Genomic DNA, 144,179 nt, shown 5'->3' with positions numbered 1-144,179 from the left:
GTTTCTTACAAAGGTAGGACTTTTAGATATATCAGACGGAAGGCGGCCGTTGCAAGCCCTCAGGCCGTATTCCGCAGACAGCTTCACTTGTTGGGTTGCCAGAACTGAGCAGTGCACAGGATCAATATTATCCAACAAAGGAATGTTGTTTGCTCGGACCTCCTCATCAAAAACATCACCCAAACCCTGAATTGGTTCGTAACTGCAATTCAGATCTCCAGCTATTATTACAGCTTCTTTGTCACCCATTCTATTTAGAAAGGAATCCAGTTTGGCCACAGTCATTTATTCTTTCGATAGCGGGGCTGGTCTGTTATAGATATTAATTAAGTATAGCCAGCGACGGCCCGTGGAGGGAGTTTCGGTGGGGCGGAGAGGCGGGGCGGGGAAGGGGCAGGATGGGGATTGCTAAAAACCGGAGTATGGATAATTGAAGGTAAGTAAACAATTTAATAAATAAAACAAATTTCGTAGCGCACCCTGCATCACATTTTGCAATGCAGGGTACGCTACGAAATTCCTTTTATTAATTACATTGTTTACTTACCTTCAATTATCCATACTCCGGTTTTTAGAACCCCCCACCCTGCCATTCCCCCACCCCGCCTCTCTGCCCCACCGAAACACCCTCCACGGGCCGCGGCTGAGTATAGCACCTTCCCTTCATACGTGGTGATTTTTAGTGCCAATATATCCATCGAATTTGTATCCATAACTTCAACCTGGATCTTCATAGTTACTTTTATCCAAGTAATAAGTCCACCGGAGGGTCTACCTCTCACTGAGGGGATTGCACTAATCCCAAAGGACTTGTAGCCCACTCTGTATGGCATACTAAGTGCCCAAGTTTCTTGGAGGAGGCAAAATTTGCTCGAATCAATGTAGTTTGACCAATTGGGGACACTCAGATTTTTATTTAATCCAGCTATATTCCATGATATTAGTTTCAAATTCGGATCATGGCTATAACTAGCAGACCTTTGCTCCTGGATTAGGGGCGGTTCACTTGCACTTGTAGTTCCTACGAATGGCACACCTAAAAAGTTCTCTCCATCTGGTGTGATGGCACACTTACTCATTCTAGTGTCGCTGTTCACGGATACTCGATAGTGCAATAAATCCTTCAACAGTACACCACCTTGAGCGCTGTCAGCCCCCTGTTTCCTTTCACTAAGAGGGATGCTGGAAGTTCCTTTTTCCCCAGGTGGGACATGGACATCAAGATTGGTTTTAACTACAACACACTTATCCATCTCTATTGATCGTTTTCTAAGATCTTTTATGAACGTGTGGCTTGTCATACATGTCCCTCCTTTACTTCTAGCTTTCGTACCCAAAATCGGCTTCAGTCAGTCCACTGATTCTAAGAAACTGAATCTATTTAACGTCGATAGCCCTCCCCATCTATTGGAGTGACTTGAGCCCCTGTAATTGAACCCACCCCGGGTATAATGTTTGACCCTAACCCAGTTTCCACCTTCATCAGATAGCATATTGGATGGATAAAAGAACGAAAGTGGCCTAGTTTCAATGGTAACCATATCGTCTTGGGGGCTCCATGAACAGACGAAATCCGCTGTTCGAGGATCTTCAAAATTAACAACCACGCAGTCCCCAGGGGATGATTTCCTATTGTGACCTATCCACGGAAGTCTCCGTACCATTAGAATTTTACTCTTTATGTGTGGGGGTAAAGGCCGGTTGACATTAAGCCAATAAGATACTTTGTTTTTAAGTGCCCAAAAGGATTCCTCGGCTTGGTTACCTAGCTCTGAGACCCCAGTCAAAACAGCTACATAGGGACTAACTTCTGGTGGTAAGTTGATATAACCACCCTTCGGTATCCTCCCCGTTCGGTTCCCATTTGGACTAAGCTGGGTGGGCTTTATGCCCGTGGTGCCTGGTCTAGGAAGATCTTTATCAATTGTATTATTGGCCACAGGGTTAGTCCTAGGTACATTTATGGGGTTCGAACTTGGTCTTTGGGTCGGAGAATGGGGTTTCTTAGCAGCTGGGGCTGGAGCTATCGGGGCAGTACCTTAAGTTATTTTACGTGGCATTTTATCTATACTGAGACTTGACAGTGTTATTATACTATTTTCTATCTCGAGGAGCTGGTTTTCTATGCGTGACAGTCTAGTTTCCAAGGGAATTAGAAGATTTTTAAACATTTTTCCCAAATCTTTTGCCAAGAGGGCTACCCCCTCATCTGGTATTCCTATGTTACTGATTACTGCATCGTCTCTAGCTCCAGAGTCTTGAGTCCCAATTGATCAGTCTATATTAACATCAGTTTGTAAAGCGTCCTGTCCAGTCTGAACTCCATGCAGTGCCGGCCCCTGTTCCTCCCCATGCTTACTTAGTAAGTCACTATTGGCCTGAACTTTGGCTACCTTAGCTTTCTTACCACCAGGGGCAGAGAGAGTCGGTCGTTTCCTCTTTGATATGGCTCCCTCCAGCCTACCTCGTAATTGTCTAGTATTAGTTTCTTCATGAGCCTCCACCTTTATGGTTCCGGCTGTGATATCATCTCTGGTATCATCTAATACTTCTAGTCCCATAGGGGCTGTGTTGACATGTGACGGTTGTGTGGGTGCTTGTGGAAGTGTATTCCCCATGCTGTGTACATCTGCTTGTGTGTCAATGAGATTGGATCTGCCAATATGCTCTGGGGTTCGGGCAGATGCAATGTGGCCCATAGATAATCTTTTAGCCATAGCAAGGTCCTGGGACACTCTACGTTCCATTAAAATTATGCCTTGATCTATGACTGAATTGGCCCTAGTTATAAAATTATCAAGGGTACCTGTTAGCTTATTCCCCCCAATGTGGCCTTACTCCTACTTTCACGAGTTTCCATCTTTTATAAATACACATCCAGTCAAAGATCGACAATTTTGAAGGAAGATATTTAAATGATATACATACAATATGCAGGCCCTTAAGGAAGCAAAATAAAGAGGGGTGGCCCGGTCCGGTCTTGTACGGCCTTGAACGGGCTTAAACGGGCGCACGACCCGCGCGTCCCGCGCAGCGCGGAAGTGGGCGTGCCTAAATAGGGGGGTGGGCCGGGAAGAGGACCCAGGTGCGGCTGTTGACTCGCCGCTGGGAAGCCTGGTCCTCACAGTCCCGCAGATCCAACAATCAGCCCCAAGTCGGCGTTAAAGGTAAGCAAATGTTTGTAGCCCTGGAGGGTCTGGCAGCAAAAGAGTCCCAAAAGCGTCTCTCAATGCGAGCGGCTCCCGCGATGCGGGGGCTGCGAGGCGCTAAGAAGTGCAGGGAGGCGGGGCGGGAAGAGGACCCAGGTGCGGCTGTTGACTCGCCGCTGGGTAGCCTGGTCCTCGCAGTCCCACAGATCCAACAATCAGCCCCAAGTCGGCGTAAAGGTAAGCAAATGTTTGTAGCCCTGGAGGGTCTGGCAGCAAAAGAGTCCCAAAAGTGTCTATCAATATGAGCGGCTCTCGCGAAGCGGGGCCGCGAGGCGCTATGAAGTGCAGGGAGGCGGGCCGGGAAGAGGACCCAGGTGCGGCCGTTGACTCGCCGCTGGGAAGCCTGGTCCTCGCAGTCCCGCAGATCCAACAATCAGCCCCAAGTCGGCGTTAAAGGTAAGCAAATGTTTGTAGCCCTGGAGGGTCTGGCAGCAAAAGAGGCCCAAATGCGTCTCTCAATGCGAGCGGCACCCTCCATGATTTAAGTACAATCCCCATTGCAGTCCTTCATCTGGGGCGGTAAGAAAGGCAGGATAGCTAGGGAAGATGCATACCTCCTGGGTGCTAAGGGTAATTTGGGTATACCCAATCTAGTACGTTATCACCAGGCGGCCTAGCTGTGATTCATAATGGAATAGCAACATCCACTCACGGAGAAACACTGGTGCTGCCTGGATCAGGCGGTAGCCAGTATCCATATATAGAAGATTCCATGACTCCCACGCAAGAATCGCACACTGGGGGGGTGTACATTTCCCAGTGGTCAGGGCCATGGTCTGGGCCTTGGACAGACTGTGTATCTCTAGGTTCCTTTCCACCCCGGTTTCCCCGTTGTCCCGATTATGGGGATTTTCCACCTGCAATTCATGGGTTAACTTATTCCTGGGTGGCAAGAGGCCTATTGCAAATGTATTGGTGACCGCTTTGATGAACAGGGACTGTTAGACTTCCCTAGATCCTGCAAGACTTCGGTGTCCACAACTGGGTAACCCAGCCATCAGTGAGACCCCACGCAATCATGCCACTTACCTCATTCGAGCACTGGCTCCTGTCATGGAGGGATGACCGATGCCTACTGTCAGATATTTACACCTTTTTGAATACTTCTGCTAATCCCCTGCTCTTGCCAGCCAGGACATGGTGGGAGATGGAGTGTGAAAACAGGTTCATAGAGAAGGAATGGACGGATATTCTACATCGAGCTCACATGTTAGCCTACTGCTTCTCTGGGAGGGCGACACTCCTTAAACTAGTGCACTATTGGCACTACACACCCGCCCGACTGGCCAGGTGGAGGAAGGAAATTGATGATAAGAGCTGGCACCAGTGCGGTCATTCTGGTACACTCCCCCACTTGTTGTGGCATTGTCCCAAGCTACAACGCTACTGGTCAGAGGTGCTCGCAGATGTTGACCAAATGTTTGACACCAAGTTGCACTACTTTCCTAGCTATATTTTATTGGGGCTACCCAACGCATGAACATACCCACTATGTTCCCCCAGGGGGAGAGCCATTTCCCTGGAGCTATATGCACTGAAGCAAGTCCTGCTATCAAAATTGAAACTAATACTACAACCACACATAGAAGGGATACATAAACTCTGGGACTTGCTATTTACAGAAAATCTAATAGCTGTAGTAAATCAATCCCTACCTAAGCTTGAGAAGATGTGGGGTCCCTGCTTGAAATACTTATCCAACACATTTCGGGAACTAATGTGTCCGATATACCTATGGGTCCTGCGCCTTACAGCCGATACACATCCTGAGGCCTAAACACTTGTGTGGTGGGGCTGGGACAGAACTGCCACCACTTTACTACACATGGGCGTGGCACGTTCTCTTTATTGATAACCTTTGTTAATAAAATACAATTGTTATCCCCCCCTAATTCCTCCCCCATCTTCCCCTATTTTTTTCTTTCCCGGCCATTGGATGCAGATGAACGGTTCTGTACACTTCTTTCTTGAAACATACAAATTGATACAACCCTAAAATGATATTTTATATGTTAAATTGCAAACTGTTTTAGCGTAGTATTTGTTTCTGTTCTGGAGTTCCTATTGTGCCAATATTACTCCTGCATACACAATTTCATTTTCAACTGCTTCCCTGTGAACTCTAAAGCCTCATTTCCCATGCAAAAAAACGTTCTTTTTCCGTAGCCTGTTCCTGAGTTTTTGTTTGGATTTCCACCACTTGATTACCCATTCATGAATTTGCTTCTTTGATCTGCCGAAATTGCAAGTTAATCTTGGGAAAGCCTTCATGTTATTTTCCTCTGTCTAATTTAGCTTTAAAAAGCTTCCCTTTTCAGTGTATATTGAAAATGTCTTAATGTTAACATAATCTCAGCTAAGGAGGTCTCTTGAGGCCCAGATTAATTAGAAGAGGATAGTTGTTTTGATTTAACATCTCCATGTTTAGCTAATATAGTATTCTGTGTTCTCTTTACTTTTTGATGACTTCTTTTTATCTTAGGTTTAGCACCAATATCTAGACCGTGCTGGTACAAGGCACCAATATTATCACTGTTAAACTAACTCTGCCAGCCATCAGAATAAGATCTGCACCTTGAGATTTAATATGTTCCCTTGTCACTCATACAATTGTTGCCAAGAAGGCCACTGAGATGCAAGATTTTTCATCTTTGTATGCTTGAGTTTGAATTGTCTTTTTTTTTCATTTTATAGAATCACAACAAATTGTTATTATATTCTCTGAAATATCTGGTACAGATGACCTGACATTAGCAGCAAAGATAACCATGAATAATGCTGCTCTCTGCTTGTCTACATTTTTTGCTCCTCTGTCAAGATATCATGTCATCCACAGTCCTTTTTAAAAGTACCACCATCTTAAGAGTTATAAAGCTTGGAGGTCTGCACGAGTTTGTCTGGGGTTTGCATGATTAAGGGTTGACTTTCACACTCATCTCTGTTATCAGGGATGGAGCAGCAGAAAACAAATGAGCAATGGGCCTTTACACTATTCATTCTAGGATTTAAATGTGTGCTGTCTGTTACTTCTGGATCTTTATCAAGTATACTTTAAATGTTGCGGCAATAGTAGTAATCGTACACCCTTTTCATTAGCCTTGCTTACTTTGAACACATTTTTGTACTTTGCTGCACCTCTTTTTTTGCTTATCTGCACATTTCTTATTGTAGTTCACGGTTTAAATACACCATGAGCATCACAGCCATTCCTGAGTATAAAGAAGCAATGGTTAAGGGAAGAATCAATCTATTATTGAAGGAAGTGGCCGGATGAGGGTCACCTGGGTCACTAATGACCACCTCTCAGCCTTCCATACCAAATGAAGAGTTGGGCAGTAGAGAATACAAACCAATAACAGTTTCTTAATATACGCTCAGAGCGGAGCCCGGTCTGCCCAGTTGCTAGGACTGAAATCGACAAGCATAAAGATACATTATGTACATGTTGTAACTGGGCTAGAACACGCCTACAGTGGAATTTTCTAGGCAGATTCAGCTAAACAGTGAAATACAAAAGAAATGGTTTCAGCGCTTCTATTGTTCACAAAGTATCTGAATTCCAAGGTCGTTCCACCCGGGTCCACCACTAGACAAGTGGGAGAGCGCCTCTATCTAGTGAGAAAGGTATGCACTAATAGGAACTAATAGGAACAGTGTATCCATTACTGGAACAGAAAAGAAATGAAAAAAACGAAAACTCTAAGGGATCATTTCTCAGAATTTAAACAAGATCAGTTTTGAACAGCGTGAAATGGCACCTGTGAAGAAAATGGCACAGCAAATGCTAACTTACATAGGACAATGCGCAAACATGAACATTTCTATTCTAACAGACCCTTCTTTGCGCATGAGCTAAAACATTTTCTAACAGCAAGTGAAAAACAGAAAACCATAAATAGTAATACAAATTCACAAAATAAATCCTTAGGAGGGGGCGTAAGGTGGCGCGTAACCAAGATGGCTGCATTGGAGTGCGCGTGGGATTAAACACTGTGCTTGGCTGCCACGAAATCCAGACGAACGCCGAGAAGCAGCAGGCTCCGCTGCTGGGATGGTGTGGAACATACCTCCCCTCTGACAGGGAACCCGAGAGGGTTTTACAGCTCGGTGCAATACTCATCGCTTTACGGGCTGGGGGAGACTGCGCCCAGAGGAACAGAGAGTGCTTGATCCCTCGATCGAGAGCCGGCAGCCATGTAAATGTCAAGCATGGCCCCCGTGGCATGAAGAAGTCCTGATGGGATCGCCTCACATGTACGCGCGGCAGAGATAATGAGCTGTGTTGCGGAGTAATATATTGAGGTGCGAGGCACCCCAGGTGCAGTGTGCGATGATAAAGGAACATTCCTGTGATGCAGGAAGAGAAACTGCCATAGCGGAGGTGAAGACCTAGCTGAAACCCACACTAGACGCGGTGGAAGCCCACTGAACTGCGCTGGTCTAAACAGCTCGGCGGGAACATGCATTCAGTGTTGCACAGCGAAACTGTGGAAGACAAAAAAATAAATAAAATGAAAAAATAAAAACTGCTTTGAAGTGCGCAGTGCTTACAAGGACATCACGTTAACAATGAGGGTACCTGCCCCCACCTGAAGATTGTAGGGCACTCTCCCCAGCCCTGGGAGGAAAAGCACACCAGAGGGCAACGGAGAAGCCCTAACTGAGATTACTAGGCCTGCTGGGGGCACACAGTCAGATAACTAAGCACCAGTGCCACCCTCATATCCCAGTAGGAACAGACTGATAGTGCTGCCGTGGATCGCATGCCTCAACGGACCTCGCGGCTGACTCGGAGCTCCTAGCCCCAACGCGATATCTTGGCCTTTACATCACTGAGCCCATGGATAGAGACCCTTTAGTGCTGAAGGGGTACATAACAAAGCTGGCTGAACACTGACACTGGCGCCTCTCCATACTTGCAGGGAGATCCAACGAACATTCAACTAATCTGGACCCCTCTAGATACTACCCGGCCGGAGTAGCCCCGCGACAAACTCAGAGACCTCTAAGCTCATAGGGATTCCTATAGAACAGAACAGATAAGCCATGAATACATGCGTTGGGCAAAATGGACCCAAAGCAGCAGAAACTGTCCTTTGAAACCTGCAGAACGCCACAACACCAGTGCGATCCCGAATAACCACCCGCAGGACAGCACACCAACGACATGCATCTCTATAGAAGCCAAAATGAACACTATGTGCAACAGGCTTGACCTCATGGCTCAGAAATTAGAAAAACATAATGATTGAATTGAGGAGGCAGAGCACAGAATCTCACATTTTGAGGACCCAGCGGCCTCTTCTGGGAAACAGATGACACAAATGGCCTAGCTACTAAAGGTCATAGCAGCTAAGAATGAAGACCTTGAAGCGCGCTCCCAAAGCAATAATCTCTACGTTTTGGGAATAACAGATTGCCAACATAGGCAAAATGGAGGAATATGTGGAAAAGATGCTACGTGAACTCTTTGGCCCGGAGGCCTCCTTCTCGAGCCTACTGGTGGTCGAGAGATCATACTGATCTCTGGGACCCCGATCACCCCTCCCCAGGGCTCCAGCCAAACCTATCATTGCCAAACTTCTTAACTACAGAGATCAGGATGCGGTTCCGAGGCTGGCGAGAACAAAATCACCTCTGACCTATGACGGCCATACAGTAGCTCTGTATCCAGATTTTACCATCGCTGTCCAGGAGGCCAGAAAGAAGTTTGCGTTGGTGAAGCAGAAGATCATGCAGGCATAGATAGATTATGCAATGTTATATCCTGCACGCCTGTGGATCACCCATCAGGGGAAGCAGTACTTCAACACCAATCCGCAGCAGGTAGAAGACTACCTGCGGAAACTGAAGAAACCAAGATCGAACCTTGAAGCTGACGATTCAGAAGCTAGAATATCCTCTCAGATCTCGGACAATGACTGACTATGTCTGGCAAGAAAAGAGCTGCGCGAGCAACCAAACGTGGAGCGGAGGACCATGACATGGTGTTTTCTGAAGTGGTTAAAGACTTAATGTGATCTACATAAACATAGAACAAACTATTTCAAAGTATAAGATTGAATAGTATCACTATTGATGATGAATGAGCATGCTACCCTGACTCCCGGGTGGCCCGCCCCTCTGAATTCCATGCTACAGAGGAGGGGCAGAGGGCAGACATACCCTCTGAGGCTACCCCGCTGGGTGAGACCCAAGTTTGAGGGACAGACGTTAATGAAAGCGTGTTTACAGAATGTTCTTTTGGGTGGGATGGGTGGGAATGTTCCTTTACAACAGGTTTGGGATGTTAATGTGGGAGGAAGGATGGGACGGGGAGGGGAAGGGCTTTGTTTGAATACCTAGCAGTACAACACACAATTGTTACAGACTCCCTGAAAGGTGTACAAGTCAGGCTTACAAACATATCACATGATACTTACAGACCTGCTCGCTGGGTAACCGACAGGGAAGAACACGATCCTTCTAGACAGAAGATATGAGACAAAGCTTTCCTATCGGATGTTTAATCCAGGTGTGAACCCCAAGATATACTTATTGACCTGGAATATTCGGGAGCTAGGAGACCCAAGAAAGCATAGGCAAATAACAGTGTACCTACATAAACGCTCAGATCAAATTGCAATGATCCAGGAAACCCATCTAGACCCCAAGAAACCACAGAGATTTGCGGCTAAAGGGGCGGTATAAAGCTGCTTTGCATCCTACTCCACCTACTCGCGAGGCACTGCCAAACTAGTTCACAAAAATACCCAATTTTTACCCACAGGAGAGTTATCGGACCCACAGGGATGGTGTAGCCTGATGTGGGGTTCCCTTGCATCACACTGGGTGGCACTGGTTAGCTGCTATATCCCTAATATTGATGACCCTGTGTTCTGCGCTACACTATAGGGGAAGAATGTAGATATTGGTTCTACACATGTGCTGGGGCGGAGATATAAATATTACTTTGAACCCAACGCTAGATAGATACAACCTGCAACCACACTACTACACCCGCTACCAATGCCAAATGTGGGACATCATTAAGGACTGGGGGTTGCTAGATGCCTGGAGATATATGCATCCGGTGAGAAGGGAGGGTACTTTCCACTCAGCTGCACATGAGACCTGGTCGCGCTTAGATTACTGGGTGATCACTAAGGGACTTAGCACATGGCTGACGGTGGTGGAATATCTAGCATGCACCTACTCTGACCACTCCCCTGTACTCATGAGTATGTCACCACCAATCACACACACTCCATATACAAACTAGAGCATGAATCCCACCATGCGTTCCGTGCTGAAATGGAGCAGGAGATACAAGAATTCTTTCATCAAAATCTGGGGTCGGTTGAACATGCAACAACTGTGTGGGAAACTTTTAAAGTTACGGTCTGAGGGCTGAGCATTGCAGAGGGGGGAGTGGTACTTAGAGACTTGCAGCAGACACTCACTAGATTAGAGAACAAACTCAAGCAAATTGAAGAGGACATAACATGATCAGCATCCCCGCAGAAATACACGTGCTAAGGGATAAGATAAGTGAGTACCAGGAGGAAGCAGACAGGAAATGCTGATTTAGAGGGAAATATTTAAAAGGTTGCCGCTATCGGGAGGGAGAGAGTCTTGGAAGAGCACTAGCCAAGACTATTCAGAAGCCCAGATTTGCGGGTTACTTGTTAGAGGTACCAACCCCTGAAGGAGGGAGCGTTAAAACACATTAGATATTCTCCAAACATTTAAAACTATCTATGCCACATTATACATGTCAGCGAGACAACAGCCGATATCCCTACAGCAATGCTAGAGCCGGCTGCCAAGAGTTGGCTGGGATACTTGCAAAGAGAGTTTCTGTCAGCTGAGTTCGAACTAGATGAAATTAGAGCTGCAATGATGCAGCTCTGATTGGGCAAGGCTCTTTGGCCTGATGGCTTGCCCGACGATTTCTACAAAGCATACATAGAGTACCTAACACCAATACTTAAACAAGTATATGAGGAAGCCCTGGAATTGGGAGAATTGCCAGCATCCGTGAGAGAGGTCACCATAATCTCCATACTTAAACCTGGGAAGCCAGCGGATGAATGCGATTCATACCGACCTCTTTCTATGATTAATTGCGATGATAAAATACTGGATAAAAAATTACGAATTGGCTGACTCTCCTCATGAAGGCGTTAGTGCTGCCTGACCAAGCAGGTTTTGTGCCAGGATGCGCTTCCTCTCATAACTTGTGCACTCTCTTCGTGGCAATGCAGCATATGGACCCTGACCTAGAGACCGCTGTGATATTCCTTGACTCTAGTAAGGCGTTCGACTCAGTGGTGTGGGACTACCTGTTTGGCATTCTGGGGCAAATGAGGATGCTGAAATGCTTCCTGGCCTGGATACGGCTGTTATATACGTGGCCACATGCCAGAGTTGTAATAAACAACACCAGTTCACCCTGTATTGAGATATCTAGGGGCACCCGACAGGGGTGCCCGCTTTCGCGGCTGCTGTTTGCCTTGGCGGTTGAGCCCCCTAGCTGCCCGACTAAGGCAGTTACCTAGCGAGTGGGCCCTAGAGTACCCCTCTCGACATGCATTACTTTCGCTATATGTGGACGACATCACGCTATACGTGCGAGAAACCCAGGCCAGCCTTAATCCAATTTTGCAAGAGTTTATAGCATTTGGTGAGCTATCAAGGATCAAAATAAACTGGGTGAAATCTCAAATGTTTCCGCTTACTGATGCCATACACCCTTACCCCCTGGACTACCCCATAGAATGCTGCCCCCACGAAGTTAGATATCTTGGAAGAACAATAACCAGAGATGGTCCAGAACTCTTATGTGCCAATTACGGAAGGGCAATAGAACACATCACAGAATCCTTAGAGATGGATAGCGCTACCATTATCCATTGCGGGAAGGATCTCCCTAATGAAGATGGTGATCCTACCCAAGTTACTGTACTTATTCATTAATATCCCTCTCTCACAAGGGCCCTCCTTCTTTAAAACCCTTAAAACCCAGATGAAACGCCTCGCATGGGGTGGACAGCAAGCCAGACTGAAGTGGGAAATGCTGACACTGTCTTTTACACAAGGGGGCTTTGAGGCCCCAGACTTCAAATTATATTATTTAAACGTGCAGGCGCATTATGCAACCTATTGGTTCAAAACCCCCATTATCCCAGACTTGGCAATAGAACAATATTATATGCAGCCAAACCCACAAGCCGGATTATTAGCAACACAAACACAGTCCCACGAGGTGTACTCCTCCACTGTGAAGTGCACATTGACTGTATTGCAGAAAGTTGCGAAATGACTAAATATGGGAATGCTGTACTCTCCACTGCTCCCAGCAATCTGCCATCCTGCCCTAGAGGTTACATGAGAGGTGCAATGTCACCAAACTTTCACTAAGATGAATATAGTCACATGGGGTGATCTATACAAAGGTGGCACATTTACCACCAGAGAAAAGTTCTTTGCTAATAGGGAACCTGAGACAATTCATGTATGTCAAGCTGAGACAGAGTGTGAGGGCTGCAACCCTTGCCTACCCTGATGAACTCCCTATGATGGGTCCTTTATATAGCCTTCTCCAAAACACGGTCCCCGCCCATGTAGTGTCCCAGATCTACCAAGCTACACAGAAAGAAACTAGTTTACACGAGGGGACCGCTAGAGAGCACTGGGAGCAAGAAATAGGAGAACCCCTGGACTTAAAGAAATGGCACTACTGCTGCGAGCAGATGGCGAAGATATCAGCCAATACTCGACTGTGAATTATTTATTATAAATATCTTCAAAGACTATATTACACCGCTGCAAAGCATTTTAAGTTTAAATTATGGGACAGTGATGCCTGCGATAAATACAGAAAAGATAAAGCAGACTTCCTGCATTTGGCATGGGAGTGTGTAGAGATCAGACTATACTGGAAGATGGTCTTACAGACGTTAGGATGCATGACCATGATAACAATCACACAGACTCCTGTAGTTGCACTTTTGGGTTACACAGCACACATACCCCGAGCATATCGAAGATTCGTGGCACTGAGCCTCTTATTGGCTAAGTGGAGAGTGGCATGCAGTTGAGGTAGAGGGAGGGCACCTAAATTTAAGGACTGGATTGGAGCTTTATTTATATGGCAAGAACAGACATTGAAATATGCAGACCTGCTACCCACAGCTTCAAAGCCAAGAGATATGTGGGACCCACTACGCACATACATACTTACACACACAGAGGTGGCTGGAGACACCGGGGACCCCTTACCACCAGCAACTAGGTTAGACGGACCCTGGAATACCAAACTCAAAACAAATCTCCTCAGATTACACGTTGATCTTCCCCCCTCCCCTCAGCAACATAAGCTAGCGCCACTAAAGCGTGCATTCCCCAAGACTTGAAGATAGAGGGTGATAGGTGCAGACGCCCCTGGATTACATTTCAATTACAGCGCAAGATGGCTCTGCCCCACCACTACACATACGCAGAGCAGACTTTGCTCCACGTAGTGAGCTTACCAACATATAGAGAAGGCCGATGGGTATTTAAGTATGCCAATGTTCAAGGAACTCTTTGAAATGTGAATATACTGCATTGATGATGTGTACTGCACAGGGAAAATGTTAATATTTTTTTTTAAATCCTTAGGAGCACTCCATTTGATCAGCATCAGGAAAGGAAACGGTAAGGAGGGAAGAATCCTCAAAAATGCCCTTTTCTAAATTCATGAGATCCTCAATGTCTTTTTGCACTATTATTGCGGCATTGCTATCATGAATCAATATTTTCCTTTTAGGGGTGAAAATAGTGGTGTAATAAGAGCAACAGCCCCAGCTACCAAAAAGAGGCTGACTCTAGTTTCCACTTTCTATTCCCTTGACATTCTCGAGGATGTCTAAGCGGTGTTTGGTAATATTCTTTTCCCTATTTTTGATCCTGACTACACACTGGTCGCTCAATACCGCATATACACCACCACTCTTGGCTAAAATAAAAGCAACTGCATATCTGGTCTGTTCTGATGATATTCGCATACTCTGCAACTGAGTGGTGAAGTTGCCTAAAGCTGCCACAGTAGTATTAGATAAAATTTGCATCTTGCACCCAAAATATTTTCTAGCTTTGTCACCTGAGCCATAGAGGTACGGCTCAATGTGAAAATGGAAGAGAGGATGTATCCAAAAGTGATACCATTACTATAATTATTAACCTCTATAGCGGTTCCTCCCTCACAGAATTCCTTTGTTAAATTTAACCCTGGACATAGTTCGCATAGTCGCGCTACGTGTAGCTACGCAAAGTGCACTTCGCACTACGCAAGCTATGCGAACTGCGTCGTGCAGTAGGGAAAATGCTGTTCGCACTGATTGCACAGTGCCGCATGTTTGTCAGCACTGTACAATCATTGCAAACAGCATCTTGCACAGTGCAAATAGTCGTTTTCTGCCGCTCGAGAAGATTTGTACTCGAGCTGCAGATTTCTCAACTCGGACTGATAGTTTCTCATTGCGAGCGGTTGCGAGCATACGTGGCCACTCGCAATGAGAAACCTGACCTCCCCGCATTGACAATCTTGCCGGTAGGTTTATTTTCTACGCTCGTGATCATCAACTGGATGTTTCTGATCACAAATAAGGAAAAAGTCTTGCCGGTTTGTCATTTTGCTCACTTGTGGTCATCAACTTGCCGTTGAGGACTGCGAGCAGGCAAAAAATGCCCACTACGCTACGCCTCGCGTTTTTGCATTGTGCTATGTGCAATGCGCATAGTTGCGCAAACTACGCGAACGTAGCGTAGTCCTACGCCCAGGGATAGTTAAAGTCAGTTTAACCCAGTGTACATTAAGCTTAGCAAATTTACAGGACACACCTAAGGGCAACACCATCCCATGAGCTACACCATCTGTACCCCTGTGGACATTGGAATGTGTGCCATTAGACAAGAAGTAAAACGCCAGGTGTGCATTAATTGGTCCTTCATAATCTCCTGCAAAATATCTAGTGTTCAGTCCAAAAAAAAGTACTCAGATCTTTCTCATTCACTAAAGGGATCATATCCTTGTACAGCACTATTCCAGAACAGTTAATATACAATGAAGTATCTGTGCCATTCACGATAGGGCAGCAAGCCGGATAATAACCAGCCTCCCGGGTGACCATCTGTTCCTTGTAATGCCAGGCCACCAAAGTAACATTCTGTTCTTCCATATAAAAATTGTCACAATATGTATTTTTATCCCAACCTGGATAACCCATTCCCAATGGCTTTCTATTATATAAACAAGGTCTTGGATAGCCGAAACCAAAAACTCCATTTGCTTCTGTAAATTGCGGTGGACGAATATATATATAGTTTACAAGGGACAATGAATATGCAGTCCATAAACTAGTGACAGTTCAGTGGGGTAACAAGCAGTCCCTTCTCCGAAGAATCGCCTGTGTATATCTGGAAATACATTACTCTGGGCTGTTCTTTTATTTCGTTTCAGGGGAGTAACCTTACCGTTACTGGGTCGAGGCATAGTTTGAACATTTTCCAAAACTCATGACACTCCACACAATATTTTTATCAGCGAGACCAACAGAACAACACATATTGTTTCCTTTTTTCGTGTCCACACCATATCATGCTGGGCAATAAGAACCATTGGCTGCTCTTCCTCAGAAATCCATCTACCAAAAAAAAAACATAATGTATAACAAAGTGGGACAAAATGCAAAAAAGATAAGAAGTTCCCAGTGTCCGTCAGAGCCTCACTGGTACAGGCTCCTATTGTCCATCAATAAGTTGGCGCTCTTGAGCCCCAGTGAGTGAGCTTGCTCTGTCCTAAGCTCTTTAATGTATCCCATGTCGATCCAGATGGTATACCTTCAAGGTATACTTCAGTCTTCCTAACTAATGTTCAAATAACTAAGATAAAGTAAAAAGAAAATTCTCCACTAGTTTCTGTTAATTCCATTGGTACAGTAACTCAGCACCAGCTACCTTACTCAGTCCATCCCTAATCTCTTTTTTCCTTAGACTCAGTATCCCTCAGCTGAGGGCATAAATTGTACCTGGTAGCCCAAGGCACTGTGTGATCAGTGAACAAAGGCTCTTGAGGCTCTTGGATAGATCGTATTTCCGGGGGAACAGCCTCATTCAAAGCAGCCTCATTCTCCTTGTCCATTTGGGTCCAGGTCAATGGGCATCACTGGAAGGAACAAACCTGGGCACCTGTTCCCACTCTGTATCCCCTATGCCTTCTTTGACCCACTGATCATATGGTAGCGGCAAAGAAATCGTCCTACAATGGGTAGCACGTACTCAGTTCTTTCGGCCAGCAACCTTTACAGCTGTCGTGTCACCAAAAAAACCTGTGCAGGACCTTTCTAGCGTGGCTCCAAACTTTTCATCCTCTGAAAACTATGAAGCAATACGTAATCACCAGGCTGGATGTCGTGGCTGTGTCCTTCTGGTGCGGAAGGTAGGGATTCTCGCACCTGTTGGTGAATAGTATGCAAACTTTCTGTTAACTGGCCAAGGAAATCAAGCAACACAGGGTACTAAATATCGGAGTACCTACGAGTACGTGGGATATCCAAAAAATTTCCCCCGCACCCGAACACATCCTCGTAAGGAGAAAATGCTGTCCTAGAATGAGCTGTTATTCTTGTTGAAAAAAGAGCTAATAGTAAAGCATCTGGCCACTTTAACCCTGTTGTCTCCTGAATTTTGGCCACTTTCAGTTTGAGAGTACCATTGTACTTCTCAACCAAACCTGCTGATTGTAGATGATTGGCAGCATGAAATTTCTGTTTTACATGCAGACCTTCACACAGCAATTTAATCACTTTCCCATTAAAATGACTTCTGTTGTCACTCCAGATGATTTGGGGAAAGCTGAACCGAGGAAAGAACTCCTCAAGGAGTACCTCCGCAGTCGTAATGGCTGTGTTATTTTTAGTGGGGTAAGCCTCAACCCATTTACTGAATGCACATACAACCACCAAAACGTACTTAAGATTATTGCATCTCTCTAATTTCTATATAATCTATTTGAATGACTTCAAAAGGAAAAGTGGGTGGTGCAAAATTACCAGGCAGTGTCAGGGTACCCTTTCCTGGATTATGCATCATGCATACCATGCAGTACTTTACTAAATGAGCAGCTGTCCTGGAAATATTGCACTTCTGTCATACGGGGCAAACAATTTACAAATGCCTTTTGCACTAATATGAGCTGGACCATGTGCCATTGTAACCACGGAAAGAACATATGCACCTGGCAACATCCATCTCTGTTTGTCTTATTTATCAATCCAGCATCTTTCCTCATTCAACTGCGCTGTACTCTGCAGCCATTCCAATAATTCTTCTATTGTGGCTTCACTTTTGTATCTCCTTTACACTTTCAAGGGTATTCTTAAACATAAGAACTTCTGGAACCCACCTAACTGGACCTGCAACAAACATGCGTTTCATCTTTGTTCGAGCTGTTTCCATAGCTGTCTGATCTGCTAAAGCATTTCCTCTAACCAAATCATCAGTAACCTTCCTGTTGGCACTACACTTAATTATGGCTAATTTCTTGAGAAACATTGAAGTGGACAAAAGCCTTAATATGAGGTGCCCATTCTGAATCTTGGTGCCATGAGAAGTAAGGAACCCTCTCTCAGCCCAGAGCCACCCAAAATTATGCGCAAGCCTGAAGGCATACTGGCTGTCAGTATAGATGTCATCATCATTACTTTATTTTGACCATAAGTTCATAAAAGTACACACAGAACAAGGATTTTACAGTAAAAAGAGACAATATAGAAGACAAGATAAAAAGTACAGATCACATAAGGGGATGTAAAAGATAGGGCAGTCATGTATTCCAAATAAGATAATTACATGATGCTTGATTGGGATTTGATCTAGGGTCCATGTCAGTTTTTTCCATCACTGTTCAGCATCCATCGTGGCATACATTTAAACCTTTTCAACCATAATGCATACCAATATCTGCAAAATCCAAAGACCACAACTCTGCTTGTGTTCTTGCGCAGAGTTCAAAGCGCATCCAAATAATGGACTGGACCAAAAATTTTACAGAGTGGGAAAATCCACTTGTCCCTCAGAGATTTGTAATTCGGGCAAAAAAATAAAAGGTGGACGATGGACTCAGAGCTTGCGTTACAGGCAGGGCATTGGTCATTATTCACTGCATCCTTCCTCCATTTTTTGCAAAAAGGTTTTAAGAGGTAGTGCTTTATACCAAAATTAGAGAAACAGCTTCCGAGCTAGAAGAGGGATAACTTCATCCAATGTATCCTCAAAACAAGAGGGACATTTTAAACTGAGGAAATTAGTGGTCAAACTGCCCTCAACCATAAGTGAAATTTGCCTTGGTGTAGTTCCCCAAAACATTTCCTTCAACTTGGGCCTCCATACAGTATTCATATCTCCTGGGTCAGACCAGAACCTCATCATTCCAAGCCTCCCTAGTAGCACCTTTAGAGCTCTAAACCAGGGGACTGAGGTGATCGAAGGTAACTTTAAGAGTTCTAAGAGGGGTTCCCGTTAGGGGCAGAGTTCATCCACGGTCCACAGTCTATACCAAAACATCAGGAGCTTATAGCTAATTTTGTGAGCCAGATGCCTGTGTGCTAGATCAAGGCAGAGGGGTACCAATGGGGTACTTGCTAGAAGATCGGTCAAGGATCTAAGGAAACGGTTTTCAATTGATGACAGGGAGTTATTTGAGCTTGTGCCCCATAGTTCGGCCCCAGAGAGAGCACCCCCTAAGATTGTTATATTATAGATTTCAAGGGCGGGAGCTAACTGCCTTGAGTATGTATTTCTGTTCTGATGGATAAGATGTATCTTCAGATTTTCAATGTGTTGCTCCCACTTGATTGTTGGAGTTAGGCGGATGCCCAAGTAGTAAAAGGTGTCGACACATTCTAGCTTGCTACTGCCAGCTAGAACTAGTCTTTTGTTAGGTTTGGCCTTTCCCTTCATAAAGATCATGTATTTTGTTTTAGTTTTCATTCAGCACCAGGCCTCGCTCGTCACAAAACTTCATGAAATCATTTAAGAGCTGCTGGATTCCCTGTGGAGTCTTTGCAATTAGGAGGGTGTCATCAACAAAAAGAAGAGCAGGAACTCTCTTACTGCTGACTTTTTGGGCATCACACCCATCCCTATCCAAACAGTTAATGACATTATTGATAAAAAGGATAATGGTGGGGGCAAGGACACAGCCCTGCCTTACACCACACCGGACTGGAATAGTGTCTGTAAGTTGGTTGTCCCCACTCCATTTCACCTGTGCTGTGTTGGATGAATACAGTCTAATTAAAATGTCCGGAAGATTCCGTGGCATACCATTCTTCTTTATTTATTATTTATTTAAGAGTTTTATATAGCGCTGCTAGACCCGGAGGTATCAGAGCGCTTTACATTAGGAATTTAGCATTTAGCATATTACAAGCATTACAAAATTTCCAAGAAAGATCATTGCGAGGAAGAGGAAAAACAAGGTTATACAAATACATCTAATGATTAGATCATTACAAAACCAGAAGATATTAAAAAAGCAATGGGAGCGAGGAAAAATAGGGGTAAGGGAAAAGAGGGAGAAGGGAAATGTGGGAATGAGTGGGAGCAGGGAGAAAGGAACTGACAAAGGACGGAACAAGACGGCAGGTCAGGATCAGAGGAGTGGGTGAGAAGGAAGATGGGGACAAGAAAAGGGGTTCTGAGAGAGGGAGAGGAGGTCATCCGAGGAAGATATAAAGAGACAGCAGCGAAAGGACGAGCAGTGCCATGCACCAATGTCCGGCTGGGTAGGTGACGGCCGAGGGCGCAAGACTCCTCTATAGCCGAACCAAGCGGCTCCACCGGGCATCGGCCATGTCGTCTCAACGTCTTTACATAAGTTTCCACAAAATTATAGAATTATACCAGTTACAAGTTACCTGAGGAATTTAGCATATTACAAACGTTACAAAATTTACATGAAAGATCGTTGCGAGGAAGAATAAAAACATGGTTATAGAGATAGATCTAATGATTAAATTATTACAAAAACAAAAGATATTAAGGTGCAATGGGAGCGAGGAAAAATAGGGGTCAGGGAAAAGGGGGAGAAGAGAAAGAAAACGTGGGAATGAGTGGGAGCAGGGAGAATGGAACGGACAAAGGACGGAACAAGATGGCAGGTCAGGATCAGAGGAGAGGGTGAGAAGGAAGATGGGGACAAGAAAATGGATTCTGAGACAGGGAGAGGAGGTCATCGGAGGAAGATATAAAGAGACAGCAGCGAAAGGACGAGGAGTGCCATGCACCAATGTCCGGCTGGGTAGGTGACGGCCGCGGGCGCCAGACTCCTCTACAGCCGAACCAAGCGGCTCCACCGGGCATCGGTCATGTCGTCTCAACGTCTTTACATAAGTTGCCACAAAATTATAGAATTACACCAGTTACAGGTTACATCAGGAATTTAGCATTTAGCATATAACGAACGTTACAAAATTTACATGAAAGATCGCTGCGAGGAAGAGGAAAAACAAGGTTATACAGATAGATCTAATGATTAGATCATTACAAAAACAAAAGATATTAAGGTGAAATGGGAGCGAGGAAAAATAGGGGTCAGGGATAAAGGGGGAGAAGAGAAGGGAAACGTGGGAATGAGTGGGAGCAGGGAGAAAGGAACAGGCAAAGGACGGAACAAGATGGCAGGTCAGGATCAGAGGAGAGGGTGAGTAGGAAGATGGGGACAAGAAAATGGATTCTGAGAGAGGGAGAGGAGGTCATCGGAGGAAGATATAAAGAGACAGCAGCGAAAGGACGAGGAGTGCCATACACCAATGTCCGGCTGGGTAGGTGACGGCCGCGGGCGCCAGACTCCTCTATAGCCGAACCAAGCGGCTCCACCGGGCAATGGCCATGTCGTCTCAACGGCACGGGGAACTAAATAAAAAGCAGGCCATAAGTCTACGAAAGCTACATGAAGCTCTCCTCCTTTAATGTGTACTTCCTTCCAGTATATACATAACAAACAAAACATTTGATCCAAGGTACTGGTTTTGGCTCGGAAGCCAGCCTGGAGGTCGCACAAGACTTCTGACTATAATCCATTCCTGCAACCGGGCTAAAATCTGCTTGCAAAAAATCTTTTGCAGGGAATCAATAAGACTTGTTGGCCTGTAGCTAGATAGCTTCACTTTGGCCCCCTTTTTTGTAGATAGGGACAATCTCAGCATTTGTCCACGAGGGGGAAATGGGGCTACCTCTGAGGATGGAAGTGGATAGTACATTTATATATGAGCGGTAGAGAGCCACATCCTGCTTACAAAGGTCATTAGGGATTCGGTCAGGGCCGGGCTCACTGGCCAAAATACAGGAGGCAATTGCTGCTTTAGTCTCTTCTAGCGTAATATTGAGGTGTTTACCCCCTACACCATCTTTGGTCAGGCCTTCGTCTTGCACCACAGCTGCCTTGTCCCTAATTTCATACAGGGTGCCAAAGTGAGTTTCCCAGTCCTCAGGCTGTACTGTAAACTCCAAGGTACTCTTGTTCCCCTTTAACCAATATACTGCTATGCCCAGGAAATTTTTCGAGTCTCTATCTAACAATGCTCTCCTTGGGGATGCCCATAGGGAACCCTCCCACTTCATTGTTGCAGATTCAGTTACTTGTTTGTACTTGGCTCTGTACAAATCACTATTTCGGTGCGAGATTTTTGCTTTACAGCCCTTAGTAGTTTCTGCTTTGAGAGTCTGCAAGCCTTGGTGTAACATGCGCCCAACTGGTTTTGTCTCTGTTGAGAGCTGGGTCTTTCGGTCTTATGTGAATTCCCTGGGCAGCCTAGTAGATCCCTTATTTCTTCGTAAAGCAGTTCATGACTGGGAGCGATTATCTCATCGACATACTCAGCAGTTGAACTAGCAGCTTTCTCAAGTAGCATGGAGACCCTCCTCTTTACTGCACCTAAGGTCTCCGGATGGGCCTCCACCCAATCCCATTTGATTCTCCTCTAAGCATGGGCGGATCTAGCGGATCTCGCGTACGCGAATTTGCGGATTAACGGATTCGCAATCCGCGACAATACGCGAACTCTCGCGGATTTGCGGATTTTCCCGTTTTTTGTGTTGGCGAGCGTTCGCGCGGATTTTGGGACAATTTCGCAATTGCGAACTTACTTTTCGGCTCGCAACGGCTGCGACTATGTTGTTTCTACGTCTGGTTTATCATCACAGGTTCACAGCACCCTCTGTTTCACCACTGCCACCCTCTGGGACACCCATGCCACCCTCTGGTACATCCTCACTGCCACCCATTAGGTTTGTTTATCACTGTAGTTTATGGGGGTTGAAAAAAGCAAGCACACCTCCCCTACTTCAACTGCCATGAATTAATTTGGGGTTGATTAATGTGTCAGTTATTTTGAAAGTTCCAGTCTGGCTGGCACCTGCTTCCTTCCTTATCTGTAATTTGCTTTCTGTTGCAGTGCAATTTTTTTTCACAGGACCTTTATGGTCTACTTGTAGCTATTCTATGAGCCTGCTGTTTGGGTCATAGCAGGGTCATAGAATAGTTGCAAACTCTGGAGGGGCCCCTCAGGAAGCACTAGAGTGAATGTTACTAATGTTAAGTTTGAACTTTTGCACCTGTTCATTGCTTTCAGTTTAGCAAAAATCGTTTTTTCTGCAATTTCGCGCGTTTTTTGGGGCGCGAATCCGAGCGAGATCGATTTCGGAAGCCGCGAATGCTTGCGAATACACTAATTTTTTTTGCGACGTGTATGTTCGCGTGATTTTGTGCGAGTTCGCGAGGCGCTTGTAGCTATACGTTTGCCAAGTTACCCTAGCGGTCGTACACGGGCGCGGCCATCTTGTTTGCGTGACGTAATTCCGTTTCCGGCCGCTATGTGTAATCTCGCAAACTGTGCTGCTCGCTAGTACAATTTCGCGCGTGCTCGCGAGGAAAATCTCGCGCGAACTTACCCACACGGTCGTGAACGGGCGCGGCCATCTTGTTTCTCATTCATTGCTATGGTTCTGGGCATGCTTTCTGTATCCTCTCTGAATCTCTGCCATCCTTTGCTTGTTTGAAGTTTATTTGATCTATTTTACTTATTATCTATCCCTCTATTTTTCTGGCTCTATATTTTTGTGTTTTCTGCTGCTTTTAGTTACTTTTAAACTACTTTTTTAAACTTTTTTCTTTTCTTCTTCACTATTCTATTTCTTCTTTATCATTTAACTTTATTTCTGCCCAGACCATGGTAAAGGGAGCCGGGAAGCACCCTGAGAAGGGGAAGGGTCCCGCACCCCGTGCCCGGCTCCCGTGCGGGCGTTTGAGGGGGGAGCAAGTGGTGCCACGGGAGATCTTTAGCGCGGAGGAGGTGGCCGCACTCATCTTCCACGTCCAGCGCCGCCTCCCCAAGACGATCCTGGGAGGCGGCAAGATCGCAACCGGCTATGGCATCCGGGAGCGCCGGAAGCGGTGGGAGAAGGTGTGCCGTGCCATGTTTAAGCTCTCTGGGGTCCGGCGCACATATAACCAGGCCACCCACCGCTGGACAGATGTCATGGACCGGGAACGGGACTTGCTGGATGCGCTCGGCGTAGGGGTCCCCGGGCTTGGTGAGTAGTAGTAGCTATTCATCACTACTCTGTTTTATCCGGCTCTGTTATTTGCAAATCTTTGTTCTTTACCAAGAGCAATAATGCTGCCGATTACATTGTAGGTAAATTATATTTCAAAATCTTCTATGCATTTCAGGTGCACTGCTCTCCTTCTCAGTAGCCTTGCTTGCTACTATGCTTATTTGTTTTGTATTTTGTGTTCATTTCATTGGCCTGAGAAATTATGTATGAGTGTAGTGTAAAGATAAGAACTGCGTAATGCTAGACACTAAGGGTCATATTTTCAATTACCGGCGCATCCCTGCAAAGTAGCAGGGATGCGGCAGTAATTGTGTGCCATGCCACCACCACCCATTGGCCCAAAACGTCACAGAAGCCTTACGCATCTGTGCCGTAAAGGCGGTGCATTGCTGGAGTTGCGTGCCAACGATGGCGCAGCTCCAGCAATGCTCTGGGGTACCCTATCTCCCCAATGCTGCATCAAGCCGTACGTCGGCTTCAAGCGCGCAGGGTTTGAGTCATGCATCATTGTCCTAAAAGTGACTGATTGACATCTTGTAGATTTCCCTCAGCCACTTTTAGGATTCGTTCCTGCGCAGGTACGCCCTCCCTTGCGCCGGAACGCCCCCTGATGGCGCAGGGCTTTACAACGTGATGCATCACCCATATGTGTTTTTTTTTAATATATACGCCGCACCAACACCATGGCGAGTCTTTTGTTCTGCCGCTGCTTCACAAAAGTCACGCAACAATGGAGGAAAATGAGCCGCAAGGGACTTCTAAATCAGCCCCAACAGACTGAAGTCCAGTCCTTCCTTTAGACACATGGCTATAAGAAGAAATAGTGGTGGTGGTCGGTGGATTGATAGTTTGAGTATTCACTGATCTGCAAGCAGGATGGACTTTGTCTGTCACTTCGCGTGCTGCGGACTGCTGCCTGCCAGGCCTAGGCAAACCTCTTTAGTAGTCTGTTTATTGAGTTACATAGGAACTTTCTAAGTCAACGGTCCGCAAATCAGGCAATACGAATAACGTAGTATACCACATGAGATAGATCCCGTGGAATAGTTGTCTATCTATTTGCTATTTCTCCAAAATATTTTGTTATTGTTCTTTTGAAATGTTTGATTTGGTTGACAAATCTCATCCATGTTTTCTGGTCTTTCTTTCTTTCATGTTGTACATCAGCTCCCCCCAAGGGCAAGAGGAGTCGGATACAGGAGGAGGAGGAGGAGGGTGCTGTTCAGGAGGATGCAGGCCAGGATCGGGCAGGCGAGGGCTCCTTTGCTGGCCCCAGTAAGTTTAAATTTTAATAAAGAGTACCTATTTTTTCCTAGCGTTCCTCATTCGATTTTTTCTAAATCGTCTTTGATCTTCTTGTAGACTGCATATAAATTCTTATCCTGCCTCGAATATGACTCCCTGTGGTATTACTAGATTATTCTTATTAGTCTGTCTGTGTAGCTAACTAAGATTGGACATTTGGCAATTCCATTGGACTCCCATTCTATTCAGCAATAGCTCTATGCACTGTCTCCTTACTGACTAGATAGTGTGGCAGAGTCATTTAGCTCCCGAAGTCACCGATGATTGATCCCCAATGATCTTTAGATTATCCTACGCAGGACAAGAGTACGGAGTCACAGTCAAGAAGTGTCAGAGGCACTCATGCTTGCAAAAATTCCAAAACCTTTAGCTCATCCACTCTAGTCTGGAGGACCAAAAACCACACACAGAGTCTATTTAAGTTTAAAAGCTTTATTAAAAGTAAACACATTTATTAAAATCAACTTTGTCATAAAACTATTTAACTGAAAACGGAAAAGTGCTTAGTGCTGACGATTAATTGGACACATTTCTTGTGGTCGAGCCGAGCTCTCACCTGGTTTGAACTTGATCCTGGTCGTGTTCTTAGAAGTCAAGCTTCTGTCTGTTAGGAGAAAAAGTGGTGCGTGTTAAAAATAAAAAGCAAGCATTCATCAGTTGTGCATAAAAGTGCAGCAAGACAACAGCCTTCCCTGGAAAAAGGGACATTTTTACTTTAGAGTAGACAGTCACAAATTATTACATTGTATTCTGTTTTTTTAACATTTCTTTATTACTCCTAGACCAAATATTATATAGTAGTGAGTGGTGTATTCTAACATTCTTAAATGTACTTTGTAGGTGGAACATCTGGTGGCGGGGCCAGCGCGGAGGTGGCGGTGTTGGGCGAGGCCTCGGAGGACTCTGGGGAGGATGCGGTGCAAGAGCCGGCGGACGGTCCTGTGGGGGTTCGCACGGTGGTGGCGGGAACAGGTAAGCTATATATTCCTTACTTATTGAGATTGAAGACTGCATAGTGTGCTTTCTGCACGGGTGTATTACAAATCAACCAGGTAGTAGCCTCCTCGAAATGTACTCCGACTTAGCTGTGAAGTTTTTGGTGAGAAGAATCCCAATAAGATCTTAGATGAACGTGATGGATGGGATGAACGAAAAGCGAAAGAAGGGTGTAAGTAAGTGGGACGCGAAATTTTATGATGGCTGGCAAAGAAGAACGATATGTGTTTGCTTGGCCCCCGAGGTGGCTGGGAAGGAAAGAATATGGTATGGTGCATGGCTGGGTCAATGATGAATCAAGGATGGGTGGAAGGACAGCAGCCTGGGTGGGTGAAACAGAAACTGTATGTGTGCGTATACTTTGAATGAATGGATGCCTGGAGCATGGTATTCTCTGACTCTTAGATAGCACATGTGTATCTAGAGAGAGTAGACTGTCGCTGGATGAACTAAGTGTTACCTTGAAGAGCATGTACCACCGCACCCGCACGTCCGTTCCAGTGTAGGGAAGGCAAGGAAAAGAAATTGTAAATGTGTCCAATACTACCATGAATAGTAGCAGTACTTTGTATTGCAACTGCAAGCACAGCATATATCCGGTTATTACGGTGGACACTCCGTACCTCTCTTAATAACTTTAGTTTAGTTGTAGTACGTCATTCATGTGTGGGTGTATCACTGTTCACTCAATATTAAGCAAAGCACCTAAAGTCATCCCATATGTCATCAAATACGTCCCATGTGAAGTGATAGATAATCAAATTATTTAGCTTCTTCATTTTCCTTTTCTAGTACTCATTTGCACTGTAGGGTCAAAGGTAAATTAATTAAGCAGTAGCCCTTGTAACAGAGTATTCTCAGTGCCACCCGTAATAGAAAAGTAATAGCTTCACCACCTGCATGTACTGGACCGGTACAGTAACGCCAGTCTGTCTCACTCATCATGGTGTGCAACTGTTTTTCTCGGGTGCAAGTTCACTGTGCTGCCATTCTGCCGGCTTGCATAAGATAACGTACCAATTTTCCTAAACAAGAGAGAAGAAGAAGAGTAAGACTGGTGTACTGTCATAGTCGACTGTAATGGAAGTCCATAGTGGTCGTAGAATTTGTTCATTAAACTACCACTAATGTTAGAGCAAGGATGCAGAAGTGGGAGGTTACATAGATACTGTCCTCAATAGTTATGTACTGTGCTTTCAATTTGCTACTTGTACTGTGACCCAACTTTCGGCTCAATCACTTTGTGTTATTAATGCTAAGGAGCATTGGTTACAGACTATGTCTTTCTTTCTTCATATAGTTGCTCCTTCCAAATCGACATCACGGAGGGAGCAGTCTCGAATGGCCCGGCAACGGAGGCTGGATGCCACTGTCACCGAATATCGGCGGCTGGTGGCCCTGGAGGAGGAGGAGGACACGCAGTCGACCGGTGCAACCACAACATCCTCGACTGGGACAGCTGCATCCTCCTCCGTGACCCCACGGGCCGCCAGCATGCGCAGTGCTCCAGCGGTACGGAGCCGGGCTAACAAAGCCAACCGCCACCGCCAAGCAGCAGAAAGACCAGCTGCCCCCCACAGGAGCTGCAAGGCACGCCAACGCCGCCTAGGAGTCCGAATGTCCTACCTGGAGCAGGAGGTCCATAAGTATAAGAACTTGGTGGAGGGCCTCCGCTTCGAGCTTGCCACCCTCCGCAAGGAGTATGATGCCCATGCCGCAAAATGCACCAGCACCCTCCAGTAGTGGAGTGTCCCTTGCCCTTTTTTTAGAGACTTTTGGGGGGTGGGATTTGGGAGTTGGGTTCTTTTTGGGACTTTTCAAAGACAATCGTTGGGGTTAGGGAGGGTCTTGAGGGAGATTATTTTGTTAGGGCTACATAAATATACATTTTTAAACTTTATCTGACCATACCTGTTTTTTACTGCTTTTCAGTCTGGTGGGTGGGGGACGGGGGTGTAACAGTAAGTTTGTTTTCCTGAACAGTCGTAGGACTTTAGTAGTACTACCGTCAATCTCTCGTCTAGTCCTAATACTCCATTATACTACCTCCCACCAAACGCTTATTTTACCTGTAATTTGTGTTAGAAATTAGGGCTAGGCCCAGGGCTGGCTCCACGTGAAATGGGGATTAACGTTGGCAATCCTGGGCGGGTGAAATTTCCTCATTGCGGTGGTACTAGTGGTGTGACACAGTGGCAGTTGCATGCCTATGGAAAAAAAGAAAACGTTTCCTGGTTTGTCCTTACTGTAGCATTACAACGGTTACGATACGATCGAGAATATAGCAGGTGACAGTACACTAGAACAGTGCCATAATGTAGCCTAAAAAATGGTAAAGTATTTGCTTGCAAGTATAACTAGTACTTGCGTTGAATTTATTTGACATTGGCTCCTACTACTAGAAGAAATAGTACTGAAGCTGAGTAAGTCTAGAAGATATCCTCATATTCCTTCACCAGCCTGTTGCTATGACCTTATCCTCCCCAGCAAGTGTGTGGAATTATTGATTTCATTTTAGTCAGACATCAAGCAAAACAACACAGCCCAGGGGAAGAGGGTTAGGGTTTGGAAAATGGATGGGAATGGGGGTTTCTTTTTGGGTAGGTTTTGTTGAGAGAAGAAAAAAAATGCACAGCCTGGACAAACAATAATTGAAGATAAAGAAATCTTTGGGTACAAACTAAAGCTAAGCACATGCAGTCACACTCATAGAAGAAAACAATGGATACTGTATCTGTATTCTGTATGTTGTTGGAGTTGTCCTGTTGAATTTGGTAAGTAAGTTGCATGCAGCAAACAATTCCTCTTATTAGTGGCACTCCTCCATTCCAGCTGACGCTTCGTCCATCAATGTTGGTGACCACTGACAGAAGACACCCTGTCCACTGCCTGCCTGGCGGATGTTGACTGAAACTCGGCCTGTAATTATTGAACGGAAAACAGGAAGTGCTATTACAATACCACTGATAAATAAATATAAGGTATGTACGCTGTGTGGTGCAAAAAGTCACACTTTGATTTCCCTAATAGACAGTACAATATTTTTGAAATTGCGTGCTCTGTCTGAGTCACCTTTTTAAGAATAAATAAGTATGGCCAAAATATTATAGCGGATCTTTCCCCTCAAGGTAGGTGTACTGTAAACTGTGTTTTAGAACAAAATTTGACCTTCCCAGCAATGCTCCCACCAAGACCCTTACTAAAGCCAGTCGCAAAACTGTAGAAGACCCCCAATCAGATCTCCAAAAACGATGCCTAGCAGAAAAATGGTGACAAAACGTACTTTGAAAGTAACAGTAGGCCCAAATACACCCTTACCGACCGTGGATTGTATTCAAACCACTTGCAAGCAAGCAAAAGTATCCATAGCCAGCATCGCTCCAAGAGTGCTCTAAAACCCCAGAACTGCGTTGCAATAGAACACCCCGAAACACATGCAATCCTGCTGCTAGGGCTAACCCTAACGAACCCTAACTTACAAAAAGTGCCAAAAGGTTTTTCCTTATGGATTTTGTCCAAAACACTTCTGTCCGGTATTAGACCTTCCCAGGAATGCCCGAAGACCCGCCAACCCACCCGCAAAAAAGCACGCGACAACACCCCCAAACAGCAAAAAAGCTAAATCTCATACTTACAATATCTCTCGGCCTTCGGTCCAAACGCGCTGTGCAGCTAGGTCATCATCATAACTCCTGTTTTCCACCACGGATTTCCTGAAAAGCAAATGCAATCAAGATTAGACTGTCGCAGCAGTGCTTCGACAGAGACCCCGCAACCCACCCACGAACAGCAGGAAGCCCCCCAAAACGCTACATTGAGCAAGATGTCAGAAGAAATAGCAAAAAAAAGGCTTTTCCTTAAGGATTTTGTCCAAAACACTTCTATCCGGTATTAGACCTTCCCAGGAATGCCCCAGCCAAGACCCGCCAACCCACCCGCAAAAAAGCACGCGACAACACCCCCAAACAGCGAAAAAGCTAAATCTCATACTTACAATATCTCTCGGCCTTCGGTCCAAACGCGCTGTGCAGCTAGGTCATCATCATAACTCCTGTTTTCCACCACGGATTTCCTGAAAAGCAAATGCAATCAAGATTAGACTGTCGCAGCAGTGCTCCCAGACCCCAAAACTCACCCACAAACACCCGGAACCCCGCCAAAGAGCACCTCAAAGGCAAGCAAGTCAGCAAAAACGGCAAGAAATTTCCACCTCATATTTGGTCCAAAACACTTTTATCCATTATTAGAGCTTCACAGCAATGGGCCCAAAGCCGTCAACTCACCCGCAAAGAAGTAGAACACCCCCACAAGTGCTGAGTCTTTCTTCATTGGGCGTAATCCAGCACTCTGCTTTGAGGGAAATCGCAGTCTGGAGGAGGAGGATAGAGGAGCATGTTCTTCAGAACTTGTGAACCTGAGGAATGTAGACTGCGGCACCTTCAAATCAATAAGCAAACAAGTGAAGACAGTTCTGCTGATGGTCTTGTTTTTGGGATTAGGTGATTAAAGTTTGAATTAAATTAACTGTGCAAAACAAAGAAAGACAGACACACAGGAATAAAAGTGAATAAGGACGAAAAAGAAAGTTATTGATTCATTGTCTCATTTTCAGGGCTCGGTGTCAGGGAATAAGAAGAAGATTTCGTCATCATACTCTGCGAATTCAGGCAGGATGAGGTCAGTGCCACCGAACAGAGAACAAATCCCCTCATCTACGTTGCCGTCCTCCTCGTCTTCATGCGGCGTGCTTTCTCGTACTTTGTAATCTGGTGGTATGAGGTGCTGATTCATCTTGATCATTGTCAGCCGCTCAACATTTTTGGGCGAGAGGCGGCTCCGTTTGGGAGTTACAATGCCACCAGCAGCACTGAAAACACGTTCAGAAGACACACTTGCGAGTGGGCAAGACAAATAGTTTATAGCCAGGTTGGAGAGCTGTGGCCACAATTGTTTTTTGCCATGCCAATACTGCAATGGCTCATCATTAAGAAAGACCTCTGTTGAGTCATTCAGATAGTCCTGCACCATCGACTCAAGGTCATCAACGGTTCCTCCACTTTGCTTACTTTTTGCTGTGCCTGTGACATTTTTTCGAGAACCATACCCAAGCAAACTTAGCCAATCCTCCACAGCAGCCACTGTTACTGTTGTGTGTGGTGCAGATGATCCAGTTGCCGGTGTCTTTAACGGCTGAGAGGTCACTTGTGCCCCAGCCACAGGTGCAGAAGTGGATTCTTGTGACTGGGGATGGCCTGCTGATGCTGATGCTGATGTACTGCCTTCTCCTTCAATAACCTGCCGTTCTTTTTCAAACCTCTTGGCTGACCAGGCTAGCCAATGTTTGTACTTTTGAACATCTTCATCAGCAAAAGGAAAGAATGCTTCGCCTGCCAGCGCCTTTTTGTAGCGTGGATCCATAATAGTAGCACAAATGTAATGCTGTTCTGACTTGATCTTTTGAAGACGTTCATCACCACGTAGGCGCTCTAATAATTTCTCAGACAAAATAAAAGGGTCTTTTTTTTTACATCTTTTTCAAACTCAGAAGACACCGCCATCAGTTGGTGCTCCAGCATGCACAACAATGGGATAGCTTTTCCCAAATTACAGTCCTCCTGGCTGACTGCACGCGTGAAGAACTCAAAAGGACGAAGCATGTCTGTCAGGCTTTTAACTATGTCCCATTGCGCCGCACCCATCCGCAGGTCCTCCTTCTGAGATGTACCCTCTGTTAAGAAATAGTGATCGAGTACCGTATACTGCTCATACAGACGCTCAAGCATGTAGAAGGTTGAGTTCCAACGTGTTGCCACCTCCTGGATGAGTGCTTTCACTGGTATTCGACTTTGAAGTAGCAGCCTCCTCAGATGCTTCCGGGCCTTAAAAGAATGGCTGAAATGGTTGCACATTTTGCGGCAGGTGGCCATTACCGCGAACGCTGCACTGTCTCTATCACTCAAGAATTTTTGAACTACCAGGTTGATACAGTGCGCCAAACACGGCACTCTGAAATAGCCACCCAGCGACATGGCCTTAACTACATTGGCGCCATTATCCGTGGAAACATAACCAATCTGGCGTTTTTTTGGGGATAGCATTTTCAAGACCTTTTTGTTAAACTTGTCCAAAATGTTTTGGGATGTGTGACTTTTCTCCAAGCCAAACATGGCTAGTGTTGCATGTTTCCGAGCAGCTTTAAAAACTTGGTCCGGGTCAACACCTGCGTTTAGCTTTGCTTTAACACCTGAAAAAGAGACCCAGTGTGCAGTGATGCACATGTAATCAGCGCCTGCGCCACTGGTCCACATGTCTGTTGTCAGATGTATTGTGTGAACAGCACTCTTCTGCAAAGCTGCCCCAATCGCCGAGCGTTGCCACTAATTCTAGAAAACCTACCGCTTCTACAAAAGAAAAAGGGAGAAGGTCCACAGCTAGCATTTTAGCCAGCTTAGTGTTATACAGACGCGTCAGTGGGTGGTTGCGTTCATATGGCACGTCTGAAGAAAACATGGTTCTAATGTTGCCCTGGACCAAGCATTTACGGGATGATAATGACTTCGTTGACCCAATTTTGCTCGCTGGTGAACTTTTGCGCGTTGGTGTCTCACTCGCTCCAACACTCTTAGTGTGCCTCACATTGGGTGTGCTGCTGACAGGGGTACTGGGTGTAAGGGAAGTGTTTGACACGTCTTCTTCCTCCTCGTCATCATCAGATGCAACATCAACGTTTTCTTGACTTCCAATTCGGGCTTCCTTGATCGCATCTAGGTGGGCAAACCATTTGACAGTGTGCTTTCTCTCAAGATGACCTCTCTGGCCTCCGGTACCATAGTTGGTACCTGACTTACCACGACTAACTGCAAGCTTACAAAAGGTACAAATGGCAAACTTTGGACTTTTTTGGCAAACAGTAAAGAAGTCCCAAACTGGGGACTTGAAGTGTCTGTGGGGCCTGGAGGAGGCAGCGATACTGGTGGTGGTGGTCATGAAGCTAATGCCAGATGAAGTGGAGGATCTGGATTGCCCAGCTTTTGTACGTTGTGCACTTTCACCGCCACTAATTAAGGTCGAGGTGGATGGAGGTCCCTTCTTGCCAGAAAGAAATATGGAAGCGGGACGAGTTGGTGTACTACTTAACTCCAATGATTGTGGTGTTTCCACTGCCTCCTCATCGACAACATCATCATCATCACGCTCAGCAGCTCTTCGGGCTAGGGTCAAAATGTCTGTTTGCTGCATGCCCGCTGGGGCTGCAGTGACCTTTATGATGACTGGGTCGTCGTTGTCAGAGTCTTCATCAGCAGCAGTATCCGCCACTTCTTGTTGAGCCTCATCACACTCCATAACTCTGAGACTTTGGACGAGCTTCCTTTTACGCTTAACTACCTTTGTCAGATCATGGTGTGCCTCACTCTCAGACGGCAGTGGTGCTGGTTCCCAAGTTTGATCCGTATCATCAGAAGGAGGTGTGCTTGAAGAAGATGTAGACACCATCCTTGATCTCTTTCTTGCTAGGGGTGTGGAAGACAATGAATGATCATCAGGAGGAGTGGCTTCCTCAAATGATACCTCGCCTTGATTGTCGATTTCCTGATGTGCCCCTACTTCGGGAGGAACAACTATTGTGGGCACTTGTGACCCTCCATGCACCTCTGCTTGCGCATCTCCTTGCGCTGCCTCTCCTTCCACATGTACTTGGGCTTGTACTTGCACATGTGATTGTTGTTGCGGCTGTGGTTGTTCAACACTCGTCAGATGAGCTACAACAACCTGTGTTGATTGAGGGACATTGCTGCTGCTTTCTTGCGATGAGCCAACATCACTGGTCGATGGTGATTGAAGAACTATACTGGCTGTCTCTGCAGCACTCAAGGGCTTGGACTTAAGTTGGCGTGGTGGTGGTGGTGGCACTGAGCCCAATGGAGCGGGGGTGCTGCTGCCAGCTTGGTCCCCAGCAGATCCCGCTGCTGCTGCAGGCATACTTTTTTTTTTACTCCCAAAAAAAGGGGCGGGCGGCACACCAGTCTCCTTGGTAACTTGCTTCTTCTGCTCCTTACTGGCACCTTTCTTGCTAGAGGAGCTACGGGTAACTTTTTTTGGGGCCATCTTCTTCAGAGCAGGTCAGAACAGCAGGCAGCAGTTGCACGAGTTGCAGAGTTGTCTGTGTCCAGACGTGACGTCGCGTGACGTTATGCTGCACACACACACCGCTGCAGGACTTCTTCCTGGCACTGGTGGTTCTCTTGAGTCTTGTGCACCTAAAAGCAATGGAAGACAGAGGAACATCAGTTCAGTTATACACCCCTAAAAATTGACAAAACACAGAAAAATCAGCACAATCCCATGCCATCCATGATGTTTACATTGAAGACACCCCACAGAAAGACTAGGGCCATGCAAGTATGCAACACTCACTACCCCTGGGCAAATGGATGAAAGGTAGGCAAAATAAGTGCAGGCCTCAGACACTGCCTCTCTTCAAAATGGCCCCTTGCACCCCAAGCCAGTCCACATCAACAGTACACCCCAAAAAAACAGAAAAACAGCCAAAAATCACCACAATCCAATGCCATCCAGGATGTTTACATTAAAGAGAGTGAGACCACACTACATGCACACTCAGTCCATGCACCACTACCCCTGGGAAAAAGGCCACACCAGCAGCCCCAAAAAAACGACTAAAACAACAAAAAACAGCACAATCCCAGCCCATCCATGGCCTCAATGGTGTTTAAATTCAAGAGGACACCCCACAGAAAGACTAGGCCCATGCAAGTCACCACCCCTGGGCAAAGGGCCCCACCAGCAGCCCCAAAAAAACGACAAAAAAACAATAAAATCAGCACAATCCCAGCCCATCCATGGCCTCAATGGTGTTGAAATTCAAGAAGACACACCTCAGAAACACTAGGCCCATGCAACACTCACTACCCCTGGGCATAATGGATGAAAGGTAGGCAAAATAAGTGCAGGCCTCAGACACTGCCTCTCTTCAAAATGGCCCCTTGCACCCCAAGCACATGTTGCCTGTACCAGCCAGCACTCAAGATGGCCACCACCACCACCCACATGGCCAGTCCACATCAACAGTACACCCCAAAAAAACCGAAAAACAGCCAAAAATCACCACAAACCAATGCCATCCAGGATGTTTACATTAAAGAGAGTGAGACCACACTACAGGCACACTCAGTCCATGCACCACTACCCCTTGGCACAAGGCCCCACCAGCAGCCCCAAAAAAACGACAAAAAACACAAAATTCAGCACAATCCCAGCCCATCCATGGCCTCAATGGTGTTGAAATTCAAGAAGACACACCTCAGAATTACTAGGCCCATGCAACCCTCACTACCCCTGGGCATAATGGATGAAAGGTAGGCAAAATAAGTGCAGGCCTCAGACACTGCCTCTCTTCAAAATGGCCCCTTGCACCCCAAGCACATGTTGCCTGTACCAGCCAGCACTCAAGATGGCCACCACCACCACCCACATGGCCAGTCCACATCAACAGTACACCCCCAAAAAACAGAAAACCAGCCAGAAATCACCACAAACCAATGCCATCCAGGATGTTTACATTAAAGAGAGTGAGACCACGCTACAGGCACACTCAGTCCATGCACCACTACCCCTTGGCAAAAGGCCCCACCAGCAGCCCCAAAAAAACGACAAAAAACACAAAACTCAGCACAATCCCAGCCCATCCATGGTCTCAATGGTGTTTAAATTCAAGAAGACACCCCTCAGAAAGACTAGGCCCATGCAACACTCACTACCCCTGGGCATAATGGATGAAAAGTAGGCAAAATAAGTGCAGGCCTCAGACACTGCCTCTCTTCAAAATGGCCCCTTACACCCCAAGCCAGTCCACATCAACAGTACACCCCAAAAAAACAGAAAAACAGCCAAAAATCACCACAATCCAATGCCATCCTGGATGTTTACATTAAAGAGAGTGAGACCACACTACAGGCACACTCAGTCCATGCACCACTACCCCTGGGCAAAAGGCCACACCAGCAGCCCCAAAAAACGACAAAAACAACAAAAAACAGCACAATCCCAGCCCATCCATGGCCTCAATGGTGTTTAAATTCAAGAGGACACCCCACAGAAAGACTAGGCCCATGCAAGTCACCACCCCTGGGCAAAGGGCCCCACCAGCAGCCCCAAAAAAACGACAAAAAACAATAAAATCAGCACAATCCCAGCCCATCCATGGCCTCAATGGTGTTTAAATTCAAGAAGACACCCCTCAGAAACACTAGGCCCATGCAACACTCACTACCCCTGGGCATAATGGATGAAAAGTATGCAAAATAAGTGCAGGCCTCAGACACTGCCTCTCTTCAAAATGGCCCCTTACACCCCAAGCACATGTTGCCTGTACCAGCCAGCACTCAAGATGGCCACCACCACCACCCACATGGCCAGTCCACATCAACAGTACACCCCCAAAAAACAGAAAAACAGCCAGAAATCACCACAATCCAATGCCATCCATGATGTTTACATTAAAGAGAGTGAGACCACACCACAGGCACACTCAGTCCATGCACCACCACCCCTGGGCAAAAGGCCACACCAGCAGCCCCAAAAAAACGACAAAAAACAATAAAATCAGCACAATCCCAGCCCATCCATGGCCTCAATGATGTTTAAATTCAAGAAGACACCCCACAGAAAGACTAGGCCCATGCAACACTCACCACCCCTGGGCAAAGGGCCACACCAGCAGGCCCAAAAAAACGACAAAAATCAGCACAATCCCAGCCCATCCATGGCCTCAATGGTGTTTAAATTCAACAAAACAGTTGTATCATGCACCCCTAACCAACCCTGGTCCTACTGGATACTGTGGCTACCCACAATATAATTTATTTAATGCTCTGAAAAAGTTCCAAAATTGTACTTGCAGCAACTGTAATGCCCCAAACAAACTTACTTGTGAAAGTTGATTTCTAATCCAAAAGTGATCCAAAGACAGTCAAAAAGGCCTCAAATCCAAATATCCAGCAGCACCCACAAAAAGTAATCCTTCCAGCTCCAGATCCAAATGAAAGTGACCAGGAGATGGACAAAGCACTGGGAGGAGCCTGCTGGACAGGAACAGGAAGTTGGAGACTGTGGGGCACTTCCTTCCTCCCCCCCCAAAAAATGGACTCCTTGCAAAAAAAAAGGCCATGCAAATGTCAACCTGAGGAGTGATTCTGATAAAAATCATAATTTTCTGAAGGTTTATCCTGTTTGCTGGTGATTTTCTTGTGCAGAATTGCAAAATCTCTATTTCGCGAGTGCGAGATTGTTCCTTTCCGCCGCAACTACGTGTTCGCAATTGCGAACTCTCGCGAGGTGTGCTGTGCAAGGTGGCAAGCCGCGATTACGTATTCGCGGGCGCCAAACTCCCGCGGGATCACGCAGCAAGATCTAAAATGGCGCGGTACTCGCAAAATATGATCGAGAAAAACAACTCGGCAAACGCTTAATGACGGAAAGTGAACGCCGTGCACCACGCCGCAACCAAGCAAAAAATCCGCCGCGAGCGGATTCACGGATTTTCGACAAATTTGCGAGAGTTCGCGGATTGCGAATTTGCCGAAAATCCGAAAAATCCGCGATCGGAGCGGATTTTACGCCCATGCTTATTCTCCTCTGATTATTAGCTACTGATAAAAAAACAATGTCTGGGCAACCTAGATTGACCGGCCCCACAGGTACCTAATTTCTGAGGGTGAGAGCAAGAGCGTTGTGATCGCTGTCAACCCTTTTAACCACTGCCATATCCATAACTAGGTGCCAATAGTTTTGGGGTACTAGGAAATAATCGATTCTGCTTTCCTAGGCTAGCCTATTTAAAGTGGGTTCTCCATTAAGGTCTGATGGGGTCCTTCCATTGGTCGCCCCTAAATATTCTTGCATTGTGAGTGCCAGCAGCTGCGCTACTCTCGCACTCCACCTAACCAAGGGCAAGTCTAGTCGAGGGACCTGTCATTCTCTATCCTATTCATCAGTCAGGTTAGGGGGGATTGGGGCCAGTGGTTAGAATGTACAGTTAAAATCCCCACACACCAATAACTGGGAATTGTCTGAGTATTGTGTTAATGCAGCATTTAGGATATGCAAGGTATCAGTTTCTGTACCCTATTGTAGACGTTGAAGATTCTTATTCTAGTGCCATTTTTGAAGCCGAGCACCAGAGCAAGTATAACTTCCGAGTCCTCCTGCCATGGTCTTACTTTACTCCCTGGTATAAAATTCACCCAGACAGCTAGTTCTCCTCAGGGTCTGCCCTGCTCTTGTCTACTGGCGTTTTTGGCGTGAGTTGAAAAAACACTTCAATGCAGGCAAGGGAGGCTCCATGTGTCTTGAAATAAAATAACATCAAATGAGTCTATGAATGAACACCAATCTACATCTGCCATTAGCTTGCTGATCCCCGCCACATTCCAGACCAGTACTCTTAAGGGAAGGGACTTCAGCAAACCCCCTTCAGTACCTTCAGACCCTATTGGTTCTCCTATATGCATTCCCGCTTCCATCCTGGTTTCAGCAGTCGGGACACACTCACTGTGCACATCATTTGCTGGAGTTAGGGCACAGGCTGAGGGAATTAAGTAAAAATGTGGGATGGGGTGCTGGTACTGGGACCAGTGGGCCCTAAGAAATATAGGAAACTTGCCTATCCGCAAATGTTGGCTTTACCTCGCCCAGTGGTCAGCTGTCCCTCTTCTCTCCTGCCCTGTTCAGCAAGGGGGCCTGAAAAGAGCCAACCCAAGGGCTTGTGGGGACAAACCATCTCATGGTTCATTGGTGGGTACAGGGAGGGATCTAGGGGGTCTCCATATAAGGGTCTGTATCTGATGGATATGCTGGAATTGTTGGGGGGGGGACTGTGCGGGCATCAATCGACAGTGGGCCAGTGAATATTACAACAGCATAAAAGCTAACCTCTATCATATCCCACATAGTATTTTGTATTGGTAGTCTTCTAACCACTCTGATGTTGTCCCTGATGACTGAATTGCATTGGCGTGTGTGCCTGAGCCAGTGTATAACCTTATTTTTAAGCAACTCCTGCCATTCAAGATATCTACTAGTGAGCTTAGGAACTTCTGTGAGAAATATCTCAGAGGGGCGCTCCCTTTCGCTTAGTCTCACATAGACACCCTCCCGCACTGATCCCCTAACAGAGCCCCTCCCATGGTCCTGCGTGTGAGTAGTGCCTTCATCCAGGGCAACCTCACATCTATATGGGTTCTTACCTAACAAAGGGACCGGTGTGTGACTCTGGGATAGTTTTCTGTAATCAGGGGGTTGACGGTGTTTGCTCTTGGATGGCATGAGATTTTGGGATTCTTGTTCGAGGAGGGTCTTGATAAATATTTCCCCTTTTGTTAGCTATATTACATACTTCCAAACTAGTTGAATCCCTATTTAGGGGGGCTGTTTATAATTTGGTTTTGGTGCCATCCCAGGCCACAATCAATTCTTTCCATTAAAGTGGTAACCATTTCTTTACATGGGCATACCTCCCCTCTCAGGGCTTCTTTCAGATCTTTTAGTAACTGAATCACGCCTATCGTAATTCCTGTCTCACGAGTACCTTTGGGATCAACCCCCCCTTCCACCTCTCTATCCCCTTCCTAATTAACTCCAAGAGCATCTAATCTGTTATGGCACTCGATGTTAGAAATCGGGGTTCTACTAGGAGCAGTTTGGAGGTCAACACCAGGTGAATAGCACATGGCTCGGAATAGTGCCTCTATCCTTTCTATGCTTAACTTGGTGTTTTCCAGGTATTAGTGGGATCAGCCTAGCAAAACAATTCTAGAAAATACACGAAAGATGAACATCTTAGTACCACCAGAACATAATAAGGACAGTATGTCTGAGCATAGCAATACCCTAGCATCTGAAGCTAAGCCAGCTACCTGCAAAGTTACTAAGGTGGTAGCTAAGGATCGAAACAATATTGGCCACCCGCAGAAATCTGCGGAAAATAAATCCATTGAAAATAGGTCACAAAACACACCAATAGTGAAACTAATTGAGAATAAGGGGGCAGACGATGGGCATGCTCAACTGGAAGACCGGGTTCCTTTGCCAGTAATTAATTTACCGCCTGAATCCTCACCTCTGGTATTAGTCCTTGGAAATGTACCGGTACTGAATAAGGGAACAAGGGAGAACCATGGTCAGCTCAAAAATAAGGTGGCTCATTGGATTGTAAATAACACCACTGAGGGTAGTAAGATATGGCATAATATCATAATGGCATGAAGGGTGGCTTGGGTGGGCAGGACACGAAAGAATAAAACAGGGGACTGTGTTATAGTGAATTTTATTAGCCCTCAACCAGTGAGGAGAATCCTCAGTGAGGTCATGTTTTATGCAGGGACACGGAGACAAGGAATTGAGATTCTTCCTCTTGAGTATTTTTACAGAGATTTGAACAGAACAAACCCCAATAGAGGTAATTTGTGGGGATACAACAGGATACCGCACCCACAAGTAAGCCAGGGATGGGGATATCCTAGAAAGAGTCATTCATGTCATCCACACCACATACAGCGGGGATATGTGGGTTATGTCCCAGTCTTTGAAGGACTAAACAGGTTTGCAGCTCTGTCCTGTCTTAATGACTGTGATTGACTGGGTGGTGAGGAAAATAAAGCAACACAGATATCCACACATGACGCGCCGTTGGGGAAGTCTCCATCACTGTATGTCTCGTTTGATCATGCAACCCAGGGCAATAGAGTAACAGGAGAAGTGCCTATTCTGCTAAGTTCCCCCACGCTGGAAATAGATACCATTAAAGAAAATGTACTAATGGATAACTCACTCAGGACCACGCCCACTGTAGGGGATAGCGAGGGCACATCACTAATAACCCCGAATATTAAAGAATGCAAGTATGAGCAAGAAGTTATAAGGATGGGATTAATTTCAGATCCTCAGCGGGTGAGCCCCGATAACGATAAACCACGGTTAAAACATTTTTCACCTAGGCAGCGGGGTGGCCAAGTGAGGATTGTTTCCTGGAACGTGTGTGGGCTAGAGAGCAAAGTACACAACAAGATCTGGGGGGAGTTCATGCAGGACATTGACATCCTATGTATACAGGAAAGTTGGCTTATAAACGAGAAACACCTTGATGGCTTTAAAACTTTCCATATTCCTGCAGTACGTTCTCTGCACGGTAGGAGGGATATGTATTTACGTGTCTAATTTGTTAAAAGTTGTCAAGATTGCTAGTAGAAACTGTTCACACTATTTTCAACTGGTTTCTGTTATTCTTAACCACCGTGTACAGCTACTAATAGTTAATTTCTATAACAACATAAAGAACGAGGACTTTGCAGAAGTCTTGCACAAATTACAGGTGGAATTAAGTGGCCATAATCTGTCTAAGGGGGAAAATACCATATTGATATGGGTAGGGGATTCCAATATGAATATATGTCGAAAGCGAAGACGAGCAGACGACATCATAGAACCCCCGAGCGATGAACGGAAATAAAAATACGAAGATAATTTGACAGATTAGAGCGCTATCCAGAATACTCGCTTTAAAAGATACATAACAGAGAGCGAAAGATAAACAACGAGGGTGTCTCGGGCTTCAAATATGAATAATGAATACTGATTCTACAGAGCAGGTCGCCTACATTTAAATCAAGCAAAAAAAAGTAGGCAGAATCAACAGATACTGAAGAATAATTATTTATACCAGCGTTAAACAATTTGGGACCTTGAATAAAGAAATCCCAGAAGTATAAACGAATTACTGCAGTAAAAACTAAGGAGCCTTTGAGGAATATTAAAGTGAAACACCATCCAATATTACGGATGTTTAAGTGTTTGTTGCATGTCACCATGTGTGTAGTTTACGAATGACGGTCTCCTGACGAAGGCCATTGGCCGATACGCGCGTAGTTCCATTCCACCGCATTGCCTTCTTCCATACTTCCATCGACTGAATATATCGTATATCACTTTTTATGTATTGTCATTGTGTATTAATGTTTTCTTTGTCTGCATTAAGATGTAAATATATGTAATATATGTATCTATATGAATTGTATATCCTGTGGTATTATTAAAAACAAAAAAGAAAAAGAGCACTATTAATGCGAAAGAAAAGATGAAAAAATTAAATAAAATGTCTTCTTATTTTTGATACATCAATTTGTCTTAGTCAATAGTTATTTAAATTCACACAACGATATGTGCACCATTAGGGCGGCATAACTATCATTGGTTTGCTACTTTTTTCTTTATCTAATCTTGTTTATGTATTCCCTACGAATAGCAAACCTAACTATATGTAGGGGTCCCCATTTTTCCAATCAATATATGTCACCGTGAAACATGTGGGTTTCAGGATTATGGAAGGGGAGAAAACGTGGATAGGAATCACTTTATGCATACTGAGAGAGGAGATATAATAAATAGTATTATGGCCAATTTCGATCTTGGATTTGCTAATATGCTGTGTTCTCCTAAGGTTGATTTTAGTGCCACATTCTTAGCTAGGGGGCTTCATTCTGTCATAGACTTTGTGATTGTACCGAATAGATTTTCTAATTGTGTGGAAGATTTTGATATTCCCATAATTGGGCTAAGTGATCATCTCCCCCTTAGGGTGACTATAAGCACCTCAGAGCTTACTAGCGTTTCTACTATTGCTATAGCACGCCAAAACGGACTGGCATTAAAATGGAGCATTGTAGACCCGATTAAAAAATCTAATGAAATTATAACTACGGCTCTTAAACATATTATGGTCTGTCTGGATGAGAATTCTTCTTATGAACAAACCCTGGAGGTTTTTAGTAACATCACTAGTATCATCCAGGACAAGTTAACCAGGGTACAGAGTAATAACTCTAACAAAGGGATGGGCTGGTTTGATTCTCGGTGCACTAAGGCGTATACTGCCCTTAAGGTGGCCCTAAGTAACAAACCAAGGGAACATGACGTAATAAGAACCTGTAGGAAAGTGTACACCCAGGCAAGGCGCCAACGAAAGAAGGAAATCAAAGATCTAGCGTGGCAGAATCTGCTGAGTGCTTCACAGTATAGAGACTCCAGATCCTTTTGGCAGGCAGTCAATGCACCCTTTTTTACTAAAAAGGAGGCGGCAAGGATAGATATTGCCATAGATGAAAAAACTTGGATCGATTTTTTTTCTCAAAGGTCTACAGAAACACACAGGGGCAACCCACGAATGAGGACAAGGAAAGAGGGTATCCGATGAAAGGGGTTGGCCATTATCCAATAACTATGGAGATTTCCCTTGAGGAAGTACAGTTAGCACTACATGCCAGTAAAAATAATAAAGCCCCGGGACCAAGGAGCTACGCGGGCATCCAAGATGGTCGCGTGAGCACAGAGCTCCCCGGACCTGTGCCACCTCCTACGATTATCCTGGCGACATCCTGATTTCATCGACGGGCTTTTGTTCGCATATCCTCGCTGATCATCAGACACTTTGAAACATCGAAATTGGACGTCGGGGTCCACTTTTACGCTGTTTCTACATTCTGAGGCCCACCCCGCGTCGGACCGGGGGTTCGGTTTTGGAGCGAGCCGAGGAGCAGTTGATCAACAACGGCTGCGAGGGTCCCGCCGGGTCGACCCCTCCTGACTTTCAGTTTCGATTCCCCAACTCCACTGGTAGGGGTGCAGCCTTTCACTGGCTTCAATCGTCCCGTTGCCCTCTCTCCTGTGTGGGGCTCCCTGGCTACCTGCCCGCGGCTCAATTTACTTTGGTCCGCGAAGTCTTGGACTTGGTCTTATTGATTGTTGGACGCTTGCTCCCGGCCATTTTCACCAGGTCGCAGGGACCCCTCCGGGGTCCCTTTTCCAAGATGGCTACTGGCCAGCCTCTCGAGAAGCGGAAGACCAAGGCGCCTCTGCGTGGCGGCCAACATCAGACCAACACCATGGACCACTACGCACATGCCAAGGGTTCGCCCGGCGCCGTGAGCCGTGTTTCGGACGCCTCTAAGACCCTCTTTCCGGAGACTTCAGACCCATCCTTGAAGGACGTTATGGGAGCCATTGCCACCATGCAGGCCTCTGTGGGGCAACAATATGAGGCCTTGGCGACCAAGATCGACACGGTGGCCATCGATATCACGCTGATTAGAGCGGATCTTTCGAAAACCAACGAGAGAGTGCAATTGTTGGGCTTGAAGACCTCCGGTTTGGTCACTGACGTCTTGGACGCCCAAGCGGAACTTGGTAATCTCCGATCCTCCCATGACCTACTGGCCCGCCGTCTTGAGGATTACGAAAATAGGGCCCGCCGCAACAACGTACGTCTTATTGGCGTTCCGGAGGATTCTGAGACCGAGGGGGCTGATCTCCTGGTTGAAGACTTGATTTCCAACCATTTAGCTCCTGCGGGACTTAGTAAATTATTTGCGGTGGAACGGGCTCATCGTGTTCCCGGCGGGAAGGCCAAGCTGGGTGCTCCTCCGAGACCCATCATCGCCAGGCTGTTCCATTTTCGAGATCGGGACGCTGTACTGCAGGCTTCGCGGGACAAAGGACCGGTGAAATTTGAAAATGCCTCTATTTCCTTTTATCCTGGCTATTCACCGCTTGTTCAGAAGCAGAGACTTGGATTTCAGGGGGTCAAGAGGCGCCTGCGAGACTTGGGTTTGAAATACTCCTTATTGTTCCCCACCAGACTGAGGATTGAGTATCGGGAACGTACATTCTTTTTTGACCGCCCTGATAATGTCAGTGACTGGCTTGATACGCTCCCTGAGGGACAGGATCGTTCCGGACACCCTGGCGGCGCCGACGGGGGTGTGGCTGAGTGAGGACTTTGCCGGTGGATCCCGACAGCTGAGTTTGTCCTTGGGACCTTTTAGACCCTGTTCAGCCTGGGGTGGCGGGGGGTAAACGGGGACTCTTCCTCCTCCTGGGTTCTTAGCGTAGTTAGTTTAGATATGGGGCGACAGGCACACTGCAAGTTGGGGTGGCTTTTTAGTCTTACGCAGGGGTGCAGGGTGGGGGGAGTACCGTGGGTAAGTTTGTGTGTTTTTGTTTCTTCACGAGGCATCGTATTGATTGTGGTGTTCTATGTGGGTTCTGCTCCTCTCCTGCATTGGGGGTGGGGGGCGGTGAGTTGAGACTCTTATCCTGGAACGTCAATGGTTTGGGAGACAGGATTAAGCGGGGTATTGTCTTGAGATACCTTAAGCGGCATTCCCCCGATATTGTCCTATTGCAGGAGACTCATTTAATAGGGAACGCTTGTCAGGCTCTTAATCGACGTGGTTACCGCCTAGTGGCCCACGCGGGGTTTACCTCTGGGTCTAGGGGAGCTGGTATCCTTCTTCGGTCCTCCCTTCCTTTTGCAGTTGATGACGTCACGCCTAATGACAGGGGGCGCTTTGCTGTGCTCACTGGTAGATGGGAGGGGAAGACCTTGTCCATTCTCTCGGTTTATGTTCCTCCGGGCTTGCAGACCTTAACCTTCGCTGACTTATGTGGTGTCCTTTTGGGTTTACCGGAAGGGCTTCTGATCCTGGGTGGGGACTTTAACTCTGTTGTATCTGGCACTTCTGACCGACATCCACCCAGGGACCTGCCTAGGGCGCACGGGTGGCTTAACGACTTGCTGGAGACTTTTGGGCTTGTCGATGCTTGGAGGCTGTTGCACCCTACACAGTTGCAGTACACGTTCCACTCTGGGGCCCATGGCAGTTTGTCCAGACTGGACTACTTTTTATTGCCCGCAGTTCAGTCTACTTCTATCAGGGAAATTCGTCAGCTCCCCAGGGGTATCTCGGACCATTCCCCATTATGGCTCCGTTACGAGGTTGGTGTGGGAGTCGAGGGTAGGGTGGCTCCGATCAACCCGTGGTACTTTCATGAACCCCGGACCCGCTCCGGCCTTGTTAAAGCCATTGAGAACTATTTTGATAAAAATGTGGGGTCGGTCTCTTCGTCTGTTTTGTTGTGGGAAGCGTTTAAAACTGTGATACGTGGTCAGTCCTTGTCCATGATTACCGCAGCGAAAAAGGCCGTCGCTGTTGAGGTTGTTCGGATGGAATCTGAAATTGCTGCTTTGGAGGAGGATCTTAGTCTTGATGTATCTAGCGTAAAGCTTCACACTCTTGCCTTGAAACAGGCGGACTATAAGGCTCTGGTTACGGATGCAGCGAAAGTGATGTACAGGGAGCAGCAGGGACGATTGTATGACGTGGGTGATAAAGCGGGCAAGTTGTTGGCGTGGTTGGATAAGAAGGAGCGAGTGAATCGTGTGGTCCCAGTGGTTGAGAAGCTTGACGGTGAGTGTGTCACGGACCCCGTCGGGATCGTTCAGTGCTTCGCGGATCACTTTGAGACTGTGTACACCTCAGTCTGTGCTCGAGACGAGGAAGACTCTCGTTTACTGCTGCGGGACATAGCTCTGCCTTGCCTTTCTGACTCAGATAGGGATCTCTTGGATGCTCCACTATCGGTGGATGAAATCGCGGTGGCGATCCCATCACTCCGCTCGGGTAAGGCGTTGGGCCCCAATGGTTTACCTATTGAGCTCTATAAACTGCGGCCCGACAAAATGGTGCCTTATTTACGAGACATGTTTCTCGAGGCCCTGGAGTCGGGCTCCCTCCCCGTGGACCAGCGACTTGCCACTATTGTCGTTATTCCTAAAGAGGGTAAGCCTCGAGACCGTTGTACCTCCTACAGGCCTATCTCTTTGCTCAACGCCGAACCCAAGATATTGGCGAAAACTCTGGCTAATCGATTGGTCACTGTGATCGGGGACCTGATCCATCCGGATCAGTCCGGTTTTATCCCGCACCGTAACACTGCCTTGAACCTGCGTAGACTCCATGGGGTTCTCGTGAGAGCTGGGACGCTTACGGAACCGGCCATTTTGGTCTCTCTCGACGCTACCATGGCCTTCGACACAATCGAATGGCCCTACCTATGGGCGGCCCTCCTGAAATTCGGGTTTGGGCCAGGCTTTATAGCCTGGGTGAAACTTCTTTACGAACATCCCCTGGCCCAGGTGGTTGTTAACGGACGAGTTTCTGGCGTCTTTGAGCTTGGACGGGGCACCCGGCAGGGCTGTCTGTTGTCTCCACTGCTCTTTGCTCTCGCTCTCTAACCGCTGGCGGAATGGCTCCGTTGGGAACCGTCCATGCGGGGCATTCGATGGTCCCCTGATTTCGAGGATCGAGTCTCTCTATATGCAGACAATATCCTCCTATATCTTACCTCGCCGTGGAAATCCCTTAACGTACTTTTCTATGTGCTTGCTTCCTTTGGCAAGAACTCCGGTCTCGTTATCAATTGGGCTAAATCCTGCGTCTACGTTTTGGCAGGAGATCTCCCTCCTTTGCCCCGTAGATTTCCAATTCAGGTGGCGAAGACCGGTTTTAAGTACTTGGGGATCTATATTTCCCTACATCCCGTTCTGCGCTATGACCTCAATCTGTTGCCGCCCCTACAGCGGCTTAAACTTGATGTAGCTCGCTGGCGTAAGTTGCCATTGTCGCCCCTCGGCAGAGCGGCACTCTTTAAAATGATGTCTTTGCCCCGTTTCTTGTACGCGCTGCAGAACTCCTTTGACCCGATTGCCTCCAGCTACTTCCGTGAAGTGGAAACTCTGCAGAGGCAACTTATCTGGGACGGACGTGCCCGTATCGCCCTATCCAAGCTCACACTACCATGGTACGATGGCGGTATTGCCCTACCGGACATTAGACGTTATTACTGGGCGTCCCAACTCAGCGCAATTAACCACGCAACTTACGCTCCGGGCCCATCTCTGGCTTTTTCAATGGATAGGCTTATCCTTCCGGGAGGGTCTTTTAGTAGAACGCTGTACTCTGGTGGTCGCCGTGGAACGCTGAGCGGTCCCACTGAGATTGCTGTGAGAGTGTGGCGTGATGCGACTGCGGCCCTGGGCTGGAGTGGTAGATTCACTCGGGCCACCCCCCTGTATGACTCGGAATGTTTGGGTTCTTTGTGGCGGACGAAAGGCTTTGACAAATGGGACATGATTGGCATCTGTAGAGTGGGTGACTTGTGGTCGAAGGGAACGGTCAAGTCCTTTGATGCACTGCGTCTGGAGTATGACCTGGGCGGCAATGAATTTTTCCGATACGCTCAGGTCCGTCACGCTTTGTTGTCTGTGTTCCCTGTGGGTACTGGTATCCCTGAGTCGTCCCCTTTGGAGGACCGCATTCTGGATGGACATGTGCCTGATAGTACGATCTCCTTAATTTACAAAAAGCTCATTAACAACAGAGCGGATTTATTGATTTGCCTTAGAGAAGCATGGTGCTCTGACGGCCTGGAGTTAGACGACGAGGATTGGCAATCGGCTTTGTCCTCGCCTAAGGAGGTCGCTATCCCTGCCCGTTTGCGGTTTGTCCAATTGAAGATACTACACAGGGTGTATGTCACTGGGCCTTGTTTGGTTCGGATGGGGTTCTCCATGGATGGGTCGTGCAAGCGTGGCTGTGGTATGACTGGTACCTTTTTTCACATAATGTGGGAGTGCCCGGAGATGGTACGATTCTGGGCCCGAGTGCATGATGTTATGAGGATTGTTACGGGTGTGTCTTTGCTGCCCGAAGCCAGGCGTTGCCTGCTTAATGTTTGGGAGCCTAATGATTACACCTCCGCACAAATTATCTGGGCGACCCTGGGTAACATGGTTGCTAAAAGGGACATTGCCCAGCTTTGGGGTTCGCATAGGCCACCTACCCTGTCCGCCTGGAAAGACAACATGGATTGGTGCATGTTCCGAGAGAAGACTGTGTACCTTTCCCGGGGACGTCCCAAGAAATGGGGTCACATATGGTCCCAATGGAACGCATATCGGGGTACTATATGCACTCCCCCCCACGATTTGTCTACTGATGTGTCTTTATCCCCTTAATTGGCGTTCATTTGTTATCACTGATGCATTTGTTGCTTGTCTCCTCGCTTGCCCCTACCCCTATTTTAGCTGATTGTCATGTGTTGATTTTATTTTGAGCTCTGCCCACATGGATCCATGATATTGCTCCGTATATATTTTCTGCCTTGTGAAGTATTGTTTGTTGTTTGTTACTGTTCAATAAAAGTTTATACAAAAAAAAAAAAAAAAAAAAAAAAAAAGCCCCGGGACCAGATGGGATCCCTAATGATATTTATAAATTAAATACAGATCTATGGGCCCCACTTTTCACACGGGTCCTTGAGGCTTGTTGTGCTAAAGGCTTTATTGGTACTTGGTTGGAATCGGTCATAATACCAATATACAAAAAGGGGGATAGGGAGAGTCCATCTAATTATAGACCAATATCCCTATTAGACTCCCTTATGAAAATGGTAGGGAGAGTGGTCCTAAATAAAATGCAAACATGGGCCGAGGAGCATGGCATTTTAAGCCCCGTGCAGTATGGCTTCCAGGAAGGGATGGGTACCATAGTGCAGGTCCTAAACTTTGTTTTGCTTCAAGCGAAATATACCCGGGCTAAAGAAGGATGTCTTTATGCAATTTTTGTCGACCTCTCTGCCGCCTTTGATTGCGTGATACATACTAAATTGTGGCAAATACTTGAGGAGATGGAAGTCGAGCCAGCCATTGTATTATTTTTACGGCAGCTCTATACAGGGGCAACAGCTAAAGTAAGACATGGGCTGAGGGGGGAGTGCACGAGGTCCTTTACCATAGAAAAAGGCGTAAGACAAGGCTGTGTGCTGGCCCCTTTTCTCTTTTCCCTCTACACGAATAATCTTGAGGTTAAACTGGGGGCCAGCAAAATCGACTCCCCAAGGTTTGGTAACAAGCAGATTCTATCACTTTTGTACGCGGATGACGCGGTATTGATGGCAAGAAAGAAGGTGGGTGCGCAGAAGGCCCTTACAAAATATTTAGAATTCATGGAAGCAAGGGGCCTTAACATCAATGCAAAGAAATCATTGTGGCAAAGGTCGTGCTACCTGTAAATACCTCAAAGTTTCAGGACTTGAAATTGAGTATATTAAAACCTACCCATACTTGGGGGTATTAATTGATGGTTCTGGCACCTGGGGACCTGAGGTTAAGAACAGGACCCTATCCTTTAAACGATCAATAGCAGCACTAAAGAACTTCTCCTCTAAGTTGGGTAAAAAAAAAACTGAAATCATGCTAAAAATGTATGTTGCCAAATGCAGAAGTATCGCATTGTATGGCGCAGGGATCTGGGGATACCAGGACACATCGTTGTTACAGGTCGAAGAAAACAAATTTTTTAGATACCAGTTAGCTCTCCCAAAGGGCACCTCAGTTTTTAATTGTCATGCGGAATTAGGGATGGACCACATTACAGACCTGATTAAAATGCAACCTTTTCTGCTTTGGCGCAGAGTATGGGTCTCAGAAGCTCTCGGCCTAAACCAGGATATTATAAGGGATGTCATGGGCCTAGATAATGCAAAGCGCATTGCCTGGCTTGAGTATATTAGGAAAACACTAACTGACCTCCAACGGCCTGAGCTATTTAGTAACCCGGACTTAATTAGGAATGTTTCGAAATAAGAACTGAAGAGGATATGCATGGCCCATTTCGACTTACTAAGATGTGCAGGGGAGATAACGAAGAAAACAGTAATTGATCACCAATTGTCGCTGACCACCTATACAATACAACCATATCTAACCATGAGTACTGTGGGCTTTGACCGATTCATTCTGACCAGATTTAGGTTTCATTTATTTCACCGGCTGTTCACATTTCCAAGTAAAAATGATTGGTCTAGAACCTTAGTTCCTTGCCCCTGTGATAACATGTTGCTGCAATCCACCTTTCATGTAGTACTGTTTTGCAAACTGTACGAGAGGGAGCGAAAAAGATGGATTAAACAGTATTTGAGGCAAGGTGCTTGGCGGCAATGCAGACCTGCGTTTCTTAGTCTGCAGCAACTGGGAAATGTTACTTGCACTATGGTGATGACTGGATTTTTAAAAAATGTTTTAAAAAATCGTAATTCAATGATTAGCTGATACATAATAATGATTTAATCCAATTTTAAGATAACTGTTATTTATTGCTAGATGAAATGTAACGTTGTATATATATGTATTGTTGCTTTTATGATTTTAAACTACGAAAATCGAATAAAGCTAATCTGAATCTGAAACTGAATCTGAATCAGCCTAGCTGACTTCTTAGGGGGGGGGGGAGATTCCGGTTAGGTGACTCTTGAAAAAACATTATCTAGGGCTTTGTTACACCTTATTTTTGTCTTTTTGAACATCAGAGGGATCCGTTTTGCTACTTTCTTGGCAGGGGGAGGTCCTGGGGAAGAAGCAGACATTTTTCCAATGGTGTTGTAATTGTAATTGTAATTTATATTTATATAGCGCCTTATCACCAACGGTCTCTAAGCGCTTGAGAGAGGGCAACAGCTTTGGATTACTGGTAGGGAGACGGTGCTACTGTGTGGCCCAGGCTTCCTTAAAAAGTAGGGTCTTTAGTTGTTTCCTGAATGGGAGAAGGGCACGTTCCTTACGGATGCTAACGGGGAGCTTGTTCCAAATCTGTGTTATTCCTGCTAATAAGACTACCACAGGTGGGATAAGGACTAGGGGGATCAGAGTTAGCAATAACCTGACATTCTGCCACGATTGACTCAAACCTATCCATTGTTTCATGGCAGAAAACATTTGACGGCCTGGCGTGACCTATAGGTTGGGCCTTAGCCTTCCTTTTGCCCATAGTATTATTAAACTACAATGTTCCGAAATAGGGCCGGAGCTAGGAACTATTCTAAAGACAATAGCAGCAGGGAAAAATGGACAAATGCAAAGTGCAAGTTGCAAAGTATAGGGTGCAAAGTGCAAGTTGCAAAGTGCAAGGTGCAAAGTGCAGAGTGCATGGTGCAAAGAGTAAAGGACACAATACAGGTTACACAATGCAGAAGTGAAAGATCCAAGTTTGGGAGAGAGTAACAATACAGGATCCTAGGGTGCATATAGTACTACTAAAACCTATATTCATGCTCAGCAGATGAAGGGTAGGGCACAGACAACAGCTACACTACAACTTTTCTATAACACAATTGTTAAAAACTATAAAAATACAAGCACAAATTAAAAAATATAAACATTTTCTTAATGTTTTTAAAAGAAAGAATTCTTTTTGGGAAACAAGTGAGGAGTTATTCAAATTGCACTCTCTGTTCGCCAAGACGTAGCAATGTTAGCAGCAGTGTCTACTGCAGGGTAGTTTGAACTCTCTGGAGGACCAAGAGAGTGTCAACTAACACTGGGGATGCACAGTTTGTGATCAACTGGGGTTGTAGATTCCCAGTGCCAGATAGTGAGAACCTAAATAGGCAGCAGCAAAACAGGAAAGAAGTCTGTGGGGGCAGTAGTCAAAGAGGAATTTTTGTGTGAGCAAATCTAACCAGATAATCCATGCGGATCCTCTGTGGCTGACCTCGCCTTCTCTGTTGCTCCCACACATTCGCTTTTTAGCGGGTGCCTTCTCGTCTAGCGCAGTGCCTCAAAAACCAAGGGGAGTGACCCTGCCCTGCCTCATCCAGGTGCAGATGGTCCCACCCTTGGCCTGGGCACGGCCCAGGTGCAGCGCAGGCAAGCCTGGGCAAGTCCCGCACTACGGAAGCCACAACGAGCTTTTAAAGTGCCTCCGGGTGCAGTCACGATGGAGGCAGCGCTACCTAGCGCTCAACTTTGTGGGGCTTGGAGTACCCCCTGTCAGTTGCTGCTGGTGGTGGTGTTTGTTGTAGGCGGCTCCCGCACTCTGGGAGCCACGATGAGCCTTTAAAACGCCTCCGATGCAGTCACGATGGTGGCAGCACTTCCTAGTGCTCAGCCTTATGGGGCTTGGAGTCCCCCCTGTCAGTTGCTGCTCGTGGTAGTGTATGCTGTTGGCAGCTCCCGCGCTTCAGGAGTGGCGATGAGCTTTTAAAGCTCCTCCGGGTGCAGTCACGATGGTGGCAGCGCTTTTCAGTGATCAGATTTGTTGGGCTTAGAGTCCCCCTTGTCAGTTGCAGCTGGTGGTGGTGTTTGCTGTTGGCGGCTGTAGGCTATAGATGTTGACAACCAGTCCTTCGCTCAATTTGCAAGCTGGAATAAGAACTGTGAGGTCAGCAGCTTGAGCCAACTGTAAGGGACCACTGATGCACAACATAGTAATAGCATATGCTGCCTTGGTGGTGCCACCTGGTAATTTAAAACAAGAAATTTCTCAAAAAACAAGAGAGAGAGTTAGGAAAGTATGTAGGCCGTCCTGGTTCCAGTGTAATAATGAAATAATCAACTAGACGGTCCACTAGAGAGTGGCAAGGTCAACTCCGTAGTGTCTAACACCACAAGGTTTCTTTAAAAGAACCCTCACACACCAACCTGGTTGGTGTCATGCTTCATCATTGGTCTTACTGATAGGAATGGACTTACTGATAGTAATGGAACATCTGGATATAGCAATTGCACTCGGTAACTATCTGAAAGGGGTGAACCGTTTGGCGCGGGAGCAGATTGAGAAAGCATACTGAGGAACCTACTTGTATCCCATTGCCAACAATAGCCAAAGGGTAAAACTCGAGGGGTTATAAGCCCATAAGACTCTAGATTGTACTATAAGTGAATAACGATAAATGTAACGAACTTGCCTCATTTTAAAAGGTAATCATTTACAGTTTTATTATGTATGGCGGGTTTTTTAAATTCTTTTTAACGATTTTATATTTTATCTATCCATGGAATGTCCCTTTAGCATAGGAGTAGATAGAGGGAGTCGTATAGAAAGTAACTGTCTGAATTTATAAAATTTGTATGGTTTTGATATTGATGTATTTTTGTATAATGTGCTGAATTTTATTCGATCTCAAGGTTTAAAGACTATGGTCTAAATAAACAGAGTTTTCTCTCTCCCAATGTTCTAAATAACAATGTTTCTGATTCACAAACAGTTATAAGAAGAGCAATGCATTTCGGGACCCTGTGTACCTTCTTCAGGGGACACTGCAATATAAACAGAATGATATACATTCAACAATATATAAACAACACATAAATATCAGTAGTCAAAATAATCCATTAATGGTGATGCTACCAGAACTGTGAGACACCACTGTTGCACTGCAGCAAGGTATAGTGAACATACCATGTTTTTGTGCTGAAGTAATGGAAAAAATAAAGAAATGAAAGAGAAATAAAGCTGTGAACAGTAGACAGTTGAAGATTTGCAGAAAATAGCAAATGTAGAGTGATGCTGGAAAAACAAACTGAGGTGTAACCGTGCAACAAGATACTCCAATCATCATGCAAATGATGTAACATCTCGTAGATATACAACTCACTTGACACCTAACTGTCGTGATGAGAATGTTGACGTATGCTTAATATCACATTAGAAGAACCGTTATTGCTGAAATACAAACAGGCCAACCCTTGAGTTTATGTATCCAATATCGAGAGTCATATATAAAACAAATAGATTAAATAAGTCCCCAAAAAAGTCCTCTCAAGAACATGCCTGCAACCTAAATAAACAACCAAATGTGCAAAAAGAAGTCCCGTGCAATAATGAAAGTTACCTGGTGTTTACTAATCAACAGGAAACCATCCGTAAAACAGACAGGAATGAGGTTAGAAGAATCGCGATGTGATGCTAGAGATTACTCCGGCCTGAGGTATTTTATACTGAGAAATGTGAGGAAAAATAGCATGATCCTTAACCTGTATAGCAACTGGTGGTAGATGCAACAGCCCTACATCCATGTCACCTGTTGCCCTAGAGTGGGGGGGACTTCAGCAAGTTCAGCTAGTAGGGGGGCATCCTGAGAAAAACACTGCTTAGTACTCACATCAGGAGCCATAGTAATATAGACACCTGCAGGAGAGCAATTGATAGTAGCATGCAACTTCTTCAACAAATCCAAACCTATCAAGTTTTCACTACAATTGAATGTCAACAAAAATGAAGATTCCACAGTGAAAGGACCAACAGGCAATGCAAGGGGTCATGAAAAGGGGCTTAAAACTGGTGCACCTGAAAAGCCTACCCAAACATCATTGTGGCCAGACATAGCTGCCCCAGGGACCATATGTTGAGATGCAGAACTCTTTGTCACACCTGTGTCGACCAACAATTCCTTAGTCGAGCCTTGCAAATCTACTATGACATAAGGACCACTCTGATCTCCAAGCATCTGAACTGGTCCCTCACCCTGTCCCTGCCTGTCCTAGCTATAAGACAAGCCTGTCACCTCATCTATATCACAATCATCATGATAACACTGTTCATCACAAGGGTCATCAAAGTAATTATAATCAGAGTGACCCTGTGAAACCATAGCATTCTGAGCTCTATCAGTCCCACAACCTCTCCCACCAGAACCTCGCCCTCTAGGAGATGCAACTTTCTGTAAAAGCACAGAACACTGACTACGCCAATGAACTTCCTCCTTATAATATGCACACTGAATTGGTCCTAAAGGTGTCACTGAAGGCTGCCTGCTAGTATGTGGAAGCTGTCTGGAAGGACCAGCTCATCCCATATTATTGCCCTGAAATGCTTGCTGCAACATCACCTTCGTCTTGATATCTTTATGTTTCTTTTCAGTCTCATCTTTCTCCCCCTGATCACGTTATTCATATTATTGGGCCATATTCAAGATAATAGAGAGGGAAGACATAGACCAAGTACTTTCAGACACCTGCAAATGAGTCATTATCTCAGAAAGATGCTTAGCAGCAAGCCTGTCCACAAACAAACAGACTCCCCCTCAGTGCACATATCCTGACCACTATAATTCTAAAATGTATCTTCAATCAATCAATCAATCAATCAGATAATTTGTAAAGCGCACTGCTGACCCGCAAGGGTTTCAAGGCGCTGAGGATGGGGAGTGGGGGGTGCTATTGCTACTGGCCGAACAGACACGTCTTGAGTCGTCTCCTGAAGGTTAGAAGGTCTTCGGTTTGTCGTAGCATGAGGGTGTTCCAGGTCTTGGCGGCGCGGTGGGAGAAGTATCTGCCTCCGGCTGTGGTTCTATGGATGCGAGGGATGGTGGCCAGGGAGAGGTCTGCGGAGCGGAGATTCCTGTTGGGTACGTAGAAGGAGAGTCGACTGTTGAGATAGGCGGGGCAGGTCTTGTGAAGTGCCTTGTGTGTGTGTGTGGATCAGGAGCTTGAAGGAGATACTTTTGTCGACAGGGAGCCAGTGCAGGTTCCTCAGGTGGGGGGTGATGTGGTCGCGGAGCGGGATGTCGAGGATCAGGCGTGCAGAGGCATTCTGGATTCTTTGCAGTCTGTTGATGAGCTTGGTTGGGGCTCAGGCGTAGAGGGCGTTTCCGTAGTCGAGTCTGCTGCCGGGATCCATCTGTACATCTTGCGGAGCATACGGAGGGTGTTGAAGCAGGTGGAGGATACAGCGTTGACTTGTTTGGTCATGGTGAGTTTCGAGTCGAGGATGACTCCCAGGTTGCGTGCGTGGTTGATAGGTGCGGGGCGTGTCCCCAGCAATGCGGGCCACCAGGAGTCGTCCCATGCTAAGGGGTTGGGCCTGAGGATGAGGATCTCCATCTTGTCTGTGTTCAGCTTAAGGGGGCTATCCTCCATCCAGTTGGCACGGCCTTCATTCCCTGGTTGAGGTTGGATTTGGCTGTGAGGGGGTCCTTGGTGAGGAAGAGGATCAGTTGCGTGTCGCAGCATAGGAGATTATGCTGAGGTCGTGATGTTGGGTGATGCGTGCGAGAGGCGCGATGTAGATGTTGAACAGCGTCGGGCTGGGGGAGGATCCTTGCGGGATGCAGCAGATGATCTTGGAGGCTTCAAATCGGAATGGGGGAGGTGGATTCTCTGGGTACTGCCGGAGAATAAGGAGGAGGATCAGTCCAGGGCCTTGTCTCGAATCCCTGCGTCGTGGAGTTGTGTGTGTAGTGTGCGGTGGCATACGGTGTCAAAGGTGGCGGAGAGGTCCAGAAGAATGAGGCCACCGTCTCGCCGTTGTCCAGTAGGATCTAGATGTCGTCTGTGGCGGCGATGAGGGCGGTCTCGGTGCTGTGGTTGCTGCGGAATCCTGACTGGGAGGGGTCCAGGATGCTGTTGTCTTCGAGGTAGTGGGTGAGCTGGATGTTGACTATCTTCTCAATGGGATGTATGATTAAACAACGAGTGTCTAAACAATGAATTTCTTTACCACAAAGGCGAAACAACGATCAATCCTAAACCACTACTTATTTAACAACGAGTTCCCAAACCACGAAAAATCTATTCATTGCTCTTTACCATTTTGCGCCACTATGTTCTTTAAAATACACATCATTTGACATTTACAGAAACGTAATATTACATTATTTTTTTAATTAACAATTTTTAGTGAATAATCCTTAAATTAACGTATTTTCTTATAAAAACTTTTGGCCACAAGATGGTAGTGTTGCATCACAATAATCCTATCTGTCATGCCAGTTTCACACGGGTTGCGTAGAAACCAACACATTTAATTTATATAAAGATAGTTGTGATTAAGGCTGGATGTTCTTTTGATCTTTAATCATACAGCATTTTCTTTTGGCTGCTTTTATGCAAGCAAAGATCTGGAGAAGAGAGACTCGTGGTTTTTATTGCCCACAACATTTTACCATCCTGGCAGGATGAACGCTGTCTTTAATTCCTCTCTCATCAGTGCCCGCTTTCCAGGGGCCTCTCACCTCTCCTGGTGCCGAGTAGAGATTCGTGGTTTAGGAAAGACATTGTTTTAGAAGGTGTGATTTAAGTTAGTCGTGGTGTAGAATTTGTTGTTGTTGAAAATACGTCGTTGTTTAGGATGTTTCCCCTTCTCAATGACCTTAGCTGGGAACAGAAGCAGGGAGATGGGCTGGAAGTTTTTGAGTTTGCTCGGGTCCGCCTTCAGTAGGGCATTGATCTCGAAGGAGAGGTTGATGATGTTGCGCAGGTAGGATGCGATGGAGCTGCCGGCTTTGTTGAAGATGTGGTGTGGTAGAGGGTCAGATGGCGAGCCGGAGTGGATTGTGCCATTGGTCTTGATTGTGTTTTTGATGCTCACATTGGCCCAGGTTGTCAGGGGGTCATGGTCGGTGGGGTGTGGTGGGTCTGGCGTGTTGGGGCCTGTTAGGGTCGTCCGCGGGTTGAAGCTGTCATGGATGTCGGCGAACTTGCGGTGGAAGAAGGTGGCAAGGGAGTCGCACAGGGCTTTCGACGGCGAGATGTCATTGGCGTTGGAGCAGGGGTTTGATAGTTCCTACATGACGTTGAAGAGCTCCTTGCTCTTTTGTGCATTTTTCTCAAGGCGGTCTTTGAAGGAGGTCCTCTTGGCGGTCCTGATGAGGTGGTTGCGGATGGCGTCTTTGTGGGCTGCGCGGCTTCCCGGTGACTTCTCGCTGTGCCATATGTTCTCCAACTTCCGGCAGGTGCGCTCTGATGCTAGGAGTTCCAGGGTGAACCAGTTGGCTCTCTTGCTGGTGTCTTTGAGGGTTTGCTTTTTCAGTGGGACTAAGGTGTTGGTGCAGTCGTCCTTCCATCGTCTGAGGGTGCGCGCACCATCGTCGGGGTTGGTCGGTGGGTTGAGTGCGAGGTTTGTTTGTAGTTGTACTTCGGTGATTTTGCCCCAGTAGTGACGGGGGATCTGTAGGGTGCTGTGATGTGCGACGGGTTTCCAGAAGGTGAAGTGGATGCAGTGGTGGTCGGTCCTGGTGGGTTCGGAGACTTTACTGAAGAAGACGTGGGGGCTTGAGGAGAAGATGGCGTTGAGTGTGTGTCCGGCGATGTGGGTCGGCGTCGTGACGAACTGTTCCAGTCCAAGGTTGGCGAGATTGTCTATCAGGGTGGAGGAGTTGCTGTCATTGTTGTTCTCCAGATGGAAGTTCAGGTCTCCGAGGAGGATGTAGTCGGTGGAGGTCAGTGCGTGCGTGCTGATGAAGTCGGCGATGGCGTTGCAGAATTGTGGTCGGGGTCCGGGTGGTCTGTAGATGAGGGTGCCTCTTAGGGTGATCTTGGAGTCTGTGTGGATCTGGCAGTGCATGTAATCGGCGTGCTGAGAGTGTCATCGGTGATTGTTGAGACCCTGATGGTTTTCTTGTGGATGATGGTGATTCCTCCTCCAACTCCATTGGTGCGGTCTCTGCGGGCGATCTTGTATCCGTCGGGGATGGCTATGGTGATGTCTGGAGAGGAGGCTTTCTTCATTCAGTTCTCGGTCAGGAAGGTGACGACTGGTGATGCTATGTCAAGTAGGTCCCAGAGCTCAACAGCGTGTTTGCGTACGTAGAGGGTATTGATCAGGATGCATCGCAGACGGTTGTGTTCTGTCATGATGGGTGTCTCGGCGTCTTCGACGCAGGAAAAGCTGCAGTTCTGGCAGGCGAAGGAACCGTGGGTGCGCTTTGGTGCGGCCCTGCAGCAAGTGAGCGTCCATCCTGAGTTGAGAGCATTGAGGGTGATGGCGTCGTATTGGAGGCAGTCTTCATGCCTGGTGCGGGGGCCAGGGGTATTGGTGCTGGGCGCAGTCCAGGCGCGGATGGGTCAGACAGGTTTGCCTTAGGCACGCCTTCAGTGCGCCAGCGGCGCGCCCGCAAAGCGGCTGCCATTTAAGGGGAGGAAGGAGGGTGGACCAGCTGGGAGGCGGGTGGCTGGGGGCAGCGAATGGGCACGGAGGGGGCGGGGCCACAGGGGATGCAGCGGCGGTAACTAGAGCGGTGAGGGGGGTGAGCAGGCACAACAGGGGGCACGGGGTACAGAAGGCAAAAACGGGCAGCGGAGCACAGAAGGAGCAAAAGGGCACACAAGAGCACAGGGAACAGAAGGCAGAAATGGGCAGCGGGGCACAGAAGGAGCAAAAGTGCACAGAAGAGCACTTGGGAACAGAAGGCAAAAATGAGCAGCGGGGCACAAAAGGAACAAAAGGGCACACAGAGCAGAAGAAAATGGCAATGGGGCAACAAGGGCACTCGGAGAGACCTACAAACCTAAGGCGACTTCAGCGGTGACAGCAGGGTTGCAGGTGGATCTGCAGCGGTGGGAGTGACCTACCTGGCAATGTCAAGGGTTGCTCTCCTCACCACGCAGCAGCCACCATTTAAGGGGAAGTGGGAGGGAGGATCAGCTGGCAGGCGGGAGGCGAGTGGCAGGGGGCAGCGAATGAGCACAGAGGGGGGCAGGGCCACAGGGGATGCAGGGGCAGGAACGGGAGCCACGAGGGGGCGAGCAGGCACAACAGGGGGCACGGGGTACAGAAGGCAAAAATGGGCAGCGGGACACAGAAGGAGCAAAAGGGCACCCAAGAGCACGGGGAACAGAAGACAAAAATGGGCAGCGGGGCACAGAAGGAACAAAAGGGTACACAGAGCAGAAGAAAAGGGCAATGGGGCAACAAGGGCACTCAGAGAGACCTACAAACCTAAGGCGACTTCAGCGGTGACAGCAGGATTGCAGGTGGATCTGCAGCGGTGGGAGTGACCTACCTGGCAATGTCAAGGGTTGCTCTCCTCACCACGCAGCAGCCACCATTTAAGGGGAAGTGGGAGGGAGGATCAGCTGGGAGGTGGGAGGCGAGTGGCAGGGGGCAACGAATGAGCACAGAGGGGGGTGGGGCCACAGGGGATGCAGGGGCGGGAACGGGATCCACAAGGGGGCGAGCAGGCACAACAGGGGGCACGGGGTACAGAAGGCAAAAACGGGCAGCGGGACACAGAAGGAGCAAAAGGGCACCCAAGAGCACGGGGAACAGAAGACAAAAATGGGCAGCGGGGCACAGAAGGAACAAAAGGGTACACAGAGCAGAAGAAAACGGCAATGGGGCAACAAGGGCACTCAGAGAGACATACAAACCTAAGGTGACTTCGTCGGTGACAGCAGGGACGCAGGTGGAGCTGCAGCGGGGGGGAGTGATCTACCTGGCAAGATCAAGGGTCTTCAAACCTAGTAAAGAAGTCAGACACACTCTCATCCTTCCTCTTTCAACAAGCCGTCAATCTATCCCAATTTACCTTCTTAAGGGGAATAATAGTATGCATGTAAGTAATAATGCGACCAAGCAAAGCAAGTAACTCTAGACGAGGCTATCTCCTGGCTTTCGCTCCTGGTCCCATCCTTTAATCACATCCCATGTACCACTCTATTCTGCAACATGATCTTGCGTATGCACCTGTCACCAAATATCAACCGGTATGAGAAGGCCAAAAAAGATTTCAATATCCATAAGAGTCATTACAATAGAAGAAGCAGACTCTGTTCATTCCTTAAAGTAAACTGTGTGATTTGTTCCTGGGGTCGGGCAGGGTAGCCTTAAGGGCCATAACCTTGCTCCTTCACATTGTTCCTGAAAATGAGTGGTCATGGCTGCCTAATGACATTACTGCACTGGTCCGTTAACTCTGGAATATCTGAACGATATATTGGATGAACCTTACGCATAGGGAATTGAGTGATTTTAGTGGGACTCTTTTCAAACAACTGAATTCTATAGGAAACTATAGTTTTAATATTTCCGAGCACCTGTCCTGCGGGTAAATCAGCAATATAAACATGATCTTTAATATCAAATAACATTTGTGGAGCCTCAATTTTAATATGTGGGTGCCAGAGATTGATCAATGTAGCAGACATATGCTGGAGAACATGCTGCTGTAGAAAAGGCACATACTCAAACACAGCCTGGCAAATGTCTTCAGCGCCATAAACAGGATTACTAGCCCACTTCATAGCCTGCCTGGCCAGCACCTCCTTCTCATATTCCCCTACTTCAGAGCACACTAACGGGCATATCCGTTCCTTGAATTTCGTCCAATCTCTATCTTCAAACACACTTACTGGCGTCTCAGCAGGCAAGAGTATCAGAGGATGAAAAACCATAGACGGAGAAGAAACAGAGGCAACAGGCACAATCATTGTTAATGCTTGCACCGGAGGAGAAAGAACAGAAGATACAGGAGTCAAAACAGTAGATATACTAGGGGTCACAGAGGTAAAAAATGGCGAGGACAAAGAAGGGGCAGGAGGTGCTGTAGCCAAAGCCATCAAAACAACAGCTGTACATACGGGAACAGCTGAAGCAGACGTAACAGGCTGATGTGATTGTAAGGGAACAGTGGGATATATCCTCTCCTGGGCACAGGAGGCGGAGGCGGAGTGTCTAATAGCTCCTCCACAAAAGTATAATTTTCCTCTTTGGCCAAATAAGCTTTATCAATGTGTAGCCAAAATCTCCTATCTTCACATTCAACTCATGCCTCCTGTTTATCTCTTGCATACACTACAGCTTTCCGCATTAATGATTGTATTTTCCTTTTCTATGCCTCTTTTTCCATCTTTTACCGTCTCTGTCTAGCCTCCAACTGCCTACTTCGTTACCTAAACAACTGTTCCTGTAAAAACCCAATCTTTTGTTCATCAATGTGCCCGTCAACGGCCACTGCAAATCGGGATTGTCCCTCATATATTTGTGCCATAATGTACTACACATAATAGGGCCAAGGCCATGTTTTACATGCATATCAAAATTAGGGCTGCCTTCAGGAGGTGCTGGCTGAGCTTCTTCAAATCGAGCATCTGCAGGACAACAATGATAACACAAATTCCAAACTTTACTGAAGCCAGGCATTTTTAAAATGAAAACAAGTTTTTTTTTTTTCTTCGTGGCAAAGCAGTTGCAAGTAATTTTTATCGAAACCGTCCTCAGACTGCACCAAACTCAAACCGCAATGGTACCATAGCCACAAAGAACCAAAACAAACGTACCTGATATCAGCAGTACAAACTAACCAGTTCTCCACTGCCAGCTCTTCAGACCAAACAGTCAGACCTAAGGGTTTTGCCATTCAGGACTCCAGTCGGGATGACCACTGGGCGAGGCACCATGTGGCAGGACAGAAGGGGCAGCTGTGAGCAAATGCAACTCTTCGTGCAAGGATCCCTGAGCTGTCAGTCTGACCCGACAATGTCCTCGGCCTCCCCCGTCTGCAGAAAGGGGAGGGATCAATCACCCAAAGGCGGCCCTGTTCGGGCGCCAACTGAAGAAAGAGGCCCAATTAGAGTCACCCGGGTCACTAATGACCACCTTACAGCTTTCCATACCTAATGAAGAGTTGGTCAGGCGGTGGAGAATACAAACTAATAACTGCTTATTAATATACACTCAGAGAGGAGCCTGGTCTGCTCAGTCGCTAGGAGTGCTGCAGACGGGACTGGAATCGATAAGTATAAACATACATTATGTACATTTCATAACTGGTCTAGAACACACCCACGGTGGAATTTTCCAGGCAGGTGCAGCTAAATAGTGAAATACAAAAAAAACGGTTTCAGAGCTTCTATCATTCACAAAGTATCTCAATTCCAACATTGTTTTATCTGAGCCCGCCACCAGCCATTTCGATGCGGCTGGAATTCTCCCGCGGTGCGGAAGAATTCCACTTGTGCGCAGAACAGACGGCCCCCGCCGTCCTCTGCACATGCCCACCATGGGCCGTCCGACGCATCAAAGAGGTAAGACAAGTGGGAGAGGGCCTCTATGTAGTGAGAAAGGTATGCGCTAATAGGAACAGTGTATTCATTACTGGAACAGAACAGAAATGAAGAAAACAAAACTCTAAGAAGAGCATTTCTCAGAATTTGAACAAGATCAGTTTTGAACAGCGTAAAATGGCGCCTGTGAAGAAAATGGCACAGCGAATGCTAACTTACATAGGGCAATTCGCAAACATGAGCATTTCTATTCTAACATTATACACAAAAAACTAAATTACATTTTCCAGGATGTAGCTCCTCTACTATACAGATGCAAAGTGTGTGCGATAAGGTGGCAGGTTTCTTCCATAACAAAATGAAGGTCACCTATTGAGACTTCCTGTTCGTTACCCTGTCAGGGAGCAAGTCCCACAGTTAAAGCACAGGCTTGAATAATTTTTCCTTTGTATCCGAAGCATAAGTTAAAGAACTGCATTTGTCCACTAAATTGGGCGTGCCCCCTCACCTGGTCCCCGCACACATCCGGCAATAGGCTTCCGACACTATCGCAAAAATAATTTAGTCACTATGTACTTAGAAATAGAGATTGCCTCATTTCCTGAAGCATGGAAAAAAGCCACATTAGTTCCTCTATTTAAGAAATCTACTACAAATCCTGCAGTTTGGAAGAACTATAGGTCTATTTCTTTATTGCCGCTACAAGCAAAAATTATGGAGAATGTTTGGAGCTAGGAGCAGTCATAAGTGCCTGGAATGCCATAATCTACTAGACAACTCCCCAGCAGGCTTTAGGAAATGTCGCAGTGTAGACTTGGTTCTTGTGTCAGTCGGTGATGACATGAGAAGCATTTTAGATCAGTGATTCTCAACCTTTTGACTTCTATGAACCCCACATAATCATTACTGGAACATGGAGACCCCAGTGATTCATTATTTGTATCCAGGGACCCTAACTGAGTCATTACTGGAAACCAGGGACCCTAGCTTTAGAATTTCTGATGATTTGTTTAAGGCTCTGTGCATGGTATACAGGGAGTTACATAAGATCAGGCCTGCCTTTGGTGAGGTTAGGTTCAGATAGTTTGTTCTAAGGAGATCCGTAAGACCTTCATAAAGAGGGATGTCGTGGTTCCAAGAATCAAACTGAGAGGATTGGGACGGAGATCTATTTCCATCTTCCCTGCTAAACTCTGGAACCTTCTTTCTTATGCGATTAAAGCCACTGATATTCATTCTTGTTTTAGGAAGCTTATTAAAACCTGGCTTGGTTATCTCTAAGGTTGAGAGAGTCGTTCCTTGCTATTAAGACATACTTTTCCCAGAGCCAATAAGTTAACCTAAGATCGTTGACTATGGCTTTGATAGCCAACGATCTGTCAAATTAATGGCCCAACCATTTTCTTCTTGTTTGGAGATAATATATTTGTGTTCTTTAGAAATGTAAATTGTTTTGTCAGTTGAGTGTTTGGTGGAGATAATGTACTTAAGGAGACCATGAGAACACAAGTTTATTTTGACCGTACAACAGAAAATTAATTTCATTGTTTGCATCTTGTAGTAATTTGTGTTTCTTAAATAATAAGGGGTAGGGCACTCCCGTCATGCACCGCTGAGGCTCCACGCTTAGCTCAACCTCACATGATGTGAAGAGTTTCTTAGGGGCGTCGAAAAGCCATGCTGCGAGCCAAGGGATCCTGCAATGCTGCTTTTGGTTTGCGTATTGGAGGCGGCGCTTGTGAAACTTTTAATCCCCGGCCTATAGGTAAAAGTTGAACTTTAGAAATATTTTTTATTCATTCATTCACTGTCACGCACACCACTACTTTGCATCTTAGGGGACCCCTATATACATATTAGCTGTGCTCTATAAATGTATAAATAACTACATGAATTAATACATAAACAAACAAATGAATAAATAAATAACGTTTGAGAAATGGGTGCCATGAGGACTTAGCATTCCTTAGGTCTTCCCAGGTACTCTCTCAAGCGTACTAAGGTCCTGTTACAGGACTAGGACATTGGGACAGGAATCTGTTTTACATGCATGTTGTTTCCACTTACCTGATGTTCCCAGAGTGATATGCTCAAAACACATTGTTCAATTCAGGAATGCAGGATTGGAGCTCAAGTAAAAAATAGGTAAGTCAGCCGCATCCTCTGCTCTAATTCCTCCCATACTCTCTTCTGCTCTCATCCATGAATGCATTCACTTAATTTTCCTTCTGCCTTTCTTCCCCTCATTTCTTACAATATTTGATTGTCTCCATTTTCTTCCTTGTTTAATTTCCTCACCAACTGCCTTGCTTTTCCTTTCTCCATTTGTTTTGGTGGCCTAACCACATGAATGATTAGGCCCAACAAGCCGGTTATCATGACATTGATAGCATGCAATTTGAGTGGAACAAAGAAACAAAAACTGTACCCACAATTCTGAAATGTTTTTTTGGGTGAGCTGTACAGACTAAGGCCATATTAATGACCCTTTTGGCTTAGTGTAGCAAGTCACAGGGAAAGGGCAGAACTGCGCCATATTTATCCAATATGGCATTTTCTCCTGTGCTAGTGCCGTTTTGGCAGCCAATTGCCAATGCAAGCCCTCTTGCACCATGTTGCAAGAGTGCCTGTTTTGTAGACAGTATTGTTTTTGTGCAGGAAGGTGCACTTTCCTGCACAAAAACAATACTGAGAGGCTTTCTCTTCTTTCTAAGTGTGCTGCAGAATGCAGCACATAAAAAAAGAGGACAAAACATGAAGAAATAAAGATATTTTTCCTCATTACACCTCTCCTGGGGTGGCATATCTTTTTGGCACATTGCCATGTTTGGTAAATCTGGAAATGCGTCAAAAACATGGGAGTTGCGTGGGAACACCAAAGCAAAGCCCATGAAACGTGTCCCTTGCGCAGAGTAATGCAATGCCGCAATTTGCACTGCATTGCATTACTCCATTTTTTTTTTAAGTTTAGAAGAAAACCTTTATTGAAATAGAGAGGCAACAGAGCATATACAGTCAATTAACGCTTAAATGCAATTATTAGCAATGAATTAAGTAGTAATACAATAAAAAATCAGGGAAATCAAAAGGGTTGCATATATGGGAGAGGTTACAACAAATCTAAAGAGAAAGAGAAACAAACGGGGAATACAGTTATAATAATATAATTGTAATAAAGGAGAAGGAGAGCACAATCCATGTTAAAGTTATCAATATTGTAAGGAGTAATAGCTGTAATATGGAATTTAGAAAATAAAAATAGAAACAAAATGAAACATATAAAATAATCTATGGTGGTTTGGGAACTTCTTCTACCACCGAAGGGCGATGGAGGGTAAACTTATCAGCAGAAGCATCTAAGAAAATAGTTATAGTGGACCACATGCATTCTATTTTAAGAAGTAGAGATAGAAGAGAGACTTATTCATGATCAAGTTGGTGATTATAGCAGACACTAAACCACCAAGCTTGAAAAGAAAGCTGTGTGGATTGTTTGCAATCTTTTATTATTTTCTGCAGAGCAATGGCAATTAATAAATCTACAATGGAAGTGTTCGATGTAAGGGTTTGCCAGCAGTCAGAGAGTGTATCTAGAAAAATATTACTAGGAGAAAATGAAAATTTGGTGTGAAAAATGATATTAATTTGAGACCATACCTTCAACCAGAACTGATGAGTATAGGGACATGAAAAAAGCATATGAAACAAATCAGCATTTAAAGGATTACATGGCCAACAATTTGGGTTGACTGTAGACTTAAATTTATGTAATGAAATTGGAGTAATCATAAGTCAATTGTATAGAAAGAAAAGGGTTTGAGTAGTACCAGCCGATCTTGAAGTCCTACAAATTTTTAACCACAACTTATCCCAAAACTCAGTGGGCCACGAGGTATGGACATTTTGTTCACATTATAATTCAATGTTAGTCTTATTTCTGTAATTTTGGAAGTTTATTGAGTAACTTGAAAATAGATAATGCACTCAATTGGGCACTTAATAAAAGAAGAATATTGTTTGGAGATAGTAAAGAGGCCGAAATCGAAGTTAATTAAGACAAGGATGATGATATGGTTTGAAGTAAGATCTTTAATTTATTAGAGTATGATTTGGGTAATTTAGAAAGTAATTGAGATTCAGGAAAGGTAAGAAATATATCATTTGACTAAATTTGGTAAACCCAAAGCAAACCTTTACCCCGGCAAGTTTTCCAGTAAATGGGTTTATGGTTGATTTTTATTAGATGATTATGCCAGATTGAATAGTAAGAAATCCGTCACTATCTGAAAGGTGTGAGATAAGTGTTGAGTGAAAGAGCTTGTGTGTAGTTTTATGTATAGGTGAGGATAGGTAGTGTGTCTTATGAGGGAGAGACAAAAAAAAGTTCATTGTTCTTCCAGAGTGGTGAGAGCTCCAAGCTTGATGTAAACATTTATAAAGTTATTTAAAGAGAAAGACATTCTGATAAGATTGAAAATCGGGAAAATGTACACCCCCATATGATTTATTCTGTTTAAGCCTGACTAGGGACATATGTGGTTTCGTTTTATTCCATAGAAGAGAAGATACGATAGAATACATTCTTTTGAAGAAGTATGAAGGAATAGTGAGAGGAATGGCAGAAATAGAATAAAAGACAAAAGGGGCGAACATAACTTTAATAGTGTCAAGTCTACCCCATCAAGATAGATATAGAGGGTGCCATTTAGAAATGGAGTTAGATAGTGTGGATAGAACTTGATTCATATTTAAAGATAAAGTATGTTTTATAGATGGGTCAAACCAAAGCCCTAAGTACTTAATTTTCTGGGAATTCAATGAAAAATAAATCATGGTTAAAACAAATAACATTTAAAGGAAGGATTTCACATTTATCATTTTATCATGATTCCATTTATAATCACAAAGTAATGAAGAAGTATTAATTTCTGTGGTTAATGCTGGAAGAGAAGATTCTGGATTAGATAGGTATGGATAAGGGTTTTGCCATGCTGAAAGCTGTAAATATTAGAATTTAGTTTTATTTAGCAAGGAAAGTATCTAATGCAAGAATGGAAAGAAGTGGAGAGAGAAAACAACCTTGACAAACTGCTCTTTGCAAGTTAAAAAAAAGAGTTGAAATAGAACTATTAGCAAAAATAAAAGTATTGGGTGATGTGTATAATAAAGATATATAAGAGATAAACTTAGGACCAAAGCCAAACCAAGAAATTGTATGAAAAATAAAAGACCAGTTCATACAGTTGAAAGCTATTTCTGCATCAAGAGAAATGGCTGCAAATGATTGGGGGTATTTATTGGATTTATGTAAAATATTAAAGACAATTTGGGTATTGTCAGAAATAGTTCCGCCTTTAATAAAACCAGATTGTACCTTGCAAATAATTGAAGATAGAAAGGGTTCCTATCGAAGTACAAACATTTTAGCAAACACTTTGTAGTTGGTGTTAGCTAAAGATATTGATCTATAATCTTTACAAAAATGAAGGTCTCTTTCCTCTTTAGGAATTAGACAGATAAGAGCTTCTTGAAATTTACCACTGGAAACTTTAGATGAGATGAAATGTATAAATAAAGAATGAAGGTGTGGAAGAAAAGTTTTAGAAAAGTGTGAACACAATTCAACAGGGATATCAAACCATCCGAGGCAGGAGCCTTCCCTGTTTTAATGAGTGTTAATGCATGATAGATTCTTTAGCGATGAAAAAGCGAGATCAGTAGGGTTTTCATCAAAGAGAGATAGTTTTGGATACCAGTAGGGTTCAGGATGGTTTCAGGGGTATAGAGAGTAGTGTAATTTTTTTTTTTATTCTACTAGAATATCCAAATTTTTGACTACTGGAGTGGAGTTAGAATTTAAAACATAATCAATATTTGTATGTTCTTTCTTGATTTTAAGGTATCGGACAAGGAGTTTACCTGCTTTATTTTAGCCTCCATAACAACGGGCACTACCTCTTACAAGGCAGGAATTAGCATTATCTGTAGAAAGCTTATTATGTTTAAATCTTTCTACAATAAGATTATTGAGATCAGATTTGGAATTAGTGGCTGTATATAATGTTTCTAACAATTTGATGTTAAGAATTTGAAGTGCTTTTTCGGAGTTACAACTCTTCTTTCTCGCAACATAGGATATGATAAAATCTCTGCTGATTCTTTAAAGGCATCCCACACAACAGGGAAAGAAGAAACTGAGGAGATATTATGGGTAAAGTATTCAGTAATAAAAGTTTCAAATGTACAAGTGAAAGTTTGGTCAATTACTAAGGAGGTGTTAAATTGCCATCTTTTGTTGTTCATAGTAATATAGAGTAATTCTAAATCTACAATAACTGGAGCATGGCCAGAAATTAATATGGAACAATATTTGCATGCAATATGTGCTGGGATAGTGATTTAGACATAAATCAATAATCAATATGAGATTGTGAGAGGAGAGTAGGTGAGAAAAAAGTATACTCACGTAATGTGGATTACATAATGTCCAGGAATCAACGAGAGCTCTGTGAGTAATTAGGGTGGTAAAGTGTTGGTGCATTGGAGAAGTAGCAAAAGGTACTTTCACAGTATGATCTATGTATGGGTCAATGACTAAATTACAGTCACCACCGAAAATAACATATCGTGTAGAGATAGACAGCAATGGAGTAGATATAGTTGGCTAAAAATATTGTCGGGTTCAGTAGGAGCATACACATTAAACAAAGAAATAGGTATATTATTGACTTTAAGATGAACAATCAACCATCGCCCTTCATCATCTGAATACTGAGAGAGGAGAGAAACATTAAGTTTCTTTGACAAAGAATCATAATTCCATTTCATTTGCACATACTTGGTGAAGAAAAAACATTCTCTATCCATTGACGCTTAAGTTTTAAAACTTTTGCTGAAGCAACTATGCTAGTTTATTGTAAAAATACAATATCTGATTTAAGATTAGACAAATAGGTAAGAATTCTTTGCCTTTTAATAGGCATACACAAACTTGTAACATTCCAGAAAACAAGAAGTAATTTCATTTATCAAAAAATATAATAGAAATTGAAAAGATTACAGCATAGTCATTGGAATATTTGAAATAGATAGGATAGTAGGAAGTAAAACTCTCAGGCAGAAAGGAAGTTAGATAAAAATTAAAGAAAAAGAAGAAGTGATAAAAGAAAATGAGAGAAAGACAGGAAAGAGAGAAAGAGTAAGAGAAATGGAAAGGAAAGGAAAGGAAAGAAAAGAAAATAGATCAAAACAACGGATAAAAACATCAATGAAACATACCAAAGACTCAAACATGGGTGGAGGGTGTTGAAGCCCCAACGAGAAGATGGAACAACTGGTCAAAAACTCCAAGACAAGCAACGAGGAGGTGGATAGTCCAGATGGACTATACGACGATTGGTGAAACAGAGAGACAGCACCTGATATGGAAAAAACATAAAGGAGAAGTGATAATGATTCATAAAAATGCTTTAGAGACAAATAAAAAATAGCATAATTAATGTTTAACACAGTAAAAGACAAAAAAAAAGATTATTATCAAGTAGAAGGTGATGATCTTTCCATGGTCTCTTCTTTACAGTTGTCAATGAATTGTTGAAGAAGGGGTGGGTCCTCATAAGACGTTGTCTTATTTCTATAAGTCACGTTGAAAATGCAGGGATGAATCAAACCAAATCTGGCACTTAAATCTCATAGTGCTGGTCACACAGCTAAGAAGCTTTTCCTTCTATCAGCTGTGACTTTAGCATAGTCTTGTGAGAAGAATAATGGAGAACCTTGCCAGGACATACGACGTGTAGACTTAACTGCCTGCAGAACTTTCAACAAATATAATCAAGAAAGTACAAAATTACACCTCTTGGTTTGCGTGAGGATGTTGAAGCTTGAGGATTATGACCAAGTCTATGTGTTCTTTGTATATTCATTTGCAGTGATGCAGGAAAACAAGGATCGTTGAAGAAAGGTCTGACAGAAAAAAATGGAATTGGAGCCCTTCAATCCTTCAGCTAAACCATAAATACGCAGGTTATTACATCTGTGAGAAGTTGGCCTGGAATATGCTTTCCACTAGTTATAGTGGGCACCTTGCACCAGTACAAAGAACCATTATTGATGATAGGTTAAGACAACCTTTATTGAAAGCTATTCTAGTGGTAGCTATGGAGAGCAGCCTTCAGGCTAAGTCTTGAAGGAGTGTAAAGCAGCTTGGTTTACCAGATTATAACCTCTTGAATGACCAAATGAAAGGGGAACCACACAAGGTATAAAAAGTATTTGTATTTATTACTAAACACTCTCTACTAACCTCTTTATGAGATTAGAGAACAAGATACACAATATCAACGCATTAGAATGTAAGTAAATAGCACATTATACAATGGGCCCCAGAGGGAGACCAAACCATATATTAAGAAAAGTGGTATAAGAACCACTACTTGACTAGACACAGTGCCTAGAGCACAAATAATCACTGGGACCCCAAGTAACCACCCAAGGTAGTGACACAGGTGACCCACGAGGAAGTGTGCAGTGTGAGAACATAGCAGCGAGCTCCGTACAATCCTATGGGAAAGTTGCGGTTACTATTTAAAAAATTAAGGAAACTTTGGAGATCACTTGGAGCAAACACTTTTAGACTTAGGAGGTTCCTTGGCCAGCACCCATGTGAGCACCGGAGTACTCATGTTACCTCACCCAGGGAAGCCAGGTGCATAGGTGCCAAATGGTGTCTGAAATCGTCGATGTTTTCCATGGCGAGTTGCTGCAAAGTGCTGCTGCCGTGGAAAGGAAAAGTGTCCGGTGTGATCCAAGCCTGGATTGGAAGTGTGAAGAACCTGAAAGCAGAGGGGACAGAGTCTGGGTCACTTCAGGGTGACCAGGGGCACGGTAGACCAATGCCCACCAATGTCGGGTGTTTCAGGTACGATGAGGTGAAGCTTGACTCCGCTGCCACGGGGACCAGGAGATGTTGACAATGACAAGAGTCTGCAGGCAAGCTGTCCCATGAAGGATGTCGAGTGCTGGGGGTCGATGTCCAGATCAGAGACCAACAAGCCTTGGCAAAAGCAACCCATGCAGTGGGATAAAAAATGCTTCGGGATGGACCAGCAAGGTGCAGGTCACTTCAGAAACAATGGAGAGCCAGTTCACTTCTGAAGCAACCAGGTAAGCTCATTCAAAGTTACAATACCCTTCCCAGGGACCCACAAGTTGATGGACAAGGGATCACAAAGGGAACTCAAAAGGAATCACTAAATACCGGCCAGCAGGTCACTCGTAGAGTGTAGGCCAGTAATCTTTGGTGGAATCACTGCCCGGGGACTGGACTATAAGTAGCCCAAAGCACAGCCTCAGGGATTGCCAAGAAGCATATGCAGCTACAAATGGTCACTGTATCCATGTGTTCAGGTTGCACAGTCCCCACGAGGGATTTAGATCTCAGGTTTGCTGAGAGCATGGATTGACCTTGGGGAAGCTTGGAAACCATCCTCCTGTGTTGCAAAGTCTTCAGAGTCCTTCAAGAGCTGCATAGTTGCAAACCAGACAGATGCATTTTTGGTGCCTGCCTTGCATGGGAGTAACTCCTTTACTCCAAGGGGGATTCTTCAGTCATCCAATGAAGTGTAGATAGTTGAAGTTCTGGGATTCTCTAGCAGAGTGTTGTCCAGGTAAATCTAAAGTCCTGTAGTCAGGGGTTTCTACTTTATACCCAAGGAAGGGGTGGGACAAACTCTGGAGACCCACCTATGGGAAGTCAGGACAGAGGGGTGGTTCCACCCATGTCCTTTGTCCAGTTTCACACCAGATCACGGGCTGGTAGCCCCTGCAACCGCTTTGAGCTGGACTTTACACAGAGACACCAAATGTGCCCCCAGTGCAGACATCAAAGCACTCTTGGAGTGCTCCCATTCAGCCCCAATACACTAAAGCCTGTCTGGGAGGTGGTTACACCTCCCTGTGACAGGAAACCTATTGTCCAGCCTCCCATGCTGGAGTTTCATCCAGCAGCAGGAGGGCACACACGTGTCTGGGGATGGCAGCATCCATGTTGTGATGCCAGGGTTCTGTTACGCTGGTACGGGTTGGATTGGTGTAGTCATATTTCTCCCTCTAGGAGGGTGGAATCACACCTCCCCACCATGACATGTTTCCTTGCAGCCATTTCCAAGTTAGCATTTACTGCGAGGTTATAATGCACTTAAGAGTATATGATATGGCTCCATCACAGAACAACCCCCGAGGATAGATTCCGAAGGCTGCATAGAGGCCCTGCTCATGCATGGGCACCCTCTCACACAAAACCCAGCACCCTACCTTCAGGATTGCTAAGGCCTGCCTTAGGGCTGACTGATAGTTTGATATGTGCAGTGATACAAGGTAGATATAGGGAACCTATAGCTAAGTAAGGGGTGCATACACCACCTTACACAGGCTGCTGTAGAAGACCTGTGGTGTCATTTTGAGTGGTCTTTCAGGGGTGGCATAATACATGCTGCAGCCCCTGAGAGGCCTCTGGGGTAGCTATGCCCTGGGTATATAGGATAGCATATACTAGGGACTTATAAGGGTACCACAGAATCCAATCTATGGTGTACCTAAAGTACATGCAAACATTTTAGAGAGGAAGCAGCAAGGCTGGGGCCCTGGATAGCAGGTTCCCAGGCAGACTAACATCGAAAAACAGTGAAACATCAGCAAAAAAGTGGGGGTAGCTATAAGAAGCAGATCCTATTCACCTGCACCCTCTGCATTGAGTTTCAAGGTTTTCCACTTGTTTTTGAAGCTGAGAAATCTCAGCTGAAGAGATTTTTGGAGAGATCCATTTGACGTTTGCAAAAAGAGAAAGAGAAAATGGCAGCCGCGAGCCCTATCACAGAGACGAACTGTAGCTTTTAATTTGAAGTATGCGGTGTCAGCTCCTTACCGCGGTGAAATAACAGGCATCATGGAAGGCAGGGTGTTCATTTCAACAAACCCTTCGGGTTATTTTGAGTGATGAGGTGCTGTCACCGTATAAAACAAGGATCCTCCCAGGAGTTTGGCGGGGAGCGGTGTCAACCAGCTGCCATCCTTTTGGGCGCCAGAGCATGCCCCCTTACTCCATATTTTTTAAGATATTCAAAGCCACGCAAAGTGGCTTTGCATGGCTTCAAAAATATGACTAGATTTGCAATGCCCTTGCGTCAACTTGCATGTTGTGTTGCAGGGATTCTGCACATACACAGAACTATGCACAGGAAAACAGGACCTCAGTGTATAGGGGTGTACCAACCTAGCACATTAGTACCCAAAATCCAAGACTGACTAGCTATAGGGTCTCATTCGTTCTCCCAAAAATATCACAAAGCTACAAATGATTAGACAACCCAGAACACTACACTACAGACTCTCTCAGGAATCGTGGTAGCAAGACATACTCTTTTGTTCACTCACTCGTACTTGTCCACAATGAGAATAGGCAGAGTCACTGAAATAGTGCAAAATGTTTATTTTAACTCTTGTGCGCTACAATACAGTATATTAGCCACTTCCAGCAGCATAATGCACAAACTCTGCACAGTTAGCCTTGTTACAATTCCATAGAATAGTAAGGGAGAAGTTATTTTATAAAGACTGTGGAAAAAAGGGCAATTAGGCCTAACCATCTTCCCCTTGACTAAAAGAAGTTTCTGTTATATATAGATCTCTGCACTTTGACAGCAGACCCCATACCTTAAAGCCTGGATGTAAGGTTTACATCATAGGAACAGTAGAGCTCTTCTCCATGGAACGGCTTTCTCCAAGTGTGTTAAAACAACATGCAACAACGTAATATCAAAGCACGAGTCATCAGTACTGCATCTGTGTTTAGCATGTTATGCCTAGGTGCTAGGGACTGACCAGAACAGAGTAACAACAAGGGCATTGTTTATGAACCTTGCACATCGTGTTCAGAGCAAATTCTAGGAAAGGCAGGGAATGCAAAATGCAGCCCATTCTCATGTGAAAGGCACAGAGTATTGCAAAAACAAAGTCATGTAGTAATGTGCACAAAGCAGCATCATGACAGCAAAGTTCATGCTAACTGAGCCATATAACACCCTCCCCTTGGTAAGGTCATAGGACATAGACAAAGGACAAAAACAGAGTTCAAAAGTCAAGCAGAGGTCAAACCTTTTGAAAAAAACAAATTGGAAAGAAATCAAAATAAAAAAAAATAGAAAAAAAATAATTCAATATTGACATTTTTGCCTATTGAAATAGAGCTGTCTGCAGGATAATAACGTTATTTTGAAGGAGTTATTATGAAGGAGGTATGAGGTCCATCAAGGTGTGTGATCCAACGAATGCAATTCCCTCCAACCAATCATCCCTATCAATGGTAGAAAAAAAGGAAGTCATCCAATTAAGTAAGTCGAAGTAACGAACGTGCTCCACATAATCAGACGCCTCTAAAAGCAGAAGTGGGCAACTTGCATTATATGCAATGAAACTCCATCGCAGGTCATGAGTCCCTAAGGGTCCCATCAACCAGTTAAAATCCGGGAATGGACATGATGTGTTGTAAAGGCATATATACATTGCCCAATGAAAGGGGCAACGCTGACAGTAAAAAACTGGTTTCACGGAAGTAAAATAGGCAAAGCGAAAAGTTAATCCATAAATGACGCCAAGCGTTGCTAATGGCAAGCATCCAAAAACGTGTTGAATGCAATCACGGTACAGCTGCAGTTGGCTTGGTCTGTACATTGCCACCAGATGAGCAGCCATTACGCAGCAGGAACAGAAGAAGCAGGATTCCAGCACCTAATGCTAATACTAAGGGGAACCCTCCGAAGATGCTGGAAAAATGGAATGAATAAAAGCTGGTATTACTCCAAATATCGTCTGAAAAATGTGCAAGGCTTTTGGTGTCAGATGCATTAAATATTTGTTGCATAAGCTCCTCAAAATGAAGAGGAAGGTTAGTGTTTAGAAGGAATGGTATCTCAATAGAAGTTCTAGCCACCTGTAACTCGAAGGTCTCCAAGACCGAAGTGAGAGCCACCTCTTGTTGAAATAATAGTGCTTTGAGCCTGTTCAACTTGTTGAAATCTGTTTTCAAAGTCGGAATGGAAGGCCAAATGGAGCTATCTAGACTCCCATGCGGGGGTGGAAAAAGCACATTGCTATAACAAGTTAGTCGCTGGGGAACCGTTACTAAGTACGGGATTCCTGCCCGTAAACCACAGCAGTCTTTGTTGTTCAAAATAAGATAACTGCCATTTGTAAGCAATCTAGAAGCAGGAATTATTGACGGTACGGGGGTCTCTTTTAAAAAACAAGCAAGATTGGGTGCTGATACATTACAAACCCCATGCAACTTAACAGGCCCGATTCACAGAACTAAGTTAAGACAAAATCCTTAACTTACTACCATTTTGGTATTCACAGAATGTACTTATTACTTTTGGTATTTACAGAATGCACTTACTACTTATGGTATTCACAGAATGGATTTACGACTACTAACTTTACGTACGCACTCAGGCCAGAATTCCCGCGCCTGGAGCAGGAATTCCGCTCCCAAGCAGGAATTCCGCTCCCAAGCCGGAATCTCCGCTTCCGGGCCAGAATCTCCGCTTCCGGGCCGGAACTCCCGATTTTGTGCCAGAATACCTCTATTTCGGCGTGATGAACGTTTCAAATGTCACCAGCCCTCACCACGCTTCAGCTGAAGTCAATTAACACTAACTGCAAGACCAGCACCACAAAACCTATAAAAGCAGCACACATTGAAGGAACAGGTTTGGCCACAGAGAGTTTGTGTTCACAATCGCTGTACATTGCCAGAGCAAAATGAAAAAATGAGGAGGAAGAAGTACTTTACCAATGAGGCCACCATGCTTGGGGAGTACAGAGTGAGGCACCACAAACACCTATATGGTGTTCCACCTTACTGCACCAGTGGCACACAGAAGGCAGCTCTATGGCAGCAATTAGCCACTGCTGTCCCAGCATTGTAGGAGGAGAGGTGCACAGTCAAGGACATCAAGAAAAAGTGGCAGGATGAAAAGAAGAGGGTGAAGGAGAAGTACTCCAGGATCGAATTGAACAGAATCCTCCCTGTCTCACACTCTGGACCCCACCTCCGTCTCAAACCACTAGAGGAGGATATCCTCACCACAATCCACCCCCACATGATCCTTGGGCTGCCTGTGAGTGAAGTTCACAACATGGTACCAGGTAAATAGGATGACAAGAAAAAGTGTATGAACAGATTGTCTGTGTTGCACTATAATTGTGAGTAAGTAAGTTGTCCAAAGTGTATATAAAAATATAGTCAGTCAGAGACTCATGTGTTACCCTCAGTATGTTGCACCACAAGTCCCAGAAGCCTTTGTATTAGAAATGGCAAATCCCTCTCCCACTGTTGAAAACATGGGCACAGTATTGCTGCTGTATATACCTAACCCTGATAAGCAGCAATTGACAAAGTGCCCCTTCCACTTATCTAGATGCGGCTGAGTCAGTCAAATACGTAAAGGGTTGCAGAGCATATGAAAATCAACTAACAAATGAATTGGTAAAATACAAGAGGGCAGATTTACAAGAACTAGCGCATCCCTGCATATTAGCAGTGGTGCACCAGTACGGATTCGACATGCAATCCTACCCTCGCACCACCACAGATGTGTCGCATTTACAATGCGGCGCACTGTGGCTCAGGGATAGACAGATGTGTGTCATATCTGTTGTCTTAAGGGTGGCGCTTTGCTGGAGTTTTGTCGCAAGTGCAACGCAACTCCAACACTGGTAATGGACCGCCCATAGCTAACGTGCTGCGACACTCCTTACGTCTGCTTCAAGCAGGCATAAGGTTTCATCGCAGCGCCCTCTGAAAAGTGACTCAGTGAAATCTTGTAGATTTTACTGTGTCACTTTTACGAGGCATTTCACAAAGGAATGTCCACCCTGCTCACATTAAACCTGACGCATGTTTAATGTTGCGCAGGGCTTTACAACGTGACGCATCTCCCTAGATGAGTCACGTTGTAAATAAATTGCAATGTGGTGCATGGTTTAAGCCGCCGCTGTGTCACAGAAGTGACGAAATGGCGGCGTAAATGATTTTGCAAGGGATCTGTAAATCTGCCACAAATTAACCAAGTAACTCACGCTGTGCCAGACAAAATCACAAAGCAGAAGGTGAGAGAATCCTCAGATCAAAATATGTCATTTACATATTCCAATGTTCATTTCCCACCCTGCCACGCCATTACATCCCTAATGCCCCACTGCTCCTTCCTGCCCCATCTGCGGCAGTACTTCACAACACTGTTAACATTCAGAAGATATGTGGAAATGCCTGACAAGTTCCACATGTACATTTTCCGTTTGGTTACTTTTCTCTCTTCTCACCTATTCACATTCAGCCAGGGCACAGACAACCCCAGTAGCAGAGGTCCCTGCATCTTCTAGGAGGAAACAACATCATCCAGGGCAAGGCACACCACCCTCCAAACTGGTAAGTCAAACTGGTCAGGAGATGGTCAAAATCCATACATTGTCAGGAGACAACAGAAGGTCATATAGTTCCCAAATATGAAAGGCAACCAGAGATGAAAAACTAGCTTAATAACTATTGGAGTTGTCAATGGACATTCACCTTTAGCAAATTACATATGTGAATAGCGAAAGACAAAATATAATAAGACTTTGCTCATCATACCTTTGTAATTGGGGAACATAATATGTATTCCACCGAAAATCCCAGACCTGGGAACTCAATCCTGGAATTGAGTGCCACAACAAGTCAAAAGAGTGTCCCCACTATATTGTAATAGTTTCTGTAGACCTAATCAAGAAATCCAATGTTAACAAATATGACAATGATAAATAAGAAGTGAGATACCATTTTCAGTAGTATTGACAATGCATCCACGGTCCAACTTAGAATGTTTTCACTATGCATGAAATCGCCCAGTCAGCCCAGCTGGTCATGTACTTCTTTCATTCGATGGCTTGTTTGTTGGCCACCAACAAAACACGATAATGTAACTTTCTTCAGGATTCGTAGTCATGTCATTTTGATATACGTTGCTTCTAGTTAGTGGGCCCATAATAAGTTATATGTGGGATCACTCATGATATTAAGTGCTACACACTTCTGCAACAGTGGTGCCCACAACTGCTTGTGCTTATCCTTTTGGCCTGAAATTGAGTGCATCACATGTGGCAGCAGAAATGTAAAGTTGCAAACACACATATCATTGTAGGTACAATGATGTCCTCCCAGAATCTAAGACACGCACTGACTTTGACTACAAGGTTGGCTGTGACATTTGGTTAGGGACCACACACTGGGCTGGTGCTGGGCCATGGTAAGTAAATCCAAGAATAATGTACATGAATGCTCATTAAATGATCCTTTAATCTCCACTGCATGTTGCCTGTGCTGTACAACACTGTTGTCCTGCATCACGATATGCTCACATATGGTATTTAACCACATACCAGATCAGACCTTGGTGGCTAATGAAAGGATGACACAAAATGTATGCCAAGTGAGTGCAGAATGGACATAAAATGGTACAATGTGTCATATGAAGTGTCCAAAATACAACTGGCTTGCAATTCAATGAAATGAAAACTTCCTAGCTAAATATCTATGGTAAAATCATATTGAAATTGGTATTGATGAGGTTCACTCTGATGCCACTTGTGTACCTTTGAGATGGGTGTATGGGCTGCTAAGGTGAATCTTCATAGAGTTACATTTTCAAATCACTTGCCTAAAAAGCAACAGGCTAATCCAGTGCAGGCAGAAAGCATCAAAGCTTCTCAAATTAGTCGCAATGTGGGATCATAACCAAATGTTGCATTCTGCTTGCCTCCTCTGCTACTGTGTTCATATATATAGGTGAGTGTTTGCCATATGAGGTTAGGATGTCTGCTGTACAAGACACCATCCGTTGTCAGCTAAGTACTACATGTATGTCTCATTAAAGCTGCTGACAAGATGACACCAGTGCAGCGTACACCATCCCCGGGAATGCATGGCATCCTGGCTGAAGCAATGAAACCCTCTCGTATCTGTCCATCAGGTAAATGTGGCATTAAGTGTGTCATTAGCTTAGATTACCAAGCCATGACAGCGATCAAGATCCCCTTCTGTATGGAATCAGCAGTTGTTGTTTACAAAGTGACTTACATATTATAGGTGTCCTATGTGCCTGTTTGTCAATAAGTAATGCAGATCATTGAGAATGTTGTCACTTCCCTCTACAGCTGCTGTATCGGGGACAGCTATGTTAACGACATCTATGAGGAGCCAGGTTCAGCAGTTGACATCATGGGTGATCGCGAAGGGACAGAAAGTTGTGGCTGGAGCTGGTGAGTTTGCTTATATAATGTACATCTCCATTTAACACCTCAGTGCTTTGATGTGAGCTGTCATTTGTGGTGGCACTCTAACCAGGTCACATGATCCTCATCTGTTGATGCAAAGTACAGTTAATCCAACTGTTGTGTTGCACCACATGTAATACCAGGTCAATTACTAATACGGTTGCAACCTCTGTGTTCCAGGGGATGATGAGGATGATGATGACGAACCTACAATCAGTGTGAGCCGAGGGGAAAATCCACTGATCCTCTAGGCAGTTATGGCGGCAGCAAGTAATGCGCAAGAGGAGGAGGAAGTTCCTGAGGACGAAGATTTGGAAGATAATGGTGACTATATGTCGATCCACTCCTGGGATGACGATTTGGATGCCATTGACAGCAATCTTACCAAATTGCCAAAGACATTCACGGCATCACATCCTCTGCCTAGCACCGTTCGTCAGCCTCCTCCAAAACAAACAATTGCCTGTCCCCAGCATAGAGCTAACCAGCCACAGCTCTCACTCATCTCAACACAGACATCACTCCCTCACAGCCCTCACGTGTAGGACCGACATGGTGGTTCCCCTACACGCTCTTCCCTACACAGTGTATCCCCAGTATCCTCTTTACCATCTGTGGGAAGTACCAATCCTGTTGTGGTGCAGGTATCCCCTGGGCACAGTTCTCCTGCCCACAGGCTTCTACCTGCCACCCCCTCCTGTTGGACCTGCTGGTCTCATCCATGGCCGATACCAGCAGAGAGCGCCTGCACCTGGCTATGGTGACCAGTGGGAGCAAGACTTCTTACAACAGCAGACAGAAATGAGGCAGAGCCATCATATCTGCCTGCAGGACAGCACATCCACACACCTGTACCACCAACTGCACAGGAATACAGAAAAGGTACACATCCACACCGGCACCCTGAACAGGCACTCCCACCACCAGCACAACCACCACCAACCCCCGTACAGGCCCTCCCACCACCTACACAACCACCGCCAACCCCTGTACAGGCATTCCCTCCACCTGCACAACAAACACCATACCCTGTACAGGCCCTCCCACCACCTGCACAACCACCACCAACCCCTCCACAGGCACTCCCACCACCTGCACAACCAGCCCTTGTACAGGCAGAAACACCAACTGTATATACACCATCTGCCCCTGCACATGTAGATCACCCTGTAAAGGCACATGGACAACACCCACCTACACATAGGCAACAAGCCAGACCTGATCCCTCACAGCGATCATCACCTGTGAAATTGCGATGTCGCAAGCATGATCGCCATTGACAACATCCCAAAAACAAATTGACCACTGTGAATATGTGTAAAGAAAATTAAAGATCTTCCAAAGTAAGATTCTGTTGTGTATCATGTCCAGTATAATGATTTAAGTGGCCTAGAGATGTGAGGAGATATTTGTGTGTGTGACACACTTACAAGTGTAACCCATTATTGCAACAAGCCATAATGTGCATAGCAGATGACTCACCAAATACGTGTCCATTTTCTGTACCAGACATTCCCAATGAAGTCAAACAAGTTAAAGTAAGTAGGATTCTTCAAAGATATTTATGAATGGTTAGAAGAACAACCATCCATTTGGAAGGGAGAAAGGAAAACAAATGATGATCTTAATGTAGCTGGAGAAGGGAACTTGGATTGGGGTGGGGCAACACAAATGTAACAAGTCAGGCAGTGTGAGGGAAACCAGTCTATTTACAAGGGGAAAAGAAAATATTTGTCCACAAAGATTTTTCAGTCAAAAAGCCAAGTGTTCTTCTGGCCATCCTCTACTATCACAATGTCCAGATCCTCCGAGTCCGATGCAGGCACACGGCTCACCGATGCAGGAACAGGCACTACACGGGGTCGGGACACACAAGAGTACAGGGGAAACAGTGTGGGCCAATGGACAGGGGGAGACATTGACGTTGGTATGGGAAGGAAGTTGGGAAACAGCAGATGACATGGCTGTGGCCAGGGAATTGACGCTGGTAGTGAGGGTGGCCAGAGCTCGGACAATCTTCGCGCATCATGCGTATCTCTAGACATAACTGCAGCATGATACAAGAGGACATGTCTGGCTGACCCTCACATACCCACATTATGTCCTATGGGACAGTCACAGGAGGAACAATACAGGGAGGAGCCTGGGTGGGACAGGAGGGATGTGGTATCTCAGTTCCGGAGCCAATGTTGTAGTTGAGCTGCCAGCTGCGATGAGGGGGACTGGTTGAAGGGGATACAGCTGGAGTCCCCGATTGAATGGGGCCTCTAGAGGTAGGGAGGGGCTGATGGCAGGCCCAGGTTGGGTATTGGCCTGCCCTGGGGACACCTCGACAGAACCCACAGGTGAGTAGTCTAGGGGAGAGTAGCTCTCCACCACCCCCTGGCCAGAGGTGTTGGGTTCTGCCCCCACTTCAATGTCCATAGCCTCCACCCGGGCCATAGCACCAGAGTTGTGTTCCTGGTCAGTCCGTGTGGTCGCAATCCCCTTGCCTCCAGATGTTGAGGGTCCCTCCTCATCCTCATCTTCCTCACTGGTAGAAAGAGGTCGTAGCCACTGGCACACTGATGTTTTACCGCTCTGAACCTGGTCCTACTGTTCTGCCATTTGGCCTGCTGAGCCCGCGGAAATGTAAGCAAAATCATGATGTAGTGGTTGTATACTTCAGGACGAGACACATACAAAGGTGAGCCAAGGTCAGACTTTGTTTACCCCTGATCACATTATTCAGTTGTCAGTGTTTATGAGCGTACATTATGTGTATGTTCACTATCTCCTCCTGAATTCAGTCTGACATGGACAACTCACGTGAATATTTGTGGCTGACACAACTGTATTGGCCAACCCTCAACTTTGACATTCTTGTGATCTGTGTGTCCTGTCACTGCTACATGTGCAGGTTCCAAAACCAGTCCACCAAAGAAGATCAGAGAGAGTCTAGATTTTATTGTAATTAGCCTGTGATAAGGAGTCACAGCTATTTTATGTCTGCTGTGTAGCATTGTATAGGACAAGAGAAATGCTGAATGTGGGTCACACATCCACATAGGGTCTGGGCTATTTGTTTTGCTACATTGTGAGGCTAGCCTTTTGATGTCCCCTCACAAAATCTGACAATCTAGTGCCACATATTGGCTTTGGTGACTGATAAGGTAGTGCAGTACACCGGTGACAAGTGGTGGGTCGTTGTGACAGCTACCTGTACATATGAAATGGCATACAAGCCACTGGGGGTAAGATGTATGTCAGTGGACACACTTTACACATTTAGAAACACTTAAGAATGAGGCAAGGATCTCAAAGTCTGTCTTGACTCCATGGCACATGATGATCTGTCTCTTTTAGAACCCAAACTCAACAAATGCAATTCATGTCACAACATCCATTACCCTTTCGCCTGTCATATACACACTGGACAGTGTCTGTACCATTGCTCATCCAATGCACACACCAGTTATGATTTCCTTCGTTCACTGGTAGTGGTAATGGCAGAGCAAATTACAACACAAATGCACAGGTGTGGCTCATTTAGCCAGTTGTCAGGAAGAAGCTACAACTCCCAAAATGCACTCTGCCCTGTACAGTTCGTATGCCACAGTGTGCTTTTTTATTCTTGATGACTGCTGCTTGGACACGGAATAGGTGAATGGAGGCATGGAACACACAATGGTACAGCACTGTCTCCACTCGCATCATACTCCCAGACACACATTGCCTATAATGCACTTACCAGGTCTCTGCTGCTCATGCTCCTGAAGCTGAGCATGGAGGGTCGGCTAAGCCGCTCGCAGGACCCTCCTGTACAGTGGGGAGAGGCGAGGACGATGCACATGGTGCTGGGAAAACTGGCCCACCGGGTTCATTTTCGGAGATTAGGGCACTAAAACATAGTTTCCGGAGCGGCGGGTTTGCATCTGCGCATTACGTCCAAAGTCGGAAATTACGTTTTGGACCGTAACCTCCGAAATTGACCCGGAACACATTATTTCATATAGGAAATGTTACACAGGAAGTGGGAGAAAGTAAATATATCACAGTTGGCAGCCATTTTGTATTCATCCTGATCCATCCACAATCACTAATCAAATCCACTGCCATCCTGCTGTTCTGTTGTGGAAAAACCTGAAATGACAGTGCAGGTGTGAATCATAAACATGTTACAAAAGGGGGAACAGACCATTTAATGACATTTTTGCACGGACAGAGGGGGCTGACACAATATCAAACCACAGTTGTTTTTTCTCCTACTTTGAATTAGGGTACATGTAGTCCATATTGAGATGCTCATTACAAGAGTTGTGTTTTCTGTTATGAAAATTGGAGTGAAGCAGTGCTTTATATCAAAGACAGATGGTGCCTGATTCACCCATGAAATCATCACTCACATTGTGGGCCCATCATTTGTGGGGGAGTTAAATCTGTTGAGGGCATAGGCCTGAGAATGCAATGGATATGCCCTTTTGTGATTAAGTGACCCATCCTCATAAGGTCCAGGTAGGTCTCTCAGAACATGTATCATTTTTCATCTGTGTGAATAGATTATTTAAGGACATCTACTCAACTGATTGTTGACATGGGCACATGACCTGAGGCACTCTCAACCTTTTGACTACTATCAACAGCTGTGATTTACATGCAGTCAGTGTGGCTTGCAAAGTAGTCTCAGGATGGAATTTATTGACACAGTCATGTATATCCAAGTTTCCTCATTGCCAAGAGACTGCAAACCACATTTTGTCCATGACACTACAGGTTGCTCATGTAGAAAATGTGGCAACAAGCTCATCACAGACTTGCATACCCTGACCTCGGTTATGTGTAATGGCCCGGTTTCCCAGATTCAGGGCTAGCCGAGGTTCCAGAGGTATGTGCAAGCCATGAGTTAAAGCAATGTTGTGCAAAACACAACAGGCTAATATTATCTTGAACACAACTTCAGGGGAGTACTGCAGCACACCCCCTGTACGGACAAGACTTCTGAATAGCGACTTCAACAGACCAAAAGTACGCCCTATGATGGCTCTAGTCCGTATGTGTTCCCTATTGTACCTACGCTGAGGTACATGTTTACAGGCCTGTAAGGGATGAGGAGTTGTGGGGAGAGTGCATACCGTGCGTCGCCTGAGGAATGAGGAAAGGGCAATTAGTTACAGTACCCTTTATGATTTGCACAGGACGTAATCTATACGTGTCTGTTGAGACCATGTATGTAGCTTTATGATTCTTATTGTACAATGGTTAATGTTAGGTGACATTCAGATATTTCAATAACACATATCCCTTATTTTTAGTGCTTGGTTCTTACCCGGTAGTCACATGTTGCCAAATTCCCCCGCAGACATCCGCCGGGCAAGCAGTGACATGCGGAATATGAAGCTGTCATAGGTACTGCCTGGGAACACTGCATGCACATCATTGAATCTCCCACTGGCATCACAGACAGCTTGCACATTGATGGAATACCATCGGTGTCTGTTGCAGAAGATGTGTACAATGTGGCGGGGTGGCTGAAAAGCCACGTGGGTACAATCAATTGCACCCAACACACGTGGGAAGTTAGCAATGAGATAGAAATCTTGTGCTGCCCTTTGTCACCTGGCCAGTGCATGGGGCATTTGTATGTGGTTGTGGGCTCTAGCAGTGATGCATCTCAGTACCTGATGCAGGCACCGTGTCTGACTTGCCTGGAAAGTGCCCACATGGTCACTGGAGACCCTTTGGAATGACCCAGTGGCAAAGAAATGGAGAGCAGAAAGGATCTTGAGATATGCTGGTATGGCATGGGAGCAGCAGGTCACAGAATCAAGTTCCTGCTCCCACTCACATACCATCTCCAAGATGACTTCTGGAGGGAAACTGTACCTGGTCCTGGCATCTTGGCTGGACATTCTAAATAGGTTGATCCTCTGTCTGAAGATCCTCTCTGCTCTCTTCCTCCTCCTCAAGCAGTTTTGCCGCATGGCAAGGGGCAGAGCAACAAACACATCTAGCGACATGTTGAAAGGGTTTATGTGTGTCTGCTCCTCATTCATACATGTTGCAGGGCTGGGATTGGCTGCAGTGTGTCAGCTGATGCATGGTGAGGGATAGTAGGCACTTGGACAGGTGTTTACCCTTGAGTAAAATGATCAACGGCTACAGTGCGTGCAATATTGTCGGGAATCATAGATTCTGGCCCAAGAGCAGAAATTCCGGCTCGGGAGTGGAATTCCCGCTCCGAGTGCGGGATATCCAGCCCGAGTGTGGACGTAAAGTTAATAGTCGTAAATCCATTCTGTGCATACCAAAAGTAGTAAGCGCCTTCTGTGAAAACCAAAATGGTAGTAAGTTTAGGATTTCGTCTTAAGTTAGTTCTGTTAATCAGGCCCAATGTGTTTGCAAACCAGGGAATATCCCACTGTGGAATCGCAGTCCTCCCCTGTAAGAAAAACTTCCTTACCCTCCCTCTGACATCTGTAAGTGAAAGGTAGGGACCACAATTCTTGTTGAAATGCACTACACAGTGGTTCAAAACGGCCAATCAGAAAATGTTGCATGCATGATTTAAATTTAAAATAAAATAAAAATGGCAGCAAGGGATAATTAACGCTGCACTGACCAGCTGTACACTATTTTTTAAGAAACAGAGTCGCTGTTGCTCACCTCCAAGCTCCACTGCCAATGAACTTCCCCACTGTAATACAAAAAATAAAGCACAGAGGCAACACAAAAGTAGAAAAGCACAAATACTAAACAAAACAAGATCTATTTGGACTCTTCAATGACATAGTGAACATTTCTATCGATGATTCGGATTGGATGACTAGGATATATAATCTGTGAATTAACTTCATCAATTTGAGGTATCATGGATCTCTTCACCAACTGCGTACTTTTGAGAACATACTACAAAATTCAATATGGTTTATTATTGCCCTGAGGAAGCCCTATTCGAGGTGAAACACTTTGGCTGCATCAGCACTTTGCATCAACACTTTGCTTTTGTGATTCAAGCAACTTGACAAACGTCATTGAAGAATCCGGCCAGATCTTGTTTTGTTTAACATTTGTACTTTTCTACTTCTGATTCAAGTCATCAAGTCTGAGAGTAATACAAGCCCTGTGCCCCATCTCAAAGGCTACTAGATAACCTGTTATACAAGACCCTCAGAATAAGGGACTAACTGTTATCGGAAGACTTCATCAATCAAGTCTACCTAATCGACCACACCCTATCCTAAAGGTTCCGGCTGGCGGGAATTAAACCTAAACGTTTTATTTAATCAGCTCCTGTAACATTTGCCCATCAGAATGAGAACTTAAGCAAGAAACATATACTACACTACAGTGGTTTCATTTTCACTGCTACTTAATTTACGTGGCTGCTCCAGAAGAAGGCGCTGGTCGCCGAAACGCGCGTAGAGAATCATTGTGCCACTTATTTGCCTTTTTTTTTTTTTTTAAACCTTTATTGACATTTCAACCAAATACAAGTATGGGCCTACAACCCCCGGGGCTGGCTGCTAAGCAGTTAGATTAACAGAGAGCAATTTTTAATCACATGCAGCACCTCGGGGAGCAGAATCACCATGCTAGCGTACTCTTGGTCACTGAACAGCACAATTAGAAAAACAGGATGTAAAAGGTTTTCATTTTATAGTATAGGATGGAAGGATCAGGTGCCAAACAATTTCCCAGCAGCGAAAAACAGCAGGCAGAATAGTAAACGTGTCAACAGTAAACAGTAATCGGTCAAATCAATGGCGCTGGAACAGGCGGTTCAGGATGTGAGGGAATATTACGGTCAATTCGCGCCTGCTAGTCACCTGCCCTAAGACCCAGAGAACACCACGAAAATTGAGGCACAGATGAAAAAGCAGTGATTGATACCAAAGGAAACCCACTGCACTGACCCAGAAAAAGAAAAAGACAAAGAAAGATAAGAGGAAAGAAAAAAGGCCATAGAAACAAAAATAAAAACGAAAAATCCCCTCCCCCAATCCCCCACCCTGCACCCCTGCAGATGACTACGGCCCCCCCCAGCATTGTGCCTGTCGCCCGAGAACCAAACCCGAAATATAGAAGAAACAGAGAAAAAGGAGAAAGAAAGGAAACCCCACCCAACGGGGAAGTGGAGGAGGGCGATAGTCTATGCGCTCCCTGTCTCTCCCCCCCGCCATAACAAAGGGGGCCCCCATAAGCCAGCACGAATAAAGTTGTCCACAATACAAAAATGCCCCGGGGGAAACCACAAACCCCCCGCCCCGGAATCCGTCTGTTAAGGAAGCAGTCCCGTTACCAATAGATCCATCGTAAACAATTCAACCCACAATCTCAGCCTTGGCCCCGTCTATCAAAGTTGCCGAGTCCCTCGGATAAGTAAAGCCCTATCCCCGGGAAGTCAAAAGTCACACAGAAGCAGCCGGAGCTTGGGCCAGCAAACGGGAGAGGAATAGCAGATCCCAACGCACACGGCTTGCACAAACGATGTCCCTCCCCGTCTCCGAAGCCAAGCATCGTTACATCCGCCATGTTGGGAGACCGATTGGGGAGGGGGTGCGACTCGTTCCGATACAGATTATAGTGTGGGCCAACAGTGTCCAGGATGAGGGAAACAGTGAAATGTTCCGATAACTGTAGGACCGATGTTTCGGAGAACGTAAAAGAGTCACCAATCTCAGCACACACGATGAGTTCCATTTCTTCGGGGGCAGGCACAGCTTCCAGCACCGGGTCCAAACGCGCCACTAGGGCACCCAACAGGAGGCAGGTCGGCTGCCAGGTCTCAAAAATCAATTCAGGGCTTGCTCCCGGTCCTATGATCCCATCTGCTGCCGACAGTAAATGATTGACCTGGGCCCTCACCGTCGCGTGAAGCGCCGCAAGTTCCGCCATTACCATCCGCAAGGAAGGGCCACATTGGGTCCGTTTCGCCAAGTTCCATACGTCCGCAGACATAACGATCCCCACGGAGAGGCGCCTTCTCCGGGGCAGGATACATCGGAGCAGAAACAAGCCGTGAGGGACGGGCCAGCAGCACGCAGCAACGCGCGGCGGGACCCCCACCCCGGGGCACCAGCGGTGCTAGTGCCGGGCCTCCGGGCCGGGGCCCCCCGCGACGCAGCACCGCGCGCCACCCGTCACCTCACCTCAGGTACAGCACCAGGCAGCAGATGGTTGCAAAGTAGTCCAAAGAAATTTTCAAAAGTTCCAAGGACCGGACCCAACCACTCTCCTCAGTCCGTTGTTGTTCACTTTGGACCCGGGTAGACCAGCAATTGAGTCCCCGGCTTCCAGTCTGGGTTAGGCCTCAAAACATTTTCGATGTTACTTCACCCCAGAACATCAGAAAAATTCCGTGGTCACACCATCGGGGTGCCGACTAGTTCACCCACATGAATCCGGGGCAGGAGATCAGGATATTCGACAGGATAAACGAGCGTAGGACGGAGGTCAGCGGAGCCGGGAGACTATGCGGCCATCTTGGTTGGTGTCGTAGCTCCTCCCCCTATTTGCCATTTTTTAACTTATGTTTGTGTAGAGTTTTGTAATGTATTTTTCATTGGTAATGTATCATGCAGGATTTTAATTTTAATTTTGCCATTTCGCCATTATTTTATTTCATATGAATTGAAAACTGCAATATGTCATTGATTTTTCTAATTTTAAACCATTAATAAAATACCCAGTTTTATAATAAGTTGTAGCCAATTGTCCTTTTATATTGTGTTCTGCTCCAAGTATCGGTTGCCTAGGCTGTTTTTTGTCAATAGCTCTCTTTTCCCTGACCTAGGAACTATAGTATCTATGTTTTCAGGGGGTCCTTGTTAAATATACGCCAATATGCAATAGTATACATGCAACATCTTTCATGGACATAAACCATTGTTTATGAGTTAGATTAAATGGCAAAAACAAAGCAGTGGCATTCAAATATTCACAGGGCACTCTTCCCATTTTAAGATTTTGCAATGTCCAAGCAAATTGCATAACAGACCTTAACTGATTTTGACCATGATTTAACACAGATACATCACTTTGAACAATATCAATAACAGATGAAACAATATTATCCAATGTATAAATGCGTCAGGGAAGTGTGTTAATGCTGTTGTCTACTACGGCAAGGACTTTTTCTAAATTGCTTGATCAATTTGGTGCAGACAAAAAGCAGCCTCTATCTTCAAAAGCTTCCAAACTTCATTGTATGGGGCATAAAGAATTTGCTTTGATCTAAGATTGCTAGGTCCTAGGATGAAATCAGCCAGATTGTTGTCATGCGACAACAGACTCAGAAGTTGTTTCACTGATGCCAGCCTGGAATGTTCCAACCATTGTTGGCATAATTTATACAGGGAATATGTGCTGACCGAATGTTTAAGGGTATAACGAGGATCAGTTCTAGTTATAATGAAACCAGGTGTAAAATTATAACAACACAATTGGCAAGCATTTGTACTAGTTTGCCACACCAACCACATGGAAGAATCAATTTCAGAGGCATTGAAAGTGTCATTTCACAGCAAAGCTTGCAATGCCTCAATAGTATAATTTGTTTGAGTGCGCCAATCGTCATATTCCGCTAAGGACCAAATGGATGGGGTATTTACATTTTTGAAGATTGCTACCCAAAAAAGTGATTTGGTACACTGTATCATTTAAAAATAAAATTTGATCTGAGTTCGGGCAGGCATGAAGTAAAGCCTCAGTTTCCTGAACTTGCCCAGGCTTTGTGCTCCAGATTGATTTTAAATCTCTTTCCAATGGTCATAACCCTGTCTAGCTAGTTTAGTCCTAAACAAGTTGATGTAAATCAAATTAGTGTGGGTCAACATAAATTTGGATTATGAAGATGATAGATGTTTACAAAAATAGGATTCCGGATTAGATATGTCATAATCTGTAAAATATGTCAATTTATCTCCAAGAGTTTTAGAACTCCCCTCTACGGGAGTAGGACAATGTTCCCATTGTGTACAAATAAAACAGATCTTAACATGTTTGTTTTGTGCAAACAATTATGCCCATAATGTTGGTAGCAAAATAAATCCCCATAATTGACAGAATTTAAATAAAAATATTCAGCATCAAAAGCAGCATAATATTTTAAATCTGAAAACAATGCATGTACTGCTTGCACATCCCAATCATCAGAATATATGTTCCGTGTTACCAAATCTCCTAATGATGAGATGCAAAACACGTTTGGTACCCTGAGGACCTCGGTCGGTCCATGGATTTCGTAGGCTACTTTATCCCAAATTATGCCATCTGCAACCGGGAATGCTGAAATGTTAACAAGGGTCTGATCCCGTTTCATGATATGGGACAATGTGTTAGGGGCCAGAATTCCATTTTCCAAGTTTACAGCAGAGCGTTCGGGCAAGCAATGTTCATTGATGAGCAAAAAGAACACTGTCACAAATCCAATTGACATGAAGAGGAAAATTAATAGAAGTACCAACCAAATGTAGGTCCATGGAGGGACTAAGTAAGTCTTTTTGAACCAAGAGAAAAAAATACTTAATTTAGTTGGTGTGTCTGTCAAACTAGATGTCGAGGCGGACGAGCCGAAAGACAGGCTGGCATGATCTCCATAGTAGCCAGTAGCAGGTCTACTAATCAGAGGTGGAAGTGCCAGGTCCACCTGATGTTCCCGAGGACTGTTCAGCACCTCACTCACTGACTCAAACCCAAACTCAAAGAAGGCTTTATTCGATTGATTAATAAACAATCATAAAAGTAGACAACTAAAAGTAGATAGTACAATTCATACGTTAACATTCATTACAAATATTACATAGATTCCTATTCAGAACAAGACAATATTAAACTTAAAAGAGTCCTCATTTCATTAAAAAAGAGACAATTAGATGAGCACATAGGCCTAGATGTAGGTAATAGCAAATTACCGAATAGTAAATACCGAATTTTACCGATTCGGTATTTACTAATCAGTAATTGCTATGTAGGTAAAAAATTCGGTAAAAATACCAAATCGGTAAGATTCAGTAATTACCAATTCGGTAATTACCGAATCAGTATTTGCCATTGATTCCTATGGGCCTTGAAGCCCATAGGATTCAATAGCAATACCGATTCGGTAATTACCGAATCGGTAAAATTACCGATTTTACAAGGGGGACAGGGTGTCACTTTGACACCCTGTTGCACCCCTGTTTCTGGCTTGTGTGCCACATGGCACAGGTGTACATGCACAGATGTGCATGTACACTGGAATTCGTTATTTACCATGGAATAGTATTCCATGGTAAATAACGATTCGGTAAGAGCCAGTGCCACCTACATATTGATTTACAGGTTCGGTAAATTTACCGATACGGTATTTTACCGATTCTGTAAATTTACCGAATCGGTAAATATACCGATTCTGTAACATTAAGGCCACCTACATGTCAAATCCCAAATACCGGTCGGTAACGGCCAAATTTGGCCGTTACCAACTGGTATTTGGCGACCTACATCTGGCCCATATTTCCTTAGACTCAAAACTTTTTTCAGAAGAATTGTTATTCTTAAAACACTAGTCTCGTTGTCTAAGAATTGTAGTGCCAAAAAGGCAGGACGACATTGACGGAGCCCATACTATTTTAATATAGGTACCAAAAGCAGACTCCTTACAGCGGAATAAAATTTAATAAAAAAGGGTAACATGAATCGTAGATTGAGGGGAAATATTGTCACATGGGCAAAGCTGGAGGTCTCGAGACCAGTCATTCATTGTAGGAAATGTGACTAATCTATGGAAGACCCTCAACCTGAATCGAGCTAATAAGAACCTATCATATGCACCGGTGACAAAGGTTAAATAGGGTTGAATATTAAGAGTAATTAAAACCAACTGATTGCGCAGGACTGTGGGCTTTAAAATCTCAGATGACATTCTAAGGGTATCCATCAGTAAAAGACCCTCTTTTCTTAATTTCTTCCTTGTTATTGCCCCGATAGTGGTATGATTAGTAAAATAATCTAAATGGCCAAGATCTTTTAAAAAGATCTGAACATATCTTAGTCATGGTATCCTCATTACACCTTCCAATTTTAAAATGTCTGAAAGAATATCTCTGTTCAGTTTGGCCTCCTCTTTCATCCAGATCCTGTGCCATAATAGCACAGGATTCCGTTTAATTAGATCAGAGATAAAGGGGAGTCCTAACTCTGCATGACAAATGCATGCTGAGGTACCACTCGGGACCGATAAGATATATTTTAAGAAGGAATTTTCTACTCTCTGAATTGGGAGGAGGTCGGCAAACCCCCAAATCCTACTCCCATAAACTGCAGCAGAAACACACTTTGCCTTATACATTTTAATAAGCTCCTCGGGAAGTCTTTTACCCAGTTTCCTGGCAAAGGCAGTTAGGGCAGATGTAGTACGTAAGAGTGCCAATTTTTTATCTGCTACTGCTTGTACCCAGGTGTCATTGTAGGCACAAAGAATGCCCAAATATGAAAATTTCTTTGTAGCCCCAATCTTTTGTCGTGCAAAAAACATGTCTCTAGGTTTCTTGATGCCCTAACCACAGCGCATAATAACATTTTTGGATGAGTTTACCCTTAAACCTAGATCTTTCATGAAAAGGTAAAAGCTATCCAAAACGCGCTGAGGGCCTACTTGTGAGCGGGACATCAACACGTCATCTATGTACAAGAGGGCTGGAATTGGGCGTCTGGATGCTTGAGGGAAGTCTTGGTTATCTTTAAGGAGAGCCTCCCCAAGTCCATTTATATACAAATTAAAAAGGAAAGGAGACAGTACACAACCCTGCCTGACTCCGCTCCTGAACGCAAAAGCTGCTGAGCGCTCACCGTTCAGGCCACAACGCACATGTGCCTTGGCATCACTATAAAAACGTTAAAGAAAATAAATAATGTTTGCATCAACCCCCAGAACTTCTAATAATAACCATAGTTTCGTGTGGACCACACAGTCGAAAGCGGCTGTGAGTTCCACAAATGCTAAAAATAGGTTCCCTTTCCTAGCCCTCGTGTATTTCCCCAAAAGGAGAGAGAGATTCAAACCCTTCTCTACAGTCCCCACGTCGGCCCAGAAGCCATATTGCAGGTCCGACAGAACAGAGTTCTCATCAGCCCAATCCTGAAGACGTTCCGAAATAACTCTGCCTGCTACCTTTGTTATAGCATCCAGCAGGGAGATTGGCCTGTAGCCTCTTGCCTATCCCCCTGTTTAAAGATGGGCTCAATAGTAGATTCCACCCAAGTGGGTACAAAATCAGTACTACCGCTAGCATTAAGCACCTGCACCAGTCAGGGCCCCCACAGAGAGATGTTTGACTTAAACATATCTACAGAGACCCCATCCGGTCCAGGAGCCTTGCCATCCAGACTTGCATGAAGGGCCCGCTCCACTTTTTCTAAAGTAAACATTAATTCCCTATTGTATAGAGGATAATTTGTACCATGAGCCTCCTGGGCGCAATTATCCATCATAGCATAACTTCCCTCACCATTATATACCTGAGCAAAGTGTTTGATCCACTGTTCCTCAGTTATGGCTATCTCAATCGTCAGGACGGGCTCTCTAGATAGAAATGGTGCCCTAATTGCCTTCCATAAAGCTGCACTATCCCTGGCTACTGAGGCTGAATGCAGTGCCTCCCAGGCCTCCTTTTTTATTTTTATTTTCCTGTCCCTTAGTGCCTGTTTGTATGCCTCTCTAGCTATCCTTATAATTAGCTTATTTCTCTGGATTTTATGCAGTTCTTATTTTAACTGAGAATATGCTTGGTTGCACCTTAAATCAAACCACCAATTCTGAGATCTATTACTCTTTTTGTGCCTGATGAGAGACTCTCTTATTACATTGGTTATTACCAAGAAAGATGCTAGTATATTCTCAGGGGCAGCTTTTTCGCTCAGACATGTATCTATGTCTGATTTACATTTACCCACCACTAATTTGATAAGCGCTACTTGATCTACCATGGCCCAATGAAGGGAGTATCCATTAGTGCTCAAAATGGCTATATTCTCTAGCAATTGGTCATTTTTAATAGATACCAAAATTTTACTAGAGGATAGTGTAATGGTCAAACAGAAAGAAAAATGATCACTGAGTGAGTTCTCAGAGACGTGAAAGGAGTGGAGGCATTGTGCATGATTACTTGATATTAAGACATAGTTAATAGTGGAACACAGTCCCCTACCACTGAACGTCCAAGGCAGGGCGGCAGGTGTTGGGCACAGTTCATTTACAAAGCCCAAATCAAAACTAAGAATAAGTACATTTAACTGCTCCCACAGAACAGTATGACTAAAATGGGATGAGAATGCTCCTTCTTCTTGTAGGGCTTCGCATAAATTATCCCCAGCATTTTCACATAGCGTACAGGTAAAATCCCCAGCTAGCATTAAGGTTATGTCTTTTGTCTAGCTTTTACCTAGTAATTTCAACAATTGTGACATATTTTTAATGGCAGTTCCCACTAGTCCTGAGGGATTCATATTGTAGAAATTAACCAAAGCTATAGAGCATGTTGTATCTAAGTCCAGCCTGACTAGTTGATTATAATTGTCGTTAGCGAGCATAGTTATTTTCTTTCTTTTCATATTGCTCGATATATATACATGCACAAACCACCCTTAGCATCAACAGCTGGAACGTGATAAGTCCTGTACCCGTTTAGATGGATTGCTTCCTTGGTCCATGTCTCCTGGAAGCAAAGAATCTCAAATTGTACAATAAAATCCCACCACAATTGGGTATTTAGCTAAGAGCGAGTTCCAGCAATATTCCGTGAGACAATATTACAAAGAGGAAATTTAGAGACAGCAGAGTGATTATGATGGGAAATTACTACCCCTGGTAAACCCTCCTTTGGATGTACAGATAAAGGCAAAACATTTGGTATACCCTGGAAACCTGGCAGAGCCTCATTTTTAAGTCCATGAACCCTTGTACCTCATCACTCCGACTTTCAGCCGCAACCTCATCTGGATGTCTAGATGGAGAAAAAACATTTGCACTACCATGAGGATCAGCCTGAATCTCCATCCTCAAATCCCTAGGCCCTCAGGGCTCATCTCTGTCACTGCCAGCAAGATATTTGGCAGCAACTTCATCATTACCCATTAAAATCAATCCCATATTGTCCCCATTATTGTGCATACCACAATTGGGTATTTAGCTTAGAGAGAGTTCCAGCAATATTCCATGAGACAATATTACAAAGAGGAAATTTAGAGACAGCAGAGTGATTATGAGGGGAAATTACTGCCCCTGGTAAACCCTCACTTGGATGTACAGATAAAGGCAAAACATTTGGTATACCCTGGAAACCTGGCAGAGCCTCATTTTTAAGTCCATGAACCCTTGTACCTCATCACTCCGACTTTCAGCCGCAACCTCATCTGGATGTCTAGATGGAGAAAAAACATTTACACTACCATGAGGATCAGCCTGAATCTCCATCCTCAAATCCCTAGGCCCACAGGGCTCATCTCTGTCACTGCCAGCAAGATATTTGGCAGCAACATCATCATTACCCATTAAAATCAATCCCAGATTGTCCCCATTATTGTGCATATGTGTTACACAATTATAATAGGCAGATGTACCAGAATGAAGTCAATCAATGCCTTCCAAAGAACTCAAGGCGTCAAAACAATTGTTTACTGGGATAGAGTATCTAAGCTGTCTAGTTCCCATGTATTTATCTCCTACGAACATAGGAAATTGATTTTTAAGAGCTCTGATGGCCGATAAAAATATCCCAGTGGTAATATATTCATATCGTTGGGATTAACAGGCCCGTTATAGCCCCTCTCTAGGATTGTGCTATGTTCCTTTTTAATGCTTTTTTATGCCATTCCATTACACTTTGATAAACCAGCTATAGTGGTGTTCGAGAAGGCAATTAACTCTTTTGTCTGAGCTTACAGGGCTACCAGGATTGCCTGGAAGAAGTTGAGGTGTAGGAGGGAGAAGGGTGGACTCGCACTTCCGGATTTGCAATACTATGCATGGGCCTTTCAACTATCACACTCTAGGATGCTCTTAAAAACTCCAGAGAGCACAGGGGTGGGGGCCATGTATTTTGCAATGCTGAAGGGTGCTGGTGTATCTCAGGAGGGATGGAGAACCAACATTTTTCAAAAAGATTAAGCTAAAAGTCTGCTGGGAATGGCTTGAACATGGGCTAATATTAAACAGCTGACTGGTCTTTACTACTTCTCGAACCTGGCCACCCTGTGGGACTCTCCAGGCGTACCAGACTGCCTGAAGGATAGGCTAGCACTACCACTTAGAGCAGCTGGTCTTAAGGTGTGGGATGACCTGGCCCATAATGGCTCACCCTTACCACGGTTGTTACTATATAACAGGGTAGAAAAGGGCATGTCTAAGTTCAAATACATCCAGTTGCAGAGTTGGTCTCAAATTCTGGAAAAACACATAGGCATAGGCAACAGCCTTGAGGATCAGTTAGTGGTAAGACCGGCGGGGAAGAAGGCTCTTTTCTTCTTGTATTGGACCATTCAGTAGGCTATTGATGGAGATTTTTAATTGGCAGAAGAATTGTGTGCAGTTTCCTTGCCAAATGAACAGTGGAAACATTTATGGCAAACATCTTTTAACATCTTGTTTGCGACTGTAAAACCAGCTTGGCTTAGGAGGAACCTCCTGTTCACAGTTCATAAGGCTTATTTATTTCCACTAAGTCTGACTAAAAGACTGACTAAAATGACGAAAGGGCTTCGAGTCAGCTGTAAACAATGTGATTTAGAGAGAGCCTCTGATGTACATATGTTTACGGCAGATTTTTGAGAAAGAGTAGGAAATACTATTGCTGATATTCTAGGCCTTCCAATTCAAATTAATCTTACCCTGATAATTTTTGGAATATCTGGTGAAATCACGGGCTACGCTGGATCGTTTCTTTTCTATGTAATACTATTGGCTAGGAAGGAAATTAGTAAAAGATGGGTAGAAGGTACACCCCCTTTGCATTCTGAGTGGTTGTCCTCTTTGTTTACATCATCCAGAATTTATCTGTGTAGAACTCAGAGTAGTAAAAAGAAAGCATTTTGGGATTTCTTATTAAAATGCTCCAAGGCTTACTTCTGGGAGATCTATAATTTAGTGTAAATATTAATTTAATTATTAACTTAAAGAAAATTGGGCCCTCTGATTATGCCTCTTTGAAACTCTGCTGACTGTGTTGGGCCTCCCAGTACCCCTCTATAAGCCAACAATAACAGTTGTCGGGTCTACTTGGGCTAAAGGGGAGAGTGATCACCCCTTCTACTCTGTGGCCAGTGTCATCCTAAGCCTGTTGTGGTGCCGGTAGGTGGTGCACTCCTTCCTGGTCCCCATCCATTAGCCAATGTCTCTCCAACATCGAGTAACGGTACAGTTGGCTTGCTTGCTCTCTGTGGTCTGAGGTGAATGAGGATTTTTAAAAAAACAACAACAAAAACAAGAAGTGTTGGGTTTAGCACTTTCCTCCATCATTAAGCTGGTATCCCAGAAACAGTACCGCCAAATGGGAGATGTGTGATTTCGCAAAATTCAATTCATATCCATAGTCGGCAAAGGACAAGATAATCAAGTTGACTCAGACAAGATGCAGCAGAAGATCATCGTCTGTCAGATAAATGTCATCTATGTACGAGAACGCATCTGGGTCTATGTTGTTCAACAAAGACACAAATCCTCAGACCTTGGTCATAGGACATCACTCCCCACACAGCTCAGTGGTGCTCTCTGCCGCCTCTGGTCCATCCAGCCCCTGCTACAGGGTTCAAGCCACCTGTTCCCCTTTTCCAACTCATGTCCCACCCTGGTATTTTGCCTGATACTGTTCCTTCATTGTACTGCCTGTATTTTGTGCCTGATATTGTTCCCTTCATTGTACTCTCTTTATTTTTTGCCTGACCTCGTTATTGTGTCCTTTTCTTCTGTTCCCCCATGCTGTTGTTTCTTCCCCCCTCCATTTTCCCTTCATTACTCGCTGCTATCCCCGGACCCCTCCCCTTCTGCCCCGCTCCCGCCTCCCAGCGGCTCATCCCTCCCACCCCTCTTCTTAAGACGGCCGCTGTGGGGAACGCACGTACGTCCTTAGGCCTTGGTCATAGGACATCACTCCCCACACAGCTCAGCGGTGCTCTGTGCCTCCTCTGGTCCATCCAGCCGCCCCTGTAGGGTTCGAGCCACCTGTTCCCCTTTTCCACCTGTTCCTTCATTGTACTGCCTATATTTTGTGCATGTTATTGTACCCTTCATTGTACTGTCTTTATTTTTTGCCTGACATCGTTATTGTGTCCTTTTCTTCTGTTCCCCCTCGCTGTTGTTTCTTCCCCGCCTCTGTTTTCCCTCTGTTGCTCGCCGCAATCCCCGGACTCCTCCTCTTCTAACCTGCTCCCGCCTCCCAGGTGCTCGTCCCTCCCCTCATATGGAAGCCATGCAGCAGCAACGCAGCAGGTGAGCAGCTGGCATGCCGAAGCCTGGATGGCACCCAGTGCCAGACCCCCTGGCCCCTGCGGACGACACAATACCTGACACTGCTACAATGCCAGCACCCTCCATGCACTCAACACCAGACGATCACGCACCTGCTTCCTGGCCATCCCGAAGCACACCCATGGACCCTTCACCTTCCGGAAATGCAGCTTCACCAGCATCTGCCCTGACAAGCAACTGACCAGGAAAGAACCCATGTACCTGATGTATCCTCCTCAACACCTGCTCTGCCTGCAAACACGCCGTTGACCTACTCGACTCAACATCCCCAGACGTCAGCTTCCTGGCGGAGACCTGACTGAGCCCCTCCTCGGCACACGACATCGCCACAGCCGTCCCGGAAGGCTACAAGATCACCCGCAGAGACCGCATCAACGGAGTAGGAGGAGGAATCGCCATCGTCCTTGGGATCACTCTCAGAGTCTTGACCAACACCGATGACACCCTCAGCACCTCCAGATCCCCACCAATCCCAACACCACCCTCAGAGGAGCCCTCGTTTACAGACCCCACGGACCCTGACCACAGTTCACGACTCCATTGCCGACTTCATCAGTGCATATGCCCTCGCCCTCCCCTCCATGGACTACATCCTTCTCGGGGACCTGAAATTCCACCTCGAGAACAACAACAACACCAATTCCACCACCCTGATCGACAACCTGGCCAACCCCGGACTCAGACAATCATCAAAACACCCTCCCACTCCGCTGGCCACACGCTTAACTCCATCTTCTCCGCAAGCCCCAACGTCTCCTTCAACCACAGCGCCGAGCTCCACTGGACCGACCATCGCTGCATCCACTTTACCTTCAAGAAGCCCATCATGCACCACCGCACTCAACAGATGCTCCGCCACTGCTGGAGCAATGTCACCAAAGACCAGCTGACCACCACCCTTGCCCAGAGCCCACTCCCCGACCCCTCTGACCCCAACATCGCCGCCCGCAACCTCAGACACTGGATTAACGACGGCCCCAACACCCTCACCCCACTCAACAAACCCTCCAACAGCCACACCAGCACGAAAGCCAGCTGGTTCACTGAAGACCTCCAGACCTCCAGGCCTCCAAGCAAACTTGCAAAAACTGAAGAAGAACTGGCTCTGTGAACGAACACCGGACAGCTACCTAGCCAACAAGAATGCCACCCGCAGACACCATCACCTCATCAGATTCACCAAAAGGGCCTCCATCATAGACCGCCTAGACAACAACGCACACAACAGCAAAGAGCTCTTCAACAGTGCGAAGGAACTCTCCAACCCCAGCTCCAACACTAACGACATCTCATCATCGCAAGACCTGTGCGACTTGCAGGCCACCTTCTTCCACCGCTAGATCGCAGACATCCACGACAGCTTCAATGCCACGACCACCCCGACAACAAGTGGGACCTCCTCCCCCTCTACCACCATCCGCACCAACCGCTTTCTGGACCAACATCAACGACAATGACACCATCGAGATCATGAACACCATCCACTCCGGATCTCCATCAGACCCATGCCACACTACATCTTCAACAAAGCCAGCACAGCCATTGCACCCCATCTCTGGAAAGTCATCAACATCTCCTTCAAGACAGCAACCTTCCCGGAGAGCTGGAAGCAAGCTGAGCTCAACGCCCTACTCAAGAAGCCCAAGGCGGACCCCAAGGACCTCAAGAACTTCCAGCACATCTCCCTGCTCCCGTTCCTGGCGAAGGTCATCGAGAATATGGTCAACAAACAACTGACCCGCTACCTCGAGGAGAACAGCATCCTGGAACCTTCCCAGTCCGGGATCTGCAGCAACCTCAACACTGAAACTGCCCTCATCGCCACCACCGATGACATTAGGACCCTGCTAGACAATGGAGAAACAGCAGCTCTCATCCACCTTGACCTGTCCGTCGAGAACAACGAGAACGCCCACGCAGCAGACCGGGGGGCAACAGATGAAAGAGCGGTCACAAGTAGGAGCCTCCCAACACCTCTGAGGAAGCACCGTGGAGACCAGATGAGAGGGAAATACAGGTCGATAACCAATGCCTGACCCTAAGACGGCCGCCTCCAGGGACACCTGAAATGTAAGCTGCCATTCTCTCACGACAGTAAAGCCCATAAAGCACAGCAAAGAACCAGGTGAGGAAGATTCATTAGTCATAGATACCTGGCCTGGGTACCCCAGCAAGCAGTGGGGCCAGAGAGCTCCTTGAATCTGCATTGCACAATAACAATCCCCCCCCCCACCCCCGCAGCAAAAGTCTAAAATGGGAACCGGCTGATTTTAACTCCAAGGTCGGAATCCCTTGCCTGACCTCAAGATGGCTGCCACAGTGGTCCCTACCTCGACCACAAGAGTGGACATCTACCAGACCTCAAACACATCTCCCTTCCGGCCTACCCATAAGGATACTGAATCTGTGAACCTACCTTCGACCGTGGAGACCTAGCTTTTTGGCCAATGCCCGGTGGAGCTACTTGATAGCTAAAGAGGAGATGGGCGGTGGACTACCCCCTCGGCCGTCACCTACCCAGCCGGACGTTGGGAAGACCTTACTGCGTCTCTCCGTTGTATTCTCCCTCCTACCCCTTTACTCCACCCCTTTATGCTCTGTTCATCCCTCCTCTTTACTCTTTAATTGTTTCCCCGTTGAGACCTAGCTGTTGGGCTGATACCCTGTGGAGCTAGTTGATAGCTAAAGAGGAGATGGGCTGTGGACTTCTCCCTTGGCCGTCACCTACCCAGCCGAACTTTGGGCAGACTCTCCTTCACCTCTCCATCCTTTCTACCTCATAACCGTTTACCCTCCTAAACTCCATTTATTTAGTCTTCCACGCTCTAGAAATGTTTTCCTAGTAACTGATGTAACTTGTAACTGATGTAACTTTGTAATTTTGTGGAACCTTATGTAAAGCGCTCTGATATCTCCCGGTCTAGCCAGCGCTATATAAAACTCAAATAAAATAACATTTTTTTTAAACTTACCAATGTCGACAATGACCCTAGGGGCTATATAACAGTTGCAAGAGCGACCAAACCGGGTCATAAATATGGCACTAAGGGCCAGATGTAGGAGAGCAAATACCGGTCGGTAACGGCCGAATTCGGCCGTTACCGACCGGTATTTGGGTTTTCAGATGTAGGGGCCATTATTTTACAGAATCGGTAAATTTACCGATTCGGTAAATTTACCGATTCTGTAAAATACCGAATCGGTAATTTTACCGATTCGGTAAATCCAAATGTAGGTGACACTCCTGAGAGTGTCACTGGCATTTAAGAATCGGTATTTTACCACACAATCCTATGGGGTGGTAAAATACCGAATCCAGGTGTGCATGCACATCTGTGCATGCACACTGTGCAATATGACACACAGACATGCCCTTAGCCTTTACTGCGGGTGCTAGAGGGTGTCAAAGTGACACCCCCTGCACCCTTGCAACATTCGGTATTTACCATTGATTCCTATGGGCTTCATAGCCCATAGGAATCAATAGGAAATACGATTCGGTATTTACCGAATCGGTAAATACCGAATGTTACCGATTCGGTAATTCTAATTAAAAAATTAGCTACATCTCCCTCCTTCATATTTACCAATTCATAAATACCGAATCGGTAAAATTCGGTATTTATGAGTCGGTAAATGTCCCTCACCTACATCTGGCCCTAAATGTTTTTGCTGGAATAGTGAAATCAGGAACAGACAACTGCAATGGTTGTTTTTACTACCCCTTTTGGCTAATGCAGGAAATAATTAAAGCTGAACCTTGAAACGCCCATTTCGATTCCTTACAAACTATTACTGTTTGCGACATTTATATTGTGCTTTTGGCATAACATTCGCAGATCAATTATGTAGAGAAACAGGAATGTTGACTAAATAAACTCAGAATCTCCCTTTAGCCTATGCTGTGCAGCACACAACACCAAAATCATAAACAACTAACCATGATTTAGAGGCATATTTCACATTTATTTACACAACTCTAGCCATTTACCACCCATTCACAACACGGTAGTGCGCCTGAAGGAGTTTTGGGCCATTGTCCTGCAAAAGGGAATGGTGGTAAAGCAAAGAGAAAGACTTGACAGCTATGTCCTTGTATTGGTATCCTGTGAATTGTGACTTGGAATGAAGGAATAAGATAAAAACAGGATATTTATTGTGCAGAAAGCTGTGCTTGAAGGTAAATTTAAAGTTCTGAAGAAGGAGCCTATCTTGGGGGAATTGCACCAGCAGCTGGTCCGGGGAATGGTGTGACAGTAACCTAGACATTAAAGTCAGAGATTGTCCTCATATTTAGATGAGTGAAAGTTCTGGACTTTTTGGCGATCTACAAAGTTCCTATCACACAGCGTTCCCACAATTCTCCTTATAAAATTAGTACTATATTTGTGTCTCTCAGCTTATCACTCATCACAGGACAAACCGCAAAACACAATAAAAACATAGTGATTCTTGCTCCCAGTTAATTGCCAACGCCAATTACAAATACCAAGATGATTGATCACCCCACCCCATTCCTTTTTTTCACTTCTTTCCCTGGTAGCCTGGTGGGTTTCAGCCCCCCTGAATGGGCAGATGGAGTATAGGAGGTTAGAAAGCCCACTGGACCATCAGGGATAGGTGGGAAACAACATGGTGTGCAGGATGTCTCTGTCCTGGTAGTGCATTTGAGCCACACTCCCATTTACAGATAGTATTGCTGCTGCCTTGGGGATGCAGAATGGTAGGGGGTAAACCACTATCTGATGACCCATATGCCAACTATACATCCCAAAAGAAACCAAAGTTCCTCTCACTTGCCATGGGAATGTCTGGAGATTCGGGTTCTAGGCCAATCCAAAATGCCTACCTGGGATCCAGTGCATTTTCTGCCCCCATCCCACGAGGAAGGAATATTGTAGGTAAATACTCCAGAAAGACTGCTGAGGCTTTTGGGGCCAATGGGGTTGACTGGTCCATCCACACCACTGCCTATTGTGCTTTCTGCCCACACCCAGAAAGGCACATTGGGGGTAAATCTCAGAGTCTGCCCCACAGGGGCAGAGTACTTGTTGGACTATTGTTGGATAGGCAGCCCGGCCTGATGCCTGGATGAGTTAATGCCAGAATGTGTGGATGCCAGGGCATGCTGGGTCCCAGCACCTTATTTCTTTGAGGGAAAACAACCCTAATATTTTGTGTGCTTTTTGCCCCTTGGAGTGGGCAGATAGGAGTAAATCATCCAATCTGCCTCCTAGGAAGCAAAAACACTGATGTACCTTTAGAGGCTGAGGTTTCTCAATTCGTAACGTTAGTATTGTGAATGATGGATACCTCTTCAAAAATTTGGAGAGGGGTCACAAAATATGGGAGATCATTATATAGACCACTGCTTTTCCGGTGCCACTTTTGCACCAACATTTCTGAACTGCTCAGTTTGTCATATTGTAGCTGCAATTATAACCGAATGATTTGGTTCAAATTATGATTCATATTATATGCTGCACAGTGTTACAATATTTCTACACCGTTAGGTGAACTTTGCGTGAAGAGAAAACAACCACATGATTAGTACATGAAAACTGTAGATATACATTTATATTTTGGTGAAGACTGTTTTCTAATTATGAACTTTCACTGTTTTCCAGCTTAACAAGGATGTTAACGTTCACCTGGAGTGGGCCAATGTGAGCCAAATTGAGTCAAACTATGTCTGGCTGTTTATCCCCACGAGGGAAATAGAGCTGAGAGAATGCCGCTTCAAATTAGCAGTGAGGCAGTGCATTCCCCTTTTCACGCAGAGCAGGAAATCTGACTGTCAGACTATAAATATTTGATTTGCATGGAATTGCACAAGGCCTTTGCTTTGCATGCAGAGACAAACAGGAAAGGCTCGGGGGAGGCAGTGTCAGAGCGGAGGGACAAACAGACCGTTCCTTATCAAAGGCGAAGAGGATACTAAACAAACCCAGAGAACTGAATTAACACAAGGGGTTTAAAACCAGAGTTGGAAATGCATTACATCTAATCTGTGTTTCTTTCAAGTATGGGTTCTGTGCATTCCAAAAGCAACATTTTAATCATGTGCTCACATTCAATATAAACATATGTCATGATACCCGTGCTTATAATTCTAATTAAGAGATATTCAAAGAATGTAAAATAAACTTAAATGCAAAATATAACAATAAATTGATTTCAGAAATTCTCAAAAAACAATGGCAGTTAACTATTTGTGTTTTTTCTAGCATAGCACATTTGAATATCATGAAATGGCATGTATCAAAAATGTCTACGTTCTATATCTGGTTATGAAATGCATACAAATCTTGAGACATAAGTACAGAGACACTAAGGAGGATATTCTCAAGAACGTGCAATAATCATCGTCAAAATCGTTCAACGCAATCTTTCCTATCGCTGGAAAATAACTCTGTGTCAACGTCGTATTTTCTACACAGCGGTAACATGCGATAGTTTCCCGACAACGCGTCAAATATCTATGATAAAAGTCCCTGGACGAAGATAAAAATCTAAACCCCAATGTGAAAAAACTTGCGATGGACACAACTGCGATAAAAAATCCAGAGATAAGCAGCGTCTGCCTGCAAGTCCCACAAGTCAGGCGGACAAAATCACTATAAAAGCTGCAACCAAAACACAAACAAGACCCAAACAACTGCGAAGCTCCATGGAGATAGCCGGAGCAAGTACAGAGGACAACCAGAACCTCACAAGCCCCACGGAGGACCAGCCCAGGACCATCATTGGGGAGACAGTGGCAGGAGTTGGGGGATCAGACACTGCACAACATGACCTGAGCCAACAGCAACAGGGTGAGTAACGAGCAGGGACTGGGGGGAGATGAGCACAATGGCACACATGCACAAGTAAGTATAGCACATCTGCGGAAAAACCATGCCCAAAAGTCACAACTCTGACCAAGAGACAATTTACGCATATCTGCAACATCTCAGCACTGTATAAGCACAGAAGTGAAAGGCACACTGTCTGAAAGGGACAAGAGCCAACCAAATTAGAGCCGGAGGGGCAACTCACCCACAATGCAGTACACACACATAAGATGCAGAGCACCCCAACATTGACAACAATGTGGTACATACTGCAACACTTTCACAACAGAACAGAGGACACAACTGCTGCCGCTTGTGTGTAGAAAATGGTCATTCGCATTTGGTATAGCAGGAAACTGTGAGAAGACAATGTACAAGTACAACCTCACATCCCTGATAGTGTAGAAATGCCAAAAGTCCAACTTCAAATAGGCGTCTCTTCATAAACAGTCACAATGTACATTGCCATGCAGTCCGACAGTAAACTTGTCCAATGTGTAAACATACATGTGAACACAATGTCAATCTGCATTTCCCCTTCACATTGCAGAGGGAGAATCAACACCTCCTGCAGAGCAGACTCAGCAATTCAGCACTAATGATAAAGAGTATCTCCCCAACATCTACACTGACGCACTCCAACAGCTCAGGGACAGCACCGCACCCCACCTGCAGGAACAGGGCAGCCCAGCTGCATCCATAAGACCCCACCCCCTGCACAGACAACACAGCAGGAAGCACCCACCACCTCAGCTGTCTCCCGGGACCCACACGGCCAACACATGCTATTCCAATGCCGTGTGTTAGGAGGAGATGTCTGACCAGCTGTGGGTGGGGTTAGACGTCATGGCAGCCAAACTAGATGCCATACGTGGGTGTCTAAGTCCTGTCAGAGACCACTCGTGGTCCCCTAATGGACACCCACTGTCCGCTCCTTGATCTACAACAAGCCATGGTTGACATCGCTGGAACCATGATTCTGATCCAAGAATACCTGTCTAGTCAAAGTGGCCCCAGCGATGTCATCTGTGAGTTGGGACACATAAGGAGAATGATGGAAAGCTTGAAGCGGATGCAGGTGGAAAGAATGTTTGCCACGGCTGCACACTAGCGAGATGTAGGTGTGATCTTCCATGCCCAGAAGAACCTCGCCATGGCATTGCCACCACAAGGCACTGTGACTGGGGCTTACACACCTTAACAAATAATTTCTTTCAGATGATTGCTATAGATTTGATATCCATTCACATGTGCACACATTTTACCCATTCATTATTTTATTAATTTTTATTGATTTGTGATGTCGTAAGTCCCATGCACGCTGATGTCGTTTTCACCCATGTTAGCCTGAGCACTTTGCAGACTGTCGTCTGCATTGCACATGTTACCTTACAGATATATTTTGCTCAATACCGTAATGCACTTTCACACAGAACACATTGTTGTTTTTGCGCTCTGTTCTTTCCATGGATTTAGTCTGCACTTGTTATTCTATTCTGGTTAGGTTTAACACCGAGACAAAACACGCAAATGCAGCTACTGTTTGGGAACACATACTTTCTGCCATGTAGGTATGCACAGATAGGTAACATACACTTGGAGTGGGACCTTTCCAGGGAAAAGATCGTGATTGCATCTGGGTTTGTAGATCTTTCATCAGTGTGTACTGAGGTACAGGGTCTGCTGTGAACACCTAGAGATCTTCTGATATATAATCATTTTACTTCTGTAGAGGTGGAGGGAGATTAGGCTCCACTATTGGATATAATGAGAGCTTCATTTTATGATTTACGGACTACGTGCGATGCTAACCTTCTTTGTGTTTTCCATTTTCCTAATTGGTGTGGCACGTATACTGCATACTAGAACACAATAGTAGAAATAAACATTTCAAACTTTTCTCATGTCTCTCTCATAACTTATTGTGGACTTGTAAGCAAAATGGTGTGTCCTGCAACTGCGATTCCTGAGAAGGTTGGGAGTGTTGTGTTCTGGGGTGTCTAATCACTCGTTTCTCTGTGAGTGGGTAGGAGGGCAAGTGAGACACTATACCCAGTCGGTCATGGGATCATGGGTACTCAGGTGGTAGGATAACTCAGTCCCTGCCTACTAAGGTCCCATAATCCCAAGCACAGTTCTGTGACTCCGCAGAATCCCTGCAACAGTGAAACACTGGTTTGTAACATTGCCACTTCATATCGCTAGAACTGTCATTGTCAGGTAGGCTTCTAATGTGGTGTCAGCCAGTGGACTGCGACTGAATGCTTCAGTGAATCTTATGAAAGCTTGCAGAATATGCTGATGAAGAAAAATATCTTTGATGAACCGTGTCCTCGTGTATCATCTAGCAGGTAACATAGGCCCTTTTGAAAAGGCTGTTTTTTGGGGGGTTTTTGGAACCTCAATAGATTTCTTAGATATGGGCTCGGGGAATTCCACAGACTTGCTCCTTGTAGCCTGATTGCGCTGCCTTCATGGGATTTTACAGTGAAGATGTGTTGAACCATTAATTTGGCATTGCTTCATCTGAGGGTTCGACTCAGTATATAGGCTTAAGTTAGAATATGATTCCTTCTGAAATTTGAAGACCAATCACAATATTTTGATACTCTGTGATACCAAGATCCTGTGAATCTTTGTTAGGGCTGGTCTGGTGTGCTATAATTTCTTTAGATAAAGGCAGATTCTATCTGTTTGATATTGTATACTAGGAGGTCCTTTTAAAGTGTACCTGTGTGACTATGTTACAACAGTCTAAAAAAGAGCAGATTAGGGCACCACTAAGTTCTTTGTAGAAGAGGGGTGGTCCTTCAGATCATCATGAGTTGTTGGCTAGTACTTTTGACCACTGTTGCCACTTGGTGCTTGAAAAAAGGATCTTTGTCAAACCAAATGCAGAGTTTTCTAACTGATTTATTAGAAGATGGGGATCAGCTGGTTCCTCTAATCATTTGAATAGGATATCATTTGTTGTCAATTTGCCAGCTTTCATGATTTCAGTTTTTGAGAAATTGAGGTGGCAGTAGCTCTCCTTCACCCAGTCTCTGGCATGTTGTAATTTTTCTGTTTGTTTGTTTGATCTGTTTATTAAAGATTTTTCATTTTGTATACATGAATACAGAGCAATATAATATATGTGCTAAAAGTCTCTGGCATGTTCATAATTTGGTCTGCAAGGTTGCCTAGTCAGAGGTGGATTTGATCTTTGTACATTTGGGGGCCCATTATGATATCGGGCAGATGGCCACCACCGAGCCGGCGGTGGACAATCAACAAGCCAAATGTCCCTGGTTCACCCCCTGCCTATTAGTATGGCGGGGGGGCACTGTGGTGGACGGGAAGACCGTCCGCCACTTTTCCACCGGTCGGATTGCCGGCCGGGCGGAAAAGGGACTTAATATGGTGGTGGTGCCTGCATCCATGTTAGGATGCATGCTTTTTCGTGGCGGAGACTCCGTCATGGAAAGGCATGCAGGAAATCTCCATGGGGGCCCATTGCGGGCCCCCATGGGGTGCGGTGTGTGGATGGATGCACTGCAGGGTACCCATGGTACCCCCCCATCATTTCCATGCACAAGGTGGCAGGCACTGCGCGGTGCCTGTCACGTTGTGCATTGCAATGCACAACATGGGTATTAACATTGTGGTTGGTGCTGCTTAAAGCACTGCCCGCCGCAATGTTAATGTCGAGGATGCACCTGCCAGTGTGGCGGACGCATCCTAATTTGAATGGAGGGACCGCCGCAACTTTGGCCGTCTGTCCCGTGCTCCATTGACATCGTAATTGGCCCCTTGGTGTTAAAATTGCCATTGGGAGATGATCTTTGTAAGAGGTATAGTGTGAGTATTAAACATTAACAATATAAGGAAAAACCTTGTGAGGCTCTGCAACTAATGTTTTTTTGGATGAAAGCAGACAAATCCATTTTTATTTGCTAGCATCGATCTGGGAGAAACAAGTTGCACCACTGGAGTGCTGTTTAATTTACATTGGCCACATTTTCTAATTGATTGATCTAGATCTTGTAGTCTTTTTTACAGTAGTACCTTCAAAACTTCCATGTAGGGTCATGATGTGGAGAGTGGAGAGAAGTATCCCCGTCATGGCCATGTAATGACTCAAGTGCACATGCTCTCCTTTTTGTGTTTGATGTACTGCCCCAGCAGCCACATGTCCCTCTAATCCCCAGTAAACAACTGATGTGCAATCATGGACTGACATAAGATCAAGATGTCATGTGTTTCAACAAGAATGGCATATACACATGCATGAAGCAACTACTTGCATCGGAGATATCAGACATGTTAATAGAGGGCAAACGGTGTTAATTGCAATAATAGTGGGCTCTGTTTCAGGGTTGTTCAAGACCCGTATTGTGCAGTTGATGGCTCTTAGCAAATCAGTAAAATGTGTCATGGAAAATAAGTACTGTGTGGCCCATTGCCTTTTCCGTAGTATATATGACATGGCTATGTGCTGCTACACTCAACTGGTAATGCATGTCTGTACCTTGTGTAAGCAAAATGATTGACTTGTCTATCACATGCTAGCTGTTGCCCTCTGGCCCTCTGTTATCACTGAGTGGTCAAAAAGTGGAGTAGAGCTAAAACATTGGCATTGGAGCTGGACGTAGTTGAAGTGACCTGCTACTCACCATATACAGAATCACATCAGAAGCAAAGCATTAGCACCCTTCTATCTCTTCTTCAGACACACTAAAGAGAGTAATCCTCTGTCTGTTGACTCTCCATCAACTTAGTCTTCCTCATAATGACGGAGAGTGCAACAAATACTGATTTTGGCATCTCGAGAAACATATTGAATGATTTTTTTTATATCTGTGACTTATCTGTAATTAGTTGCTGGGTGTTGGACTTGGCCCTTTTTGCAGGGTTATCCACAAACATTTTAATTTTTTCCTCCTATTTTTTCCTGACCTGGTGTTGTTGGTTTTAGGACTCTGGTAACTTTACCACTGCTGATCAGTGCTAAAGCACCTATGCTCTGTTTGTAAATTGTGAACATGATTGGTTATCTATGATTGGCATAGTTTAGTTGCTGATAAGCCCCTAGTTAAGTGCACGGAGTGTGCCAGGGCCTGAAAATCAAATGCTACTAGTGGGCCAGCAGCACTGATTGTGCTACCCACATGATTAGCCCTGAATAGGTATCTCAGACCTGCTACTGCAGTGTCTGCGCGCATTTTTAAACTGCCATGTCAACTTGGTAAGTGCAGCCACTTGCCAGGTCCTAACCTTCCCTTTTCTTACATGTGAGACACCCCTAAGGTAGGCCCAAGGTACTACTGTGGGCAGGGTGCAGTGTAAGTGAAAGGTAGGACATGCCCTGATGTGTTAACATGTCCTGATAGTGAAATACTGCCAATTTTGTTTTTCACTATTGAAAGGCTATCTGCCCCATAGGGTAGAATAGGAGTTTATTTATAAAAGCTTATAAATATAACTTTCCATTGGGACAAGATAGGTAGATAATGTTTAGTATCCCTGAACTCAGAATCTAAAGATGGATCTTTCAGTAAGGATGATTTTTATATTCTTTCTTTGAAAATACCACTTTTAGAAAGTAGGTATTTTCTTGCTTAGCCAGCCAGTGTGCCTCTGCTGGTTTGTGTATCCACTGTCTGGCTTTGGAGTGACAGGGTCTGGGGATGTGCATTCTCTCAGACGGCCACAACCGGGGGGCTGATGTGAATCTGGCCTTTCCTGAATGAGTTGGGCTGGGCTGAAGAGACCTGGGCTGCATTTAGAGTAGTGGGAGGAGTTTTCACTAGGACCTGAATAGACATGGGCTGCATTTAGAGTAGGGGGTGCAGATTTCCTTTACACCTGAATGGACCTGGTCTGCTTTGGAAAATGCTGTCTCCACCTCCTGCCTGGAAGCTGCACCAGAGAGGACAGAACTGGTTTTGGTCAAGAACAGAGCCTCTCTGACTCTAGTGAACAAAGAGAAATGGACTATAAATGCTGGGGACCAAACCCCAGAACTTTTGTTTACTTCTGGACTCAAGAGGAACCTTTGCCAAGAACAAAATATGAAGAGCTGTGAGGAGAAGTAGTGCCCCTTTGCTGCATGGGGTTGGCCTGCAGTTGCTGTTTCTGCCAAGGAGAGGACAACGACTGGAACTTTGCTGTGAACCCACTTGAAGAAGATCTCAAGGGCCTGAAGTTTGCTGGCCTCCTGTTCTGAAATCTCTGGGACAAAAAGACTCCCACCCCAGCTCCCCAGAACCCTCTTGCTAAGAGTTCTGACCTGCCAGGAGGTGCCTATTTCAGTTTTCGACCAGGATGTTGTTCCAGCTGTTGGGAGGTGGAAGAAACTTAAGAGAAGCAAGAAAAACTTTTTCCGATGCTGTCAGCGATGCCGCTGTGACGCCGTGACCTGTAACGAGGCCTAGGGCATCAGTCGTGAAGGGAACACAGCACTTTCCGGCCTGCAACACAGCTCCAACGCCCTTCAATACCCGCTGACGCCTGCAGTTATCATCAGTACCTGGTGCCAGCTCTCGCACCGACTCCATCATCGCCAGCGCCTGCATCCTGTTATTGTGGCACTGATAACTGCAAAGGATGACTCCACAAACTCACAGACTTCCCATCGTCACCGGAACAGACGGCTCACCGCTGATCCACCCTTCTTCTCTTGTCCTGGACAACCCACGTCATCTCCTCGCAGACACGGTGCTTCACTCCCCCGTGGCAGAGAGGAAGCCGGCCTCGACCTCAGCACCGATGCCTCACTTCCATGACGCAGTGCATTATCACAGACTTCTTTTCCAAGGTACTCCTTGGGGGTCTGTGCGACTCTGTGCCTGACACCGCGCTCCTCGTGGTCGGCGCCGTACTTTGGATTTATTGCTGTCACAACGTCACAATAGCCCCAGGTGGAGCTATTTGTGTTCTACAAGCTTTATTTTTTAAATACCCTTACTGAAGACATAATTTTAATTCTGTATGTTGTTTTTTTTTGTTTTGATCTTGTTGAGTTTAGATAAAGATACTTTATTTTTCTAAACCGGTGTAGTGGTGCTTTCACTGGGTTACTCTATGTGTTGGTACAAATACGTTACACATTGCCTTTGGGATAAGCCGGTCTGCTCATGCCAAGCTACCTAGGGGTGAGCAGGGGTTATCTAAAGTGTGTCTCCCCCTTAACCTGAGTAGAAGCAAGGATCCCATTTCTAACAGTGGGTCTATAAGGTGCAGCCCCACCCATTGCATTAAACAGTTTCTATCCTGAGGAGAAACGTTTTTTGAGAAGAAAGATTGCTTAGTATGTGAAATGTCACTTTATGCCTATGTGCTTGAATGTGCTTTGTGTGGTCAAATAGGCAGGTATATGTTTTCTTTATTTTTGTAACTGTGGTACTTTTCGAGGTAAAGTATTCTTGATTTGTGAATGTTATGTACTCAAAAACAATTATATTATTCGACTGGCTTACATTTGTACATTTTATCATCGTGTTCTGTGTGGAGTATGCATATGATTAGAATGAAGATCACATCGTACAAATGTATTCTCATATCAGTCAACTGAATACCGTTGTATATCAATAACAAAAATATCATGATTTAAGAATATTGCAGCGCAAACTTCGACAACCAAAATATCGTGGTGGTAAATATATATAGGTAAGCATAGACTCACTATTCTTAATTCCACATCTATGTACTTTGAAGATATATACCAGCACGGTACAGGAAAGTAGATCTCAAGATAATAATCTCTGCTTACTTGTATTTACTTATCTCGTTGCTGTTGTGGTTGTCTGCATTTTAACTATGATATTTGTGTAGCACAATATTAAAAACGTAATATCCCGGTAACATACCAAGAAATGATTATTTGTCAAGTGCTTAAAACTGATTCTGCTTCATTGCATTTAGTTGACCTGATTCCTTTATCCTCCTCCGTAATTCGCACAAAGCTGTCCAATTCAACACTGGCCCAACCTTTCTTTGCAGCCAGCAGCAAACTCTCTACTCTTCTCGCTTGAGAAAGGCGTCTAGAGTCAATACCTTGGAACAGCAACATTTTTACTCAGAGAGATGGTCCCTCCGCAGTGAACTCTATCTGCCCAATCCTGTCTCTGAGAATGACCAACCTCCAAACCCGCCTGAGCTCAACTATGGCGCACCCCTTTAAGTTTGGCTGCTCTCTACCCTTTTAAGCACCTAAGGTATTCACCGAAGTTGCATCGTTAGGTCCCGAGAACAGGAAGCTCTGGTTGAACAATCCATTACTGCCCTTCCTCGCTGTTTGTTACCCCTTCTTTCATCTCATATGCCCTGCCATGATAACCCATCATCATATTTTCAAGTTTCCATGTTTTTACTGCCTCATTGTGTATATTGGCTGCATCTTAAATTTTACACTCTAAACTCAAACACCAGCTATGGTATTTATTACATGTACCATTAGAGAAATGTTGCTGCATGTACAGCACTCTGTTGCCCTTTAGGTCTCTCTCTATTTACAGAAAATTTCAAAAATAAATAGGAATAGGCAAGTGGGTGAAAAATAAATGCAGTAAAACCTAATGTGATGTTGTCTTGCAAATTAATCATTCAGTTTTGCAGCAGTTGATTATGCTGCTCTTCTTGCATTCATAAATCCACAATGAAAGCAATCAAGCATTATATTTATTTTAACATGCCCAAGCTTTTTTATAGATTTGTCTAAAATGTTGAACATATGTTTTACTCTTCATTAATTTGAACATTCCGATGACAATGTGTAATACAATCATATAACAAGAAGACATCCTAATTCATACTTCCAAACCCATCTGTCATTAAATGTGTAAACACAAGATGTCACTAATAAAGACTGTCATAGTTAATAATTCTTCACTCTGCGGTTCCATACTTTTCTGTGTTTTAATTTATCGGGGAGTGACAGTGCACACTCTAGTATTTAAGCACTCTCCTCTTTCTGTCACGGATTGTATGTTCACAGCACGTCATTAATTTCTCATGCAAATGCTGCATCGATTTTTCAGAATTAGTGGACCAGCCCGGAAAGAAGCTGAGCAGGAAATGCACATATTGTAGAATTATGTGTGCTTCTTACAGGTCACATGTTAGTAGAGACTCGTCTACTGTTACTGCAGAAGATGCAGTGGCAAAGGAGCTAAGCATGTTGGAAGCCACTGCTCTGGAGTTATGGCTGAATACCCACCTACTTGGATGGGAGCCCCAATTTCTTTAAATACATGTGGCCCTTTTTCACCCTTGTTATGCCACTGCACATTAGAATGCTAGTATCCTGCTGGGACATATTATCCTTTAGAACGCAATTATACACTAACAAAAATGTTGCTTTTCTACAACTCTTTGAAGTTGCACAACTTTGGTCGTAGCTCCTGCATTCAAGTAATATCACTAAATGCAAAGTAGCATCCTCGGGCCACTAGTCAACCTTCGAACCGTCACTCCCCGCTCCCACACATCCTCCCACTCTAGAACTGGTGGCATCATGTTAACTAGGCACGAGTAACCTGGGTCAAACATCTTGCTTTTTTAATAACACTGCCATACATTCACAATACAGACCAATTCAACTAAATACAACATGGGAAGAGTATTACCTTATAACGATAAAAATGTAATAGCAGTGGTGGTACAGTGCATGATACTGATGCACAAAATTGTTACCTGCAAGTGATACAGAATAAATAGCAGTGGTGACATTTTGCACTGCAATCCCATCTCACTATGTCCTATATAGTATGAGCTACAGTACAAAAAGCTTCAACCCCGTTCCCTCTCGTAGCCGAAAACAAAACGGAATTAAACATGTTCACTTAAAGCTGCCGCCCGTCTGATAGTGTATAAACAATCACATCACAAAATCAGCGAATCTTTTTGGCAACACTACAGACCTCTCAGCAGTGTTGCTGTAGTGTCACCTCCCAACTTGCTGGTGTTCGTAACCGAAGTGTGGATATTATCAGCAGCACTTCTTGTTTCCTTTGACAAGGTAGGTGTCATAACTTCCTCACCTTCATTCCTAGTTTCATCCCACATTCATTCCAGAGACTGTGGAGTATCTCCGTGCCCCCTTTTTGCAAATTGACAATCCAAAACTTTATTGCATCTGGACATTCTGCAAAAATGCCAAACCTTTTTGTCCCTCAACCAGGCGGATTTTGCAGAAAAATCCATGACGTGCAATGGTTCCAAACATTTGTTACACCCCTTCCTTCCTTTGTAGCCCAACTTAACTCTCACCCAATTTCTTGGTGCTAAGTACACCTTTTTCACACCATGTTTTTTGTCATAATACGTTTTGTGCAACTTCTGCATTTTCAACAAATTGCTCTTCACCACACAGGGTTACCAATTTACTAGAAACTTTAAAATTCCTCCAGGCCATGCTATCTTTTGTAAACAGCTCTCTCCCTCTCAGAATTGTAAATAGGCTGTAACCTGTTACTGTGGGTACTATCCTGGATGGATCCGATGTGCACTGTTCACTTTGAACCAAAATTCATAAATTGATTAATGACAATCTGAAACGCAATCTGCTTATTACTGCATTCTTTAAGCATGTATTTCTTTGTTCATAATATATAACTATTTCATTACATTTGGTACCATACTGCTAGTACCACATGCTTGTTCCTTACAACAAAAGCTTCATCATCAAAAATTACTTTGATACAAAATATGACATAAACGTGAAAACATAACATTGTATGCGCTACACAAACATATTTTTGTCCTGTTCATTTTCATGCCCGATGCATTTCGGGAGATCAAGGTCCCTTCCTTAGGGGCATATCGGACACCCAAACCAAATACCAATGTTTAAAACATTGTAATTTTCATGGAGTATCATATACCGCCAACAACCCTTCGCATGGTGAGGGTTCCTGTGAACCATTACTCTTTTTCATTCCACTTCTAGGTGCCTGCTAAGCCTGATCAATTCTAAATTGCTGGTGTGTACAATCAGTTTTGTGTTTAGGTATTCATGCAAAATACCAAACATGCCTTAGTGTCCTTAGTAAAACTAACATTATTTTTAATCACCGAGTATGAGTCACTCTCAAGATGGAAGTAGAAAATCATGCTCCAACCAATCCTACCTCATGTGATACTACTCAGTTGAGGATCCGTACCAATGGTGGTGACAATCAATCTAAACCAATCTATAAACAAAAATGTAGCAGAATGAGATTAGACATTGCTGAGAAAGGTACTGCCAAGCAAAATATTCAGTTGCTCTCCTCCAAAAGGTGAAAATACTCCAATGAAAAATGTCTCCTGCTCTCTACTCAGTCTCTGTCTCTGAAATCAACCAACAAAACCAATAAAACCCACAGTTACCATTAACTGGTGATTTAAAATAAACTAGAGACGCTACGGCATGTTTGGTATTTTGCACGAATACCTAAACACCAAATTGATTGTACACACCAGCAGTCTTAAATTGATCACCTAAAAGTGGAATGAAAATCAGAAATGGTTCACGAGAACCTTAAGTACATTACAATTGTTTAAACATTGGCATGTCGTTTAGGTTTCAGAAATTTCCCTGAGGAAGGGACCTTGCTGTCCCGAAATGTATTGGGTATGAAAATGAACAGGACAAAAAAATATTTGTGTAGCGCATACAATGTCATGTTTTTACGTTTATGTCATATTTTGTATCAAAGTCATTTTTGATGATGCAGCTTTTGTTGTAAGGAACAAGCATGTGGTACTAGGAGTATGGTACCAAATGTACTGAAATAATTATATATTATGAACAAAGAAATACATACTTAAAGAATGCAGTAAGAAGCAGATTATGTTTCAAATTGTGATTAATCAATTTATGAATTTTTGTTCAAAGTGAACAGTGCACACTGCATACAAGTCTGTGTACTTGTTATATGTCGCTTGTTTATGAAACGTGTGTCGACAGCACACACAGCTGAGAAGCGCCACTTGAATATTTTGAAAAGATTTCATTTGAGAAGGAATAGTAACAGGCAATGATGGAGTGCACCTCTCAACCCAATATTGGTATCATGTATGCCCAGATTGTGCTATTCAACTCTTTCACCAAATCTAAACCAACATTGATAGTCGCTTGTACACGGCCCATTACCACCCTGTTAAATCCTTCCACGACGTCATTCCCTGCAGAATGGTAAACAAGAGTCTTATTCCTACAAATCCCATTCCTGCATAGGAATCTTTCATCAAATTGTTATCCTTTATTGCTTAGGATGACATGTGAACTCCCCTCTCTTAAGAACATCTTCTCTAAGAAGGAAACAATGGCTTTAGTATCAATAGCCTCAGACACTTCGATGTCGTGCCACTTGCAGTAATGCTCCATGAGCACAAGACATATTTTGATACCTCACTCTTCAAAAATGAGTTCCAGAATGTCCACGCTCAGATCCTCCCAAGGACATCCTGGACCTTTCCGGTTCCAGAGATCGCCAGAGCATTAACTGTGCTATGTTGGAATTGGAACATAACTTCCAATTCCTCACAAATCCTTCAGTGTTGACATCTATGCTGGGCCACTAATAGGATGATTCAACGCTCCTCTTCAGTTTAACTATGCTGAGGTGTCCCTTATGGTTTATTTCACAAATTCTCAATCTTAGCCCTCTTGAGGCCACAATACATATGCGGCACACTTTCCTTCATTGCACAGAGTGCACCTCTAAAAAGTTGTACCAGGCGCAATAAAGGAAAGGGTGTCACATTATGGGAAATGCACTATCCCCAGGGCAGCCACTAACCTGTGTTGCCCTGAGGGCAGCGCATTCAGGTAAACAACAGTGTCTTTTCAGTGCATGCAGCAACCCAGCGCATTCAGGTAAACAACAGTGTCTTTTCAGTGCATGCAGCAACCCACCTGCACTTTCGAAGGGAATTAGAGATCCCCTTACAGGCGCGTGCAATCAGTGAGTGCACCAGCCTGAAAGAGGATGTCTGGGGGTCTATGGGATCCCTTTCCCCCACCAGAGGGCTGCAATCAGGGGGCGCAATGACAGTCACCACCTTTTTTTTGGAGCACTGTCAGTGCGCCTCCTGAGGGCTTCTTTGCCTCTGTGCCCACTTTGGTGATATCGTGCAGACTCAGAGACAAAAGGATTCCCACATTTGCAAGGGGCATGCCCCATGCAAATGAGGGACCGCCCTCTTGAAGATAGCGCTGGTGCTTTATGTGCACCAGCACTATTGGTATTACAAAAGGGACTGCACAAGAATCTACGGCCCCTTCTGTAATTCTAAAGTGCCCTGGAGGTGCGTAGAGCGGGCGCAAATGCTGTTGCACCCCCTGGGCACTTCATGTAATACGGCCCATGGAGGTATCAACCTGTCTCCCCTGAGGACATATCCAGCATCACTAAGGGACAACGCATCCTCAATCTCCCACAATTTCTTGCAAGCTTCATGCAATTTTCTCATGTTTGACTAACCATTGATGATAAATTGATTGACCAACAGCAAAGTTTAATCTTCCTCATATTTAGTTTTCCATTACTCATTCAAAGTATCTACAGTGACGTTACCAATCAATGCCATACTGTAGTCATTCCACTAAACACCTACTTCATTACTCAATGGAAAGAGAGAATGGTTCAAATAGTCTGCTACTTTGTTCCTTTTCTGAGGTAGTTTTTCAGCACTGTACACAAAATCCAGTAACCTCAAAGTCATTCTTGCAATCTGTGATGTGACCCTCATTATTCCTTTGGATGTGAGAACTTTAACCAGTGTTTTGTGGTGCGTACAGAGTGTAAATCAGGTTCCCCACAAATAATTCCTACATTTTTCCAAAGCCCGGACCATAGCCAACATTTTCTTTCTAATTACTGATAGTTTTTACTCAGCAAGGGACAAAGAGTGGGAAGCATATGCTACTGTGCATTTCTTCCTCATTCATGACACTTGAGGTAAAATGGCTCCCAGCCCCTTCCCACTGGCATCGGTCGTGACAATACTGCATGCCTCGACCTCAAATCCTTGCAAGAAAACAGCTGTTGCAATATCCTGCTTTAATTTTTCAAAATAATATTGTAATTCCTCACTCCAACTGAATTGTTTCCTCACCTTCAAAAATTGTCTTAAACTGTGTCTTCATGGTAAGTTTTGTCCAAACTTGGAATACAATTCTACAAGGCCAGGGAATGGCCTGACCTCTTCCCCGGATGTTGGATTGGAGCATTACAAACTGCCTTGATGATGTCCTTTTTGGGCATAATACCTTGTCTGTCCACCTCATGACCTAGGTAATTTTTGGAACTCAATGCAAACTTGCATTGTTTCAGTTCAGCAGGTAGGCCCCTTCTACCAATTTCCCTAACACCAACTACAACTTTTTGTCATGCTTAAGTCTGTCTCGGCCCATCGCCAGTATATCGTCTTGGAAGTGCATCACTCCTTTGATACCTTTAAAAAGTTTGTGAATCAGATGCTGAAACAGCGTAGCCCATGAGGCAAAGCCAAACTGCATGCGTATGAAAGGAGTGACAAACGAAGAGAGGTTCATGCTAGATGGATGCAGTTATATATGGGGATATGCTGTGGTCAAATCTATTGTTGGACCCACTTAATACCCTTGAATTGTGACAGAAGTTTGTCAATACTTGGAAGGGGAAATTTGTCTATCACTATATTTTTATTCAAATCCCTGAGGTAAATGCATAGCCATAAAGGGCCATCAGGCTTCCAAGCCACAACTTGGGTTGCCAACCATTCTGTGCTCTCTAAAGGATCTATTCTCCCTTTTATCTCCAGGTTATCCAATTCTTTCACTACACTTTCCCTGACACCCATAGGTATATTCCTGACCTTGTGACATACTGGTGTTGCTCCATCCCACAGCACAATTCATTAATAAAACCACTTAGCTTCCCTACCTTCCCCGAAAATACATTGGGAAAATACAGGTGTATGTTCTGTAGTATTCAACTGGTCACCGAGAACTTCTGAAAAATTGTGGTCCCATACAGATCGTTGCACAATAGTGTACTGTGAACCAGAGTCCACCACAATTGCACATAGGCTTCTTCCTGGTATCAACGCTCACAACCAACACTGGGTCTTCTACTCTAAGAATGCCTTCATCACTCAAAGGTTCATTCTGTCCAGCTACATCTTCCTCAGTAACCACCATGCACCTAATAGCATTCTTGTCCCCTTTAGTATTCTTTTTTTGCAAACTTTATGAAATTGCCCATGATCCCACAAAAAGTGCACTTGGATTTGACAGCAGGACAATTTTTGCCCCTGGCCATATGGTCTTTGTTGCCACATCTAAAACACTCAGGACACCTGTCCTCTGACTCAGGGTTTCTCTTAACTGACTTCTTCCACCCATGACCCTACTATTTAGTCTCTTCATTTTCTTATTGTTATCCTTGGTATTTAACACCTTGATCACAGACTCACTATCACCATCATTTTTCAATTCAACCTTGTCACACCTTTGTGACATTTGGGCGTTCTTCACAATGACAACAATTTTGTTCAATGGTGAATCACTGCATATCCACAGTTTCTCTTGGACATCTGCCTTATTAGACTGCATCACTACCTAATCTCTTATGAGATCTTCATGTAAGGCCCCAAATTAAAACATAATGGTTAGTTTCTTGAGTGCAGCTACATAGTCTGCCATTGACTCGGTCTTTACCTGTTTCTTTTGGAAAAAGATATACCTATCAATAGCTGCCCTCACAGATGGATGGTAGTGAGCATAAAGTTGTTCCAAGGCATCTTTAAATACATTTGCACTGTCAACTGGTCTTGTTTTATTTTCCATCTGTCTGTATACAGGTAACCCTTCTGGCCCAATACTATGTAAAAGGATCTTTGTCTTCCTAGAAGGAACAAACTCATCATCATTCTCCTCTTCAAGAGCAGAGATGTAGTTAATAAAATATTCCTGCCAGTCTGGTTATTTTAGCAAGGAATCATCAGGACATAGAAGGAAGGGTACAGGTGGAGTAAGACCACAATTTTGGGCACACATAGCAGAGAATGAGCACAGTCTACAACTTGAATTGTACATGCACACGTATCCCTTGACCGCTGTAATTGTTGTCACAGCCCCTCACAGTGTAGCCGGTAGAACATTACAGTAGCTCAGTGCACAGCACGCTCAGTCACTGTCGCTATGTTACATCTCAATCTGGTCAAGTGAAATCCGTCTCTATCACTCTTCACCTTAGACAGATATGGTTCCATGATCCAAATAGATTTAGCAGCATGTGCCCTACTGTACGTTCCAAAAATTCTATCTGCCTTCTCTGTAGGAACTTTATGTTTTAGGATTTTTTTTTATTAAATACCCATTTATTTATATAGATTTGTTTTTCTTGTGTTTAGTAACACCCTTGTTTGGCTGTGTGTAGATAAAGTTTTAGCATAGTTTGAATCAGGGCTCGTTCAACATCTATTATTATTTTATTTGGGGAGTAGTTGCTTGTTTTAAGTTTAATGTGGTTTAGTAGTTCTTAGTATGTGCTACCTAATTAGGTAGCAGGTCCTATAACAATGGCATATTGGTATTTTTATATTCACCATGTATGGGGTATATCTGCGTGAATGGCTTGGGGCACATTTTGGAAGTTCCATCCATCATGCATGTTTGACATTGGCTTAGTTTAGTACATTATCTGCTGTAGCAAATGTCAGGATATGTTTTTTTTTATTATTTTTTTTTATATTGTTTGGCGCCTTTATTTTTAATTTTTTTTTTTTTTTTTTAAATTAACATTTTTGGAACGTACAGTAGGGCACATGCTGCTAAATCTATTTGGATCATGGAACCATATCTGTCTAAGGTGAAAAGTTTAAAAAAATTATTTTAAAAACTATTTTTTAAAAACTGGGGCTCCGAGAGGCCTTTGTTTAAGGCCTTTGTCAGGATCAATCAATCAATCAATCAAGACATTTATAGAGCGCACTACTCACCCGTAGGGTCTCAAGGCGCTAGGGGGGGGGGGTGTCGCTACTGCTCGAACAGCCAGGTCTTGAGCTTCTTCCTGAAGGAAAGGTGGTCTTGGGTCAGGCGCAGGTCGGTCGGGAGGGAGTTCCAGGTCTTGGCGGCCAGGTAGGAGAAGGACCTTCCTCCTGTTGTCGCTCTTCGGATGCGGGGGACGGCGGCGAGGGCGTGGCTGGTTGATCTGAGGTGGCGCTTGGGAGCGTAGAAGTTGATTCGGTTGTTGAGGTAGCTCGGGCCTTGGTCGTGTAGGGCTTTGTGTGCGTGGGTGAGGAGACGGAAGGTGATTCTTTTGTTGACGGGGAGCCAGTGCAGGTCTTTCAGATGTCCGGAGATGTGGCTGTTTCGTGGGATGTCGAGGATGAGTCTGGCTGAGGCGTTCTGGATCCGCTGGAGTCTCTTCTGGAGCTTGGCGGTGGTTCCGGCGTAGAGGGCGTTGCCGTAGTCCAGTCGGCTGGTGACGAGGGCCTGGGTGACAGTCTTCCTGGTCTCGGTGGGGATCCACCAGAAGATCTTCCGTAGCATGCGTAGGATGTTGAAGCATGATGAGGAGACGGCGTTGACTTGTCTGGTCATGGAGAGGGAGGAGTCCAGGATGAAGCCCAGGTTGCGTGCGTGGTCCGTCGGTTTGGGTGCGTTGCCCAGGGCGGGGGGCCACCAGGAGTCGTCCCAGGCGGAGGGTGAGGAGCCCAGGATGAGGACCTCCGTCTTGTCCGAGTTCAGTTTCAGGCGGCTGGTCGTCATCCACTCGGCTACATCTCTCATCCCTTCGTGCAGGTTGGCTCTGGCGGCGGCGGGGTCGTTGGTCAGGGAGAGGATCAGCTGGGTGTCGTCGGCGTAGGAGATTATGTTGAGGTTGTGTTGGCGTGCGATGGCCGCGAGGGGGCTCATGTAGACGTTGAAGAGGGTGGGACTCAACGAGGATCCTTGAGGGACGCCGCAGATGACTTCGGTGGCCTCTGACTTGTACGGTGGTAGGCGGACTCTCTGTGTTCTTCCGTCAAGGAAGGAGGTGATCCATTCCAGTGCCTTCTCCTGGATTCCGATGTTGCCGAGACGCTGCACTAGGGTGCGGTGGCAGACAGTGTCGAATGCCGCGGAGATGTCCAGGAGGATGAGGGCCGCTGTTTCTCCGTTGTCCATCAGGGTTCGGATGTCATTGGTGGCCGCGATGAGGGCGGTCTCGGTGCTGTGATTGGCTCGGAAGCCAGACTGTGAGGGGTCGAGGGTTCCATTCGTCTCGAGGAAGGCGGCCAGCTGTTTGTTGACGGTCTTTTCGATGACTTTGGCCGGGAACGGGAGGAGCGAGATGGGACGGTAGTTCTTGAGTTCGGTGGGGTCCGCTGTAGGTTTCTTGAGTAGAGCGCTGAGTTCTGCGTGCTTCCAGCTCTCCGGGAAGGTGGCGGTGTCGAAGGAGGTGTTGATAATGTCCCGCAGGTGGGGTGCGATGACAGCGTCGGCCTTGTTGAAGACGTGGTGAGGGCAGGGGTCGGTCGGAGATCCGGAGTGGACGGAGTTCATTGTGCGGATGGTGTCTTCGGTGCTGATCGGGTTCCAGGCGCGGAGGGTGGTGGTGGGTGGCGTTGCTGCGGTTGTGGCGTGCGTTGGTTGGATGCTGAAGCTGTTGTGTATGTCCGCGATCTTGTTGTGGAAGTAGGACGCGAGGGAGTTGCAGAGGTCTTGTGACGGGGTGATGTCGTTGTTTCCGGCGTTGGGGTTGGAGAGCTCTTTCACGATGTTGAAGAGTTCCTTGCAGTTGTGTGCGTTGTTGTCCAGCCGGTCCTTGTATGTATTTTTCTTGGTGGCGCGGATCAGTTGGTGGTGTTTCCGGGTGGCAAGCTTGAGGGTGGTCATGTTGTAAATTGTTGGTTCCCTTCTCCATACTTTCTCGAGGGCTCGGCAGTTCTTCTTGGAGCTCTTGAGTTCGTCGGTGAACCATGGGGTTTTTCTGCTGCTGGGTCTGTTGGGCGGGGTCCTCAGAGGGGCGAGTTCGTCCGCGCAGTTGCTGATCCACTTCGTGAGGTTGTCGGCGGCCTGGCTGGGGTTCGCTGAGCCGGCAGGGGGGTGCTGGCTCAGGGAGGCGGTGAGCTGATCGGCTGTGATCTTGTTCCAGCTTCTTCGGGCAACCTGTTGCTGGTGGTGGTGGATCGTCGTTCTTTTGAAGGTGAAGTGGACGCAGCTGTGGTCCGTCCAGTGGAGTCCTGTTGCGTGGCTGAAGGCGATGTCTTTGCTGGATGAGAAGACGGCGTCGAGTGTGTGTCCGGCGAGGTGGGTGGGGGTGGGCACCAGCTGTTTGAGTCCGAGGTTGGTGAGGTTGTCGAGCAGGGTGATGGTGTTGCGGTCGCTGTTGTTCTCCAGGTGGAAGTTGAGGTCCCCCAGGAGGATGTAGTCGGCGGAGGGGAGGGCATGCGGGCTGATGAAGTCGGCGATGACCTCGCTGAATCGTGTGCGTGGTCCCGGGGGTCGGTAGATCAGGGTGCCTCTGAGGGTGGTCTTCGGGTCGGTGTGGATCTGGAAGTGCAGGTGTTCGGCGGTGGTTAGGGTGTCGTCGGTGTTGGTCGTGATGCGGATGGTGCCTCTGTGGATGATGGCGATGCCTCCTCCCATCTGGTTGGCGGTGCGGTCCCTTCGGGTGATCTTGTAGCCCTCTGGGATGGCGATGGCGATGTCGGGCGCTGAGGAGGCGTTCATCCAGGTCTCCGTGAGGAAGGCGATGTCAGGGGCTGTGGTGTCGAGGAGGTTCCAGAGTTCGATGGCGTGTCTGTGGACGGAGCGGGTGTTGAGCAGGATGCACTTGAGGTGGTTGCTGCTGGTGTTCGGCTTGGTCGGTGCTGGTGTAGTGCAGGTCCGGCTGCAGGTGAACTTGCAGGCGTGGCAGCTGAAGGGTCCGTGGGTGTGCTTCGGGGCGGCTCGGTGACATCCCGGGATGCCGCCGGTGTTGAATGCGAGGAGTTCGGCGGCGTTGTAGGTTCGTCGGGTCGGCTTCCGTCGGTGGGGGCCAGGGGTCCTGGCACTGGGCGCGGTCCAGGCGCGGACGGGCGCAGACGGGCTTACCTTTGGCGCGCCTTCGGCGCACAATCGGCGCGCCCGCTGCGCGTCAACGCTGCGCGTTCGCACGGTCGCCATATATGGCGAAGTGCGCGGGTGGGCGGAGCAGCTGGGAGGCGGGAGCGGGGAGGGTACAGAAGGCAAAGTGGGCGGGGTTATCGGCGTTGGCGGGAACCGGGGAGCGGGGAGGGGGGACGAAGGGGCTAAGGCACAAGCACAAACAGAAGGCAAAAAAACAGGTTAAAGGGGGACAGGCTACAAAAAACACTAAACAGCAGCAATGACGACGGGGGCAGGCAAAAAAACACTAAACAGCAGCAATGACGACGGGGGCAGGTCGCGGACCACGCCGCTAGAGGCAGGGGGCGTGGTCACGCGTCCGGAGCTCGGCTAGCGAGGCAGCAGGCAGCAGTCAGGGAACACGCACACAGCAGCTGGTGGCCGTGCGGCGCGGGGGTGTCCTAGGGCTAGGTCACACTCACCTGCGCCGCACGGTCGCCATATATGGCCAAGTGCGCGGGTGGGCGGAGCAGCTGGGAGGCGGGAGCGGGGAGGGTACAGAAGGCAAAGTGGGCGGGGTTATCGGCGTTGGCGGGAACCGGGGAGCGGGGAGGGGGGACGAAGGGGCTAAGGCACAAGCACAAACAGAAGGCAAAAAAGCAGGTTAAAGGGGGACAGGCAACAAAAAACACTAAACAGCAGCAATGACGACGGGGGCAGGCAAAAAAACACTAAACAGCAGCAATGACGACGGGGGCAGGTCGCGGACCACGCCGCTAGAGGCAGGGGGCGTGGTCACGCGTCCGGAGCTCGGCTAGCGAGGCAGCAGGCAGCAGTCAGGGAACACGCACACAGCAGCTGGTGGCCGTGCGGCGCGGGGGTGTCCTAGGGCTAGGTCACACTCACCTGCGCCGCACGGTCGCCATATATGGCCAAGTGCGCGGGTGGGCGGAGCAGCTGGGAGGCGGGAGCGGGGAGGGTACAGAAGGCAAAGTGGGCGGGGTTATCGGCGTTGGCGGGAACCGGGGAGCGGGGAGGGGGGACGAAGGGGCTAAGGCACAAGCACAAACAGAAGGCAAAAAAGCAGGTTAAAGGGGGACAGGCTACAAAAAACACTAAACAGCAGCAATGACGACGGGGGCAGGCAAAAAAACACTAAACAGCAGCAATGACGACGGGGGCAGGTCGCGGACCACGCCGCTAGAGGCAGGGGACGTGGTCACGCGTCCGGAGCTCGGCTAGCGAGGCAGCAGGCAGCAGTCAGGGAACACGCACACAGCAGCTGGTGGCCGTGCGGCGCGGGGGTGTCCTAGGGCTAGGTCACACTCACCTGCGCCGCACGGTCGCCATATATGGCCAAGTGCGCGGGTGGGCGGAGCAGCTGGGAGGTGGGAGCGGGGAGGGTACAGAAGGCAAAGTGGGCGGGGTTATCGGCGTTGGCGGGAACCGGGGAGCGGGGAGGGGGGACGAAGGGGCTAAGGCACAAGCACAAACAGAAGGCAAAACAGCAGGTTAAAGGGGGACAGGCTACAAAAAACACTAAACAGCAGCAATGACGACGGGGGCAGGCAAAAAAACACTAAACAGCAGCAATGACGACGGGGCAGGTCGCGGACCACGCCGCTAGAGGCAGGGGGCGTGGTCACGCATCCGGAGCTCGGCTAGCGAGGCAGCAGGCAGCAGTCAGGGAACACGCACACAGCAGCTGGTGGCCGTGCGGCGCGGGGATATGTTTTTTAATGTAAAGTTTATCGTAAGAGGAAGGATTCCTCATTCTGTATTGTGGTTACGTATTCAGAAATTTTGAGATCTTCTAAGACTCTAGGGGCAGGAAGGGTATCACTGGTTGCTTTCTTAGTTTGTGGAATTAAGAGTTTTAAGGTGGGGATAGCTGTTAGCTTGCCTGTGATGGGCTTGGGGACTTTAGGGAGTATGGGCCATATGTATGAAAATATCATTTTGCGATGACCAAATGTTGATTTTAAATAAATCTCAATTTGGTATTCGCAACACATGATGTAAGAAAATAGACAGCAAATAAGGATTCCCTAATTGTGATTTCTTTAAAATCGCAAATGCAGTAAGGGAATAGCTATTTGTAATTGCAGTTCCAGTTGTTCCTATGGGCCTAAATGCCCATAGGTGAGAATGGTCTTGTATTACCTAAATTGCGATTACCTAATTGGTGATCACAAATTAGTTAATGCAAAAGAATCCCCCTGAAGCACCCCTAAAACAAAAGATGCACCAAATTGCACTTTGAGAAATGCAGTTTTGTGCATTTTTCAAAGTTTATTCATGGTTACCATCAACTTGAAGTTGATGGTAATAGCATTTCCTAAAAGTTCAGTGCGATTTCCTATTTGCATTCGCAATTTTGGTAATTGCTTGCAAATGCCAAAGTCTTTCATACATAAGGAAAGGCCATTTTACATTCACAAACAGTTGAATTTTGCAATTTGCACCGTTTGTGAATGCAAAATAGTTTTTTTACATCTGGTCCTATATCTTTTTATATTTTAGTTGTTGGGTCGTGTGCGCTAGTACTTGCCTCTCTTAAACCTTATTTTGATTTCAGTGACATTTGGGGTGTGGCTATGTTCCCTTACATTAGTAACAACGTTTTCCTTTGTACAGGCCTTCCCATAGTAAGCATTAGGGTAATATTTAGTACATTTCCAATTGACAGTTTCCATGCTTGTACTTTCATGGCTGTAAGTAAAGCCCATGTGTAAAAGCCAAAGAATTACATTTTCGAAATGCATTATGCATTTATTATTGACATACAAAATTATGGTACTCATTTCCTGTTTTATACCTTCATATGTTTTCTTGCTGGAAAATTCAGTCTTTATTTTCAGACAATCAATTGGGGGTGTTGTTATATGGGTTATGTAGCTCCTTTTTTGTTAGGGAAAAATGTGTCAGTTTAATTTGAAATATTTGTTTGTTTTTATCTTTATAATTTTAGAGTGAATTTACATTTTGCAATATTTTAAATCAGCTTATTTTTTGTGTGCCCTTTACCAGGAATGCGAATTCTGTTGTTTTTCAGCAGATCAGAAGTTTCTTAAGTGAAAGACATAAAAGCAGTAGAGTGTTTTGCTACTTATTTGTTAGTTTAATATTTGTAAATTAATTTATAACTCAGTATACATATATGTTTTACTTACTTTGGAAGGTAACTGTATATATATATATATATGTCACAGCAAGGTGCGCAAGCGCTTCGGCCAGGGCTCACCACGGACTCCGAGCCCTCCGGCTTCACTGTGGCCCCCAGAGCGATGTTTGAGGATGCCTTCTTGCTTCAATGGAACGTCCGACGCGTTTCGGGGCCAAAACCCGCCCCTTATTCATGGACAAATGAAGGAAGACAACCAGACTTGGCTCACACTTCTCAAATACTTTATAATTTGGGAGGGGCATCGTCCGCCCTAAGTGGGTGGAGTTACGGTGCCGGCTTGTGGTTCTTGTAGTCCTATGAGCCAGGTAGTTCATTAAACCCTTGAGTAGGGTGGTGCTTCCTTGCAAGTTCAAAGTCATTTAAATCCTTAAGTAGGAGGCGAAGGAAAACATCAAACATCGCTAAAATTGTTGCTGGAATCTGTGCTGACAGGCGGCAACGGTGTGTGCCGTCTCAGTCCTCCGCTGCAAGGATTTTCGTTCCGCAGTGGTGGCGGAGCTCCTAGCCGCGACCTAGGCAGGCCGCTAGTAATTGTCAGAGCAAGGTGCGCAAGCGCTTCGGCCAGGGCTCACCACGGACTCCGAGCCCTCCGGCTTCACTGTGGCCCCCAGAGCGATGTTTGAGGATGCCTTCTTGCTTCAATGGAACGTCCGACGCGTTTCGGGGCCAAAACCCGCCCCTTATTCATGGACAAATGAAGGAAGACAACCAGACTTGGCTCACACTTCTCAAATACTTTATAATTTGGGAGGGGCATCGTCCGCCCTAAGTGGGTGGAGTTACGGTGCCGGCTTGTGGTTCTTGTAGTCCTATGAGCCAGGTAGTTCATTAAACCCTTGAGTAGGGTGGTGCTTCCTTGCAAGTTCAAAGTCATTTAAATCCTTAAGTAGGAGGCGAAGGAAAACATCAAACATCGCTAAAATTGTTGCTGGTATCTGTGCTGACAGGCGGCAACGGTGTGTGCCGTCTCAGTCCTCCGCTGCAAGGATTTTCGTTCCGCAGTGGTGGCGGAGCTCCTAGCCGCGACCAAGCACAGATTCCAGCAACAATTTTAGCGATGTTTGATGTTTTCCTTCGCCTCCTACTTAAGGATTTAAATGACTTTGAACTTGCAAGGAAGCACCACCCTACTCAAGGGTTTAATGAACTACCTGGCTCATAGGACTACAAGAACCACAAGCCGGCACCGTAACTCCACCCACTTAGGGCGGACGATGCCCCTCCCAAATTATAAAGTATTTGAGAAGTGTGAGCCAAGTCTGGTTGTCTTCCTTCATTTGTCCATGAATAAGGGGCGGGTTTTGGCCCCGAAACGCGTCGGACGTTCCATTGAAGCAAGAAGGCATCCTCAAACATCGCTCTGGGGGCCACAGTGAAGCCGGAGGGCTCGGAGTCCGTGGTGAGCCCTGGCCGAAGCGCTTGCGCACCTTGCTCTGACATATATATATATATATATATATATATTCACTGAAAAAACCATAGGTTATAGACCATATATAGTTAGGAATTAGCATTTACAAAACCTTGAATATTCACTGAAAAAACCATAGGTTATAGACCATATATAGTTAGGAATTAGCATTTAAAAAACCTTATTTTACTCACACAAAACCATTGAAATTCCATATATAGTTAGTTGCACTAACTATATATCGCGCACCCGCAATCCACTGCTGATGATGTCACATATTACATCATTCATGACATGGTCAGTGACATCACTGATGACATCACTGATGACATCTCAAATGACATCACTGATGACATCACTGATGACATCTCATTTGACATCAATGACCACATCACTGATGATATCATTCATGTGACAATACAATGCATCTCCTCACATTTTAATATAACCTCTGTTTCACCCAGTGTTAAATACAGAGTATAATTTTTGAAACCATTGACACACCAATACTAGTTACTACATACGCACTCACTGATTCCTATGTCTACACACACATTCACTCATTCACCCATACAATCATTCATACATACAATCACTCATCTTTACAACACTATCATATGCACTCATACACCTATACAGACACTCACAGTCTTCCACTCATCCATGGAGTTACTCACACACCTAGTCAGTCCTGTAAAGAATCAATGACACTTCCATTTTCTTGTCTATACAGTTAAACATAGAGCACCTTACATTTTCAAACATATACTAACACATACTTACCTTCTTATACAATCATTGATACAAGTACACATTGATCTGCACAGAGTCACACACCTCCCAGCCAGCCACACACACACTCAGTCTCCCATACAAATACTTGGACAATCAATCAGTAACCCATATAGTTAATCATATAGCTACTGATCAACACATGCAGCAGTTTACAGAACAACAGACATAATGATGCACAAATTAAGACAGTTTAGTCACTAACCCATGCACTCAGTGAGACACATTTAATCACTCACTCATACATTCAGTCATGCACCTACTAAATCCTTTGTCCAGACACTTATACTTCCACTCATTCTTCAATATGTAAGACACATTTTAACTTTACAGAAACATACAGTCACTGGATGTTGTCATCAGTGATGTCATCAGTGATGTCATCAGTGATGTCATTTGAGATGTCATCAGTGATGTCATCAGTGATGTCACTGACCATGTCATGAATGATGTAATATGTGACATCATCAGCAGTGGATTGCGGGTGCGCGATATATAGTTAGTGCAACTAACTATATATGGAATTTCAATGGTTTTGTGTGAGTAAAATAAGGTTTTTTAAATGCTAATTCCTAACTATATATGGTCTATAACCTATGGTTTTTTCAGTGAATTTTCAAGGTTTTGTAAATGCTAATTCCTAACTATATATGGTCTATAACCTATGGTTTTTTCAGTGAATTTCATTGGTTTTTTAACAGCTAATATCTGTAGCTGTAAAATGTATTCTTCTTTAAATCCAAAAATATATTTTATATGTTTATGAATAATTTTTTTTTTAAATATTTTTTTTTCTTCGTTCCCGCTTCGCGAATCGGGAAGCTTCCCGTTAGCTGACCTTGATGCCGCGAAATAGACCGCGAGCCGGTAAACGTTTCTTTACCGCAACTGCCGCGTTAGAAAACAACATCGTGACGCCTCCCGTCCGCATGACGTTTCACGTTGTCGCGTGATACGTCATATGACGTGCTACGTTAGCGAACTGGTACGCGAAGCGAGTCGCAAAGCGCAGGTTTCTGGAAGCAAACCGGGAGGCCCTGCAAAGCGCTTAACGTAAACACAGCAGGTCATGTGACTTGGTAATAACACTTTTCATTGGTTCATTTCACTTTTGGTTTCCTAATGATGTAAGACTAGGTCATATAATCTAAAATGAACACTTTTCATTGGTTGAGAACTCTTGTTTTTCCCAAATGATGAAAATCCCTCCTTCTTTCCTCACTCTGACTTTCATCATTGTGAGAGAAAGACCCTTTGTTACCAGTGAGCAATGGCTTCTTTAGTAGCTTCAGCTGGTGCTTCCCCACCACCTCCACCACTTCCAAGGAAGAGTGGACCACCTGCTCAAGTTATAATTCAACAAGAAGAGGAAGAAGAGGAACAGGACGACGAGCACGAAGAGAGGCAGTTTTTGCCTGAGGAGCCCAGGACGTCTCACCGGAAAGAAAACTTCATTTGGCAATTTTTTAAAATTCCCAAAGGTCAGAAAAAAGTAAATGCAAGATACGTAACTTGCCTTATATGTCAAGATAGACTGTCCAGAGGGACCGACAAAAAATACAGTTTCGGAAACTACACAATGCATCGCCATATGACTAGGTGGCATCCTAACAACTACAGTGCTGCACAGTTTCGGAACGACCTAGATAATCTCCCTATTATGGCCAGAAGATCTGTTGTACCGGAAGTAACGGGACCAGAGGGCAGGGAGATGGTGCCAAATATACAAATGAGATTTGGTGAAGTAAAACAAGTCTGCGTACATTGCAATGGATTCATTTGCTACAGAGAAAGTAGCATCACTCTGATCAACAGAGCTATTGACAATCATATGCAAGTTTGTACGAAACGCCCCAAATAATAAATACTTTTTTTTTATTTTGTTGCTCCTGTTGAGCCCTTTACAATGAATCGTTTTCATTGCCCCCTCCAAGAAAAACCCAAAAAAATATAAAACTGTTCAGAAAAATTCAAAAAAAGTAAAAAAATGTTCAGAAAAATAATAAAAAAAATATAAAACAACAAAAACAATAAAAAAAAAAGTTCTTTTCAGAACTACCTCCCCGTTATTAAAAAATTGGTACAATATTTGGAACTGTGCCAACCTCTATTTCTCGTAGTTCGCTTCCCAGTTCGCTCGCCGGTACGCGAACCGGAAGTGAACCCAAATTTTTTTTTTTTAAAAAGAACAGTAAGTATAAGGGAAGGAAACAGACACTTATGTTAAAAGAAAGACAGCTATAGGGGAGTAAACTAGAGATACTATTACCCGTAATCCACTGCTGATGATGTCACATATTACATCATTCATGACATGCTCAGTGACATCATCAGCAGAGGATTGCGGGTTTTTTGGCAACGTGCCTTATCCACGGTTTAATAAAGCTGCCTTTTGCTTTATATAAGTTTTCAAATTGTATGAAATATATACCAATAGGTTGTTATGAACCTTTAGGTAGTGCTTTTCTTCATGAGGTCTGGTCGCTTCCATACACATACAGATGTTTCAAAGATGATCAAGAAGTTTATCTGAATGGAGAGGAATGCACTGAGACGCCAGATCATTCACTAATGTGTAGGCACATACAGTTACACGGTTCATGCAACAAACACCGACCAAATATGGCTTGCGTGTTGCAAGGCACGCCAGTTCCTGCTATCATCCCCACGTTCAAGTTGTTGGAAAATGGTAGTTATTTGATGCTCAATAATGAAGATTGTTCTGGGTTAATTAAAAGTATTCCTTTTATCGTAACAGTAAGTGAACGGGTTATTTGCTGCAGAAATGTTCTATTTCCTCCCACACATGAACATAGGGAGTTTTCAATCTCGCCACAAATACCAACCTTGGGAGCACATTTCAACGGCATGGCAAGAATAAGAGCTCTTTTGTCTCAGAGAGAGGTGGCCTTGAGTTCGGCCCGTGAAACTTTCGTGCTTCACATAGCGAACACCCGTACAGAGGTGCAGACCCTTTTCAATACAGATTTGCCTTTCCATTTCAGCAAGATGGTTCGGACTATCTTTAACGCGTCCTCCACAAAGGCCCTGGCGCACTTTTTTAAAGTTGTTACCAGTGGTCTCGTGACTTCATTTGAGAAAATCTTTGGAGTCATCCCTGCTTTCTTTCATTCTATTTTTTCCACTCTGCTTCGTGGATTCCCATTTTTACTTGCATTACCAGCGGACGCTCTTGTGCTTTTTTACATTTTTAAATATGGATGTCCCTCCTGTGCAAGCTCCCGCCCTGCAGCTGCTGACACTGTTCCGCAATCGCATGCTAGAATATTATGGCACAATGCCGTTGGCGATATTAAGCACGGCATATGGATTATCTTTTCGATTCTCCTACTTCACCTGTGTCCAGCCTGTATTTCACTGCCTGACCTGTGATTTCGATTGGGCCATTGATTTGTGTCTCTGCGGACCGGTTTCTCCTGACGTCGACTTTAATCAGCTGATGACTCCTATCATTACTCACGAGTTGGTTTGTCCTGGCGAAAGGATTATGGCTGTGGCATTGATGCATGGACTAATTGGTCCCTGGAATTTACTGGCGGCAACACAGTCTTTCTTGGAACAGAGCTTTCTTGAAAACCCACCGAGCTGTCCTCTGATGGTGATAGAGGATCCGGTGCTGGGAGAGCACGTATGTTCTTTTCCGCTTTTAAATTGGATGGCTGAACTCTTTTCGGATGAAGACGGTGACTTCCTATTGGAGGCTGTTGCAGCTTATTTTGCATACACAGTTATGTCATAGACCTTTTTCATGTTTGATATGCTGAGTACTAGCATTTCATTGACAATTAATTGACTTATTTGTCAAGTTTTTATTATTTAGCTTGCCTATTGGCTTAACACTCGATAAAGTACTTGGCTGTTTTATTTTTCTTTAGCATTAAATTTTCCTAGTTTTTAATGTTTTACCTTGCGGACCGTCCACATATAAAGTTGCAATCTGCTCTCATGAGATGGCACTTCTATTATCTTATTCAGTTCGTTTCCGGATCATGGGGAGGTGTCATCTAGGTCCTGGATATCTTTACACCATGTTAAGTTAGCATTGGCTCATTACCGGTTTAAACGCCATTTTTCCTTTTTTGCAACTTCTGGACACGACACTTAGTTGTTGCTTTAGCTTTCAACCTAGTAGTTCATCGTGGTTTACATGAGAATAATATGTTATTGCTCTACTATCTGCTTTGCTTGTTAAACTATATCTGTACAGCGAGTGCTGAAGTTTCAAGAACAACACGATACAGAATTGTTATGAGGTCTGATCTCCACGACTTCATACTCATAACATAAGTGCAGCTTCTGCCAATTCTGGGCATGAGGCGGGTTTTATATTGCTTTGCCGAACACACATACACAACAGTTGATGCGGTTCACATGAAGAGAGAGCTGGTGTATGCTGATGTGATTCCTTCAAATCTAAGACACTAAAGTATGGGCACGCCCTAAACCAACACAAACAGACCTTCTTAGCAAATAATATAATATGTGTATTAGGGAGGGTGAGATATAAGCAGCCGCGGGCCGTGGAGGGAGTTACGGTGGGGCAGGGAGGCGGGGAGGGGGAGGGGCAGGGTGGAGCCCTCTCCACCCTGCCCCTCCCCCTCCCCGCCTCCCTGCCCCACCGTAACTCCCTCCACGGCCCGTGGCTGCTTATAAGTGTTGCTAACTCTTATTCATTTACAGCATGTTAACATACTGTCACCATTCGCTTTTTATGTACTAGTAACTATGCTGGTAATTTTGCTACTGATAATATGTGTACTTGTATTATCTAAGATACTACGCCTGAGAAGACGGCATTAGTAAATAAACATTTCAAATACACATGTGTTCTTCTTAACTCCATGTTCTGGTTTCTAAAAAATATATAACGACCGACTGTTCATGAGTTCCACGTATCCTGAGGTACTATAAGTTCATATTCTGGATTGTCTAAACATTGAGAGTTTGTTATATCCAATATGACACTGTACCTAGCTTGCTAAGGGGTTTTTGATTACTAAGGTGAGTTTTGGGACACCCTAATTCGCCGAGGTTCCAATCCTCTGTCCACAGTTCTGTGTGAGAACAGAAACCCTGCGACAGGGGCACCCCCGACCCTTGCTGGAGCTTCATCACACTTGCGATACAACTCCAGCAATGCGCCACCTTTACGGCACAGATACATCACGCATCTGTGCTGTTTTTGCCCCATGATGCGCCGCATTGTAAATGCAGCACACCATAGGTGACGGAACAGCGGCACAGAATGACTAACACATCCCTGGTGATGCGCCAGTCATCATAAATCTATCCCTATGCTTCTTATCTTGTTAGAGATGAATCGCCATATGTATCATCAAAGTTTTTTGCATTTCCTAAATAGCGAACTTTAAGGAATAAATAGCGATTCTTTACCATTCCTAGTTTGCGATGAGCTATTTGCTAATTACAAATTACCCATTCATTTCCTTCATTTCCATAGGGCGGTTGGACTCACTTTTAGCTCGAACGGCTGAATGGATTTCCACGAAACTTGGCAAAATTGTAGGGACTGGTAGCCCGATGTGCCTTTGCTATGTCTCAAGATATATGCTCCAGTGGTTTTTACGAAAATTAACTTTGAAAAATATATATTGGGCTACATTGGCCTATATATATGTTGGAGCCCAAATGTAGCCCAATGTAGCCCAATGAAGCCCAATGAAGCCCAATGTAGCCCAATGTAGCCCAAAGATGGCCGCCAGAGACAAAAAAAACAAATGTAGCCCAAATATCAGCCAGATGTAGCCCAACTATAGCCCAGTGACAGAATGACCAATCAGCTTCGCAAACCTCCGTTACGCGAAGCGGAGCGCTGTTACAGATATATATCTTTTTTTGAACGTTAATTTCTCAAAATCCACTGGAGCACATATATTGAGACCTAGCAAAGGCACATCGGGCTACCAGTCCCTAATATTTTACCAAGTTTCGTGCAAATCCATTCAGCCGTTCGATTATTATTATTTTTATTGTTTTTTGCCCCGCGGGGCCCTTTTAAAACCTCCACATCAAACCTAGGGGGTCAGCGAGGATCTACTATGCCCCCTTATGGTCATTTGCCCCTTCGCTTTGGCCTCCTCTTGTCTCTCGATCCTACCGAGAGACAAGATGGCGGCCGCTACGGACTGTTTGGAATGTTTACAGACGCCGGAGAACCAATCAGCTTCGCTTCACAAAGCTCCATTGCGCGAAAAGTACGCGTACTGGAGCGCTGCCCGGTCCGCTGTTACAGATATATATCTTTTTTTAAACGTTAATTTCTCAAAATCCACTGTAGCACATATATTGAGACCTACAAAAGGCACATCGGGCTACCAGTCCCTACAATTTTGCCAAGTTTCGTGCAAATCCATTCAGCCGTTCGGGCTAAAAGTGAGGCCAACCGCCCTATGGAAAACTCAATGTTAAAAACACGTTTTGGGACCCCCCTTTTTTCTCGGCCCCCCCTTGACGAACCCCCCCCCAATTTTCAAGGGCTGCTCAGAAACAAAATGTGCCATTTTCCTGAAAATTTCAGCCAATTCCGTCCACAAACGCCAAAGTTATTAGACATAGAATTTTCAAAAATCCCATAGAGAAAAAATCCTAACTATATATACCTACTGGCGACCGCCAGTAGGTAATATATCTATATATTCAGCTTAATGACACACAATGCTACAGCTGAATGTCCCCCAATAGCTACAACATGATCAAGGAGGGGTTTCACAATCAATTGTCTAGGTGGCGTGGAATGGGGTTACTTAACGATGACAAATTCAAATACCTTAAAGTTGAACATCCAGTTATCCCTGTGCTATATTTAATCCCCAAAATCCACAAACATGCGACCAGCCCCCCCAGGGAGACCCATTATATCAGCTATAGGGGTGTTGTTTGAAACAACCTCGAGGTATATTGACCATATCCTTCAAGACCATGTCAGGAACCCACCATCTTTCATACTTGACACAGGCGCTATCCTAAAAAAGATCTATGACATTGTTTGGGATGATTCTTATGTCTTCATGACCTTAGACGTTTCCTCTCTGTACACCAGCATAAGATACAAACAAGGACTAAGGGCCAACAAACACTTTTTAGGTGCAAGATTCCTCAGTGAGTATCAACACACCATCACGTTGCTTCAAATGATGGAGTGGTGTTTAGACAACAATTTCTTTCTTTGATAAGCATCTATATACACAGGTACGTGGAACTGCGATGGGCACCTGCTTCGACCTCAGTTATGCGAGTTTGCATATGGACTGGTGGGAGGAGCAGGTGTTCACCTCGGAATTCTCGGAAGAATGTACTGAGAACATTGTCCTTTGGTCACGTTATATCGATGACCTTTTTGTGCTTTGGATAGGCTCTGTTTAATCAGCTAGGGTCTTTGTGAATCGGCTTAACGTGAACCACCTGAATTTAGCATTTATTTGTAACATCAGTAAAAGTGAGGTCAAGTTCCTAGACTTGAAGGTCTATGTACATAACAACTGAATTCACACTAGGACCTATCGCAAGGAAACGGTGGGTAATTCATGGTGGGTAATTCCATACTTCATATGCAAAGTTTTCACCCGCAAAGATTGAGGCACAGTATTCCTTATGCAGAAAACCTGTGCATGAAAAAAAATTGCAGTGAAATTCATTCACTGAGGGAAGGTCAGGCTGAGCTAGACCTCAGATTCTGAGTGAAGGGCTACAGCTCTGAGTTGTTGATAAACACACAGACCAAAGTTGAGTCTGTTTCCAGTGCGGTATTGTTGCTGAAAAAGAATAAGATCAGATCAAAGACGCAGAGCACAGTGAGAAAGACTATGGGGTTACAATACATACCATCAGAGAGGAAGGAACATCTTCTACTCTCATTGGAATTTGATAAGCAGTGACCTGATTATTGGACCTTCCATGCCCACACATCCAGTCCTCTCCATCGGGTAGGCTAAATACGTGAGGGGAGAATTATGCAATAGCAGTCCTGAGATGGTCAAATCAGAGTCATGGTTGACATCATCCTCTGGTTTCCGCAAATGTCAGACCCACTTTAGGATCTTGAAACATGTACGTGCTGTTACTAAGGATGACAAGACGTACCCTATTGCACTACACATCAATGAAATCCATGGCGGCAACAGTGGTGATCTGGTGTACTTTGTCATTGGTTCAGTCCCCAGTCACATCAGAGCTGGCAATAGGGAGGTTAAATTGCATAGAATCGAGTACTGTTACATTATTTTGCTTAATAGCATGATCCGCAACGGTCTGAACTCACACGAGAAATTGTACATTCATCTGTAATATTCCCTCTATCAAGGATTCATTGGGAGTGTACCACACATCCTTTCAGCCCAGTTCAAGTATTTCCAGCTGCATGCAGAACTTTCTGCTGGCCATTTTCCTTTTATGTTTTTTTTCTCTAGGGTGAGTTTAGTGTCACTACACCTGTCAAGTACTTATTTTAACTCTTTCTGCTTGTGTAACATAGAAATCGCTTAGATGCATGTTTGTCTTGTCCTGTGGATATTTCTTCAATGTCTAGACTGATGATGAACAAATTGGAAAGTTGTCCAATACACTATGTTCCACAGCGAGACGATACACTTCATATTCAATTTGCTGTATACTGGTATTGGTGTGTCCATAGTTTCGAGAATGGTAGTCTGTATTTTAGAGTGGATGTATCAAAGGTTATATTAGGGTGTGAGAAGGTGCATCAGATACTAAGTGGATGATGTCAGTAGTGATGTCATTTGAGATGTCATGAGTGATGTCACTGACCATGTCATGAGTGATGATTAAAAACAAAATTGGTTCTGTCGGGTGAGCGCTAACATTGCTTTAAAAGAAGGCTGGGAAGCTCAAAACATACAAACAAAAACCTCTCTCTGAGAAAAACGTATTTTATATGATAAGACATAGGGAACACAAAACACGGCAATTACTTCATTCCGTTTTCGGTTCAACATTTAAAACATATTGTTTGTGACTGTTGTGAACATAGTGACTAGTGCAAAGCATATAGTGACACTTATATACAAATATATACAGATGGGAAGCGGGGAGGGGTAATGTATTTTTGTTGGGGGGCCAGTATTCAAAAATTAAAATTCCAAGGAAGCAGATGGTTATTGTCCAAGTTCCTGGTGGTATCTTGGCCAAATGAGAGCGTCGACGTTTCGACCCTGAAGCGCCCCAATTGGTGGTCGCGGCGGGTCTTTATCAAGACAGGGGGTGAGGACGGGTGGGTTTGGATTCACAAGGGAAGCTTGTCAGTCGACCCTCGGTTCTGCAATCAGGGTTAGTTGTGCTGGCGGTTCACGCAGAGTCAGGGCGCCATCTGAGCTGTCAGGATAAAGCTCGAACCCATGAATACATGTCATGAGTGATGTCATATGTAATATCATCAGCAGTGCAGTGCAGGGGCAAGAGCTATATTTAGCTCAACTAACTATAACAGCCACATTTCTCTGGTTCTGTATGAGTGAAATGTCCAACTAACTATAACGCCCCTGAAACAAATGGTTTTTCCAGTGAATTTCTAAGGTTTTTTTAAATGCTAATTTCTAACTATAACGTCCCTGAAACCTATGTTTTTTTCAGTGAACTTCAAAAGTTTTTTTAAATGTTAATTTTTAACTATAATGTCCCTGAAACCTCTGTTTTTTCAGTGAATTTGTATGAGTTAACAGAAGGTCAGAAAGAGGAAGAAAGGTACAGAAAGACGGAAGAGATGTGCAGAAAGAACCAACACAGGCACAGAAAGAGACCTACTTTGACTGTACCTTACAACAGACTCATACAAAGTAACCTAATCACTAATCCTCCTCTCCATATGTCTTAAACCTCACTTTTCTCTTAAAGGTCCATTATTAAGTGACTGCTCAGAATGTTAGGCCTACCTACCAAATATAAAATAGTTATCCTAAGCATATCACTGTTGTAAGTCTGACCAAGTTTGTGAAGGTATGCATGTGTGTCTCTACTTTTACCGAGTGACATGTTACATAAAAATAAACATAGAAATACCTGAATAACAGAGGTGCGGAAAGAGGCAATAGTGGTGCAGAAAGAGGAAAAAGGGATGGAGAAAGAAGCAAGGGAGCTATAGAAAGAAGGAAAAGAAATACAGAAAGAAGGAACAGAGGCACAGAAAGAAGGAAGAGGGGTGCAAAAAGAAGGAAGAGGGGTATTGAAAGAGATAAATGGGATGCAGATGAAGAAAGAGAGGTTCAGAAAGAAACAAAAGAAGTACACAAAGAAGGAACAGAGGTGCATAAAGAGGCAAGAGGGGTGCAGAAAGAGGGAAGTGGGGTACATAAAGAGGCACGAGGTACAGAAAGAAGCACAAGAGGTGCAGAAATATGCAACAGATGTGCAGAAAGAAGCAACAGAGGTGGAGAAAGAGAGATGAGGGGCGGAGAAAGAGGCAAGTGAACTGCAGAAAGAAGCCACAGAGATGAAAAAAGGCGGAAGAGGGGTGGTGAAAGAGGCAAGAGGGGTACAGAAAGAAGTAAGAGAGATGCAGAAAGAAACAAAAGAAGTGTCAAAGAAGCTACAGAGGTGCAGAAAGAGGCATGTGGCGTGCAGAAAGATGGAAGAGGGTGCAGAAAGAGGCACAAGGGTACAGAAAGAAGCAAGAGAGGTGCAGAAAAAAGCAAGAGAAGTGCATAACGAAAAAACAGAGATGCAGAAAGGGTGAAGTGGGGTGGAGAAAGAGGCAAGCGGGATACAGAAAGAAGCAAGAGATTTGGAGAAAGAAACAAAAGAAATGCAGAAAAAGGAACAGAGGTGCAGAAAGAGGCAAGAGGGGAACAGAAAGAAGTAAAATGTATGTGGAAAGAGGCACAGTGGTTGACGAAAGAAGGGAAAGAGGTGCAGAAAGAAGCAAGAGAAGTGCAGAAAGAAGCAATAGAGGTACAGAAAGAGGCAAGCGGGGTGGAGAAAGAAGCAAGAAGAGTGCAGAAAGAGGCAACAGAGGTGCACAAAGAGGCAAGAGAGTTGCATAAAGAGGGAGAGGAGTGCAGAAAGAGGCAACCAAGGTGCAGAAAGAAGAAAGAGAAGTGTAGAAAGTAGTAAGAGATGTGCATAAAGGGGCAATGAGAGGTGCAGAAAGAGGCAAGAGAAGTACAGAAAGAAGCAACAAATGTGTAGAAAGAGGCAAGAGAAGTGCAGAAAGAGGCAAGAGTGATGTGGGTAAGTGGTGCAAAAAGAGGCTTGAGGGGTTCAAACAGAAGCAAGAGAGGTGAAGAATCAGGAAGGAAGGTACAGAAGTGCAGAGAGAGGCAATAGAGGTGCAGAAAGAAGCAAGATAGGTTTGAGCACTATTAGTACCAATGTAACACCCACATTTAGCAATAAGTAACAGGTGACCATTCCGGGTTTGCAAGGGGCCTACCAACATGCTGTAATATATGTTGCTGCATTCT

The sequence above is a fragment of the Lissotriton helveticus genome, chromosome 1_1, assembly GCF_964261635.1.
Source record: "Lissotriton helveticus chromosome 1_1, aLisHel1.1, whole genome shotgun sequence".
Classification (NCBI taxonomy): domain Eukaryota; kingdom Metazoa; phylum Chordata; class Amphibia; order Caudata; family Salamandridae; genus Lissotriton; species Lissotriton helveticus.
The sequence above is the reverse complement of the archived record's forward strand: the minus strand, read 5'-3'. Positions refer to the sequence as shown.